Raw genomic sequence first — 144,179 nt, 5'->3', positions numbered from 1 at the left:
TTACCACAAGCTACTGTGATGTCCCTTTGTTTAAATACAGCTAGCTATTACCATTATACCTCCAAAGTTAATAGTCACAAAAACTAACAAAAGTCCTCTTAAAAAACAATTTGATGACAAAATATTATCTACATTTACAAAATCTAAATATATGAGTATATATGAGAAACGTTACCCTTCTGTCAATTTCCTTGTTTATACACCTAATCAATGAGGTTTTAATGATATTCAATAATGTGTTTTTATGGTGAACGCCAGGGCTGGAGGGGAAAACAAACAGGAGAGGCTCCAGCAAGGCTCAGGACTGGCCCATCATGGCAATGAAGTAATGTATGTGCACCATTCCCTCACTGTTCAAAAACAATGATATACCATAATATGTACAACCTCTTAAAAATTAATTTTTGAACTACATTCCAGATTCACATGAAAGTATTATGTTTCAAAACGCACAGAATTGGTTGTTTGTAATTAAACCGGAAAAAGGTAAATGGAGGAGGTGGTTTGGGTAGCCCAGGGAGTTGCATGTGGGTGTTGCACAGCAATGATTGAATGATTGAATAAGCTATACCAGGCACCTGTGAGCTGGGCATGTTGGGGAGCTCTGCAGCCTTTAAGAAGCAGTTGGCTGGGGTGGTAATGGGGACAGCCACCTGGCGAAAGGTAGCAGGAGTGCATGGGGAAGTGCTCTGTTGTGGCATGTATGAAGTTGTTTTTGTGGGTTTTTTCCTTGGTTGCTTTAGTTTCTTTGGGGGTTTTTTCTTTTTTTTTTTTTTGGTCATGTGTTTTTGTGTTTGTGCTGGACTCTGGCAGGGCGAAACATGGCCGGAGCAGAGAGGGAGGGGAAGGTTGGAGGAAGAGGAGGAAGGTTGTCAACCTCAGACCCGCCACGGGGAAGCTACTGCCCGGCTGGTCAACTGGCGTAAATGGCAGGAGCATCTGCCCTGCTTTTCATAAGGAATGTGTTACATTCAGTCCTGCTCAAGGCGTGTGTGTGTGACCAGGGGTGGCTACGCCGGTTTTCTCAGTTCCCGCTTCACGTTCGTAGGAGTTGCAGGGGCAACGATGGATCAGATCTGAGAGGCAGCATAACCCCACCCGGCAGCTAGGAACTACTTGGAGCCTGGCGTCCGGACAGCCAAGGGACTCCATTTTGCTTGGGACATGAGGGTGTTTTTGAGGATTCTTTTTTTGTATTTTGTGTTTGGCTTTAAGATTTGTTTTTTTTTTTTTTGGCATTGCTGCCTGGGGGAGAGGCGATTAGCAGCAACGCCTGTTCTGTATCAAGTGTGTGTGTGCGCGTGTGTGCTCCCTGTGGCAGCCTGTGACCCCCACCTGGTCAGCCCCCGATCCTGGACCAGCTCACCCTGGCCAGAGGGAGGCGCCAACCGCAGCTTGTGAGGGGAATTTGCAGTGTTTGCTTACTTGCCAGAGTGTGGGACCACTGTGTGCTGTGGATTGGAGTGTGGATTATTGGGGGGCGCTATGCTTCGGGAGAGGGGGAGGGGGGGAGAAAACCTTCTGTTACAGTTTTGGGAAAAAAATCTATTTGTTGCATTACATTTGGTCACCCAGCAGATGTTCTTATCCAGAGTAATTGGCAAAGTAATAATACAAGAGAGCATTTAATGAAGTTGCAACAACAAATAACAAATCTCTCTTCAAATGAATGAAATAACCTTGTTAAAATAATTTGACCTGGGGACAGAATTAACAAATTGTAGGTTTTGAAATATATATCTGACAGTTGTAGTAGTATTTTATGGACTACCTTAAGTACATTGTTCATGTACTGAATTTGTTCATGCATTGAATGACTTCTACGCACGTTTTGAGACACAGAACAAGGTACTCGCGAGGAAGATCGCCCCCCCCTTCCTCCAACGGCCAGGTCCTCTGCCTGTCCACAGCTGACACAAAGAATACTCTACGAAGGGCTGTGTGCTGAGCCCACCGTTGTTCACGTTGCTGACGCACGACTGTGCTGCCCAGCACAGCTCAAATCACATCAAGTTTGCAGATCACACGACAGTGGTGGGGCTCATCAGCAACAATGAGTCCGCATACAGAGCAGAGGTCAGTCGGCTGGTGGACTGGTGTCGAGACAACTGTCTCTTAACATTGAAAAACTAAATTGATGATTGTTGACTTCAGGAAGAGCCCTGCTGTTTACACCCCCTTGGACATCGACAGCTCTGCCGTTGAGACAGTTAACAGCGTCAAGTCCCTGGGAGTGCACATAGCGAGGGACCTCACCTGGACACTCAACACCACCACCATAACCAAAAAGGCCCAGCAACGTCTACACTTCCTGCGGAGGCTGAAGAAGGCCAGCCTCCCCCCTCCCATCCTCACCACTTTCTACCTGGGGACCGTAGAGAGCATCCTCTGCAGCTGCATCACCCTCTGGTTTGGGAACTGCAACATCGCTGACCGCAAGTCCCTACAGCAGATAGTGAGGACAGCTGAGAGGATCATCGGAGTCCCTCTTCCAACCATGGAAGAGCTCTTTCAGAACCACTGCACCCGGCGGGTGACCTGCATCACCACTGACCCCTCCCATGGACTGTTCACTCCCCTGCCGTCTGGCAGAAGGTACCAGAGCATCTGTACTGTCACTGCCAGACACTGCAACAGCTTTTTCCCTCAGGCAGTTAGGCTCCTCAACTCCTTGCTGCCCCCTCCTCCCCTCCTGCGCCTGTGCAGGAACAGACCCACACTCCCAGAGCACAGCATGCCCCTGCCCACTCCCCTGGACTGAGCACACAGCCACTTTAAAAAGTGTGTTCTGTTTACACATTTACTTGCACTCTCTGCCTACCACCTTAAAAATCTGATGTCATGTTACTTTTGTATATTTATTTGTCTTTTTATCTTGTGTACTTATTCATTTGTATTGGATGTAGCACCATAGGTCCCAGGGAAACGTTATTTCAACCCTACTGTATACTGCATATGGATGGGCTGACAAAATCTCTCTGACTCTGACTCTCTGATGTAAAAATTACACATGTGAATCAACATAACTGGTTAACAGCTAATGCAAGGCACACTGAGGCTATGATTTCTTGCTGTTGCTAAGCAATGGCAGTTGCTAAGCAATTGCGAGTAAAAGTAAAACTGCATACTCCTCACTGCAGTCCTGAAAATTTGAGGATTTTTTTATGCCAAGATCACTGGCTGCTACATTGGAGTTTGAGGTGAAATTATTTTTGTTTTCACACACATAAATGTGCTTCTATAAATAGACTTCTGAAAGAAATGATTTTTTTTATGATTTTGACTCCAATCCCAAGTAACAGTAACAGTGCTTGGCAGCAGCAAACTAGCAGTAGCTAAACACCATTAAACAGCACATTAATTCAGGAGATTAGTGATTTACACTCCTTGATTAAATATAAACTATATCTACTAAACAATGGTTATTTCCCCTCAAAATCATTTCATTGGTTAATTGGGGATCAATCTCATAATATGGGCCTTCTCACTCACTCCTCTCAGATATCATTCTTATAAGTTACATTCTCATACAACAGCTAGCCTTTGTCTCTTGACATTCGCTGACCTTCATTACAGAATGTTCTGGAAACAGCCCTTTACTCCCATTGCTGTGATCTACATTTACATACACATCTTGTGACACCACTCTTGTCTCCACCAGGCAGAAAAAGTAACCTTGTCTTCAATTCATAATTGATTTGGCTCCAGTGTGTATATAGGGAAGCACCTGGGGAAATTTAAATAATATGGATAATTATCCTTATTTCTCCATCTATGGATATATCTGCAGCAAATTCCTCATATCTTCCAGAGTCAACTGAGCACTAACTCTTTGTCACATTAACAAAGGAGTCTTGTTATTACAGTATCATTGGAGTGTCTCTTTGAAGGCTCTTTTTAAAGAAATGAATGTGAACACTTTCGTCATCACATATATTGCAAACAGTCATATCACAGCCTGGTCTCATGGGATATTGTCAGGGCTCCCGCCCCCCTAGCTGTTGTGTTTTTGTTTTTTCCCTGTCCATGTGCTTTTGTTTTCTTTGTGTTCTAGCCCTGCCCCGCTCTCCGCCCTGTCTCCGCCCACCTGATTGTCTCCACCTGCCTGCCTGCACACCTGCTTCCCATCACCTCATCAGCCTAGCCCTATATCTGCCCTGCTTGTCTCTGTCTTGTTTGCCAGATCAGTGTTTCTGCCTGTCTTGGTTCCCCGCCTGTGTTTCCCTGTTTGGATTTTTGCTGGTTTTTGCCTTGCCTGTTCCTCGACATTGTCTTTGCCTGCCCTTCTGTCCTGATTGCCTGATCCGCCTGCCTTCACGGTTTGACCCTGCCTGTTGCTGTTTTGATCCTTGTTTTGCCCTTGGACTGCCTACCTGGTATTTTGACCCTGCCTGTTTTTGGACTGCCTGCTTGTTTGACGATTCTGTTAATAAACGCCTGGAATTGGAGCACTCGTGGTCCGTGCCTGAGTCCTGACAGATATACGTACCTCTGAACATGTGAGACCAGGTAGGTTTATCATGTTTAGATGAACATAAATGGGTTCAATTTTGTTTTCCGATTAAATTTAAAACAATCCTAAGTGTTAGTATCTGTAACAGTGTATGGTAAGAACCTGACTGTTGCACATTGATCATATTGGCAGTGGCTACTCTGCTGTCCTCTAGTACCCGCAGTGGTAAAAATAACTGCAGTTGTAAGCCTAGTCAGTTGGCCTTGCTAAGAGAAGGACATTATACACTATATGGACAAAAGTATTCGGACACCTGACCATTACACCAACAGGGACTGTAATGACATTGTATTGAAATCCATATACTTTAATATGGAGTTGGTCCCCCTTTTGCAGCTATAACAGCTTCCACTCTTCTTGGAAGGCTTTCCACAAGATTTGAGTGTTTCTGTGAGAATTTGTGCCCATTCTGTAGAGCATTTGAGAGGTCAGGCACTGATGTTGGACGAGAAGGCCTGGCTCGCAATCTCCGTTCCAGTTCATCCCAAAGGTGCTTGATGGGGTTGAGGTCAGGGCTCTGTGCGGGCCAGTCAAGTTCTTCCACACCGAGCTCATCAAACCATGTCTTTATAGTCCTTGCTTTGTGCACTGGGGCACAGTCATGTTGGAATAGAAAAGGGCCTTCCCCAAACTGTTGGAAGCATAGCATTGTCCAAAATGTCTTTGGTATGCTGAAGCATTAAGATTGCCCTTCACTGGAGATAAGGGGCCTAACCCAAACCCTGAAAAACAGCCCCGTATCCCTCCTCCACCAAACTTCACAGTTGGCACAATGCAGTCAGGCATGTAACGTTCTCCTGGCATCCGCCAAACCCAGACTCGCCCATCTGACTGCCAAACAGAGAAGCGTGATTTGTCACTCCACAGAACACGTTTCCACTGCTCCACAGTCCAGTGTCTGTGTGCTTTGCACCACTCCATCCGACACTTGGCATTGGACTTGGTGATGTGAAGCTTGCATGCAGCTGTTCGGCCATGGAAACCCATTCCATGAAGCTCCCACTGCACAGTTTTTGTTCTTACATTAATGCCAGTGGAAGTTCGGAACTCCATGGAATGCCTGGCAGATGTTTAGAAATGTTGACTGGGCACTTCGCCAAAAGCCAGGCCACACATGGATGAGATATATGGAAGCATAAGGTGGTGTAGGATGCATATTTACCACAAAGAAGATCTCAACTGAGTCACAGAACAAGCTGTAGGTACCTTTTAAAATTTAGTCATGGAATTGTCAGTTTGTTTGGCAGAATTAATGTCATACATATTATTAAAAAGGGTAGTCATCAGGCAATTGTGTGCCAACCACATAGAGATGTTTTGAAAATGTTAATAGTTGCCAAAACATAACGGTTTTCGCCACACCATAAATTAGGTTCGAGTGATAAAACTAATAGCTACATGGACACATCCACACTTAACCACAAAATGCCCAGGTGTCCCAATAATTTTGGATCCTAGTGTATCTCCTAGTACTGGATTTCTTACACTTGACTGATACTTCACAAAATGTTCATCTACCCCTCTAGTTAAGAAATAACAATTCAATACCATTTCTTGATGTATCAATTAATTATACAATATAATCTCCAAGCCTATTTGGCCTATTCACATGACCTTTGAATGGAATGATATGATTCTATGTCAATGTTTTTCAGTGCTGGCTAACATAGGGATACTGAAACAATGAAATTTTGCCCCATGTAAGGCAAGGCTATTGACTTGAAGCCTCATTTGTGCCACTTTTTTTTAATGAAACTGAAGTTGGGAAGCAAGGTATTCATGTTTTCTCATCTTTGTACCTTTCACAATGGCTACCAATTTATGGCTACCAACTCACATTGCAGTTTCACATTGCAGTTTCATTGCACTTTTATTCATACATTTGTAAAGTGATAAGTGATCACAATGTACAGTCCATACATGGAGGGGTAGCTGAGAAGATGTGTGTCTAGTTCATCCTCTCTCGGAAATATTTAGTCAGTCAGAGCTGAAGAGCCTGCTATATGCGACAAATGGCCTACATCTTCCCATGGGGTAGGGCACAGGATGTGACCTTCTGCCATGATGAATTTCACAAATCCACACCATAATGGTAGGTCTCTGATATCAACTGAGTGTCCTTTTCCTGTGCTGTGGCATCTTGTCATTTTGATCGTAGTGTCCTATATCTTCAGTCTCAGACACTGACACTTTTTCCTTTGGAGATCCTTCCAAAGGATGGATCTCCAAAGGCATGCTGCACATGCATTTCCTTTGTAAATGCATGTGCAGCATGTGCATAACTCCTAACATATTTCTATATAATGAGTTTCTCATACTATATTTATGATGAGTGGCTCTTCTCAGATTGTGAGTTGTTATGGTGATTGGATGACTGCCACAGTTACGCATGTGATGTGACCACCCATGTCATTTCCTATACAGTACATTACATTTATATTTTACATTTTGCATTCAGCACACCTCACATGTACTGGTACTTAGCTTGGGGAAGGTATGAGGGCATGAAACAGACTGACACCCACAATGATGTAATCCCTCACTGTCACATCGATTACACACAAACTCGATGTATGCTGTGTTCAATCGTAGACAGGTAACTAAAGCCTGAAAATATAGTAAGATATGTAAAATTTCTTATGTAATACAATTGTAAATGAAATATGACTCATAGATTTTATCTGCTAAGCAAAAAATAATGCAATGAACAAGTTTGATTCTATCAAGGCCTTGCATGTCAGTAATACTTTGTTTTCCTCATACAGTGCTTGCCTTTTCAGAATGCATTATGGTTGCTAATGCACCTTGCATTTGTTGCATTTGGGCCTTGCAAGACAGGGTATAAAAGTGGGCTAAAGGATGTCTCTCAACAGACTGCAGACTGCGTCACTGGAGACATTAGTCACTCCTCATGAAAGCTCTGTCGGGATCGTGCTGCCAGAGCCAGTCAACACATTCATGGAAATGTTGAGGTGTATATTTCTCCTAAGAGCAAATATTACACAACAAGAGATTGTATAACATTGCAGCTTTCAAGGAAAATGAAAGGTGACATGAAAATATGGTTTTCAAAACAAAAGCCTTATTGGTGTGTGCTGTGTATAATGGAATCATAAATATCTCTTTGTACAAATCTTCAGAGATACATATCAGACCAAATGATTATAAATAACATCTTCGAAACATTTCTAAATATCAAATAAATATTAAACTTTTGAGTCTGCACTATAACTATTTAGGAAGAAATAAAAGACTAGGCTAAATTTACTAATTCTGTAATACACAGACATTTCTCTTACAGCAGACTGCAATCATTATTTATTATCTGTTGTGCTAGATACAACAGAAGAATAGAATAACTGGACACATAAGAGTAATAAGTCATTGAGAACATGTAACTGTGAAAAAGCCCTTTGGAAATGATATCACCAGACTCTGCTAAGGCTGGATTCATTACTCTTGGCAGGAAATAATCCATGTCAGGTCATTGCCCTGCATCAGACTGTCTCTTGGCAATTCCTTTTACCTCAAAAATCCCATACAAGTGGGCTGATATAGCTGCTAAAAACACTGTATTGCGACAGCATGATGCATCTCTCCCATGTGCAGAGGTCTCAGACAGACCTTATATTGACATGATGCTACTTTGCAATAGAGCCCCCTCAATTTTCAGAACCACACACTCTCTCATCAGCTCATTTGTTGAAATCCCACATTTAACTGTAATGAAAGCAGTAAGCAAAGCTGATCAAGTTATGTCACTATGTGATACAGTAATAGAGTACAACCATTAAAGGAATTTTCTGAACAAGTAAAGTTAAAAACTAATAAAAAAAAACTGTTAAAAAAATGTTACAAGACAGGTACAGTAATTATACACTTACACTAATATACACTTACATTTTTAACCACCATAAATCACACATCCTCACACATTTCTTGCTCTTTTTTATACGCGATATTGCATTTTGCATGAAATACTCTACAGTAGAGTATTTTATTTAAACATTCAATCGATGCCTCAGCTATACCTCATTCAATCTGAATTGTACAGAAGTCTGTGCAAACAGAAAAAACCTGTTTAACTTTGTATAATTGGCTTGATCATATTCTGCCACAGTGTGTGCTAGAGAGGTTGTGCCAGAGGGAGAAAGAGTTTGTGAAAGAGAAAGGCATAGCCTTGATCTGTCATGGATTTGTGTCACATGGGTAGCAGTATTACATAAGTGATACAATTCAATTCGGTAGCAGTGCCCGACCTGGGACTGGGCCAGACAACCCTCAAGGGGTCACAACTCCAGCTCTGCACTGCTGACCCTAGCTATCATCACATTTGTAAACTATGATCCCTCATATACATGATTGTGTAACATGAAAGGCCGCTAGAAACGTTGGCTAAAAAACAATCCAGTTGTTTACAGAGCATCAGGGAATATTTTTCTGCCAAAACACTAGATAGTTTAAAAGAATAAAGGGACACGAGCAGACAATTTGAAATCTCAGTGGTTTCTAAAAGGGGACTAAAACTCTGTGGGTTTAGACCACTATTTCCTCCTTTTCCTTTCTTCTGAGCCAGGAAATTTACCAATGCTTAAGTCTATGTTTGTCTACTTCTGAGGCTCTAGGGGGACAAAGCTTTATGACATTATTCAGTTTCAGGGTGTTGCATTATTGCTCATAGCATTGTGTGGCCAATTTTCAATGTGTCAAAACTATTTTGGGACTGTCTCATGACACACACAAGGTAGCCCAGGTAGCCCAGTGAGCAAGAACTCAGCTGGGTACGAGTGATTATCCTCTGAGAGCCCTGCCGGAGGATGGGAAAATTCTCAGGTGCATCTTCCTCTCATACTAGCATGTGTGTGATGAGGGTTGGATTGGCTGCGTGTCCTGAGTTGTGTGCCTGCTTGACAGGAATCCCAGAGAGATGGTGTTGGTAGGAGGAAGGAGATGGTAGCTGACCAGCCTTATCACTGCTGCAGCCACAGTTGCTGACAGGTGCTGGGGAAGATGTGGGTTGTTTGGGTCCAGATAGCTCATGACACTGCCAAATCATTTGAGAGATTTAAATGGTCTCCTTTTTCCTCTCTCCTGTCATAAGTGTGTAGACCCTTTGAAACACAGTATTCACATTTGTTCAAGGGAAAATTTAACATATTTGTGCCAATTAATGTGTTGCCTCTTTTGAAATAAAGGTGATTTGGATTTAAGATTTCCATTAGGTGCAAACGTGTAGCCTGGACAATATGATTAACAAGACTGAGGTGGCATATTGTAACATGTGAAACTGAATTTCCTTTCGTTTTGTCTTTCACTGCTGAAACCTTCCACATAAATGCTACTCTCAGGGTTGTTAACCTTTGGTAAAATTCCCCACTTTCTTTCCGTCCTTCACCAGCAGTCAGCAAAGTGAGGGCGGAGACTGTTATTCACAATTTAATTATCCTCCCTCTGCCAGATACCATTGGAGGAAGCAGCATGTCACTCCTCCTCCACCCACCCATCACTCTCACACATCTTAAAAGACAGCCACATGTGCAGTTATGAATGGGAATCTCCTACTGGCAAGGAGGTAGAAGACTCACCAACATGGCAACCACAGCCTGCTGCTTCTTTCCATGGAACTGGGGGTGAGCAATGGAGAGAACAAGAGAGTGTGCTGTTGCCTTAGTTAATTTATAAGGTTTCTATAAGGTGAGCAAGGGTGAATCATAAAAAAAGGAAAAAGCAGAGATATGTGCAAACACACCCTGGGAGATTATCATTTCATTCTGCAACACACAAAGATGAAGGTGTGGCTGTGTTTACATCACGGCTCAGGCAGGGAACTCGGGCGCAGAACAGGGAGGCAGGATGCAAAAGAGTGTTTTATTATAACCAAATCGGAATCCCAAAAACGTGGTCAAAACAAGCAAAAAGTCAAAAACCCAGAAAAGCACAACTAACAACACCAATATCAGAGCCAAAAACATGGTCAAGAGAGAAACGGGCAAAAAAAATCGGCGAAACAGGACAACCGGCTCGTAGCAAAACGATGAACTGAGACAACTTGCATAAGACCAGACACAAGCAGGGAATATATAGGGCAAAGGCTGATGAGGAGATGGGATGCAGGTGCGCAGGGCAGGGCAGGTGGGGACAATCTGGAAATCAGGTGGGCGGAGACAGGGCGGAGAGAAGGCCAGGGCTCAAAACCAGGGAAAAAACAAGAGCACATGGACAGGGAAAACAAAAAACAAACCCGGCTAAGATGTCGGGGCACTGACAGTTCTATTTATTCTTATTTCAGTAAAAAATGATCTTGCCAGCCTCAGCATTACTTCACACAACTTGTTCCTACTATATTGTAAGGTGAGATGGGAAGACGCCTAGACAACATATGGACTGTGGCACAGCCAAATAAAAGACTGTTGCTCAGTAAGCATTCTTAGGCCATAAACGACAGCCACCCGGCTGAGGAATGTGTCCCCCGCTCCTCCACACCAAGGAACTGTATGACAGGGTGGGTCACAAGGGGCAGGCCCGGCCCAAACCAATTTGCGCCCTAGCGAAAAATTTAGGTGGCGCCCCCCTTGCATCGGAGTAAATTTCGATCTGCTGGTGTACATACAAGAAACTGAATAGCTTTGTCTTCGACATTCTTTTATTTGCGATTGCAAAATCAAAACACTTGGAACAAATTAGAAAGAAAATACAATAAAAATATGAAATGAATTTTGAAATACAATATGAATAGCTTAAATAAAGTATAAGATTTAAATAGCCACAAAATAAAAAAGTGTAAACCAGTGGCATAAAATAAATTATAAATACATATAAATAAGGCACTGCACACAATAAGATGTTAAAAAAAACCCAGTATTGCCAAAAAAAAAAAAATCACAAGAATATCAATAAAAGGGGGAGAAAGGGGGCTCTTATAAAGACATCTACTGGTGCTTTTTGGTACTGCATCAAAAACTACACAACCACCTACTCAACCTCATATCACCTGCTGCTACAGCTTAACTCTCCTGCTCTTTCTTACAGCAAAGTCATCTATAACATCATCGTATGATAGCTTACTTGAGAACACATGATTTATACTAATGATGGCAAGTCCACTTAGACCGTTCCTACATCATTGTAGCTCTCAAGTAGGTTTTTATCAGTTTAAGCTTTGAGAAGCTTCTTTCTGCAGTAGCCACTGTGACAGGAAGAGTGGCAAAGATTCTCAAGAGCAACCCACATGTTGGGGTAAATTTCTGCCAGCTTCTTTTCATGCAGGAAGGTCAGAGTTCCATGTTTGTCACATTCTTTGATGGCAATGGTGGAAAATTCTGCATTTTCCTTTGCAAGTTCTGTGCCATCAATGTCCGGCTGGCTGATGCTGTAGATGACCCAAGATTTGCAGGGGTGGGGACTGAGAAACCTCAACAGCGCATCTGAAGAGAGAAAGAGGAATATATTACACCAATCTAATAATAAATATGATATGATACAATAATATGATTTTAAGAAATAAACTGAAATATGACAAATTAAAATCTAACGGATATGTGCATGATGACTACACTGTACATGTTTAATACTTTTCTGATATGCAAATGATATAAGATTCAATTTTTGTCATTACATAGGAAATGCTGATTAGCAGAATACAAAGAAGTAGTAAACCTGCACTATAATATAGAATGTAGGAATGCTAAGGTATGCTATAACAAGAATGATGTGCACTGTGGCAGGCTTAAAACTATAGGAAAAGGATATAACACGTTAGCTTTTTGATTAAGGCTAATATTGCAAGCTAAGAAAACGTGAGCTAACCATTTTCAATAAAAATGTAAACAAGTTTTATTTTAATTTTAACTCTTGCTGACCCTATAATATTTACATATTTGGAAGCTGGGTGGGAGTGCCATTTTTCATAACAGCTTTGGTCCTTCGTAACATGCCATTAGCCTAACTGAAGTTAAAACAGTTCACCCTAGCTATTTATTGATTAGCAAACCATGTTTGGTTAACAACATGTCGTTGTTCTTCTACGTACAAATAATGTCATGACATCGCCTTTATTGTAACATTACCTCTGTCTTTCTCTCTTTTTTCCTCCTCTTATTTTCTTTTTTTCCTCCCCTGGGCACCAGACAGTTTGGGACGTTTTGACATGTTGTTGTTGTCCTGTCGTCGTTGTCTTGTTGTCGAGCTTGCTTTTGGGGGTCACGTCAATGCGTGCCCCCCTCCCCCCTCCCCCCTCCGCCAGCAGGTAGAGCCTAATTAGTCCGGGGGGAAGGGGGAGCATCTCAGGAAAGTAAAGTGTGATCATCATTTTATTATTATTTTTATTCATATTTAATTAGGGTTTGCTATGCAGTTAGATATTTTGGCTCATTATCTTCCTATTAAGATATATAATACCAACTAGTTTTAAGAAGAGTAATTTTTTTCTCTCCCGTTTTTGGCGCCCCCTGGATGGTCGGCGCCCTTAGCATTTGCCTATACTGCCTATGGCGCGGGCCGGCCCTGACAAGGGGGTAGGGAGAGTCAGAGGGCCATGGGATCTTGATGACCCCCATATCCTTCAGAAACTCTTCCTCCTGACCAGTGGTGAAATCCCAATCCTCAGCAATCAACTATTATGTCTGTATATTCTGTTTGGTTCAAGGTACACATTTCTTGTTTGGTCTCAATTTTGATCCATACAATGTCAGTAGCAAAGGGGTGATAGTTCTATAAGAGTAGGGGGTCTCATTGTTCTGAAAATTGGCTCAGAAAGCTAAAAGGATGGACACCAATGTGCATACCCCAGAGAACAGGACAAGAATAAACACCACCACTAATTAATTACCAGATAAGGACAAAACCTATTTTGGACTTTTCCATGACCCCATCTCATGTGCCAATCAACTCTTTGATGTTCGGGTATATAAAGAGAAAGATTTCTGCACTCAGGGAGCTCCGTCAGCACAGGCTGCGTGTAGGGAGCAATGTCAGCACGTACTCCTGCACACCAAGCGCATAGCTGCATGACTCCGTATAGGTAGGATATGTGTATTTATCATCATTTGCACTATACCATACTACTTGCTGTAATTGGAGTTTCTAGCTGACTGGGACAATTTAGGTTAATAAAGATATTAGCCTTAACCTTTGTTTGTGATTTCTTTTCTACTATTTCTAATGAGGCACCTAGATTGGCATAAATTGAGTCAGATTTTAGTTATTAGATAGGCGGATTTTAACATCATTTCTTCCAAAGACGCAATGCACGCATCTGCCTTCAACAGCCACCACTTCCCTCATTGGTTCTGACTGGCTGTGCTACAATATACATATAAGATACTTTGGTCACTGTCATGTCAGCTGCCCTTGGGACAATGGCGGGCTGTATGGGTGCTTCTGTGGCAGAGTGAGTAAAATGTGACAGGCTTGGACCAAACCACAGAGTTGTTGCTGGCAGGGAGAAAAGCAGAAGCGATGGCCCTGGGAAAGATGTGATGTGTTGCATGATGACTCAGACAGCCTGCCTGGTGAGGCTGTTTGTCCGTTTCCCCCCGATCCCCTTCCCTGTACATCCAGCATTATATATACTATTGATTGTATTGAATCTGAACTGTTCAAGCTAAATCCCAGCTGAAAAAATGGCCAATAAGTCTACTAACGCAAAAACTAATGTTGGTAAATTCCACTGTTGCGCTAGCGGGTATTTTGTAACAACCAGTGCTTTAAAGACAAAAATCTGTTAACTATACCTTTTTTCTCAGCTGTTTCTGGTTTACCTTGTTAGAGTCAATGGGACTCATTCATCAATATGTTTGTAGAAATGTTTGTATTGTTCTTGAAAAGTGTGTATGAAAAAGTTACAAACAGATGAGGGTGATAAAATAAGCGTCAGTCACTTCACAAACTGTTCTGGAGCAAGCATGTGGTTTCAGTAATATGCAATAATAGAGTCTTTTATTGTTTTGGCTCCCTCCCCACCCCAGTGAGCAATGAAGTGTCCAGAACATTGGTAAATCTCCGACTGATATATGCACAATGCTGAAAGGACTCCATTATCTAAATCAATTTTTAGTTCAAAAGTCCTTAAAAGTCCTGAGTAACAATGGAATTTGTACCCAGTAGATAGAAATTATGTGGGAGTAGACTTTACAGATGTAAGCTGGGGGTAAAAGGTAGATGGCTACATGTAGTTCATACATGGACTCAAAGACACTCATCAGTTCTATGAAACACTGTACGCACAGAAACTTTCATATTTGTGAATAGTAAATCTCTCCCAGTGTTCTTAGGGTTTTCATGTTCTCCCACAGGTGTAGTGTCTCCAGTTACTGGATATCTTCAATTCAGGTGGTGACAGGGCAAGGTTGTTGCTGGGGTACAAATATTCCACAATGTACTGAATCTCATTTGTGACCTGATGGCCTAAGATACGTTCTCAATATTACCTAACAGTAAGCCACAAAGATATTCCTCTAGACACATAGCCAGGCGCATGTCTTTCCTGAAGATGTGATGATGTCCATTTTCAAAAAGAGTTGCCGGCAGCATGATAGGAATATTTCAGTGGTTGGAATGTAGCTCCAAGGTCCCATTGAGCGACAGGGACTGTCCTCAGTGCCCTATGTCCCCTGGGTAATGGAAGGAAATTAAATTGTACCACCCCACATACATTTCCCAGAGAGATAAGTTTCTCCTAGTACTATTTGCCAAAGCTGTTACTGGGGGGGAGGGTGTTGGAAAGGCTAGAGGACTGATGCGACAGCTGATAATATTTGCGATTACCATCGATGGAACGACTTTCCCAAAAATCTAAAATCCAAAAAATCAGATTTTATGAGACATTTACCTCAATAGTGTAGTGACTTTGGATGACTATGTTGTACTGCTTTTACTTCTAAATTATTGATCACGGATGCGACGCTCCACTAAATTACACTGAAAGATAATAATCCATGAAACATTAATGATTAGGAAGGTGGAATGACCTGTTAAATAATGGAAAATGAAGTGTAATCTGTTATTAAATCTACATATGTTAAATATAATTTCAAGGAGAGGTAGTCACTGAACTTAATTTGAGATCTCCATGTAATCGATATGAATTATGCCTCACTCATTTTACATTATATTCATCATTATTTTATATTCATTACATTATCATTTGCAATCAGTTCCAATCAAACCCAATAAGAAACCCCAGACAGAGGGCCCAAATAACTCCTAGATAAACATGGCTCTGAAACACATTCAATACATAGGTCAAAAGCTGCATCAGTTGAGCTGACTGTTTCACTACTAGTCTAAATGAGAGCAAACCTCAAGCATTGAAGATAGACCTCTTTCCCTCTGTTTTTATTTGTTCTTCAGAAAAATTCCTCTGTGCATCTTAGGTTTCTGGTTGTTAAAGCTGAAGCTCTGCAGCAGGCTTGGTAAAAATGATCTGCTCTTCCATCCCAAGTCTGGGGGCAAGGGAACAGTATATTATCTATACAACTGTCCATTGACATTGTAATTGTACGCAATTCAAATTCAAAACCACCACAAGACAAGAAGGTTTAATGTATTATTGACTCATTTTACACATCAGGCAGTAAGACACCTAGACTTGTTAACAGAAATAATGAATTTTGTAGCAAAACTGAACACATAAGAATTCTAAGTATGTGATAAACAGAATGGCAAGAACACAAAGGGAACCGCATCTATGTTCAACAAGATTGTGAAATGCTCCAATGCAATATTACAAAAATCTGACTGATTATGCTGTTCTATTTCCTCTCAGTGTTTGTGATTCAGGTTTCAAGATAATAAAGAAAATCACTCTGTTCAGCTGTTCCAAGAAGGTATTGCTCAGGATGCACATTTTAGCTTGAGGGGAGTGGATTTCTAGGTACAACCAACTCCTTTCTTGCTTTCATCACATTTCCAAAATGCTTCCATACTGTAATCTCTGTATTACATTCCCAAAACATGACCATGACATTACCAAAATTCTTCCCTGGTAAGGTCTCTGCATTATAGTCTCAAAACATGCCCATGGCATTTCCAAAATATTTCCCTGCTAGAATCACTGCATTACAATCTCAAAACATGACCGGGGTGACATATCCAACCCTGGATTATTTTTAATTAAAATTACACTGAGTTAACAACTCTCCCCTGGCTGTAGCTACCAAGTGTGTGGGGCACAGTTTGATCTAATGACTAGCAAGCTTTTAATTTCCATCAAATATATCTGTAACTGCAATTGAATAGCTAATTGATTTTTTTCAACAGCTTCTATTGTAACTTTCCAACAACAATATATAGTATGTGCCAAATGACAGTAGCTAGGCTAGAGGTGCTATCTGGCTAATCTCATGAAGGACAGAACAATTAAAGGCTTCACCTACATTCCAGAATGTCCATATTCTTAGACAATGTGGGTTAGTATGTGCCCATAAACTCAGAATAATGCAATATTTCTGCAATTAAGAGACATTTTGTAAGTTACATAGCTGTTTTCAGGTTGCTGCCAGCCAATTCTTGTCATTCTTTCCTGGATATATATGTCAACCATTTCACACAGGTATGACAATCCTTACAATCCCCATAAAGGCATTTGGAATCTAAGGTACTTAAACTCATAATTTTCTTTGAGAAATACTGCTCACCCATTTTGAAAGTGAGCTGTAAAAGAAGTGTGCTGACATGTGAGAACTTATGTTGCCTATATCTCCAAGTAACACATTCCCATCGACAATCCTCTCTTACGTAGTTATGAGAATCATCATGACTGATGAGGGCAATACTGCATGACATGTTTTGTATGGTGTGATCTGATGCTAGTGGCCACTGGGAAGCCCTGGAAACATGCTGGAAGGACAGAAGAACTAGCCTGCGTGGCACTCTATCTACCACTGGGACCTACTGTCCCACAGATCCCATAGACTGATGTCACTTGCGGCCTGGCCCAAACCTGTCAATCGTAATGATCAGAAATAACCTGGTCACAAGGAAAAGAAATAACTGCGGATTCACTGCCATTAGATGTGGAGCATCATGAAGTCTGCCTGTCCTTATCAAATAAAGACCAGGAATTCCCCTTACAACAGTACCTATGCCAGAGGTAGTATGGGAAGGTACTCAGCTGCTGCTATTTCAGGGTTACTGAGGGGACGCCTGCTGTAGGTTCAGGCTGAGACAGTATCACTCTCATACAGGAACACTAGCAACGGGTGCACCAAATGACTGAACATGGAAAAATTCCTGTGAAGAACATTAACTTGAGGTATGCCTCAAACTCCTTTGTCAAATGATAGTTTAAACACTTGCCTTTAGTTTAATAATAAAAATGGCTTTCTAAATCATCCAGGACAAAAGCACCCACCCTGAAAAGTGCAAATAATAACAATACCAAATCACACTATATCAGACAGAGATGGGTTACCTGATGAAAGAGGCAATTAAAAAAAACACATGACTAATACATACTGTGTATATTTGTGTATAACCATATTCTCTGTAGATGAATGCTTAAATGATAAAGCAAGATAGTGATTTTTTTTTCAACTTGACTGCACCTATAAATCTGTCTATTTATCTCATTTCTCGAATTCACTGCTATTCTAAAGACCCTCGTGAGGAAGCTTGCCTTGCTGCTAAATTTCAACACCAGACACCAGTCATCATCGAGCAGCTCATAGGGACTAAGCCTTATTTACAGTGACAACCACATCCTCTCCTACCTCTGAGATTTGCAGATGTTAATGTTTTATGTATGACCCCCATTAGGAAGTGGCAAATGGTCTCGGCTTGGATCCACGCTTCAGGTTCCCACAAAAACAAACAAACAAGGTGCTGATGACAGAGAAAACAGGCACGAGCTCTTTCTGTGCCATAAATATAATTTCCTCCACACTTTGAATTCACGTTTGCTGGCCTCTGTAGCATTTTCACAGTGGCAGACCTCCAGCTGCACGGGGACAGGCCAGGACCACCCCAGTGCTTGTACACACACAGACAATTAAAAACATGCAAGTAACTAGTAACTGTGATTAGTAACTTGCTCAGGAATGCCATAATTCATTGAATGAACTCAATATTTTAATTAATTTTATTTAATTTGTAATTTTCTAGACATCTTTATAAATTATAATATATATGTACTGTGTATATATATATATATATATATTATATATATATATATATATATATATATATATGTACAGTATATATAGAAAAATATAGATTTAGCTTGATTATGGAAAATAATTTTTATACTTAAATAAAATGTGGCAGAGGGTAGACAAAATAATGGAAACATCAATCAATATATGAATACTTATTACCTAAGAAAGAGTTGGGCCACCCTTTTACCTAAGAAAGAGTTGGGCCACCCTTTGCTCTCAGAACAGTTTCAAACCTTCTTGGAATGCTGTTACAGAAGTTTTTAACTGTGTCTAGTGCGATATTGGACCGTTCTTTGAGAGATGAAAGAGGTGGAAATCTACTCCACATTCCAGAACATCTCATAAAGGTTCAATGATGTTTAGATGTACTGATTGGGGAGGCCCTGCAAATTGTTCGACTTCATACTGGTATTAATGAAACCAATCTAAAATCTGTTTAGCAATGTGTTCTCTGAACACTGCATTGGACTCCAGCTGAGTCATGGTATGCCATGAAACTACCTGCTTGTGACCGGGCTGAAAAACAATAACTGGAGCCCAGCGGTAATGGAAACTTACTGGTGGACATGATGGAAAAACTGTCACATTTTGACCTCAGAGTTAATACTCCACCATAAACAGGATGCCAACAATGCCTCTGAGCACATTCTTTTCCGTTTGGACAGAATACTCATGTTTTTCCAATAGCTGGGGAATCCTAATGATGCAAGGACCAAATGGCCAGTGTCGCTCTACCGCATTTTTATTTGTTTTCCACAAAATGTGTATTTTTAGAATTTCTCAGGTTGAAGCACATGAATACGAGGCTTACACTTCCTTAGAAATGATATTAAGCATCTTCTCATGATGAGTGTACTTTCATTTCAGACATCTGCCTTCCTGCATTAATAAAATGCCAATAAGATGAGTGTTTTTGGATAAATTTGTTGTTCACTAACAGGGTAAAATAAAGCAATTGGTAATCAAGACTTGAGATCTAAAACTCACAGAATGCCAAAAAAATGTTGACCAAGGAAAGTTTACACAATTGTGCTGATTTTCACATTCCTTATGCTGTATATCAGCAGACCCTCATTTTGATAACGACAAGGGCATGTGTTGCGACCCGCAATGGAACATTTTCATTCAAGCTGATTTTGATGTGTTTGCATGTGTGTATGTATGTGTATGTGTTTAAATACATACATATTTAATGTACATATTTACATATTAGTAAATATTTAAACACATTCGTTTGTATTGACTGGCTTGTGCAGTGTAAGTGGGGACACTGAGCTGTATTTGCAAAGAAGCTTGTACCAGGGCTTTGTTTCTTTAAGAAGATGTGACGTAAAAAAACAAAAAAGAAGTGGTGGGCTTGAGAGGGTTGTGAGCTGTGCCACTGAAGTGCTGTACTGTATGTACTAAATTTTGTTTAATGCAGAAACAAAAGAAAAGATCTTTGTACCGGGGAAGAAAATAAAGTTGCCAGAACATGAGCGGACTGTGTTGCGTTCATTCAAAGGGTGCAACACATGTAAATGACTACACAAAACAAACCTCATTTTTTGAAGTTGCTGGACTACACTCTCTTGTTCAGGCTCAGCACCTCACCCCATACCTCTTTCACTTTGACAGCTCACTCTCTGGGATCTATTAATTTTTTTTTGTTGTTCTCCGGCCTAATGAATTACAACACTTGGGACTGCATTTTCTTCATCAACCTGGCTGTTAAACTCCCACACCTCAGTTCTTTATACATATAAATAAACGTATGCACAGTATATATATTTCACAGCCACTTCTCAGCAGTTTCAATATCCCTTCAATGTAAACACTGAATCAAATTTATAACCACTTGAAATTCATCCAAATCCACTTCATTCATAAGCATACTCAGTAATATAGCCATCGCTGTACTTACAGTAATTTTTGTCTCTGGCTAGTGCTATCAACACCCACAGTTAGGACTTATCTATTTTTAACAGGCAAATTGCTTTATGAAAAATGAGTGTTTAACTGCATAATGTTGAACTATTTGCCATGAAAATGATATAGTAACGAAAAAGTTTAATTATTTATAAAACATTCAGTGAGGAAACATTTTACAAATCTATTTTTATTTAGGTATTTAGAAAATGTTTGAAGCATTTACTAAATTTTGTACTACTGGGACATCAACAATTAGCCTAAGTATTAATTTAAAAATATATATTTTAGGACAGGATAATTAATATTTTGAGATGCTTTTATTTTTTAAACCAATGAGTATGTCGTGGGTATAAAAAAATAAAAGCAAAATACATGTCATATATTAAATGCATGCATTTGGTTGTCACATTTGGTATGTTGCAATGCAAGTGATACTTGATACAGTATGTATACATTACATTACATTACATTTGGCAGACATTGGTCATTTGGCAGACGCTTTTATCCAAAGCGACTTACAAGTGAGGAACAGCAAGCAAGCTACGGTAGTGTAGGAGACCTTGGAGTAAGCTTTAAGTGCAACCTAAACAACTAAACTCAGCTAAATAAGTCAAGGAAAGTAGAAAATAGAGGTAAAAGAGGTGAAAACACAAGGAAAGACAGGCAGAGGAGACAAACCAGTAGTGACAGGAGAAAGAAGTGCGAGGCAGAAAGTGCGCGGAGATGGAATTGTGTTACAGTTGTTAGAAGTTGTTAGGAGAGGAGGTGCTCTCGGAAGAGCTGGGTCTTCAAGAGGTTCTTGAAGATAGAGAGGGACGCCCCTGCTCTGATAGCATAAGGTAGCTCGTTCCACCAGCGGGTAACTACATATGAGAATAATCTGGACTGAGATTGCCTTGTGTGCAGGGATGGCAATGCTAGACGACATTCCTGGGAGGAACGTAACGGCCGAGAAGGAGAGTAAGCCTGTATGACTGGGCTCAGGTATGTCGGAGCAGACCCAGTGGTCACTGTGTAGGCAAGCATAAGAGACTTGAATTTGATACGGGCAGCCACAGGTAGCCAATGGAGCTCAATGAGCAATGGGGTGACATGGGTGTTTCACCACACATGCTGGGAGGCCAGCTAGGAGGGCATTGCAATAGTCGAGGCAGGAGATAACCATGGCCTGTACCAGAAGCTGGGTAGCATATTGAGTCAGGTAGGGCCGGATTTTGTGGATATTGTATAGTGCAAAGCGGTACGATCGAGAGACTGAGGCAAAATGGCCCGAGAAGGACAACTGGTCATCAATCATGACGCCCAGGTTTCTTTCAACCTTAGAAGGTTTGAGAGTATTTGAGCTTTAAATTGATGCTGTGATGCATGGATGGCTTGGCTGGGATGACCAAGAGTTCTGTTGTAGAGAGGTTTAGCTGAAGGTGGTGTGCCGTCATCCATAGGGATATGTCTGCAAGACAGTCTGTGATCCGTGCCGAGACTGTGGGGTCATCAGGCAGGAACGACAGATATAGCTGGGTATCCTGGGTATCGTCTGCATAGCAGTGATACGGGAAGCCATGCGAGCGGATAACCGGGCCCAGAGAGGTGGAATAGATTGAGAAGAGGAGGGGCCCCAGCACCGAGCCTTGGGGTACCCCTGTAGAGAGGCGATGGGATAAGGATGTCTGTCCTTGCCATGACATGTTAAACGAGTGCCCAGTGAGGTAGGATTCAAACCAAGACAACGCTTTGCCCAAGATGCCCATTTCTGACAGTACCGATAGCAGAATGTTGCGGATAAAAGTATCAAAGGCAGTTGATAAGGACCGAGGACTGAGCCGCAGCTCTAGCTGCTTTTAGACCTTCTGTCACAGACAACAGAGCTGTTTCAGTGGAGTGTCCACTTTTGAAACCGGATTGATTTGCGTCAAGAAGGTCATTCCTAGAGAGGAATTCTGAGACCGCCCTTTCAATAACCTTGGATAGGAATGGAAGTAATGAGACCGGCCGATAATTCTCAACATGAGCAGGGTTGAGAGAAGGCTTTTTGAGTAGAGGTGTTACTCTAGCCTGTTTGAAAAGAGTTGGGAACACTCCGGAGGCAAATGAAGTATTTATCACATGAGTGAAAGCTGCCACAATTGTGGGAGAGATGGTCAGGAGGAATTTGGTAGGAATAGGGTCCAATGGACATGTAGTAGGACGGCTACAAGTCAGGAGTTTAGATACCTCACTCTCAGTGAAAGAAAATGATACATCGTTGACCGAGGGAGACAGAGGAGATGTGGTAGGACTGCCACACACATATGAATGCTGTTGGCTGGGAATGTAGTAAGACTGCTACTTGAAGGGTTTGAGTGTGTTACAACGTTTTCTGGGGAAGACAGAGGAGGGCATGTAGTAGGACTGCTGCTTTTTGAATTGTTTGAATGTACTGCGCTCTTAACCGGGGGAGACTGATCATCTCTGAGAGGCTTGGAGAATAGCCTGCTTATGGCTGCCACTTTTTCAGTAAAAAAGGAAGCAAAGTCGTTTGCTGACAGGGTTGTGTCAGGTGGAGGTGGGGGCGGACATAGTAGTGTTTTGAAGGTGGAAAATAGTTTCCGAGAGTCAGTGATATTGCTTATTTTGTCATTGTAGTAAGCCGATTTGGCAGCAAAGATGTTGGTTGAGAAGTAGGAGAGTTTGATAACCTTTGAGATCAGTGGGATCTTTGGTTTTTCGCCATCTTCTCTCAGCACACCTGAGATCAGAACGCAACGAATGTATATGTGTATACGTGATATTTTGTAAAAATGAACGCAACAAACGTATACGTGTATACGTGATATTTTGTAAAAATGCATGTCAACATGAATGTGTTCTCTCTCACATTTGTCACTCCACATGTCTGTCCTTGCAAAGATTACTGATGGTGTTGTGGAATATGTCACACAGCTGTTATATCTACTGTTTAAACTGCTTGATTTCATTTAAGTCCAATTTAGGTCTATTTTGAAATGCTCATCAGTGGTAACTCTTTTCTTCATCTCACTCACTCAGCTCATTCTGAGCAGTAAATCTCAAGTGGAAGTTATTTCAGCTGTTGTTATTGATCAAGAGCCTCTTTCTGACATGTCCATGGAAGGGCTGCCATAGATTTCATCACTTCGTGCTGATTTAAAACTTCATATACAGCCCTCAGTTACCTATCACTTTCCTCTATATATTTCCCTTTTTCCCATTAAGTTTTTTGTTCCTCTTTTCTTTGTGTATCTTTAACATCATATCAGCCACCTGTTTCTTACTGACCACTGATGGTTTTAAGAATGGGTCATGTTTCCTGGTTTCATTTTGTGCTGGTTATTTTGTCTATGTTAAATAGATCCAGACATTTAATGTGTGTAGGTTCATGTCATTACACCAACTGAGAGGTTCTATCTCTTCAAACCTCTTTATGTGTATAATTGGATTCCTCAGATACCACACAAATGCCTCCCTCAAAACACCAAAGCAGCAACTGATGTCATCACTTCCATGAACACTGTCCTCAGTCAGAGATCAATCAGTCAGAGAGCAATCAATTACCCAGATGAGTGGTTGCAAAAAAGGTCACAATAGGTCACAGGTGAATGTGTTCCCTCACTTATGAGTAATTGGTAATGTATGCCATCCAAAACAAGCAAGAACAGGTCCAGTTTCCACAGGCTGCTGCTGCTTCCTGTATGCCCATCAGGAAGTTAAAAGGAAAACAAATCAATTTACATTGTCCACTAGGCTCTCATTTCAAAGGGAAAATAAATGGCATGATACAATGGGGTTAAAATGGAATATTACTAGAATATGATCATCCCCACCACCTGATAAATCAGTTCTAATTGTGGCTATTTGTCAAAGCTGGAGGCCTGATAATTCTTCAGTCACATAAAGACACAACATTTTATTGATCAGCGTGTTGTTTCAGAAAGGGGGGGGGGGGGGGTGGTATGTCAGTTTTACACTTCAGCAAATGAAATAATTAGCCTTGGCATTTACATTAGGCCAAAATAACCTAGGTAGCTTGCAAATGTACTCTACAATAGGCAATTCAGTTAAATATGCAGACAGTTAGCTGTCAGATTTTACCTGTAATGCATTTATTCATATATTTCTACACCTGGGTTACTAATTGTGTATTAGTTGACAAGCTAGACAGTCAAAATGTAAAGGTGTATATTGTGGTAGGAAAAACTGTATTAGCCTAGCAACACTGTGTACTAGCATAAGCTCACTGCCAAAAGGTTGTATTAAGTTCACCATGCTTGCTTAAGGTTATTGCAGGACATGTGTGATGGACCCAGGAAGCCTGGGTGACTGCCAACTTAAATTTGGGAGGGTTCCACCCATTTTAAAAAATATAGCTTGGCTTGGCGTGAAAATATTGGAAGCCAAACCTGAGAAAAACTAAGAATGATTGAGAGAAATAAATAAATAATTGTGTAAAAGTTTAATTAAACCAAAAAGAGAAAAAGAGGGTGGACCATGAGAGGGGGAGCCAGCAGGTAAGACCACCAATGGGAAGGTTTAGGAAAAAGGTATATAAGAAGGGGAATTTGAGGTGCTTCCCCAGACCTGGCTCTCAAGAGAGGGTGTAACTGCTTTGCTCCACGTGGACCAGTCCGGTTTACTGTATGTGATTTCTGATCCATATACAATAAACCTACCTACATCAGACTTTGAGGTATAATTTGTATTAATTTTGGAGATTGTTATTTCTGTATTTGATACAGCATATTGAAGGCACAAGAACGGAAAGGATCCTCCGGCCTGACCAGTAGAGGCGGGGAGTGGTGGAGTCACCACATTATCTGATATGAATCTAGTAATTTGTTTAGTTATGTTTCAATTAACCTATTGCTATCTAATGTTTTTTAAGATGGAATATAACAAGGTAACTTACATAACACAACAGCTAAGAGACTTTGTGTATGTCCACATTTTACTTTTATTTTTAACGTCAAGACATATTCATTATCAAGACAATCAAATTCAGTAAAATACATGCATATGGATATTTCACCACCTAATCGTCGGACCAAATATGACAGAGAGAAAGCATTTACTTCTATGAAACGGTGCAGTATTGTTACCAGTATGTAGGAACTAGTGTATATGTGTTCACCTGTGAGTAGAGGCTCCTGAACAAGGGCGGCTAAAACCTTTAAGTTTAAACTGCTGATCATCTTACATCGTGGTCATCTTATGCGATTATGAATTAGGTTATATATGAATTACCTTCATAACCTAAGCGGAGTTCACACTGATAAAGTCATTGTAGAAAAATATATTGGGCAACAGTCCAAGGCATTATTCAGGTATTTTCTTATGATTAAAACTATTTAGTGTGAGCAAACTTCTTCCAATAGGTAAGAAGGGACTCAACTGCAGATTTATGATTCTTATTTAACTCCATAAAATCACAAAAACACATTCTTGGGGGGCTGGCAGTTCTCTTGTCTCTTCTATCTCATGAGCATGAGCTGGTGTGGGTCATCAAGGCTACCTCTCAGTGACCTCTCAATGTTCACCATGGCTAACCCTGCGGTCACACGGACGACACAGGATAGAGACAAAGCGACCGGCTGCCATTCATTTTCAATGAGAGTTTGCAATTTACAGCGACAAGAGACAAGTGGCCGTTGCAAAGCCAACTAGGCGGGGCTTAAATTAGACTAGACTCGAGGTCTGGTTTATGCAAATACGGAGCGATGCGTCACGGCGAAGGCAGCGTGACACAAGTTGCTGAAACAAATGATCCAACATTTTGGTTCCAGTCAAACATGGAGGAGAAGCTTATCGTGGCAGTGTCGGGTTTCCCTATACTCTACCATTTGTCTCTTGATACGTGCAGAGATAATGGTGCGTGGAGAAGGGTGTCCGAAATCGTATGCGTGTGTGTGCACTGCAGTCACAGCTTTTTAGCTTTAACTTTACATAGTGCACAGCTACTACCTACCTAGCTCGCTAAACTGAACAGCAACACTTGCTAACGAATGCAATGTAATTTAGCGCAATTCAAGAGAAACGCAGTTGTTCATGTTCGTTTGCTAGGTAGCTAGCTAGCTAGTTGTTCATATTAGGCTAGCAAGAAAACGTTGTTCACAATTGCAGAGTTGCTACTGGCAGTCAGCTACGTTTTGTCAGTCATTGTAGCTACCTTACAAATCAGCTTTCCCTGAGCTAACTAATGCAAACACATTGCTGCTTCGTGTCATTAATAAGTAAGCTAGGCAATGATGCAGGATGGATTTGTTTTTAAGGAACTATACCCATGTGTTCCTCAAAAAAGTAAAGTAAAAAAAAAAAAAAAAAGTTTTTATCCCCATAAAATAATCTCCCAAACAACTGTCAATATCTGGAACCAGCACTAACATGTCTTATAGCGATTAGTCCACTCATCTAAAGTATACGTCCCTTTACCTGACCGCTACACATTTACGCTACACATATTCTGATTCTGATTCAGATGAGTGGACTTGTTGGTGGCTAAAAGACATGTTAGAGTTGGATCCAGCCACAGCAGCACCTTCCTATGCTTCCTGCTGCGCATCATCACATTGCGCTGCTTCTCCAAACAGGGGGCAAGCTGACCATTATCTACAGAAGATGAGGCAATCACTTTGCATAAGTGTCTCACACAGCCCCATATCAAAAGAACCAAACTATCCCTTTGAGTCTGACTGTGGGTTTTATAAATATTTAACCAAGCAAAAGTATTAACAACAAGAGCTTGTGCCTAAATAATAACTACTTTGGAACTCAGGTTCTTTTTTCCATTTCCTCAAAAGTAACGGTTTTTGGTCATACAGTGTTTCCACCTGACAGCGATGATATCTTGCACAAAGCATGATACTGCTCTGTCTTTGCACAACACTGTTCTGAGGCAGCAAAAAGAAAACTGGCTTTTTCCAACATATAGCAAAGTGTAAAACAAAATACTGCAATATTAACCTTTAAAATTAGTAGTAGAGGGTTATGCAGGTGGTTCAAAAGATTGTTGATCAAGAGCTTTGTGGCATTAGTGATGTTAGTAATTAATTTGTGTGTGTGTGTGTGTGTTTGGGTGTGTGTTAGCGGCTGTGCGACGTAATCGCCTAACTTCTGATGCCACGGACCAAGAAGTCGAGTCCAAGATTACTAAGTGGCTTCAAAATGCACCTGATAGGAATGGCGGAAGGAGCGAACAAATGAAAAGAAAGCAGAAGGAGGTTTAATTTGTAATGAATTGACTCTTGTTTTGTTTACAGTTGTTCAGTGTTTAATGCTGCTGTTTGAAATTTGAAGAAAGGACAATGTTTCAATGCATAATGCATTTTTGTCTTCTGCACTATGTTCTATATATGTCATATTTCAGTGTCAACAGTGTAATGCTGTGTTTGGTTCAAATAAAAGTTATTTGTATAATTGTACCACAGTTGTTGAGGCATTTTTAATCTGGTCCACATACAGCATGTGAGGTCATTACATGGCCATGTACCACACATGCTGTATGTGGCCCAGTACATAGCAAAATTGGTCTGGCCCAGTTCTGGCCCACAACATGCACTTACACCTGGCCGACATACCGCAAAGAATGATGGCCTTTTCAGGGCCAGCACAGTGTGTCCACAGCTGGCCCATGTGTGACCCAGCTCTGGCAAACCAGATCTGGGCCACAAAAGGGCCGTCATTCTTTGCGGTATGTCATGAAACACTGCTCCAAGATGTGGTTCAAAACGACCATGTCACGTGACCATGGCTAAGTGACGCTTCAGTGCGTTTCACCCCTGTTTCGACAGGTTGCATACCCACCGCTCCTACGTTTGATTATGATTGACAGTGTCTGGAACAAACCTGATCACACATCTGTCTCAACCGCAAACTCCCAGAATGCTTAAAAGTCACATCCCAACTTCGAGGTTTTTGTGAGAGGAGAGAAATTTTGAGACATACTGTATAGTGATTGACAGTGCGATTTAGTGAGTGATAGTTAGGCTAGATATAAGGTTAGTGATACATATTGATTGACAGGCTAGATTAATGGAGAATCCACGTAAGAGAACTCAATTTCTGATGTAGGATCATTTCCACTTAGAAACCCCAAATGAAGTGAGGTGTATGATTTCCTAAATTCCTGAATCTCATGTCTTACTCATGAAACAACTGAAATAGCCTCACAGATGTTAATAAACACAACACAACATAAAAAAAGAAATATTTATTGAAACACTGTTCATTACAGTTCCAATTTGCTGTCTCTGACAATCTGCAAACTTTTCTTTGCTTGTTGTATACTGATTTCTTCGAAATATGTATTGATCATATGTATTGATAGCCTGGAATAGCCCACCATAATAATACGTAGTTTAGAATTTGTCAACGCTTGTCTGAGTCGTTGTTTCACAGAACAGATTTATCAAGATGTGACGATCGCAAAAGTGGCCAGTAGGTGTCACCGTGGAGATGGGTGTCGGATTGTTTCGGAACAATTTCCGGCACAACGTTTTGCTTCGAACGTTTGTGTTTCACAAAGCCTCGCTTTGCCCACCACTACTTTAGTGTGATATCGCTTGAATGTACGGTGACGTATGGGATTAATCTGCGTTATTTTTTTGACGCGTTATTTTTTCTATAATTAATTAATCGACATTAACGCGTTATTTTGACAACCCTAAATATATCACAAAAAAAAACATTTCAACATCTCTTGTGGGACATTTCAAGCGCTCTTGGGGGGCGGGGGGGCCCTAAGCAGCCGCTTAGTTCGCTTATGCGTTGGGCCGGCCCTGTCGTCTGGGTTTGCTTTACCCAACCAGCTGCAACCTATCATTTGTGAGTTAAAAAGGCAAGAAAGCTAGCCAGCTAATTAGCTCAACCACTTTATTTTCAACTAGTTAGCTCACTCGTGAGTGGGTTAGCCAACACACACAACTATATTTTCAAAGTCAACTTGCTAATATGCTAGCTCACTTGCTAACCGCTCTTATTTTCAGCCGGTGTGCTCTCTAGCTATTTAACTGGTTTCAGCCATTTAGCTCCTTTACAGTCTTGCTAACTCATCTTGCTAAAAATAGTGAAAAAGGTAGAAAATTATTTGAGCTGACTGACAGCTAGCTAATAAATTAGGTTGAGAATTACTTTTAGTAGCTAGTGTAGCAGAGCTGAAGTGAAGAGCTCGTGTGAGTACTGCGTAAAAGCCTTGGTAGCAAGTAGCAGGTAGCCGAGCGGTTGCAGCGGCTACGTCACTACCCGAGACCTGCTTAAGTAGCGTTGTTGCCGACAGGCTAGCGGCAATTTGCCTTTAGCTCAACTAGCAATAACGCTTGGCCGTAAGGGGTTGACAGTGAGCAGTGAGAACCTCGGTTCGAAACTCACTCGCACGCCGACCCACGTAACATCTAATACACCCGTGTTTCCCAACCCTGCTCCTGGAGGCACACTGTCCTGCATATCTTCTATGTATCCTTCCTGCTTGACTAAATCAGGTGTGCTCAGCTAATCAAAAGTGCCACTGATGAGTTCAGTCAGGTAGGTAGAGCAGGGATAGATAGAAGATATGCAGGACGGTGTGCCTTCAGGAGCAGGGTTGGGAAACGCTGTAATACACAACACAGCAAGATCCCACCCGTTACGCTAGCTATGTTTGGGAACGTGGTTTTTAATTGCGACCTTTCATTGGCAGCAAAATGCGGGCAACGTGGGTCTTCTAATTGACCAAGGTGTTGCCAATGAATACCTGCAATGTGCCAATCACCAAGTCACCAATCAATTGGCTTTAGGAGAGGAGGAGACAATTTTAAGTTCATTTTACATAAAACTACTGTTACTATGGTGAAATTGTATTAAAGTAAAAGTAAAATTACTTGTGTAAAAATCCACTCAAATAAAAGTAAAAAGTGACTTATTTACTTTGAGCAAAAGTTACTTAGTTACTTTTTTAAAAAAACTGTGTGGTTGGCGAGGTGCAGACAGATTGTCCTCTAGGACCTTTCCCAGGCAATGCAGACAGGGCAAGAGCATATATAGAACATGTTATTTTCAATTTCAGTTCACCTCTATAAAATAAAGTGCATTAACAAATTAAATTAAAACACAAAATAAACATTGCATAAATATTTGCATTAATATTTTTAAATGGAATAAAAAATAAAATGATATAAAAAAGTGCATTAATAAAAAGTTAAATAAACATGAAATAAATACAATTAAAAACTGAAATAAAAACTAAACATAATATAAAATAAAGTATACTAACAAATTAAAATCAATTGCCTCCTCAAGGACATTAATTCTTGTCATTGGATTTAAAACATGTGTGGCGGCAGACTTAATGAGACAAGTCATTGACGTTTCTAAAAGGCTGAGTGGGTCTCCAACTTTTGAGCCTTCACAGCTGCCTGGACCTCTGATAGAACTGACCTTAAAAATGTTAGGTATAGTACATTCTGAGGGTCACTGTACATTACATAAAGTGTCTCTGCCATGTAGCAATGCTCAGAAGACTCTGTAAGGCCAAAGTGCAGCTTCAACTCCCACTGGTTCAGGATGCGGTCAACTGCGGGCTCAATGGACAGCCATCGTGTTGCACACACCTGAGTGATTTGCAGGGGCTTTTCTCCAATGTTTATTGTCTCATAGACTGCCCTGTAAGCACCCCTCCATTTAGAAGACACAGAAAACCAATTATATGTCTCCCTCACAAGGTACTCCACACTTCTTGGTATGGTGTTATGTGATGCAAGGCTGACGGCTAGCTGGAGAGAATGGAACACACATCTAATGAGCACAAGACTGGACAGGCCGGACTCATCCCAAAGGACTTTGTAAACACCATCATTTATGCCAGTCATTACAGAGGCATTGTCTGTCCCAATGCCAATCAGATGTTCCTTTTTTAAACCACATTTGACCAGAAAATCCATTAGTGCAGTCGCAATAGCCCTAGCATCACCACCCGTTAGCTCAACCAAACCAAGATATGTGGAGTTGACCTGATTTTTATATTCACTTAAGTCACTAAATGCTGCTTTGCACGCTTCCCCCGAATGATCTATGGTTAGCAACGAGCAGGGGCACCTGCAGGATTTCTTCTTATGGCACGCACAGAAACCTGACCATGCACGTGCACGTACACACACATCGAGAGAGCTGGGAGAGAGAAACGCTACTGACTGATTAATGAATAATGAAATCTGGCCTACCTATTTGAAGTTTACCCTCCCTCTCCCGATCGCATCGAATTGTTTGCGCACTTCCTCACTGTCTATTTCCATTTCACGATGAATGTTCATAAGGGCAAGTCCAGTGAGCCTGCCGTCTGTCATCGTGGTAGCGGTGACAACAGATCAGACATTGATCACATAGCCTAACTGAAGAGCGTTTAGCCAGAGGAGAATATATGAAGTGGACTTGCACATGATATGTGAATATCACTAAACACTCAGAGGTGGTCATGCCCGGTACTTAATAAAATCGGTGTATCACAGTTTGTTGTTTGTTTTATAGCTACTTTCCTCAGTGTGCCGAGCGTTAGCTGCAGGTGACTAGCAAGCTAACTTTAGCTTGCAAGCTAGCTTGCTAATTGATACATCTAGTTAGCAAGCTAATTTCTGCTTCGATAGAAAAAGCACAATACATGCCAAATGTTAATAAATGCTCATGCTATTACGATCATACAATCCAGAAATGGCCTATACTTTAATTCTGTCAGACACAATTGTGTTGTCTTTTCATGGGCGTAAATTACGAGGCGGGGGGGTTGTAACCTCTCCAATAATCAAAACCGGCCAATACAACCCCCCCAAATAATCATATTCATGGAGACCTCAAACACCCCCCCCGTGTTCAACCCAAAGTTACGCCCTTGCGTCTTTTACATAAAGCGTAAAAGCTGGTGCAATAATGCGCCGATCTCCATCAAAGACATTATAGGACGTTAGTTTCTGTCTTGGCGTAGGAGACACGTCATTTCCTGGCGCGTAGTTCATGTAGTCTACTCTGTAACGGAGGCCATTTAAAATGTAAATTGTAGCGAAGTAAAATACCTCAACATAAACATACTGAAGTAAAAGTAAAATTACAGTTTTTTAAAAAAATACCCAAAAAAGTATAAGTACACAAAAAAATCAACTTTGTTACAGTAACAAGAGTAATTGTAATTCATTACTTCCATACATGGTTGATGGTAATGTTAACTTGCGGAGATGCATTTTTAATTTAACGTGGCTGGCGATTCAAATATTCTGTTTTCCCTTTAAAGGAACCGTGCCAGCCACTGTTTCCAGGGTTATTGATTCTGGTGAACAGCATTTCAAAAAACCTGTCCGTTGTCTAAATCTTCCCCGACGAAAAGACGTGGGCTACTTAGCTGTGCTAGCTGGCTAACCTGTACGGGAGCCGGGGTCTGCTTTGTGGCGGTTGTTCCTGTCCTGGCCGCTCGGTGTCTGGGCGCTTGGCTACACGGTGTGACCTCTATTGACTGCAGGGAATGCGGTCCTCAATGACATTTTAAGATAGTCAAGGAGTTCATTTGTACTGGTACCCATCAGGAATGAGGCCTTTGATAGAAGAAATGAAATGCAAATTTTAGCATGTCATTATGCAAGTACAGTACATAAATTATGAAAGTATTTACTATTTTTGTATGTTTTTGTTTGTGTATTTTGTTTTTACTTTATCAATAACATGAACACACATTTGCTGTAATTTTATGTTTTTTGAACTCTCGGTTCCCCTGCTATTTGAACTCTTTACTTTCGTGGGCATATTTGGGGCATCATACAAATTCAGAGTAATAAAAAGTGAATGTGGAATACAAATGAAATAAAACCTGAAAATTTAAGAGGTCGGCTGTGATCCTTTAAAACACATAACATTTCATACTAATGGGAGCAATTTACACAGCCTGAATGAGGGGTTCTAAAAAGAATAAATAAAAGCTAATTAAAAGTGATTATAGTCGAATGGAGTAGGACGTACTGAGAGAGGCTCCTGCCTGACTTTCTTTAAATCACTGTTTCGTTGCGCATTGTTCCTACATTTGAGGTGAAATCTGTTTTTTAATACATGTACGAATATTTCGGAGCAAGTTTGAGCTGTATCTAATGCGCCGATGGCCGCCAGTCTCAGGTAATATAAATACGGCGATACCTCAAACAGTAAGCCCAAAGCCTCCGCGTCACAAATTTCTATGGACCGCTGTGATCAACCACTTAGCCCACGGCCAGAGTCGAAAATGGACACCGCGGCTCTGAAAGCTGATATTCTCTCCTCATTGAGAGCGGACATTTCTGCTGTTATCAAATCGGAGCTAAATAATGCACTCGCTGAAGATTTTAGTTTTCTTAAAAGCGAGCTAAAAGGGGTTAAATCTCAAATTGCAAACAGCACAGCGGCTATTCGCTCTGAAATGGATACTATGAAGACAACTATCAAGGACGTGGAAGAAGGCCTGTCAACATGGTCGGATGAGGTAACTGCACTACAAACTACAGTGGCTGGACTCAAAACTTGAGATGGCGAAGTTGCGGGAGAGGTGCGAAGACATGGAGGGGAGGATGCGGAGATGTAATATCCGAATCGTAGGTATTGCGGAGGAACCTGGTTCGTGCTCTACTGCGTCAGTTTCCAAGCTTTTGAAAGAAGTGTTGCACTTGGAAAAAGACATTATGGTGGATCGCTCGCATAGAGGTCTCGCACCGAGAAAGCCCAATGGAAAAAAAAAACGGGTTATCGTCGCCAAACCCCATTATTACCAGGACTGTGTTTATGTGCTGCGCCGAGCCCGAGAGAATGGCCCGCTTCGATACAAGGGAGAACCGATCGCCATCTATCCGGATTATACCGCGAGCGTTGCCAAAGCCCGCGCTGCGTTCAACGACGTCAGAAGCCTCCTCCGAGGCCGACGTGGCATTCGCTATGGTATATTATTCCCTGCTCGACTCCGCATCTCGTTCAACGGGGATACCATGGAATTCCTGGACCCGGAAAAAGCAATGGCCTACGTGAAAAATACCATCACAATAGCAGACGCCGTACACTGACTCTTCATAATTTGATTCATTTTGTTCTTTTTGTCTTAATTTTTAAGGTTTGATGACAGGTAGTATAATCTTTCTTTATCATTCGTGCAGCTCATGTTTGCTCCATTGGCATCATTGTATGTTAATATGTTTTGATGCGCTTTTTTTATTTCTAATTGAAGGGGGTTTTGCGGGGGCTGGTTTGTTGGACGCTAGATTGTACCCCACTACTTACACACAATGTGTGGATTTTTTCTGCGAGGGGTGTTACAGTCACCATGTTCAGTTAAGTGACAGGGGTTGGGGACCTATCAGACCTGTGCGTGTATTGGTTTATTTTGGTAATTGTTTTATATATTTTCAATTTTGCTATTTTACTTTTTGGGGGCATATTTATAGTAAATTATACATTATGGTCTTTAATGGGGGACGCAAATCATTTAGGAGGATCTAAAGGTTGCCTGGTTAATTTTGTAAGCTGGAACGTCAAGTCTTTAAATCGTCTTGTGAAGCGCAAAAGGGTGCTTACACATCTTAAACATCTCAAAAATGATACTGCCTTCCTCCAAGAGACTCATCTCCGTACCGCTGACCAATTCAGATTGGGGGGAGGATAGATAGGACAAGAATATCATTCTAATTTCGGCTCCAAGGCGAGGGGGTGGCTATTCTTGGTATCCCCAGAGTAGATCCGAAACTAGCCGCGGAGATGGAGGACGATATTTCTATCGCAGAGATTGTAGAGTCGATTAGAAGTATGCAAAGCGGCAAATCTCCAGGACCGGATGGCTATCCGTCCGAATTCTTTAAAACATTTTCAGAACAGCTTGCCCCCCTTCTCCTTTCTGTATTTCAGGAATCGCTTTCCTCTCAATCCCTCCCCCCAACTATGCGCGAGGCAACCATCTCACTTATTCTAAAGAGAGATAAAGATCCCCTTCAATGTGGTTCATATCGTCCAATTTCACTTTTGAATACAGATGTAAAGATCCTTGCAAAGGTTTTAGCCCTTCGTCTTGAAGTGTCCCTTCCCTCAATTATTTCTACAGACCAAACAGGTTTTATGAAGAACAGGTACTCATTTTTTAACATAAGGCGCCTTTTAAATATCCTTTATAATCCCTCTCCATCCGTCATTCCAGAGATTTTACTATCACTTGATGCTGAAAAAGCTTTTGATCGGGCGGAGTGGGATTATTTCTTTTACACTCTTGAAAAGTTCGGTTTTGGTCCAAAATTTATATCTTATATTAAGATTCTATATTCTTCCCCAATGGCTGCTGTGCGTACGAACAATAATTTATCCGCTTACTTTAAATTGCAACGAGGCAAGAGACAGGGTTGCCCTATGTCTTCTCTCCTGTTCGCCGCCGCTATTGAACCACTAGCACTAGCCCTGCGACAGGATATTCATATTAAAGGAATTGGTCTTGGAGGTCGGGAATATAAATTATCGCTTTACGCGGATGATCTACTGCTGTACATATCGGACCCTCTGTCGAGCCTTCCTAGATTGTTCGATTCAAGTAAATTTGGCAAATAATCTGGCTACAAAATAAATCTCTCTAAAAGTGAGTTGATGCCAATTAATGCAACTGCCAAAAGTGCCTCCTTTAGTTCAACTCCTTTTAAAATTAGTGCAGAGAAATTTAAGTATCTGGGAGTCTGGATTACACATAATTACAAAGACCTTTATAAGACCAATTTTCTGACCTTGGTATCTTGTCTGAAACAGAACATCAAACGTTGGGCTTTGCTGCCCCTTTCTCTAGGTGGAAGGATCAATATAATTAAGATGAATGTGTTACCTAGATTTTTATACCTGTTTCAAAGTCTTCCTATTTTTTTACCAAATTTTTTTTTAGGTCCATAGATACACTTATATCAACTTTCATCTGGAATAAAAAACCCCCGCGTATACGGAAATGCATACTGAAGAAGCCTCGTCCTCAGGGTGGTATGGCACTCCCAGATTTTCGTTACTACTATTGGGCAGCTAACATTAGGGCGTTGATGTATTGGCTGAAGGACGTAGATGGTACTGATGCCCCCAAATGGTTAATCTTAGAGAGTTCATCTTGCAGCCCTACCCCCTTACCAGCGTTACTGTGCTCCAAACTCCCATTGGAAAAGCCCACCTCTTATCATACCAACAACCCCATTGTTGTACAGTCAGTAAAAGTTTGGAATCAGTTTATGCGGTCATTTGCACTTCACAATTCCTCACTATTCGCTCCGATAGTTAAAAACCACATGTTTACCCCTTCGACATCAGATGGAGCATTTAATATTTGGTCTAGGAGTGGGATCTCATCATTTCATGACCTCTATATAGATAATAATTTTGCATCCTTTGAACAACTGGTGAATAAATTTAGTATTCCTAGATCACATTTTTTTCAGATATCTACAGCTGCGGAGCTTTGTAGCCTCACATTTTGATTGTTTTCCTTTATATCCCCCCACGTCACTGTTAGACTCTATTTTCAAACTCAAGCAGATTATAGGTAGGATATACAACCTTCTCAATCTACACAATTTGGTAATTTTAGATGATCTTAAGAGCAGGTGGAAAGAGGACTTAGATGAACAAATTTCAGAAGAAATCTGGCAGAGAATTATTCGAAGAATTTACTCATCATCCATCTGTCAACGGCATGTTGTTATACAGTTCAAAGTAGTACATCGACTTCATTGGTGCAAGGTTAGACTGTCTAGAATTAGACCAAATTTGGACCCTACACGCGATAGGTGTAAACAAGCCCCTGCAAGCTTATTACATATGTTTTGGATGTGTCCAGGACTAAATTATTTCTGGCAATCTATTTTTGATACTTTCTCCAAAATCCTAGAGGAGCCAATAGACCCCTCCCCCTATATTGCATTATTTGGTGTTGTACTGCTGGATGTCCAATTACATAATCACAAATGCAATATGCTGGTTTTTTGTACTCTGTTGGCCAGGCGACTAATATTGTTTAGGTGGAAAGATCCAAATTTGCCAGGTATCTTTCTGCAGCACACATTGTGGGGAATGTGAGCAATAGGGCTGTGTGCTGGGAAAATGCTCAGAAATATTGTTCCATGATCATCCAGAAGTAATCACATGGACATGTTCATTAAGGCCTGAAAGGTACCTGAAGGTACAGAAAAATGTGAATATATAACAGGCATATTTTGCTGTCAATTTAGATTTGACCAAATCAGTGTGTGTGCTTGTTTGTGCCTGAATGTTGAAATAAACCACAATAAAAACAGTAAGTAATTTGCTTCAGAGGTTTCTCTGTAATCACACCACAACTATGTTTCAGTATAGAAATAGGTTTGGTTTGGTCAATTAAGGGCATGCATTTACATTTCAGAATACATCTGCCTTGGTATTATTACACAAGAAAAATGGTTGCCTTGAGATATATATGGGTGAGCACTTTATTAGATGGTATATTTATTTAAAATAAATACATGATTTTGAATTCAGTTTGCTGCACCAAAGAGGTATAATGAGATCAACATCGCACCACTCCTTAGGATCCTCCCTAAAATGTTGACATACGTTTAACAATGCCATCTTGATGATCATGTTTGATGTTATTTTTCACTTTCAATGAGGTGTTTTCACTAAGACTGTGTCCACAAATCTAATACAAATCCAAAACAGAATACAGTGGACATACATTTAGCAAGGGGGTAGATGGAACAAAACAAAACAGGAAACATCTGGTAAAGACACAGAGAAATTCAACTGTGTCCTTGTGACAAACAGAAGTTGCACAATGTAATGAAATACTAAGGGGTTCTCTCACACAATTCTTATCAGCTGGCGATCATATCTGAAATGCACATGGTTTCCAGTAAATGAAGAAATATGTAATCTTGATCTCTGTGCCGAGTAATGTGCTAAAATCTGAACACTCCTACAGTGTTGCAGGGGGGACTTAGTGTTCCTCACAGGGGCAATGCCAATTATGTAGGGACAATGCCTACGATTAGAGAGGGGTACCACTTCCGTCTAAGGAATATCCTTACATGAGGTACCAATTATGTTGGTGAGTTAAATTAAACACATGGAGGCGCCACACAATATGGCGTCTACCATAGAGGTTAAAATAAAATATCAGTCTCAAATTCGTATATCAGTCTCATATACTAAACTATTAATTTGGAACTTCAATTAATAGTTAAATTAATAATCATAATCTAAATTACCACATCAATAGTTAATCTTAATCAAATCACAATACTATCTATTTAGCTAACTAAACAAATAACACTGTTGATTCAACTAAGAGGTGAAGGTTTTTAGAATTCTGATCAGCAAAGGTTGGCGATATTCATTCCACGTGTAATATTACAACACACAACCTTGGAAAAATAATGCATTTATTGAAATATAAAACCGAAATAGTAATGCAGTACAGTTATATACAATATGAGTGAGGCATTTGTGTGTATTTACACATGTATGTAGGTATGAGTGAATGTCTTGCGCAAATGTGTGAGCGTATCATAGGGTGTGTGCTCCTTTGTTCTGAGTGGCGCGTGTGCTGCGCGTGCTTGCTGAACACACGTGTTCAAAGAGAACAAAGGAACATGCGTGTGGCGGCGAGTTTGAGTTGCCTATGTGCATGTGTGAGCGAACATAACGTCTGTCTGGTACAGGATATGTTCGGACGATTGATAACCGCGGGGTTATTCTGTGCGGATTAAAAGAAGGTACCGGGGTTAGTAAAACGATACGCATGCAAAGACCTTATGTCTCTGTGGTATCTTAACTAACGCTGCGCGGTGAATAGCGTGTGACAAATCAGTTAGGAACAACGAAACATGGCTAGTTTCATTACTCGTAATGATCTGAAACACACGGATGTACAACTTTCATCGATGTAGCTAACAATCGGGTGTTTAGCTATGCAAAGTCCTATGCCCAGGGTTAACAGCCTACTGTAGCTCATGAAATGAGGTTCCAATCTTGCGGTTCCGTGGATGGTTTCGCTGGGTTTCTTTCGGGAGACGCGTTGAGTTGGATCCGGACGCACCTTTGTCTCCGGCTAGCAACAAGTTCGCGCTGCTCTGATCGCTGGCGCTGAAACTTGGCTCTTGCGTTATAGATCTTCGCTAGCAATTCGTCGCTAGCTTGGAGAATCTGTTTTCCGTGTCCCGTCCGCGTGGTGCGGCCTTCGGGAGAGAGTGAGTGATGCGTCCGTCTTCTTCGGACACACGCAGCAAGAGAGTAAGGAACAATACAGGGAGCGGTACGTCCGTCGTCTTCAGACGTACAAAAGCAAGAGAGAGAGTAAAGGAATGCACCCGGTTGTTTACTTGCATCGCTGCAGGGGGGCATTTCCTGTTTACTGTAGCTGTTTTTTGGTTGGGTGAGAGGTCGTAAAACTGCAACATCACTTCCCGTGAGATCGCGTTTCACATTAAATGCGATTTATGCATTACTGTCCGTAAAAGTTGAACGAATATATCTGTGGACGGCACTGTACCTACGGTGTGATGAATCAATCTGATACCTGAGATATTGCAGGAAGCCGTTCTAATTGGATGAGATGGAACAGGTCAAACATTTATAAATATGAAGCTACTGAAATTTAGACACACAGGAATCTTACAGAAGAATCTTCATTAATCAGACGAGGCATAGTCCTGTTCATAAAAAAAGTTATGATTCATGGATTTGACATTAATGTAACTGAAATTCATTTGTAAAACTTCATTCTAGATTTCTTGGGAGGTTGACAGTGCTTGAACAGAATATCAGTTTATTGACATAATTTGTCTGCAATAATGATAAAACACTGGTAATTAACATCCTAATGATGTCTGTTACTGGTTAGATTAGGACATACTTAACATCTGGAATGCATTGCTCTAGCACTGATTATGATTAATTAAACATTCCAAACTTCTATCATGAGCAATGTTGTAGCTTGTAACTGTTATGCAATGTAAATACTTCCATCTTGATATGATAGGGTTAAATGATAATAGTGATGTGTGATTTTTTTTTTTTTTTTTTTTTGCATGTGAACAGCTGAAATGTAGACAAAACTCCTTGTACTGAGTCTTCTCAGGTCATGCTGTTCCATAAGTGTGCATGTGAGTTCTGGGCGTCACTGTTGTATTGAAGTGATCTGTGTTCTTTTAAAACTGTCAGTCTTCCTGCTGTTTTTAGGTGGTACAATAACAGAAGAGAGAGGTCAGGTCAGTTGCATCAGCCGGTGGCGAGGTATGTGAGGGCCTTTGCACAGTAGCGTTTCCCTTAGTGGTATACCTCTTCTTCCTCCATTTATTATTCAGAATATGCTCACTGTGATTATTTCAATTTTCTTATTAGACCTCAAAACAGACTATAGTATGTACCAAAGTAGTTAGTGTGGGTTTTGTAGAATTAGAAAGATGCAATGGTAGCTACATCTGTTATTTAACAAACATTTTTGGTATAGATATTCATCTGTGTTTGCCTAATTTAGGATTGAATGATTAATTCAAGATGGTGTTTTACAAGTTTTTTACAAGTTTGAAGGAAAACCAATAAGACTCGTTACATATTAGATATGATTAGTTTCATTTAAAATATGTTGCATTTTGTGTTTTTGGTACCATAACAGTATAATTAGCCAATTGCATATTTTTGTGGGTGGCTAGCTACATAATATGTTCTACTATAAAACAATGCACTAATTTAAACATTATTATTGCATTAATTTCTGTGAATTGAGAGCCCAAGGTTTTATTAACAAAATTAATTCTAATAGCTCAAGTGAAGGACTTAGTATTTATCTGAAAATAGATCTTTATAAATACACAATATGCAATATGCTTCTGAAAAAATATTGTTTAAGAATTGTAATTGCCATTTAGACTATTTTGTATATGCCATATTTCTGGATTTCGGAGCTGTCTTAGTAATTGAACCTCTAGTTTTCCTCAGCTACAATTTCAATATTACACTTTACTTTAGCAACCAAAGAAATATTTTAATATTTTAAATAGTGTTTTCCTCCTGCAGTGTTCTTCAGTAGTCTTTGTACACTTGTGGATGTGCATGACAATTACTTTGTCTAAATGGACAGAATAAAAAGAGTAGAGAACATCAAGAGCATATTAAGTTTTGATGCTGAAATCATAAACCAAAAACATGTAATCATAACCTTCACCGCACGATAGTGTCTTGGAATGGATAAGCTTTATCTCAGTTCAAACACCATTTAACCCTCTCCACTCAAGTAGGTACCTTGGAGCAAAAGAGAGAAACTTGTTTTATTTAAGTATTCAACTGCTTTTGGAGCAATTGGGGACAATTAATATATCCCACATAGTATATTATTATGCTGAAGCATACATTTTAGCACTGTCAATATGGTTAACAACCATAATGACAGTATGGTTAACAACCTAATTGTTTCAGGACTGTAAGCTGTAAGGCCCATCCAATACAGGCATATGGATTCTGCCTCAGAAGAAGCTCACCCCAGAGCAACCTTCTACCCCATTATGTGACCAGAGCCAAGCCAGCTCTGAGCTTGCCTCCAGCCCATATCGATCTGTACATCTCACCTCATCAGCCACAAGGGAGCTTAAGTAGACCACAGCAAAATCTACCAGCACAGGTGGTCATGTTGAACACTACTGGCTTCTTCCCCAGGACTGGATACACTTCACATGCCCCGCAGCAGGGGGTTCCCTCCCACCCACTTCCCCCACAGCAAGGCATTGCATACCCTCCACCTGTCTCCACCCAGGACAAGCCATATTTCAGGGCCCTCCCATCTCAAGGACTCCCCTACCACAACCCATCTCTACACCAAATGAACCGTGTCTTTGGACCTTTCAATCCTCAGGTCAACCCCTTCTTTCTGCTGGTGAATCCTTGGAATCCAGCCCACCTTGGCAATATCTCCTCCCATTATCTTCAGGGAGTGTGGCCAACAATCATGGATCTCTGTGCCAGCAGCCATGTGATAAAACAATGAGGCTCCTGTCTTTAAACCTTTCCTTCTTTCTTATTTTGACAGAGCTCTACAAACACATTAAAAATACTGACAAGAGCACTTAGTTTGAATAGTTGAAAAATGTTACTCTTACTTTATGTACTGCAAGAAAACAAAACATTTACATACTCATTTGGACCAGTAACTTATAATTTTCATTGTACTGTATTATATTCTGATATTAAACTGCAAGTGGCTGAAAATCCTGAGTTGTTATGAAACTTTGAATAAATGGTACATTTGTCATGGTGTTTATCCAGGCAGAAAACAATGAATATAGCACTCATGATTCAAATCATTTTGGGACTACCCAAAAATAGTTCACTCATTTTATAAAGGAGACTGCTATGTGTAGTGGGGTCTCTAAACTTGGGACAGAACAGTGGGCAAATGCTGGAATGTCAGAATGACAAAAAGGCAAGGCAACCTGAGACAATACTCAACTGAAACCCATGAAGAGCTAGTTGTTAGTGATTGGAATACGTATGCCATCTACCAGACTTCAGGTTGCCAGGGCATACTCCATACCAGTACAAGCCTGAGAGTTAAGTCATTTTTAGGGTTTTCCTACAGAAATAATCACAATGACCCTGGTGTCAGTGAGTAACATTCTGTGAAATGTCTTAAAATACTACGCTAAAGGAGGTTAATAAGTTGATATTCTCCTTACAAAAGATAGTCATGTCATGGAAAGGTATTATTTACATATTTATTAGAAGACACAAAAATGGCACAGACAGGCAAAAATCAATACCTTTCAGTGAGAACACCACCTATTTACACTAAAACAAAAAATAAAAATGCTTGGATGTCTCTTTTCAAGCAGGCAGACTATTTACAAAGACATTTCACCAGAGTGTGATGTAGCAGATATTTCAATTAGCTGTGTGAAGCTACCTTGCTCTGAAGATTAAATTAAAGCATGTTTTTAAAAAGGTGAATATTCCTTCAAGTCCATTTAAGCATGCAGCATTGGAATTGAAAACGTTTTTCAATAAAATAAAAAGAAATACATAAATTACATCATAGTAAAAAAAAAAAAAAATCTGCCCTTCCACACAAAAGGCAGATTAGGCCTAAGGCATATCTTTAAGACAAAGACTGCAGGGGTAATCACTTATTAAAACAGGTAGGTCTAAACTAGGTACCTATCTAGATATATCCGCAGTAATTGGAGTGTGATACCATGCAAACAAAGATATTGTACAGTTTATTTTATTTACAAAATTGACAAGCATGGATTCTGGATGAAGTGAAGCTACTTTGCAAGCTAGCTGGCCATCTTAGCCCAGTGGGTGGTGAGGGGAAAAATAAAAATCAATTAAAAAATCCTACTTAGCTAGATAGCATGATTGGTAGCTGGCTGGCTACAATGTATTCTGCGGGATTTAAAATGAATTCTGCAGTGATAAGCCATTCTAAGGCATTGTAGTGGAAATATTGAACATGAGCAGGCCTACCTGTTGCCTTTAAGCCACTTATTCACGAGGTTATTTTGTAAGAACAAAGAATGAGTGGTGAAGGCTCCGCTATAGCAATTTTGCTTCCTCCTTTCAGTCTGTCTATTGCACAACCACACCACCTCAGTGACAAAAATCTAGTTAGAAATCTGGGCCATGATACTCAAGATTTGCATAAACCTTTCCAAAAGTTCAAACTTATTAAACGTCAACCTAGGGCTCACAGAGTTCTATTTCATTCAGGAGAAAATTGTATCTGAACCTTATCACACAGAAAGTGCAAGACCTGAAATGTCAAGTGACAGGAAAAAACAGCAATTTTTGGACAACACACAAAATGTGCACTCAGGAAAAGAACTCAAGGCACACATTACAGGATATCCTTTGCTGTTGAGTTCAGAACAGCATCATGACTGGCCTTCTTGGATAGTTCACTCTGCAAAAAAACAGTACAACACATAATTTTAGTGTTGATGCTAACACTGAAAATCTTCCATAACATTAAAATGATGTCCCTGCCTACAAACATTAATGCATTATGAGCTTGAAGGAGTACTAAAGCTGTGCCATTAATGTCACACACATTAAGGGAAGTTGACTTATTTCAGGTGGATTTGCAGTTAATGTCAATTTTTACATAAAGTGACTTCTTTAAATAATGGCACAGTGCACAGCTGTGATGACACATAACTGTTAGAGAGCAGGAACTCACTGTGAATTCTGAGTAGCTGCCAATTCTCATGTGCTTCTTTTCGCTGTTGAACTCCTGGAGTGGTGCCCGCTGGCTCGTCTCAAAGGCTTTGTTCCTCTGCTGGGCCTGTGGAGGTGACACAGACACAACAGCACAGGGACTGAATCAACTTGCTGAGATGCACACAAAATACAGGTGGCCTTGGCTTGCATCCATAATACAATGAGCCAAATCAATCCAATTCTGTACAGAGCCAAGGCAGCTATGTTTCTGTTGAGAAGTTTACAGATTTCTCAGTATTCATCCTAACATAACATTTTATCTATCTCTCAGTGTACACCTGTTAATTTCATTTAAAACAGGCTGTCAATGGCCACACTGCACAAAATGAAACCAAAAGAACAGAGCCCAACCAACCTGGGAATTTTGGGTTTGAGAACATACATTTTTGCTCAAACAAAGCCAACTGATCATTTTCATTTACATGTAACCCCATTTTCACTGGTGCTTGTCACCCAGCCCAATAAAATTAGGCACTACCTATGACTGAGGCTACCTTAATGGCTACCCGTTACTGAGAGTTACAATATATAATATATATATATATATATATATATATATATATATATATGAAACAGCGGTGCAACAGGATCCTGAATTCTCAGCGGTGGAACGGTGAGCTGGCTGATCTCCCTGTGTACCAGCAGGCTAATAATATTATTAGAAAATAATATTAAAGGTAATTGAAATAGCCACAATACCAATAGAATAGTAAATTTATATGAATTTAGTAGTGCAGTGCCTACACTGTGAAAATACTACTTACCTTTAGGCTAGTGTATAGTGTATCTTCCCAAAATTCAATATACAGTATATCTTTATCTCTCAGTGCATGTATTAATCAAATTAGTATTGAATGCCAATCTAATAGGCCCGTTGTGTATTAAGTTACTATACACCTGTAATACACCAGCACTCCTATATTAGGCCGTGTGTATGCAAAAATGAGCTGCCAATACACCCACGTATAGTTAAAATACAATAAAAAAAGGAATTTATTAGTAAAAGTCACTGAAATAGTTAAATTGGAATTGAAATGAATAAAACAAATGCAGACAAATACCTTAGAGAGACGATGGTGAAAACAATTTTCACCCAAAGGTGTTAAATTGACTCTCTAACCGGTGCACAAACAAATGAAATGAAACTACTTTAAACAGTGTGATCAAGGTTCGTTAAAAATAGGCTCAACCGTACAGGTTAAAGAACAACAATCGCTATATTCGCAGCGTGCATAAACAGACTGAAAAATTACACAAGAAAAACCAGTATCAATCAAAGTATCAAATAAAACCCAAAACCAAGTGCTTGTCGTTGGGGCCCGTTGGTGCACTAATCAGCTCTCTGAGCTGAGAGCAACGGTAGCGACCGTTGCAATGCCCGTACACGTCGCTGGTGATAGAGGCGTGACGAGAGAAGGTGTGTGTGTGTCAGTGTAAGTGTAAGTTCGCGTTACTCACGATCCACCTAGACCCGCAGACAACAGCTGGCTATCCGGCCAGGCAAACACAGCAGGTAGCCGGCGATGACAGTGGCTCTCCGGTGGGCCAGCACCGGAGAGCAGACGTATTCTCCAGGGAGAAGGCAGGATCCTCAGATGAAGCTAGGCTAGCGAGCAGCCCAGTGAAGCCGGTAGCTCTCCGGTGGGCCCAGCACCGGAGAGCAAACGTATCCCCCAGAGAAGGCTGGATCCTCAGGTGAAACTACGCTAGCGATCTAGCTAGCCAAGCGAACTGTTCAAATTGAGTGATGACAGTGGCTCTCCGGTGGGCCCAGCACCGAAGAGTAGACGTCAAATGCGGCAGCTGACCAACTAGCACTTACAGCTAACGTTAGTTCACTGAAGCCAAAAAAAAAAACACACTCGAGTCACTAGTACACGCGTTGCCACCAGTGGGCCTATGTATGCCAAGATACATCTGGTCTCCACAGGATCTGGCTCAGAGATGGAGCAATTCAAAAGCGTGACCTCTCTCCTCACTCAGTACAGGCTGGACTGACTAGCAATTTTCCCCAGAGAGGAGACAGAATGTTAACCATCTCCGCGATTTCGCAGGCATAATAAATTTACAAATGATCATTGGCTGATTGCCAGATTCAAATAAAAACTTATCATACAAATAAATCTAATTGGTTTACATGTACGAATATCACATGAACCATGGGAAAACACTAAAACGTTAAGAGTACAAAGCATTCTGGTACATGGAGTCAATCACTACTCTAAACGAACACAGGGCAGCACAATACACAATATGCAGCACTAGCCATACCCATACCCCAGTGGTCCTTACATACAAAAGAAAAAATTCAGTATAATTTTAATACTCAGAGTACACAGACTCAGCTCACCGGTAAAATCAGAGAACATCTGAATAAACAATAGTTTAAAATTTATAATAATAATTTATTATTATTATCAAGATTACTACACAGTGCCACCAGTGGTCTCAGGGTAAATTCTATAATAATGTAGGTGAGAAGATCATTGTTTCATGACTTGGGAGTTTGGAACACTGACTTGAACTAAGGGTAAACACAAATTAGGCCATTTTGTTTTTCCCCACAAAGAAGAGAACATGGAGGGAAATGTAAAGGACTGGATGGAGACCACACCTTCTGGGAGGACAAGGGGGGCTTGACTGACACACTGAGGAAGGTTGTAGTTGTGCTGTTGGAGGTGGAGGAGCTGATGCTGTTTGTGCGTATCATCGTCTGGTTGGGGGTCTGCGGAGAAAGTTGGTAAAAGACAGCAACATGCGATTGTCAGCCTTCCTTTTAATCTATTATTTATGCATTCAAGCTTTGTTCATGTTTGGAAGTAATACATTTAAGCAAGTAACAGACTTTAATAGCAAATTTTAGTTTGCAATAAATTCAGCAAACACCAAACTCAAAGTTGTGAAGCAAAAAAAAAAAAAAACCACACACTTTTGCTTAAATTCACTGCTGAAGTTACAGGTAATCATTTCGCACTTAGTTTGAATGGAGGTCTCTGAGCCATTACCTTTCTGGCCTTACAGGGAGTGACACTGCCATTAAAGCCTGTGTGGGTTCTCTTGGATGGGGTTTTTAATTGAGTGGTCTCACCTTTCTTTGTCATCTGGAATTAAATACAAACATTTCGATGCACCTTGGGATTCTTTGAGACCCAAAACAGTTAGAGACCATCTAGATTGAGATTGGCAAATGAAGAGCTAAAATGTGCTTGTTAACATGTTCAATATTATCTTCTTGTACATCATTAAAAATTTGTGTGTATATGCATATACACAGTGCCTTGCAAAAGTATTCAGACCCTTGACCACATGTCAAGGTCTTTGTTTCACATCTCACATGTTCTGTGTGAAACAAAGAGGAAGCATGTTATTCTTAAATATTCACTGACATAAAACTAATGTCACCTTAAAATAATTCATTTTGAATTTCAGCGTTTTAAATAAATATTCACACAGAACAAAATTTCATTGCAACATTTGTAATTCAGTAATGTGAGGATTGCTAAAGGGTCTGAATACTTTCGCAAGGCACTGTGTGTGTGTTAGATATCACAGCATTTCTCAGTTCTCTGCTGTGGTTGGGCTGAACTCACACGCTCATTCTTCTCCTTCCCTCGCTGCTGTTTGTGCTCCTCCCACTGAGTGGTGATGTAATCCATGACTCTTTGACCCCACACCATGAAAGCAATACCCTGCTCCCTCTCCCAGACCTCCACCACAGTCCTCAGCTCCTCCTCCAGCTGCACACAGACGCAACCAACATTTGTTTCAGTTAATCACAGCCTCCACCGGCCAAAGAGCAGACTCAATTATGCTTTAAATTTTCCAGCTGCTTGAGTGAAGCATCAGGATCAAATAATCCAAACAGTCCAAGATGTAGATGTCTGTTCAATAGATAATGCGACTTCAGCCAATGACACTACCGCCTGCTTTAATTCTTTTGAAAACTACACCAGTAACTTCTGACATGCAAAAGGTTTAGATATATCAGAGATAAGGCGTAACATCAATACAAGCAAAACTATGTGCTCGACCATCAACAGCACAGAGTATTTAAGCATTTGTAAGTGCTTGAGTACTCTACAATACAAAGGCTCAAGAAAAAACTAAAATCAAGATCTAAACAGATCTATCAACAAACATGTATTACTGTTAAATGAAATGCATTTTACTGAAAACAACTGCATTTGTTTACCCATTTAACATTCTGATAAATGTTGCCATGTTGTCACATTTTTGGTTGAATTATTTAACAGTTTGGTACACTCATGAATTCACAGTACACATGAGTGATGTTAATTATTTCTTCCAATTCCCGCAATACTACAGTACACACTGTATAAACTGTGCCTTAAACCAGTGTTTAGTCACCACACCACCATTGTTAGGATGCATTAGGGGACTGTTCTAAACAAATTTAAGTTTTAGAAAAAACTTCTAAATTGATACTGGACATTCTGTTACAGCAATTCACTGTAACAGAAATTATATCATCATATAATAATTGTAGCATGTAGGTAAAGATGGGCAGATCCTTTGGGACCTTGGGTAGCATTTTCTGAACTTTCACTCTCTCCTTGGCCTCTTTGAGCAAAGTTCCCCCTCTATTGGAGAAGCGATTTGGATCGGACGCCTTTTTCTGTCAGAGAGAGGAAAGAAGCATTGCTATGTGCAACATGATATATCTGCAATCATTGACAAGTTGGTCTCAACTGCCCCACACCTCAAAGTCCAGGAAGAGCGCCCAGTTCTTGTCCCACTTCTCCACAGTTTCCAAAAGGGGGCTAGCTTTTTCATAGAAGGCTTTCACTTGGCGCAGTTCTTCGTCATGGCGAGACAAGAGCTCTTCTGTGAAATTACCTGTGTGGTACAGGTGGGCATGAGAGGATACCTGGGACTTTTGGTAGAGAGAGGGACATATTCTCATGTGGGGAAAGGGACATCTTGCGGTACTGAAATCTGCCATTTTTTCTTCTCTCCTGGTTGGACATAAAATGCTCACACCAGGTCACACCCACCACATCTCTAAACATGGAGCAAGCTCAGAGCAGGCACAACATACTTACTGTCAAAAAAGTGGGGGTTGAAAGACTCTCTCTGTTTGGGACCAAACATGCACTTGTCCCAGAGCTCCACCAGCTCCTGGCGAACCTTGTCAATAACTTCCTCAAGCTTGGCCTTCTGCAGCATCTCCAGCCGATGAACCTCGCTCTGCCACTGTGCAAAAACAGCAAGGCTTCCAGTCCCCTGATTCTCACTGCCATGGCACACTAAGACCCAGGTCTATTAACCTTATTTAATGCCTTTCCTCTGAATTGTCTATGAGATTGACCAAAGACTCACCTGCGAAATTTCCTCAGACAAAATATTGGGTAGGTTATCCTGAAACTCCCTCTGGTGTTGCTCTGGGCATTCCAGACGGTTCCACAGGCTCATGGCCCTCCCTTTCAGCTCATCTTGAGTGACGATGAGAGATTTCTTCTTCATCTCCATCTGTCCAAAACAGATGTAATAGAACCATGGCACATTTCAATAGAGATATGGCACCTGAACATGAGTCTTCACATTAAGGATGCAAAAGTGCAGTCCCGGAGAGCAGTTCTAATAGCAACCTTGGTACCTGGTTTCACTTAACTGGAACCTGTGCTTCAAAGTTTAAAAATGGTGTTCACTTGATCTGATCTAATAAACACAGTCAGGAGAATCTTACTCACTACAAATTGTCTACACAATGTCACTCAAGACACTCATCTCACACCAGCACAAAGTAATAAGTTGTTCCTCATCCTCTTTGTCTCAAGTAATTGGGCTAAGACTTGCAATTTTCCAACTGTCAATTTATCTTACCTTTAAAACAGTGCATTAATTCTTTTAATAATTATGACAAAAAAAAGAAAACAATGAAAACAATCCCATGTATGGATTGTATTGATGGATTACTTGGGTTGCTTTGGGATTTCAGAGTGAATTTAATTTGTTGTTTAAAATCATTTGTTACGAAGCTGCAGATGTAAACTTTGCAAACCTCCAAAAGTGCAATTTCACCTAAGTGACACAAAGCTACATGCAGCTGCCAAGTCATCAAAGGAGTGCCAGTCTTGGTGCCTCCTGCAGAATGCTGGAATTACCAGGAGGACAGTGCAGTACCTGGCACAGCAGCAGCCTGAGGGCCTTGATGTTCTCATGTGTGAGCAGGAAGATGTCAGCATCATTGCACACGGCCTCCCTCTCCAGGCTGGTCTCTGGCTCGTGACCCATCTCAGCCATCACACGGCCAATGTCCTCCCTCAGACCAGAGAACACCTTCACTCTGCTCTTCTACAGGGAGACAAGAGGGACAAATAGTACACGAGTGCCACTGGATGAAACGTGAATGAAGCGCAGGCTACCCCTAAACACTTTCAAGTAAGGACCCCCACCGATGGGGCTGTGAGTTTTGAATGAGTAATTTATTCAAGGGCTGCTTCTCAGTCACCCACCCTTACGATACCGATACAGTGCATTTTCCAAACTCTTTTGAGCAATGGATGGACTGCAGCTGTCACCTTCTCCTCACTGAGACGGCAGATGTGATGGCGCAGCTCCTGCAGCTGTGCCCAGGACGGCAGGGTGCCGGTAGGGATGTAGAAGGGCGTGGCACAGAGCTCCTCACACAGCTCCTCATCCTCCTGCTGCAGGTCTGCCAGCTCCTTCAGACGCTCATTCTTCTCCTTCATCAGGGCATCCACCCGCAGCCGCAGGTTCTTCTCCATCTGCAGGACTGTGAGGTCGTCCTCGACCTGTGGGAAATGAAAATGGCATTTTACACACATACAAAGAGTAGACTTCCCCCCTTGCTTAACATGTTAGCATTACATGCAAGCTGTGGCACTGTCTGTGTGTTCCACACCAGACAGCAAAGAATCAAGGGTTGCGGTTCCCCTAATTAGTGAATTAAATTGTAAAAAAAAGTTGAGGCTGATAGTATGTTTTCTATTCTGGGACATTGTAACAGCACAAGCACAATAGTTTTGCATCTCAGTATGTACTTATTGGTAAATTTAACCCATATTTGGCACCACCAACACACATAAATCCCATAAATTGGTCCAGGTGTCATGCTTTTAAAATTTCTCAGATTTCTGTATTCATGTGCACTACAGTACATCTTCTACATATTCAGACTGGTTAAAGCACAAACCCAATATGCATATCCCAAATAGACAGGTCACATGAGTCAAATATTCCCTTGCACTGAATTTGAACACAACTACATCTCATTATGTGACCCCTGAATGTGATCATGTCATGCAAAAAGACCAAAAGACCAAAATCTGCCTCATCACACCGAGAAATTCAGTTTTCAGCCATTTCGCAATATCACTAAAAGCTTCTGTTTACAAGAATTGTGCACCTGTTTTAAGCTCAACATTTAAAAACACTGGTACATTGAACCACATATTAAGAACCGAATTCATAATAGAGCACTCAACATGGCATTCTTTAACAAGGTATATAGATATCCAGTCTTTTCCCCCATATTTTGCAACCCCAAGCCTATACTTATACTTAATTACTGAATTAACTTTTGAAATAATTTCTGTGACAAGTAGTACAGACCACTCTAAAAACTCCATTGTGGAGTCCAAAACAGCAAATACAACCCTACTGATTAACTATCTGAAACATTCCCTGAAACAATGGAAGGAAAGGAACATAAACATTGATTTCTGGCAGAAAGGAATCCCACAGATTTTTTAATACATTATGTAATGTACCATATTTGGCATATTTAACTACCCTAAATAGGTATGCATTGTTGACATCATTCTGACTTGTACTGCAATGTCCAGCTGAAGTTCTTTTGAAGTCCATCTGATTGACACCTAGCTCTGTACTTGGACTGTTGCATCTGCAGCATTTTCAAAGGCTGCAGGACAATAACAAACTGAAGAGTACAATTCTGTTGCACACTCCTCATGCTCCATGCACACTGACATAGGTAATCCTTGAAAACGAAAGAACTTACTGTATAAGGTTCCAAGGACATTTCCAGGCACAAGGTCTCCAGCTGCCTCTGGAAAGTGATGATATTGTTTGCAATTCGTTGCTTCAAAGCTTCTTCCTCGGTTATCATTTCGTTCAGAAGACCCTTCAAGAAAATTATGTAATAAATGATACAGTTTTTGATGTACAGCAAGGACACCTTGTTGTCAAAAAAACCTTATCAAAAAGCAGTCAAAGACACAGAACATAGAACATTAACAAGCGTCCATCACCGAGTCTTCAGGAGACTAACGTCCTCTTACGATTGCTGTTGGAGAGATTTGACTTCATACCCTATCCAGAACACTAAATGGCTGATGTCGCATAAGGGTGCTGCTCACCTCGATGTGCCTCTTCACTGTCTGCATGCGTTCCACTCTCTGATCTTCCATGATTCCAATGCTGTCCCAGATGTCCACCAACCGCGCCATGGCCAGGTTGATCCCCGTCACTAGAGAGAATGCCAGCGCCTCGCTGCAGAGATAGGGCAGACCAGGTAACTACTCCCTATAGCATCTACCTGTTGCTTTTCAGACTTTGTGAAGGTGCGGTCCAATTGTCAGGACATTCATTAGAAAAGAGAGACGAGGCATTCGTTTCACAATCCGCAATCGACAATGGTGTTAACGCGTTCAAAATCAGATTGTAGGCTGTAATTGTAGGTTGCTATACATGGAACAGACTGTGGAGTAACGATTAACAATTACGACAGATGTAGCAAGCTATCAATTTGCTTGGCCCGCACCCAAAATACTGCTGGACACCATGCGGTTATCTATAGCTACTTGCCAATATAACTTGTGTACATTTACGGCACCATTAAACTTTTATCGATACTGTTACTTTTATGGTTTGTTGTTCCTAAGGGAGCTGTCGCGTGTTGCTGGGAATTTAACCACCCACAACAAAAAAATAAGTACAGATTTTTCAGTGAATTTTAATGTGCAACAATCATCGGCTTGAGACACAAATGAACTTTTGCTAGCAAACCAGATTCCTTACCTCCTTCGACTCGACATACTATGAAAAGCCAAAATCCTTCGATAAACAGCAAACACCAACCAACTATTTTAACTTTATTCAACAGCTAATGTGGCGCAACCGGTGCAGGTCTTGGCACTTTGGTGCGTGTAGTCAGTATTATGGTAAATGCACAGGTCTGTCTCTGTCAAACTAAGCTTTCCTTGCAATTCCTCTCATTGAAATTCACAATGTTCGCCTGCTTATGATTACGTCGAAAGCCAGATGATTGGCTGCATCAGAGGTGGACTCCTCCTGTTCTTCTTGAATGGTATTCCATTGGTGGCTTGTAGAGCAACTGAAAGATGCCGTGTCGCCACCAGCTGTTCAGGAGTGTGATATCGAATATCGGAAATCCTTGCAACCTATTTGTCACCCCCGTAAAAATAGAAAAGTCCCGTATGACCAAAATACTCCGTGTGCTCTGAGCTGTAAATCCTGGATTGCCCTTGCCCTGTCATCTCATAGGGCACACACAAAAAGAGTAGCGTTTTAGGTATCTTGCATGTAGATCCCTGATTCATGTTTATCCCTAAATGCTGTGTATACATGTCAGTCTTGCGATAGTCTGTCTCAAATGATCAGCAATTTTGTTTCCCTGCATCCCTACATAATACAAATGTGCTACTATTCACAGTCCTTTCCAAGGAACACGTAAATGAAATACAAAATATCTTTTCAATAAGAAGTCAAGCTTGACAAGATCTCAAGGGCTACCAGGTCAAATAAAATTGGTAGCCACTCTGTTGAACATACAGATAGATGATATTCCTTTGCTGAGTATGCAATCAAACCCTAGAACATACACACCAGTATGACCTGTCATCATTTTGGTTTATCGAAGTCTCTCTCTAGTGGATGTAGTGATACAGTAAAGATGTAAGGATTGTAAAGTCGTATGTAGACACAAGTCACAAGGTTGTATGTAGTAAAACTGTAGGGATTGGTATTGTTGGGCTGTATGATCTCCTTGTGAGTCCCATTATATTATATATTGTACCAGTTCAGCCAAATCTCTTTTTTTTGTTTACTCCCTGCAGTTTCTTAGAACTATTCTGGCTGGATGTCCATCAGCATGTCCTTGAATGTAGATTTACCCAATAAGCAACCATAAACCATTCACACCTCATAAGATGTCTGTTTACTCAACTCCTCAGACCAAGAAACACAGAGTACACTGTGATTATTGGTGAATCACATCTTGGCAGATGAGTTGCCTTTGAAAATATTATGATCAAGGCAACAGACGGGTACTTTTAACAGATTAAATTGGAATCTTTGCTGTAGAAGTCCAAGCAAGGGGATGTTTGTGCTAAATTGTCAACAGGACCAGGAATGATACAATTTTGGAGAGCAATATTTGCTGTTGAGCCATCCATATCAGCAAAGGTTTTGATGTTCTGTCACAGTCAGATATACTGCACCAGAGAAAATCCAACAAAAAAGCAAATTACCACTCTGAGGGTAATATCCAGTCTCACACAGCTCAGCATCGGTGCGGACAGTGAGAACACAGCGTTAGCTGCAGGTATATCATGAGCATTTTGGAGTAAGTTCCTCTCTGAACTAACTTCATTCAAAACCATTGTTTTCACTCATCACAACACAGTAAACAATATAAACTTACCGAGAATGCCTCCTGTAAAAATGCAATTGCTGTGATTGTAATTATATGACTTATGGTGATGATGATAAGAACTTGATGATGATAATAATTAATAAAGACCTCTATCCTGTCGTATTCTTCTGTGCCAAATACATCTGAATGGAGCAATGCTCTGAAAATGTATGTTTATGTTTGTATGGCGTTGTCAACTGATCCGCAAGGATTGATGAACCACCATTAAAATATGGTTATAAGCACCATGTGACTGCTGACAGTTCTTCGGACTGCAGAGTGACATGACAGTAAGTGGCCCTGAGGGCTGTACTACGAAGTGAGGTAACTGACTTATCCAGGTAACTTCAGGAGTAACTTTGTGACGTTGGGTGTAACTTCCTGATTAACCTGTACTACCAAAGGTGGAAAAGTCTTACCCGAGGTATGCTGTCATGACAATTTACGCTGCATCTCTAAACTGCTCCGAGCAGGTTATCTTTGTGGTTAACTCAATGTTACCCTATATAAGCACAACCCCTTCTGCCCACAATCTTCTCGAGAAAAATACTGGCACATGTGGAAGACCCAGTCAACATTGGCGCACAGATTGTGAGAGGCTCACTCCGCAGGGCAAGGGTGTTTAGAGACTGTCAGAATCCTCTAGCTTACCCCGATGATGTTCTCTATAACAGATATTGATTCTCATCTGAGGGAATTCAGTATCCTTGCTGGCTTCTTAGGCCAGACATCTCCACTGGCACTTGCCAGAGTAATGCCCTCACTATTGAACAGACAGTGTGTTTTGCTTTGCGATATTTTGCCAGCGGACACTTCATGTATTCCATTGGTGATGCTGAACATATGAGCAATAATACTGTATACCGTGCAGTTCGCAAGGTGGTACTTGCTCTCACTAAACTGCTGGATGCATTTGTTGTGTTCCCTGGCCATTTAAGCATTCTAAAGATCAAAGAGGCTTTTTATGCGATCACAGATAATTCACAATATAAAAATACTTGGCCTATTTTTAATATGCATAGCCGAGGCCTATACACAGAACACATTTTTTCTATAGGAATCCCGAGGGTGATTGGTGCGATTGACTGTACGCATATCCCCATTAGAGCACCCCTGGGAGAACATGAGGGGGATTATGTGAATAGGAAGTCATTTCACATGTTCAGGTATTTGATCATGTTGTGTTTGATCTGACATGTAGGCTAGCCTACATTATTTTGTCCTTAAAACTTATACTTATATTCAAGACAAAGACACATTAGGTGGTGATTTTCTTTCAATGTTAGTATGTTAAAATGGCCCGAAATCCTTTGTCAGATGACATGTGATCCCCATTTAATGGTGACCAGTCTGGAGGCTAGATGGCCTGGGTTGGTGCATGATTCACTAATTTTTCGGGAATCCACCCTTGGTCAGAGATTTGAACAAGGTAAGACAACCACCACCCTACATTTCACACATCATGCTGTATTGTGACAATTTCTTCATCAAGATCTTTCAAAGGGCATTTTGATGGCCTGCTGCTTGGGGACAGAGGCTACCCGTTTCTGCGTTACCTGATGACCCCTATCCTGACCCACAAACAAGGGCACAAATAAAATATAACGTGGCTCACAGTAACACAAGGGTCAGGATAGAGATGACATTTGGGGTCATCAAAGCACGCTTTGCTTGCCTGCAAGGCTTGCGGGTGCGTCCGGAGTGGGCATGTGAGGTGGTGGCAGCATGTGTGGTGCTCCATAACATTGCCACTATTTGAAAAGAAAGAGCACCATGCCAGCTGCCGATGCCACCAGATGTAGGGGACCCAGTGGCGCTGGATCACCCAACAGGAAGAACCGTCAGAGAGGCCATCACAAATCAATTTTCGAGCAATAAAAAAGACACATGAAATTATTCTTTTTTGTTTTATGTATTCATTTATTGGCATTCTCCCTTTCCTAGAAATTAAAAGAAAAAAAAGTTACAGATGGTAGAGACATATTGATCAAAGGATGGTCAATGTATAGCAATACCTTCTTGTCATGTTCCAGTTTTTCTATTTCCAGTTTGTTTTTCTATTTGTGGCATTTTCTTCTGGCAGTTGAGCTCAGGCATGCGCTTATAGAGCGACCGCACATTGTCAGATCCAGCATGCACAGCAAAACACACTGAGAGAACGAACATGGGATGTAGGATTCAGCATCATTAGTGTTACACATTGCCGGTATGAATAATCCTTTTAACAGCAAAAGAAAAGCTACCCTTTGAGTTCTCTGAGAGGCCCGAGAGGAGGCAGCCATGGGTGGGGAGAGTGAAAAACAATAATGCGATTGCCAACTGACCAAAGCTTTGTTCTCTTGAAGGTTCATTCTCATTCAGTAGATGGATTCAGTATGACTGGAAATATCAGCTCGTGACAATTTGCCATACATAGCCTAGTATTACCCTATGTTAGTCACTGTTAAATAGACAATAGACAAGTACAAGTGATGAAATGGGTCAACCTGGATGTGTGTGTCAGACATGGCTGACATGGTCTCCTCACCCAAGTCCACCTGAAAAAAAAAATTAAAGAGAAAAGCTGTTAAGTTGTGTCAACATATCAGCATTGATAAATCCACAGAACTCCTGAAATTTTTTCCATACTTTCCTCTAACTGAGAGTCAGATGAGGGGCATGCTGGTGGCTGGAGCAGATCAATAGTGTCCCCCTCAACTGTACATAAGACAGGAATGTGAACTACATAAAAATTTAAACTGGCCAATCAAAACAATGAATATGATATTACCCTGTACATAAAGGGTGGACATTGAGCTGCTACCAGGGTCAGAACTGACTGCCCCCTCGAGCCCCTCCATTATGGGCCTTCCTCTGTTGTTCGCCATTGCCAACTCCTCTGCCTGTGAAAATGTAGCAGGAGGTGGCCCTCCTCCAGTTTTCACCATCTCTGCCTTTTTTTCTGTTTGCTGCGAACACATGAATAGGCTATTACAAGTGTAGGCTACACACCACATCTGTACTCAGTATTAATGATGAGATGCATAATTATCATTAATGATGATTAATGCATACCACTTGATAGAATATTTTTAGATTTCATCCTGACTTGCTGCCAGGTATGCTTTCCACTGGGGTTGCAGCTGAAATGAGTGTTAGAATGAAGTTATTCTTAACACAATAGCATTACATTCATACAGGTAGCCCTACAGCCTAGGTGCTTTAGGGAGTAGATCTTAATTCATTAACAGTGGGTAAAGGGTCAATGTCAGAAATGTAGCCCATGTGTAGGCTATAATTAAATTATCCTAATTATTTTCATATATTTAGACAGACTATTTTACATGTCTTTACATCTCAATTATATTACAAATCAAAGAAGAGTCCATAAGACAAAATAGAGAACATACTACAAGAACACTGTTCTTACGAACTTACTGTCGGTAATGGGCTGCCAACAAGCCTCCCTGGCTTTGTTGGCCGCCACGGTGTTAGATTTAGCCGTTAACGTTTCTTTAAACTCCTCATAACCTGACATTACCAATGCACATTCTTCCGGGGAAAAATACGCAGCACGAGTCATTGTACAAACACCCTGCCTGCGTTGCACAAACTCCGATAAAGCTAACACTGAATCGACTAACTGACATCTTACTTACCGTCGTAGTACCGTTTAATACCAACTCAGCAGGAAATCAGAGTTTGTCAACCCTGACTTTTCTTGATAACCCCGAGTTAAATCTAAGTAAGTTAAACTCCCTTCGTAGTACAGTCCTCTGGTCCCTGTTTCAGAAAGCGGGTTGAGTGAAAACTCAAAGTTAGTTGACTCAGAGTTGAAGGAAACTCGGGGTTTTCGGTTTCGCAAAGCCAGTTCAGTTTAACACTGAGTCAGTAACTATGGCAACATACTCGCTAGCAGGTTTTTTTCAACTAACCCTGAGTTTCTCCTCCCCTTTAGCTGAAGCCTGCAGACTGAAGGTGTCAGACATGGAGTGTCCTTTTCTTGAAGAGCCAGTTGATATTGAAGCACAAATACTCCGCAGAAATCTGCGTCGAGAGAGGGTGATCAGACCCCGCTTGGATGTTTTAACATTCCCCGATGATTATCTGTTTGAGCGTTTCCATTTTTCTGCACAATCGAACAATACTCTATTCCTTTGTTTTTCAACCACTGTGCCGCGGCACACTAGTGTGCCATGAGAGATCGTCAGGTGTGCCGAGGAAAATTATCCAATTCCACTTAATTTGTCCAGAAAAATGAATGTTGTTGCACCAAAGAATTGATTTCATACACGATTACCTGAAAAATTGCTGCGTTGCATAATCGATGCTAACTGGCTGGGAAGCTAACATTAGCTACCTAGCGATAGATTTGACAAACATAGCCAGTTAGCTAACAGGCTACCTATTTGAACGATTGTTGAAGACTAGCTACTTAAACAGGTTGGCTGCTTCATTTGTGATACTCTGACTAGGCCCCTGACAACAGCAATGCTTACATCATCACATAAAGTATGGTTAGTTTTATTTCACTTTCTAGTAATCAAGCTAATGTGGGGATCCACAGAGTTATTTGTAGGTATAGATCTACATCATACTGATGCGTACCGTGCCTGAGTCCAACTGAACCATGCCCGAGCCCACCTCTTTAAGCGGGCCCGGGCACGGTACACTGAACCGTATGGAGCAATCACACTAGTCATACAAACTGGACTTTGGGGGTCAAACGCCTCAGGCACGGTACAGATTGCCTAGTGTGAGTACACCTTTAAATGCCATCTGCAAACGAAACACCCGCCACTCCAAAACAAGAACACAGACTATTTGTTTGTTAGTGTGATCACGCTGAGAAACAGGCAACTGATGAGGAAGACCACAAAGGTGTCTGAGTGAGCTCTTGAAGCTAGCTACCTAGCAGCTGTACTCTTGGCCAAATCAAAAAAGCCACACACTGTAGCAGAGACATTATATTGTGACCACGATGCTTGGCCCAGATGCCATTAAAGAAACTGCCAAAGTTCCTCTCTCAGATAACACGATTGCCAGATGTCTGCAGACATCGAAAGTGTTGTTTTGGAGAAGTTACGTTCCAGTGGGAAATTTGCATTGCAACTTGATGAATCGATGGACATCAGTGGACATTCTCAATTCTTGGCCAATGTGCGCTTTGTGGATGGAGACGCCATCAGAGAAAATTAACTTTTTTGCAAATCATTGCCCAAAACAACAACAGGGGAGGAAGTTTTTCGGGTCACGTCAGAGTATCTCGAACAAGGAGGACTTCAGTGGGACAATTGTGTGAGTGTCTGCACTGGTGGAGCAGCAGCTATGGTCGGGCACACCAAGGGCTTCGTTAGCAGAGTGAGAGAAAGAAACCCAGATGTGGTCACACACTGTTTTTTTCACCGCGAGGCACTTGTTGCCACGACTTTGTCAAACTTTGTCAAAACAAGACCTCTGAAAAGCCGCTTATTCACAGCTTTATGTGAGGAGATGGGAGTGGAGCATAAGGCCTTCATATGGAGGTCCGATGGATGTCTCGTGGAAAAGTGCTTACCTGAGTGTATGAGTTGCGGGAGGAACTGAAAACCTTTTTGATGAGAAACTGATGAGAAGTGCGATGATGCAAAGCTGCTTGCAAGTGATGAATGGTGTGCAAGACTCGTATACATGGCGGATATTTTTTAATATCTGAATGAAGTGAATACACAAAATGCAAGGCTGAAACGAAAATCTGCTCACAAGCACAGACAAAATATACAGATTCCGTTCAAAGGTCTCCCTCTGGCAACAACATCTGGAAAGGACCTCTGGAAATGTTCCCCCTCACCAAAAATGGCAAGGATAATAGGTAAACATTTGAAAACTCTTGAGGAGAAGTTATCCTTTTATTTCCCCTCAGCCTCCACTGAATCATTTGACTGGGTTAGGGACCTATATAGCTCAGCAGTAGTTTTCTGAAAGGACATGACTTTGCGGGAGCAAGAGCAACTCATTGAACTGAGACAAGACTGTGGTTTAAAACTGAGCTATGCTGATCTAACTTTGGACAGGTTTTGGTTGACTGCTGCCAAGGAGTTTCCAATCGTGGCAAAAAAAAAGCTATTTCAACATTGCTCCCATTTTCCACATCATATCTATGCGAGCTTGAATCTTCAAGCCTAACTGCTATAAAAACTAAAAACAGAGAGCGACTGAGAGCAGTCGAGGAAGAGCTCTGTGTGTGCCTTTCGTCAATTCATTTGGGATGGCGGTGTGCCGTGGGTTTTTTTCAATGTCAAAAGTGTGCCGTGGCACAAAAAAGGTTGAAAAACACTGCTCTATTCTGCCGTAGCAGTTGCGTTCTCCTAACAACCGCCTTAGCAGATAGCGAACGAGAAGAAAGAGATCCAGCACACTTCTTTTTATACTTTACTGAAGCTCTCTCTTTACAGTTTGTTTCTTTCTTCGTCGTAAAACTAAAATAAACACAAATAAAATGTACAATTACTGACTCTCAAATTCATTTTCTAACAACACACATTCACCTTATTCGTATGCATTTAAATGTACTGTTAACTAGCATACATGGGCTAATCACGCCAACATGAAAACACTACTTTATCAGAATGTAACCTTAAGTTAGCAGCATTTCATAATTAAAGTCCTAAACAGTAAGCAAATTAAAACTTACGGACGTATCTGCTCCAAGGTTAAGACCGAAGTAACAACTTTGCCATTTTAACAACTTTTCGTCTTCGAACACAAAGGAACTGAGGTACTCTGGTAACAAACTACAGATATATACCGTGTCATACCAATGATCACCAGTAGATGTCCCCTTGTACCACCTATGGCTCTGACAGGCAATACAGAACATTTAAGCAGACAAAGAGAACAGATATAAAACAAATCTCTCAGCCAGAACACTCCCCGCTTGGTATAATTACTATTATACCACTATACTTTTCACTACATCAATTGTTATCTTTAGAAAGAAGTATAACTATGTCACTAATAGGCCTTAAGTACTCTTTTACAGTCCCTTGTTTGGCAGTCTTACCATGACGTTTCGAACTTTAGAATCAGAATCAGAATCGGAATAGACTTTATTGTCATTGCACGATGGGGTACAACGAAATTGTGGGTGGTCTGCAACAACAGTGCACTGTGGAGCATTTATATAAACACAATACAAATAAGACACACAACATTACGTATAGATACAATAAAATACAATAAATACAATAAAATACAAATTAAAAAGAAGACACACATTTTAAATATAAAGAAAAAAAACTTGTGCAATAAATATGGCCTTGTAAAAAGTACTTAAAGTGCACAGTGGAATTGCACAGTTGTATTGAGGTAGAGGCTGGGGAGGCTGGGGAGGCTGGGGAGGCTGGGGAGGGTGGGGTGGGTGGGGTGGGGGCGGGGGGGCAGTGTTTGTTAGCAGTCCGTATGGCCCAGGGGAAGAAGCTGTTGGTTAGTATGGTGGTGTGGGACTTGACTGACCTGAAGCGCTGTCCAGAGGGCAACAGGTCAAACAGGTGATAGGCGGGATGTGAGGGGTCTCCTGTGATGGCCTTAATTTTACTGAGGCAACGGCATCTGGATATGTCGTCCAGGGAGGGAAAAGGGCAGCCGATAATTTTTTGGCCGGTGCTAATAACCCTCCGCACAGCCTTCCTGTCCTCAGCTGTGGAGCCTGCGTACCACACCCCCAGAGAGTATGTTAATATGCTCTCCACAGAGGAGTGATAGAAGGTCACTACTTGGTATTGTCTTTGTAATAAGCCCAACTGGCCATTCGCTACGTTTCACTTGACAATCTTTAAGTAGGATAATGTCTCCCTCTCGAACGTTGACCTTGTCCTCAGTCCACTTTCTTCTAGACTGCAGAGTTGTCAAATACTCCTAACTTCATCTTTTCCAGAAAGAGTCTGCCAAGCACTGGACCTGACGCCACTGACTTTTGTGTAGATGATCAATCTCGAAATTTCCAGGGCCCTCATTTATCAACAGTGCGTAGAAAGGATTCTAAATTCTATCGTAGGAGTCAAATTTAGAATGTGCGTAAGTACAAAAAAATCGATATTTATCAAACATGCGCAGGCTGGTCGTACACACACCAGGAAGTAACCAGCATTGATAAATCCCACACCTTCTAAAGCATCATGCTCGTGCACTATCAGGTTAATTTGCACTGTGAAACGCCCCCAATTAACCATATATGGTATGAACAATCCCTTTAAAAACACATGGGTTTTGTTGATTCCTTCACCGGAATAATGGCAAAGTGAACCAAAAAGAGAAACTTTTCAGAAACAGAAATTGAAGTACTTGTCGGAGAAGTGGAAGCCAACCAAGAGGTGTTGTTTAGTTCACTGAGCGCAGGTATAACAAACAAGAAAAAAATGCAGCATGGGAGAGGGTCACAGATGCAGTTAATGGTGTCGGGTCTGAGAGGAGGACACCTTCAGAAATAAAGAAGAAATGGTTTGACCTCAAAATAACTGGCAAAAAACACGTGGCCGCATACAAGCGAGAAATTTCAACCACCGGTGGAGGAAAAGGCACAGCCGAGCTTTTGGCTTTGGACACGATGATTGCCAGTATCATTGGCAAAGCAGCCCTTTCTGGCATCATAGAACACGGAGCTAGTGACACCGTGGTACCCACGGAGCAAGCTGGATCATCGAACATCCAAAATGATAGTAAAAAAACAAAGCCACTGTCTCCACACATTTATTTCGACATGTATCGCAACTTGAAATGATAAACCATGAAGTAGAAGTTTACATCAAAAAAATTACAATGTTACAAACAATATTACCAACAAATATCTTCCATATTATTCAGAAAGTTTGTCCGTTCCTGTGGTGGTGACGCAGGAGGAGCCACGGCCATCCGCACAGTCTTCTGTGCGTCAGGAGCCAAGGGTCTTGACAGACGCGGTCCTAAAAAATCAAGAGGATACAACCAAGGCTATAAGTGAAATAAAAGAGCAACTGAACACCATTTCCAGTGTATTAATGGAAATCAATGAGTCACTGAAACAAATAGCGTCATGTGCATCCCAAATGGTTAATAAAACTTAAGACAAATGATTGTGAGATCAGTCATTGTGCAAATATATGTATACACACACACTGAAGCCGGCTAATGGGCAGACTTGCCTAAAATCTTTGTATGATCCTAGCTCTCATCTGAACGGCAATGGCATTAGGAGGTGCATGGGGCACTGTGTCAGGCTCTTCCTCAGGCATGGGTGCGTCTGGTCTTGGGGGTTCCTGCAGGGGGACACCTCATCTGATGGCCAGGTTATGGAGCACACAAGATGAGATAAAATGAGATTAGATGAGATACAGGACATGTTAATTTATCCCAGTAATAGTATTTGAAACATGTTGCGCAGCACTCACCAATAAGACATCCATCTTCAACAGCTCCTCCCTGTAGACGAAGGCCCACAGAGCTGTTCTGCACAATGAATGAATCGTGCGTTCCTCCAGGCCATCGGGCAACAGCGTTTGACAGGGTCAAACGAGCATCACATATGAGCTGAACATTCATGGAATGATACCCCTTCCTGTTAACATAGTTAAATTTGTTCTGAGATGGTGCATTTATCGCTATATGGGTGCAGTCTGCTGTACCTATGACATTAGGAAATTTGGCAATGGCATAAAATCCCCGTTTGACTTCAGCTTGCTGCAGATTGTGTAAGGGAACTCAATGTAGTTTGGGACCAGGGAAATTATTGCATCCAACACTGCAGGCAATATCTTGCTCATTGATGGCTGAGAAATGCTGGATCTGTCTCCAACCTCACGTTGGAATGTGCCGATAGCCAAAAATCCCAGGGTGGATAGAACTTGTATAACTTGCGTTTTGTTTTGCGCTCCAACATAGGTCCCAAATCACGGCATAAATCAAGCAATATTTCTCTTGGAAAGCGGTACCTGCTCAGAAGCCACTCTGTACTTTCCGCAAACAAGTCAGCACGCTCTCTGAAAATGCGTTCCTGAGCCATGTTACATTTTCAAATCCCTGTCCCATGTGTGCTTTTATACCTTTTTGCATCAATTTGGTTACATGTCTGATTGTAATTATACAAATTAATTAATTTAGTAATTATCAATCAACTACAATACTAGACAGATTTTCACATCACACATTTGCAATGATTTCTACTTGCAGTTTTGCTATTCTACCACTGGGTGTTGTGCGTACGCATGGTCAGAGATGTGCGTTTATGTACGCACATTCCTAAGCACAAGTACAAGTTCATAAATTCCACACTTTGCGCAGGAATGATCATACGAAACCATTACGCACAGATCTGTGCGTATGCACTGTTGATAAATGAGGGCCCAGGAGGGGCTGGGGCGACGTTTGCCTTCTGAGTCAGCAGCATTGCGGGTGAGAGGACTTGAGGCATCTCTGTATCTGTTGAGATGGGGATCAAAGGTCACGAGTTCATGATGGCCATGACTTCAGCCATTAGTGTAGTCAGCTCTTCATGTGTGAGTCTTGTGGAGCTGTTCTTCAGCAGGAGCCTGTCAAGGATGCGGCGTGCAACTCCAATTATTCTCTCCCATGCTCCTCCCATGTGAGATGAATGCGGTGCATTGAATGACCAGGTACAGCCTCGATCTTGTAAGAAGCTTTTGATCTCTGGGTCTTCTGTGTTGATTTGCAGCTCCCTGCAAACACCAATGAAGTTTGTGCCTCTGTCTGATTGCAGATGTTGAACTGGCCCTCTGGTCAGAAGGCGTGGATGAAGCTTGAAGTTGACATTGACTCTATCACTTCCAGATGAACAGCTCTGGTACTCAAGCAGCTGAATATGACAGCCCATCTTTTGTTCTCAGCACTGTTCCCTCTCATTTGACGTGTCACTACACTCCACGCCCCAAAGACATCAAGCCCTGTGTGAGTGAATGGAGGATCTACAGACACTCTGTCTGCTGGCAGATCTGACATTTTCCAGCCTTCCTCTCAGCTTCTTACACATGATGCAGTTGTGGATGACACTAGAGATGAGCCTTTTTGCTCCAACAATCCACAGTCCTGCTGTGCGTACTGCGCCTGCGGTGAAATGGCGACTTTGATGAACAACTTGACTGTGGTAATGTTGAACAAGCAGAGTGGCTACATGGTGATTAGGTGGTATGATCAAAGGATGCTTTTCTTGATCAGAGAGAGCAGCTGAGCGTGTTCGACCTCCAACTCTCATTAATCCTTTGTTGTCGATAAAGGAGTCTAGCTTCTTGAGTGAGCTATGTTGTGACACTTTTCCATCTTGTGTTAGGCCTTTGAGATCTTCGTTGTACACTTCTTGTTGCACAGCTTTAATGATTGTAGATTTTGCCTGTGAAAGTTCTGTGGTGCAAGGTCTCATGCAGTGATGCCATTTCCTACAGGTCTCTGTTCTTGAGGATTGAGAGAATGACTTTGCTACCTGCGTAAGTGTTGCAACAGCTCTCACAAGGGACTTCCAGCTAGAAAAGCGCTGAAATCTGTGTGTACCTAGAGGCTGGTCTGTGATCTTGGTTGCCAGTGTGATTACCTGAGGCCGAATCTCAACATCCAGATCTGGGTCCACAAGCTGAAAACACCCCACGACATTTTCTTCTAGAGTATCTAGCTCTTGAAGGAAAGTAGGCCCAGAAAACCAGTTAGTGAAGCGTAAGCGGGTTGGTGGCATCGGCCTCGTGGCATGATCAGCTGGGTTCTGGTCAGTTCGGACATAATGCCACTGTTGTGGAGAGATGGATCTCTGTATGCCTGCAACCCTGTTGGCCACATACATATGAAACCTCCTTATCGTGTTGTGAATGTAGCCGAGTACTACACAGCTGTCAGTGTAGAATTTTGCATGTAGCTCTGTATCCATCTCTTCTTTTATGGTCTCCATGAGCTCAACAGCAAGCACTGAGGCACACAGCTCCAAGCGTAGGATAGTGTGAGCAGGATACGAAGCCAGCTTTGACTTGCTCATCACAAAGCCCACATGGCACTGACCGTTTGAGTCTTTGACTCAAAGGTATGCTACAGCAGCTATGGCTAGAACAGATGCATCTGAAAAGATGCACAGCTCCCTACCCTACAATACACCTGGGAAAGCGAGGTTGGAACATACTGCCTTGGGATGTGTAGCTGTTCAAGGTCTATAAGAGATGTAATCCATGCTTCCCATTGGGTCCTTTTATCTTCAGGAAGGGGTGTGTCCCAGTCCTGCTGTACTGATGCGAGTTCTCTCACAAGAGCCTTTCCCTGCATAGTGATAGGAGAGATAAACCCCAAGGGGTCATACAAGCTGTTGACTGTCAAAAGCGTTCCTCGCCATGTGAATGGTTTAACATCTCTTGATACTTTGAATGTGAAACAGTCCACTTTGAGGTTCCAGCTTACACCAAGACTGCATTGGAGAGGCAGTGGATCAACACTCAGGTCTAAGTCTTTGAGCTCCTTTGCTCTGTCTTCTGGTGGAAAGGCCTCCATGACAGTGGCACTGTTGGAGGCCACCTTGTGGAGTTTCAGGTTCGCCTCAGCCAGCATCATTTGTGTTCTTTTCAAGAGGTCAATAGCTTCTTCTTCGCTGGAGACAGAAGTGATCCCGTCATCAACATAAAAGTTGCGCAGCACAAATTCTTTAGCGTCTGTCCCATATTCTGCTTCACCGTGTTCCGCTGTGCGCTGCAACCCATATATAGCGACAGCTGGTGATGGGCTGTTCCCAAAGACATGTACAGTCATCCTGTAATCAATGATTTCTCCTTTGGGGCAGTTGTCTTTGTACCACAGGAAGCGAAGTTGCGGTGATCTTCTTTCACCTTGAAACTGTAGAACATTTGCTCAATGTCAGCAGTGATGGCTATCTGCTCTTTATGGAAACGCAGCAGGACGCCAATTAGTGTTTATACTGGCCTCACTAGGCTACTTAGCTAGCCAGCAAGCTAAACACGAGACTAAAGGATGAACAGCTCGATCCTCAGTTCCTTTCTCTCCTTTATTCTCTTATTGTAAAACTGCAAAACACAAATAAATCTTTTAGCTTTACATGCTTTGTCTGAGTGTAACTTATTACAGAATATGCATCTCGCTTACATAGGCTACACTGTATTGCTATCTGAACCAAATTAGCCGCCGTTATGGACGACAACAGAAATTTTATAAAACGTGACTTTGACATGTTTCTTAAATGCAACGACGATATAAATTAAGAACAAATCATACTCACGGGGATTGCCCTCGTAGGGAAAAACATTCAACTGCGTATTCTTTGTTTCATTAACAATAGCGGTCACTAGATGGCGCTCTGATATTGCGAATGACGAGAGTACTGGAAAGAATCAGGAAACTGTTGAAACAACGGATGACAACATGAACAGCTTTGCATTCATGGTGTAAGACCATGACAGTGTTGTTGAGGTCAGGCCCCTTTAGTAGAACATCGTTGAGTGAGATGTGATACTGGGCACTTGAGTCAAACACCAGTCTGATTTTGTCTGGCCTTTGAGGGTGGTAAACTCCAAATATCGGCAAGTACCAACGTTTCTCACCTGGCTGCATAGGAGGAGCGGGCTCCGCTTGATTGTTTTCAATGACCTTTTGCATGAAGTCAAAGAAATGTTCCGTCATAGCTGTTTTTTTCTGTAAGGTGCGTTGCAATGAAGACAGCCTGTGCATCGCTTGCTCCTTGTTGCTTGGAAGCCGTCTCCTGGGTGAATGGAATGGTAATGGCGCCACCCAGTGGTGTCTTCATCAAGATATACGTCTTTGTTCATCACATCCAGGAAGATGTTGTCCTCGATTGAGAGGGCTGTCTTTTCATCATCTGCATTTTTTGAGAAAACATTGTCTCCTGTACGGCTTGAATCAGCATGGAAACTGTTTGAATGCCTGAATTCACACGGTAAGTCAGGTAAGTACTGGAGAGGACGAGAACTCATCTGTTTTTTGACCCGGACGTTCTTGGTGCATGGCGTGAAGAATGAAGTTCTGCCATTAGGGAGTGTTTGTCTTGTAGACATTGACTTCAGCTGGCTGATGGGCTCTATCAAGGCAGATTTCTCCTACAATGACCCAGCCCAAATCTAAACGCTGTGCATATGGTGTGTTGTGGGGCCCATTACACTGCTCACATACCTTGTGCACAAGACATCTCTCCCCAGAAGTAGGAGAATCTGGGCGTCAGGATCTGGAGGCGGGATCTTGTTGGCCACAGGAGCAAGATGAGGGAAGTGTTGTGTTATCTCTGGCGTTGGAATTTCCCTTTTGTCATCTGGCATTGTGTTGCATTCTATGAGGGTAGGGAGTGCTACCGTAGATTTGATAGAGTGACTCCACTACCAAGTTGTTTGCTTTTCTTCCCGCCGTCTCTACTGTGCCTGAACATGTCCTCAGAGTGTAGGGAGAGGGGTTTCCTTCGATGCCGAACAGGTCAAAGAACTGTGGCTTAGCTAACGATCTGTTGCTCTGGTCATCTAGTACTGCGTAGACTCGTTTCATTTTTTCACGATGGTCTGAGGGGTAAACTTTCACCAGACATATCTTGGAGCATGACCTGGGCTGAGAAGAACTACCACATATCTCGGTGCATTTAGAGGTCACATCTGGAAAAGCATCATCCTTTTGCTGTCCGTTTTCCTCCGACTCACATTTGCTCTCTTCAGCTGACCAAGGGGCAGGGCCGGGGTGTAAGGCAGATCGGTGTTTGTCACTGTTGCATTCTCTGCATTTAACAGACACTTTGCAGTCCTTCGCGACATGTCTAGTGGAAGCACAGCACCGGTAACAGATGGAGTTTTCTTTGAGATAGGCTTTGCGGTCATTTAAGGGCTTGCCTCTAAAGGCTTGACACTTAAAGAGGGGGTGGGGCTTGTTATGGATGGGGCAATGTTTCTCTGGCTCATCCGTTTTCTTCACAGGTTGGCTGGTTGGAGAGCTTAGAGTAATGGCAGACACTTCCGTCTTCTTAACGAAAACAGATGGCTTTTTACTGGGCTTAACTGCTCTATCTGGTTTTACACTGTTTGAGCAGCTGGATGAGGAGAAGACAAAACTCGGGTCGTTTCTAGTTTTTGCTTGACTGCAGATGAATTGCACAAAAAACTGAAAGGTGGAAAGGCTACTTCTTCTTTGTATCAGCCTTGTGTGACCCACTTTTCCTGAAGGTTGTATGGGAGTTTTTCAACTATGGGGTTAACACCTCGTGCAGTGTTGAGATACGCAAGTCCAGGTGTGAGACCACTCCATTTTGCAGATTCCAGTTCCTGTAGCAGGTCTCCCAGTTCTCTCAGCTGGCGAGGGTCTTTGTTTGTAATATGGGGAAAATCTTCAAGCCTCTTCAGCAGAGCATGCTCAATGACTTCGGAGCATCCATAACAGTCTTCTAGGTGCTGCCATATTATCTGCACTGCTTTTGCTGGACTTGTTACATGGACTGACCTGATTCGTTTAGCCTGTGTGGATGACTCTGGGCCAAGCCCTTTGACGAGTAGGTCAAGTTCCTCTTGAGCTGTCAGGTTGAGGTCATGTCATGCATAATGCTCTGAAATGAGGTTTTCCATGCCCAATAATTCTCTGGGTGGTCATCAAACTGAGTCAGTCCTGAACTCACCATCTCTCTCCTTATTAAGTAGATGGTGAAGTCAAGCAACTGAGGTGGTCCATCTGTGTAGCCCTGTGATGTTGTGTGAGGGGGGGGGGGGGGGTGCCTCACTGGTGTTGCATTGTTCTGTTGGCCCACATAGTTCACCTTAGTCTGCTGTGGATAATTGGCTGCATGGGGGTAGGCTTGAGGAGTGTGCTGAGTGATGGCTTGAAGAAGGTGAGTTGGCTCTCTGAACATATGCTGTGATTCAGGAAACGGCTGCTGAGCGTATTGCACTGGAGTGTTCTGCACGTACCTCCTAGTGCGTTGAACTCTCTCCTCATCCCCAAAATCAGAACATTCTCAGTCCTTGTATCGTTCATATGACACATTGTTGTTGAACATGCTCTCAGTGCGGAACAAATTCTTGTTGTTTTTTTTTTTTCTTTTTGCCAACGGGAGTTTTCTATATAACATTGGTGACGCTGAGCATATTTGCTGTTTAATCACAATTGCTTGTAATGAAATTATACCTTAACTGTTTGAACTATATTTTTATATTTCATCTTCAGTTGCTGCCAAGTAGGTTTTGTGCCTGTTGGGTTGCAACTGCATCAATATTAAACGCGCGCGTGCGCGCACAAGCATATATATATATATATATATATATGGACAAAAGTATTTGGACGCCTGACCATTACATTGTAATGACATTGTATTCAAATACATGTACTTTAATGTGGAGTTGGACCCCCTTTTGCAGCTATAACAGCTTCCACTCTTCTTGGAAGGCTTTCCACAAGATTTTGGAGTGTTTCTGTGGGAATTTGTGCCCATTCATTCTGTAGAGCATTTAACTTTTCTTTTTTTTTTTTTATTAATACTCACGCATTGACTCGGTCGGCAATTTTCTATATTCTGCATATGCATTCATTAATATTTCTAACTCCACTGGGGAGAAGTAGGAGGATCGAGCCCTTTTTTCTCCTGTTGCCATGACGAATCATGTTATCTGTGTTCCATTGATGAGGGCTTTTTATCTCCTCATGCAAGTGCTTTACTCAGGGTTAACTCAGAGTTGATTGAACCCTGAGTAAAGCACTTGCATGAGGTTGACAGCTCAGAGTTAGTCAACCCAGAGTTCAGGTTTATACTCAGAGTTTGTTAAACCTGCTTTCTGAAACAGGCCCCTGGTTTTGTGAAACTGAAAACCCAGAGTTTCCTTCAACTCTGAGTCAACTAACTTTGAGTTTTCACTAAACCCACTTTCTGAAACAGGGCCCGAATCAACTATCAACTATCTGACATCTTAGTACCATTTAACCCCAGTTTAGGCAATCAGTTTGTCAACCCTGACTTTCCTTAATAACCCCGAGTTAAATCTGAGTAGGTTAAACTCCCTTCGTAGTACAGCCATCCGATTAACATTTTTATGTTATGCCAGGAAAACATGAACCAAATAAGCAGTCCAATAATATGAGAGAGCCTTCCCGTTTTTCTTTTCCTCTATTTTCATTACTGTGTACATGTTTCACTCTGTTATTTTTTAGCAACACATTATACATTTTGTCATTGTTCTAGTAATAGTTGACTGCAACAATATAGTGCACACCAAGTTACATATCTGACAGAAATTAATCTCTTTTTTTTGTTTGTAGGAAATGTACTTTCCTGTTTAATCCTGTATCTCTGTACCCTGATAATGATTCATTGCTCATTTAAAAACCTCACTTCAGTGGCTTCTTGTTATAGCTTGCATCAGGTTCAAAACCTTGGTGCTGACATACAGGACAGTGAATGAGACAGCCCCCTCATACCTACAATCATTATTCAAACTGTATATACCTCCCAAATAACTATGCTCTGCAACAATGGGGCAACACTCTGTCCCTTCCTGACAAGGGCTCAGATACAATCCCTGTCTATACTGGTCACCCAGTATTGGAATGAACTTGCCATGGGGGTCAGGAAAGCAGAAGCACTGGCCATCTTCTGACGCAGGCTGAAGACCTACCTCTTCAGACTGCACCTCTGTTCTACCTCAGTCCCCACCTCATAACACCTGCTACATGTATTATTTTCTGGCTATTTTACATGTAGTACTGCAATGTGTTGTGGATACTGTGATCTAGTGACTGTGATGTATGGTACTGTGTGCACTCCCTGTGCTTCCCTTAGTTTCTAGGCTGATGAGGCAGGTTAGCACAAGTTAGCTTCTGGTAGCGCTTGAATGGTGTTGTGTTCATACTCTCTGGTCTTGGAGTGTTAGCCTGGTCTGACACTGTTGCTCATTCAACTTGAATGGATACATTTCTGTTCACTTGTGCTAAAATCGCTTTGGATCACAGCATCTGCTAAATGAATGTAATATAATGTAAAATAAATAAATAAATAAAATAAAATAAAAATCAGAATTCAAATTTGTATTAAATTCCTTGCATTTTAATTACATTCACATTTTAACAAATATGTTTTTCCCGTTTGTGTACTTGTGTATTTAAATGGCTTTTGGATGTTATTTGAACATTGTAGGGTGTGTAGTGTATTTGCCATGCTTTGTACATCCCCCAGCTAAAGTATATTTGCTTATTGCACAGGCAATATCCGTAGTGTATCTGGTATTTAAAAGCGTAGCAAAAATGTCTACGGCCATTTTTGGTTTATTTTGCTCAACTGTTGTAAACATAATTTAGTCGTTGTTTTATGGCTCACTGCAACAAAGCTCATGTCAACTCATTGTTTACATACGGAGAACAACTGCGTGGTTTCGAGGTTCGTCACATGGCTGGGTCACCTGATCAAGGAAGTGCGTGACGCCAAATGTAGTTCGGGTTTGTGGATCATATCGAAATAGATTGCTGCAAGCTGACTACTTACTACTTAAGTGAATTCCCCAGCTGATAGAAAATCTTTGCAAATGTTGGGAACACAGATCGTTTCTCACAATATAGGTTCATGATTAACAAAGATAGACACAAGTCCAGATCAAAGTTTGTCTGCGAACTAGTCAACTAGCTAAGCTAACGACAACTCAATGTTAGCTTGACAACTGGAGATGTTACACAAGTTGTTACAAATATTTGGTGCATTGTATACGACATTGCGGATTGTTTCCGCTGCTTCCCTTGTGATCACAGTAAACGCAAACGCACCACTGAGGAAACTGAATCATTTCTGGAAGAGCACCGGGTTCTGGTAGGTACGGATTTTACACGTATTTAACGATGCATGTAGTTTTACATATGATTGACAAGTTATCATTCAGTTAAACATTGTTATAAACAAATATTACTATTGTCATATAAACCGGTTACTTCAATTGATAATGATATTTACTGGTTATATTGTGTCTTCAATATAATTTATAAAACAGCATCTATACGCAACTTTAAAAGTTACCTATATGAAAATTGTTTGAAGTAAATTATCTGAAGTGTCACAAGTAATTTTCTCAGCAATAATTTGTTAGGACCTGCTTTGTAGTAAGACCTGATATGGCGCTCACTACTGTGCATTGGGGATATTATTTACATACATTCGGCGCACTCTCTTGTGTCTGATGCAAGCATGTATCCGTTAGGTCAGCCCTCTGTAATTCTGGGCTGTTTGTCATTTTTCTCCATAGCCCTCCTCTTCCTCACACCCAGGCAGACCAGTATGACCTGAGCAGAGACCAGCAACTCAATATGGCATATGTGGGCTCCATTCCCCACAGAGGAATTGAACAGGTCCGCATCCACTGGCTGCTGGAGCTTGTCACGGCCCAGTAAGTACGGGGGTATTCTGAAATAGTATTCTTCTCGTCCGGAGTTCGACTCTGGAACTGGATTTGGCATTTTCGTCCCCGATTTTAGAAGAGTGGATTTAACTTGCGTTCGAGGCATCCGCACATTACCGCGTGCACTCACGGACCAACTGAATGACTGGAGATCCGGTCCTTCCACATCATTTTCCATATCTTGTTGCAGGCAAAAGTCACGCCGTTGAACCTTTTCTGTTGGCATTTACTGTACATTTCTATTTTAGATGGCTTCATTGTGGCTAATGAATTACGATCAAGACTGCAAGAAAACACGTGCATGTGAAGGATTAAGTTATCTAATTCGTATCGCTGGTTTTTAAGTTTTAGTTTTTATTTGGGGATTCAAGTCTTTGATCTAACACCTGTCAGTAACTTCCCTAATTGCTCTATGTCCTGGCTCAATCAGATTAACCTCTTGTAGTTGTGTCTGTAGCAGTGTCAGTGTACCTAGTTAACTGACTTCACTAGAGAGTGTCTGAAAGGAGTGTATGTAGTTTAAGATCAGCCTAATAACTCTAGTGCCCATCACCTCTACCCTCAGGTTTTAGAGATGAAGATTTGAGGACCATGTCTCATTTAATACCTGTCCCAAAGCTTTTCTGTATTCAGTGTTAGTAAAGACATGTAATGCTTACTGATGCAAAAAATAAATATCTGTATGTTCCTGAAGTACATAACCTTTTCCACTGATACATAAATATTTTCAGATTGCATGTGCAATATGTAATATTTTGAATATATACTGCATTATTAATATTCAGCTGTTAATGGTTACAGTACACACATTTTGATGTCTTGTAGTGTTTTTTTTTTGTTTTACTTATTTCTGTGGTGATTGCCTGGGTAGTGCCTTCCTTTGATGTGAATAAAGACAAATAAAAGCCTCAAGTTTTTATGAACAAAGTTCTTATTAACCTCTAGTTGCCATTAAATAATTATAAGGAAAGACAGATGAATGGATGAGATATAGTACATCAGTTGCCTAAGTTAACATCTATAATCCATGCAAATAAAGCAATATCATTTAAGATAAATTTGACAAAATAAATTTACTGCAGTGAGACAGCTTGGTCTTTGGCTAGATCAGCTTTTAGTTTTATGTTGATATTGGTTAGTGATTCCTTGGTTAGTCGTTCCTTTTTTGATTAAATTTTATTATATTGTCACAACGACCACCGTCAGATTTGGAGTGCTTCAGAGGTTATCTGGGCCTCAGCTCACAACTTAATCAGTTACTGACTGAGTAATGTGTATCTTTTATGTTTAATGAATGATTCTGTTGTTGGATGTTTTGCAGAGTTGTAAATGGAGTACCCCATTACAGCTTCTCCAAACTGGACCAATTAATAGATCTGCTATGGAAGAATGGACTTAGACCAGGTAAATTCGATATGAACACAAGCTGTATGCTTGTCTCACAGTTTCATTCTAATGTGATATGTTTGCCTCTGTGCTGTGATCCTGTTTGGCAGGGTAATTATTTGCTCATTTTGCTCACGCTGTATGTTTCAGGTTTTGAGCTAATGGGCAGTGTGTCCAACTACTTCACCAACTTTGAAGACAAACAACAGGTGGCAGAGTGGAGAAACTTTGTGTATCTTACTGCAAAGAGATATATTGGTGAGCTTGCGATGGTACAGGGAGACAGGAGGAAGGAATTTGGAAGGATACAGGAGTCTCTTTTATATTGCACATTGCATACCATGGATAATTTGAATTGTTCATCTGAACCTTTATTTGGTACTTCACCTCAAAGCATGATTCTCTCCTTCTAACACAGTATTCAATGTTTATTGTAGAGAGGTATGGCCTAGGTTATGTCTCTCAGTGGAACTTTGAAACATGGAATGAACCAAACAATCATGACTTCGACAACGTCACTATGACAGTTCAAGGTAAAGCCTGAAATAAATGTGAAATGACACTGTCAACTTACTGACACCTTAAGGTAGTTTTATTGTTTTCTGCACTGCACTAAGAACATAAAAACCTTGTTGGGCTATATACTACAGTAATAGTGATAAGTGTGTGACTGGCTGGTTTTATGTGATGTTTTTATTTTCCAAAGTGTATTTATCATATGTTGATGAAATTCAGAAAGCCAAAAAACGATTTGTAAATGCAAGGTCAGACAATTTTGTTTTTCTCAATTAAGTTTAATTTATCTTATTTTGGAAATCAAATTAATGTTTGTTTTGTTTTTGAAAGTCACCATTTCTGGATGGTACTTAGAATGGTTTGGACAGAAAGTTACATCATACTATTTAGACAGATGTGAGATGATTAAAATTTCTGCCATTTGAAAAAAGTTTCTAGAAGAATGATTGTAGCCTCCAAAGGTAATCTGGTTAAAAACAGGACAAACACATAATTCAAGAATGTCAGACTCTTATTCCAGACTGTTGTTTGCCAGCTTTCCTCTTGTAAGATCCCATTTGTACGATTAAGTCCCAGTCACTGGGGAGGAAATGAACAGATGAATGAATGAATGTATGATTATTGTCAGCTGTGGTTTAAAGCCTGCCATCCCTCTCCCCAGGCTTTCTGAATTATTACGATGCCTGCTCTGAGGGCCTGCGAGAGGCCAGCCCCATCCTGCGTTTCGGGGGGCCGGGAGACTCCTGCCATTCCCCTCCTCACTCTCCCTACTGCTGGGCCATGCTGCAGCACTGTCACAACGGCACCAACTTCTTCACCGGGGCTACAGGCGTGCGGCTGGACTATATCGCTTTGCACAAGAAGGTGGCAGTTCAGTGTATTTATAATATAAACAGAATACAGACATGCGCTTTAAATATGTATTTACATATCTTTTGTTACATGTTATCTATGTTATCCATGTATATTGCTGGATATTAACAGAGGTTAAGTACCTTTCCCATGGGTTCGACAGGCCATGATTCTTGTGGAGCTACAGACCAGTGCGACAGTACTTCTTTTTCAGGGTGGAGGGGGGTCCCTTCCAATCATGCAGCAGGAAATTGAAACGGTGAAAGAGATCCAGGAGCGGTTCCCTCTGTTCCGATCTCTGCCTGTATACAATGATGAGGCCGACCCGTTGGTGGGCTGGTCTAAACCCCAGACATGGAGGGCAGATGTGACATATGCAGCCATGGTGGTGAAGGTAGGGAAGTGAAGTGGCCTGTTCAGTGCTTTTCTATGAAAATGTGGCAGTGGAGTTTAACTCACACATATCTTTTCTTTTATCATATATATCTAATTATTGAGCATGAGCTCCATGGAAAGTGTAATGTTGGACATACGAAGTGCTTATTGATAAATGATTGGTGTGTCCAAACAAATGTTTTCCAAGGGTTTCTCATAGTGCATTGTGGAACATTTTATTAAATACCAAGTAGCACTAACCACACACACAAAAACAATCATTCATGAACTACTTTCATATGGATATTCATATCACATGAAAACATTTCACAAGATGATATGGAGGTCACAAGGGAGCAAAATGGATTGTTTAATCCATTCCAACCTGTGTCCTCCTGTAGGTGATCTCTCAGCACCAGAGCCAGCTCATGGCCGGTCCAAGCAGCACCATCAACTACACTCTGCTGAGCAACGACAATGCTTTCCTGAGCTATCACCCACACCCGTTCACCCAGCGCACTCTGACTGCCCGCTTCCAGATCAACAACACACAGCCGCCTCACGTCCAGCTCCTGAGGAAGCCTGTTCTGACTGCGTTTGGCTTGCTGGCTCTGCTAGGTGAACTCGCCAGCACCCTTCCTGTACATGACTGGCTCCACCAGCACCGTGTCTAAAACTGGGGTGGTAGTGTAGCACAGTGGTAAGGAGCAGGGCGTGTAACCAAAAGGTTGCTAGTTTGATTCCCTGCTGGTGACTGCTACTGTGCCCCTGGGCAAAGTACTCTTAACCCAGGATTACCTCTGTAAACATCCAGCCTTATAAATGGGCAACATGTAAAAATTGTAACATGTAAGTCGCTCTGGAGAAGAGTGTCTGCTAAATGAAGATAATGTAATGCAGTTGGTCTAAAGCTGCAAAGAAGAAGCTGCTTCAAAACAACACCAATTACTAGTCAGTGGAAGGTTCCGGAGGCCACAATGTGTGCTAAATGGAAGAATATGTTTTTTTGTGTGTTGCCAACAGGAGAAACACAGGTATTTTCACATGTTTCAGTGGAGAGGAACTCTACAGACGACACTGTGGGGGTGCTGGCCAGTACCCATGAGCCAGCCATTCCTGGGACTGCAGACAGCTGGCAGTCCACTGTACTCATCTATAGCAGCATGGACAACCAGACCTCACCTTCTGTCAACCACGTCAGCATCCAGCTCAATGGCTTCTCTGATCACAAGGGTGAGTGTTTGAGAAAACCCCTTGAAGATTATTAAATGCTTTGTGTTTTTTGTAGTATTTTAAGAGTCATATAAGGGTTATTGGGTATCAAAAAGATTTACAGAAACACTGTGAATAACAACACTGTAATTTGTTCTGTATCAATATATAATTGATAGGGTTGTAGTGTGACAGTAGAATGACAGCAGAATGCTTTGATGAATAGGTCAGCAAGATGTCCCTCCTTGGGCTCTGAAGGACATGCCCTCATTGAGAAGAGTGAAGGCCTAAATGTTCAGCTTCATGACTTTCAAAACCTTTTGCAGGCCTTATGTATGTAATGTATAATCTGGACAACAATGCCACCAACCCCTACCAGCTGTGGAGGAGCCTTGGCAGCCCAAACTTCCCCACAGCAGAACAGTTCAGACAGCTGAGGAGTCATGAGGTACAGCGTCACCAGTGTCACAGGCGTCACCGGTGTCACTGGTCTGTGAGCCACTGGTGTCCACTGTAGGTCCAAGAGTCTTACGTCTTAGTTCCAGTGCTGAGTATATAAGTGGTGCCATTTATTATATGGGAATCTGCCTGACATTTTGCATGAGTAAATTAGTTGCTTTTTGCAAGGCTTCCAGAAAACCCTCAAGAATATAGCTCTCCAGGACCAGGAGTGGACACCATTGCTTTTGACAGGCATTCAGACCACCTTATCTGTAACAAGATAAAATTGCACCTGTTTGTTGAGTTTATGCTATTGTGTTTATTCATTTTAAGCCTGTAAAAGACCCAATTATAATGTCATTTCATCTAAAGATTACAAAATGGAATCCCACTAAGGAGTAAGTCAAAAAAGCATTACATACAAGGTTGTAATTTCAATATGGTGCCTTACCTAAGGGTGACTAATGACTCTTTCTCCCCTTCCCTCACCCGCACACACTCGTGTACACACACAGGACCCCCGAGTGAGTGGACCCCTGCCCTTCCCTTCCGAGGGCAGACTGATCCTGAAGGCAGAACTTCCTATCCCCTCCATCCTCCTTATCCATGTGTGTGCCCAATCAAGAGCTAAGCCCGACCAGGTCAGTGCAGGGAGCTTGTGCAGTGGCACAATAAGACTGTGGTTCTAAAATGGTCCAAAGAGGCCCTGCATCAGAACATGTGTTGAAATTATGCAGTTGTAGTATCTCTTATTGACAGTTCAGATGTGATTGCTTCTGGAGTCCATGGTCTTGGCTACATCTTCAAATGTGGTCATAAGTTGTGCAAGAAAGATTTATCTATTTCTTTTTAAAAGAAATTAATGCAGATGTACTAGGACATAAAACATGTCCATGGAAATGGGAATTTTTTAGTGACTAGCCAGTACTCATACAAGTATAGACTAGCAAACTAAGGTGGAATATATAATTATTATTGCAATCATAAAAACATCATTGTTATCATCATTATTATCCTGTTATTATTATCCACACCATATTAAGTATGTGTCATTTTTGGCACAGATAATACCACACAAAGACAAAGCATTTTGGAGTCAACCCATAATTTACACTGTCTCATTTTTATTATTATTATTATTACATTTTTACATTATTTGATTCTTCCCTCCCCAGGTAAATGGCCTGAGTTTTATTTCTCTCACCAAAGGACAAGTTTTGGTTGTGTGGCAAGATCACTGCATCAATTCCAGGTTTATATATACTAAAATCACACTCTTGTTTAAATCTGCTTCTAAAAAAAATAACCTGAACTGGCACACTTTGTTACACACTGAACCCTGTTTCTATGTCTCTTTCTATTCGTAGGTGTATAATAACATATGAAGTAGAATTTTCCAGTGATCAGAATAGGTTCCGAAGAGTTAATGCTCAGGACACCATTTTTACGTCATATGTGTTTGCCCCAGGTGAGAAAGTGATTTCAGTTCAAACCAAAAGTGAAATGTTCCTGTGCTTCTTTGAAATGTTGGTAATAGTCTCAGACTGTATATTGCTGATTTGTTTGTGTTCCCCTTTTGTTACAGAGAACCTGGATGTTTGTGGTTTCTACAGAGTTCGTGCTGTGGATTATTGGGGAAGACCTGGAAAGTATTCTCAGATTAGTAAATACTCTGAGTGCTGATAAACTATTGTACATCATTTCCTGTAGTCCTGTCAAAGGAACACATTCTGTAAATGTACATATATATTTACACATATAATGGTATGCTCTTGATTAATTCACCCCAAGGGACACTGGTTAGCCAGAATTTAATACTTAATCTTGCAAGGAGCATGTGCTTTGTGTGTGTGTGTGTGTGTGCATGTGCGTGTGCGTGTGCGTGCGTGCGCGCGTGCTTGTATGTACAGAGAAGTTGTCCTTCTGAGTGTAATTGTTAAATAATTTATTTTTTTAGGAGAATAAACCTAACTACCATTGATAAAGTATTCAAATCTCTTCTTTCTTTTTTATTTATCCTTGTATTTCAAAATGCTTTTATTAAAACATCCAAGTAGGTGCAAGAATTCTAGATTGCAGATTAATACAAAATAGATTTTAGAAGGCATAGACATTTTCTTGATTTATTGCAGTTGTTCCATGACTCTGATAATGAATTTTCCTGTGAGATGGAATATGGATTCCACCCCATTAGTATGGAGTGGAATGGAAAATATAAAACAGAAACTAAGAATATAGTCTGCAAAACACGGACACATCTGCAAAAACCTTAACCTTAACACCACCACCACCACACTTCCACTTTCAAATTAAACTTAAGACACTTGCAGGTGAGAAAAATACTAAAATCTTGGAATATTTTAAACTAATGAGGAATAGACTATGCTGAACTCGCACATTTACGTTTTTCAAACTTAAGCCCCTTTCAAACATGCACTGAAAGCCAGAACTTACCTAGCCATTACCCAGAGGAGTTGTATGTGAGAATGCAAATGTCCGAATCAGTCGGACTTGACATGAGATGGACTTCACTCTGCCACCCTCTAGTACCAAGTCCGTCTAATGTCGGATTGAGCCCATATGTGTGAATAGAGCAGGTCATTTTCTGGAGAATTCACGGCGAACGATTGGGCTTGTTGATGACGTTTATATCATGAGACTGGCGCAAAACCGGAAGAATACAAACATCTGCCTTGTACTTTTCTAATATTCCTATCCACTCTTTTGTTGATATTGCGGATACGTCCAAATACATGTTATTTTGAATCCAACGATCGCTAAAGAGATAGTTAGCTATAGCTATACTGCCAAAACTTGTCTCTTACGATGATTAATAACGTTGGTTATTGGTTTATTATGTGGTTAGTAGCTAGCTAAGCTGTAGCTAATAGTGATAGGTATAGTGAGATAGGTGAACTGGTGACCTAACATTACATAGCGAACAACAAAAAAAGACCTTCCTGTTACAATAAATGTATAATTAATAGTGGTGTAACGTACCGTACGGATCCCCCCGACGGTTCGGCACTCATATGAACAGCGGATTAATTGCAATGTTTAACCATAATAGTGTGAAATACAGTTTTACTGCCGCTGTTACTTTTATAAGTAATAATTCCCTAAATCTCGATGCAGAGTTGCATTGAAAAGATACAAGCCCCATTTTGTTTTTTATAAATTTATAAATAAAATATTAATATTTTATTCTAAGATTTCATTTAAACATTGGACATCTTGAATGTTGTTTTCATTTAAGACCACGGGCAAAAGTCCTTGCTTTAAGTGTTCTTTAAGTAATAAATGGAAAGTTATATTTGTCTCCCTTTTTTTGCTGATCAGAAAAATGATCCGATCCGCGTATCACGGTTTCATTAATGGTCGCATACTGGGTACTACACTGAAAAATAGCAGGCAGTATACAGTATATACTTGTGTAGTATGCAGTACACAGTATGCAGTAGGCGGTTTCGAATACAGCCACTGTGATTTCTGCAACGTAGGCCTACTTTTTGTGTCATGTCCTGTCTCTTGCATGCTCTACCCAGGCGCCACCCCTCGCGTTTGACGTGGACGTTTGACATCTGTTGCGTGCTACATGTGTGAAAGGGCAACTCCGGACAATGTCCGGACCTGATTCTGCGGACATTGTTCAGAGTTCATATGTGAAAACGGCTTAATACTTCTCAACTTGTCAGACTCAGACACCCCTCTTTGATTTTTTTTAAACACCAAAATCTGCGATAGAGAAATTGCGCAAAATACTGTACACTTGGCCAGCTCCTAAGTGAGTAACAGTTCTATTTTGGACAATAAATGCATTTTAAAACCTAATTAGATGCAGATTCCTATGTGTATTATGTCATTTTATGGGCGCGTGGATGCGGGTCTAACCAGGGGCGTTTCTAGCTATTGAAAAGACCAGGGGCTAAGTCAAGTTTGCCAGGGGCTTGTCTTTTTTTTTTTTTTTTTGAAGGGAGATCGGCATCGGTAGGTTGGGGAGGTTATATCTACCTTTATACTAAATAAATATTATCACACCTTCGGACGCTGCAAGTCAAGTTCCGCTCTGTTACTCAATCTGTTGTTTTGCTAGACCACCTTTTTCAGGGTGAAAGTATTCGGGGCTATATCCCCGAATGATCGGACCTAACAACACCACTGGGTTTGACTGTACTTTCCTCCATCAGGATCACTGTTCATTAATGAGTATTTGCTTGTGTTCTTAGGAGGGTCATATTGAATGCCACATGCATAACAATTGTCTTGGCAAAAACAAATCCAACCAATTGGCTTATCACCGTCAAGTAAACAGGTGTGTACGACTATACAAATACAGGTATATATTATATAACAGATTATTTTATTTATGACTTAGGAGGATAGCTGCACCAACTGCATTTCTCTGTTATTTTATTTTTACCCTTGCTCTCTGTAATACAGTGCATTACCTCTGTGTGTGTGTGTGAACAGGATAATTGTAACAGATTATAGATGTATTTGGATGACACCTTGTAGCGAAGGGCGAGAGCAGTCACCCCGCCCGGCCTTGAACCCGGGTCTACGGGGTACCAAACATGCGACTTTGACCGCGACGCCAAAGACCCAGGCTCGTTGGTATGGCAGTCAGAGCCCATACTCAACCGTAGTGACGGAACTCCGTCACACTGCCTTCCCCTTCGGGAAGCGCGCCCATGCGCTTCACACCCCATGGCGTCCCTCACGCATTCTCTTGCCGTATTTCTCCCATCCCAGGGTGCCCCATTCACCAGTGCTTCACCCATCTCTGGGGTTCCAATGCGGTGTGTGGAGGAAGGCAGCTGCTCGGGGAAGGAGGTGGTCAGAGGAAGCGCGCGCCCTGACTACGTCCCTTTTCTGAGGTTTCGCGCGAACTTTAAGGAAGGTTCATCGTAGGAGTGGAGGGGGGGAGGAAGGGATATTGGTAGTTTGTTTTATTAGTATATGTAATGTTTGTTTTATTGTTATTTTGTTGTGGTTGTCATTTTGAATATAATGTTACCTTTTTTGTTTGGTTAAACTGTTATTCAAATGTAATTCATTCAGTTTCTGAATGTAGACTCCCCAGGACTCCCCTGTTCAGGGGGTGTTCGAGTCTATATATAGTCAGCAAGATAGACAGAATGGAGAGTGAGCTGGTGTCTGTGCAGGCCGGCATGCTGCAGCTGGGTGCAGCTGGTTAATTTGAGTTAATTTTGTTTAAGTTATTATTAACTTGTTTTTTTGTTCTTCTATTGGAATTTCGTTTTGGTTTTTGTGTCTGCACTCTCTCTATGAGGAACATCGGTGGATACCATTTTTGCCTTAAATAATAAATAAAAAATCTTTCCCTGGGAATCCTGAGGCCTGCGTGATCACTGCTGAGCTGGTGTGGCCACTTAGTGTCATCCTGGAGACTCAGGTTGTTGCCTAGGTCTCACACACCTGTTGAGATTATTTCCCTTTACAATTATTTTATTACTTTTATTATTGCCTTTTACTATTATTATATTTATAAGTAGACAATCACCTACACCTAGAGGTCAGTTATTTGAAACAGGTATTAGACTAGGCCACCATCTAGGATTTTACTCTCGAAGGCTGATGGAGGTAAGCATTCTTCCAAATATCATGCTAGTATCTAAGTGACATTTCAGTAATGTACATTCAGTTGAATATCCTGACAAAGAGAAACATCACATCACAAAGTTTGTTTAAAAAATGTATATTGTCACCACCATGCACAGGTTAACCATGAAATACAATAGCACATTGTTTGAGAATTAATTGTAGGTGTAATATACTGACAAAACCCGCTCTATGCATCTCTAAAGATTCCCTATCATTCTGTTCTGGATGCCTCTTCTCATGCCCGCATGCTAAAGGGATCCTTCTGACTCTCTGTTTAAAATTTAGCAAGCACCTGAGACAGAGAGAGAGAGACAGATTAGGTTTATGGAGATAGGAAACAATAACTTTATGCCACTTTATCTTGTTAAATTGAAATATAGATTCTAATGATTTTCTCAACTGTATTTCAAAATGTGTACAGCACAGTACAGTACTAAAATTAAATTGGCAGATATGTAATGTAATTGTTAGAGCACATCTGTTGAGGTACCATTTGCTAAGTGAATGAGTGTTGCTGCTCACTGTGATCACAGATGTAGTTACTGTGTGGAAGGTGCACACTCACCGGACTGCAGCACGGGCTGGAACTGGCCGGCCATGCAGATCTCCTCCTGCTTCTGGCGGACGATGCGCTGGATGGCGGGGGGCAGGCCGCGGGGGTTGCGGGAAAAGATCAGGGCGTAGCCGTCGTCGCAGCTGCCATCCTCCTTCAGGGTGCGGCAGGCATAGGTGATGGCGTAGTTGTCATAGTCGGTGTCAATGACCCAGTAGTTGTCACCTGAGGGGAAGGAAAAATATGAATATTACAGTGCTGTGTATCTGAGCATGAGCATACCAGATTTTGTGGAATCCTATTTCATAAAAGAAATTCTTTACTTACTTCACCCAAGTTAATGCACCAAACTAAAACTATTAAGGATGGTTCATCATGCTTAAAAACATCTTTACTAACAGGGAGGTCCTTGTTTTCAATAAAAAGCGTACAACCGTATGTGTTGATAAAATTAAAGCAGCCTCTAAAACACTGGAGGTCATGAACCCCCAACACTACGAACACTTTCTCAGAGCATTCATCCATCTTAATATAGCAGATCTCTCTAATGGATGTGATCCCATATACTTAAATTTCCTCATAATTATCTGATTGCATGTACAAACACAGTAAATGCACTGCAACAAATGTTATTATAATGCTTACTGGGTTATTATGTGAATACACAAAGCTATTATGACCTACTAATAATGCTTCCTGTTAGAGCAGCACTGTCAGAAACTGGCACTGACAGTCAATCTAGATAAGTTAGGAAATACAGCATTCTGCTTTATTCTAAATAACACAGTAGTGAAGTGAGTGTAAGTGTAATATTTGAAAAAAAATTGAAAACTGACCTCCACTGGACAGGTAGCTAGCCAGGCCCTGGTAGTTCATGAACATCTTGCCAGGGGTGCTGGGGTCAGGCACACTGTACTGGGCGGCCATGTCAGCACACACAACCCAGAACCTGCAGACACAAAACAGATCCTCAGATGTCAGCTCCACATCAAAGGATTACAGATGTAGTTAGCTAATTCAATCACATTTGTTGCTACGATGTTTCATTATCAAAACTTTACAAATGTAGGGGATCCACCCTATTAGGTAGGTTTCAGGGTTTTCCTGCAAATACTGTACTCTGCTGATTCTTAAGGTACGTCCACAAAGGGGGATATGTCCTTGGTCACAATTTTGGTAATAAAAATAGTGTATAGTGTAACTGTATAATAATGATCTGGTAATAGTGCAGTAAAGAAGGGATTAAAAATTTTAGAATAATGACCAGGAGGAGCCTCCTGATGCAAATACTCAAAACTTCCCATGCAAAGACTTTTCTTGCCTTTCAGAGAACTGTTTAATTCTAGCAAAAATGATTGCAGAATTCAAAAAGCAAAGTATTTGACCCAGATTTGATCATTTCTTGTGTGGCTGTATAAAATTATGTCTGAAATCTGTGTGTTCTTTCCCTCAACAGTGCTGCCCAGCTGTGGCCAGTGACTCACCCGAAAAGGGTGACGCGACCCTTGGAGGAGGCTGTCATGGTGCCATCGTCACCAACAGTGTACTCAGCAGAGATGTTGTCCTGGAGGAACAGGCCCTCAGGATCCTTCTTCTGCAGGGCATACCATTTCCCAGCATACTGCAATGCAATAGGATTAATAGAGACATTTACTATATGTTCTTTCCCTTTTTTGTGTCAACCTGTAGAGATTCACCATGGATAATAATATAATATATTTGTACCCACCAGAGATTTAGGGCAGCTTTTCAGGTTAAGTACTCCACTCAGGGGTACAACAGCTGTGTCCTACCCAGGATGGGTAGGGCATTGTTCTCAAACAACAAAACTGTTTCTCTATAAAGCCACCCCACATGAAAGTCCTGCTCAGTTTTTATAGTCGAGGCACACCTTTACTATGTGGCTCAATAATGAAATACCAAACGTAAATCTGTTAGGACAATCTGAATGATGACTCACCCTCTTGGGGTCGAAGTCCTGCTTGACTGTGAAGCTGTCCACCACACATGACGCAGACCAGCACTGCTGAAAGCAGGAGAGGAGGACCACCAGCAGGGCAAAGATGTAGTATTCCATTTGGAGCTAGAAAGAGGGAGGATCTGGTTAGCATTCTTTTTAGCATCTGCTGTATGTCAGTGAAGGCAGCTGACAGTGGGTCTTCATACATACTTTTATGTACATGCTTTCATTCTCAGAAATAAACTCTGGATGCCGGTGAATGATTTGATATTAGGAACTTGTGCAGATGTGAATTTCAAAGACAGCTGCAAAAAACAATTAACTTTCAAAACCTGCACTAAAAGTGTATTTTATCAAACAGAAAAGGCTATAAGGTGTGTTTTCCATAGATGATGACAACTTTAAAAGAGTAGCCTGTGCCACAACAAACACTGTACATCTTGGAAAGCATCATAAACTATGACTCCATAGCCTTTGCATTTGGTGTTATACCTCCTACTCAGATTTGCCAGGCCTTACCTGTTTGTTGATCAGGAGTATGGGCAGTAACAAGTAGACTGGACTCAGCAGTGTAGTATCACTCTCTAGAGTCTTCCACTGTGTTCTGGTAGCTTTCAAGGGGCCATATATACCTAAGGCACAGACAGGCTTATTGATTATTTTCACCTCTTGTAACTAAATAAAGCACTTAAATCTACAACTAATCCAGTTACAGAAATCCCAGCTGTAATCTGGTTTCTCTGCTCAACTGTCCCATGTTAGTTTTGAAAAAAAACCTTTATGTAACTCTAAAGAGCTCTTCCTGAAAAGGTATACTGTATGTTTTATAATTATCATTGTTAATACCAGTTATTTTTGACCCTGCCTGGTTTTGCTGGTAGTGTGGTTACTCAGCATGTGGATCATTTAGATGTGTGTGGTGTGCTAATGTGCTCAGTGCTCGTAACAGGGCATGGCAATAATATATGGACAGCTGTTTAGTGTAGTGCAAAATATAAACATGAGGATGCAACATTGCCATGAGAAATAAGTGCATGGAGCTATGGCAGGTTATGCATATATTATGTGCACATTTGTATGTAAATGTGCACATAATATATGCATGTATGCGATTTATATTTATGTATGTAAGACTGCCTTATAACTATACATTATATATATACAGGTAGATACATAGGTAGATAGATAAACAGATATCCAGTTATACAATATTTAGCTTATAATATTATATTATACTATTTTTGTAAAGAGAAATACACACAAAAATATAACACAAACCGACATAAACAATGAAATACACAAAATATTGCCAGTTATATTATTCATCATTAATATTTCATTTTATGTGACTTTATTATTGGTTACTTTGGTTATAAAGGTCATAAAGACCAAGACTGTACCTAAATTAAAGTGTTATCATGATAGTAAACCTGAAAAAACAAAGTTTAATGAAACCTATCAGCTGGTCCTGTATGTGGGTGTATATGTATTTTATAGGAGGATAATGGACTGAACAAATGATCAATAACTCAGGCAAACATCTTGCTGCATATCAGAGAATATGTTGTATGATGATTTTCAAACTAAAAATATATATTTTGGAAAAATTACAATTTACAATTGTTTTGTATTTACAGTAGTTATTTTCAGAAGCATTATTACAGTGGGGTCTTTTTTATTGTGGGACGGAGCACTATATTTAACACACAGGTGTTCAAATACAACCTTGTTTGAACTGCTCAGGACACTTGCTCAGCTCTAATCCCAGAAAAAGATGTGTCAAAAGAGACCATCTGACTGGAAGTAGGAGATAGGAGAAAGGGGCGATGACACACTATAACAGATAATATGATTGGCTGAGACAGGAGGCAGTGTCATGGTGCCACACTTCATCTGTCCACTCTCTGCAGGCCTCTGGGCTCAGGGATGGTGACGGTGCACTTATACCCATGTAGTCCATCTGTCTTGAAGCCTTTTCTGCATGTGCTCTCACACACAATACCCAGATACTGTGATGTCATTGTCAACAAAGGACATTGCCACGCCAGAGGTGGCAAATAAATCTTTTTTATAAAATGTAAATCACAGAATGATCAAGCATGTAGAAATACATAAACATTAAAATGATTTGTAGTAATAATGATGATGATCATAATAATAATTATAATAACATAAAAGAACAACAATAATAGTTGTAATTGTTATATAGAGAGGAATGTATATTGCATGAGTGCAGTGCAAAAATTAATAATATAATAATAAAAAAATGGAAGAACACAATACACATATAAAAAATCATTTTATATTATATAATTATTAATAATAATTATATATGGTAATAAATAAGTATAAAACTAATAATAATAACACTAAATACTGCCGTGAAATATCAATTTTCAGATAATCCTCCAGAAAATATATTTAAATACAGCACAGAAAATCCAATATACCCTTTTTTAGTGGCATACAGTACTAGTCAAGAGTTTGGACACACCTTTATTTCTTTATTTTTAGTATTTTCCACATTTTAGAAAAATAGTAAAGACATCAAAGCTATGAAATAACACAAATGAAATTATGCAGTGACCAAAAAGTGTTAAACAAATGAAAACTATCTCATATTTTAGAGTCTTCAAAGTAGCCAAAAAATATTGTTTTTAAAATTAAAATGTTTTTGGAAAGATATTCATACATAGGCATCAATTTCATGGTTTATATTTGTCTAAGAAACAAATGTTGAGCAATTAAGCATAAGTGTTTAGATCAAAATGTCTTTGAATGCATTATCCAATTATTGTAGTCAGATGTGTCAAAACTTTTGATTGGTTCTGTATGTTACCAAACCCTGTTACCAAGCTTGGTTAAAAAAGATCCTTAACCCAATGTATCCTGAAAGATACTTATGTGAAAAATATTTATGTAAAAGATATTTATGGGCACCGATAGCATTTTTGACTCGGCTCTCTGGGGATTTGCCTTTACAGGCTTGGTATGCCTGGCTTTGGCCAAGGTGGCACGCTGCATAATTTTATCCCTCTGTGCGTACAACAGACAGGAGGAGTACACATGGCCTGATGTGTCTTAGGACAGTGTGCTACTCTGACTGCTGAAGAGGTGACCCAAGGTTAAATGAGGAAGGCTTAGCTATGGCAGAGTGTTGGCTCCATGTAAGTGAGCAAAACCTTTTGCTAAATTTAAAGTGGAAAATAAATTCGGCAGAAAAAGAAAATAAATTCACCTTTTTAGAGGAAATGCATCCATTTCAAAGGGAAATATCCTCTATTTCAAAATACAGCACCAATGCATCCTATTTTCAAGTTTCTGCCAAACATGTAAATTTTAATATATGCAAGTGGCTTATATTTTACTCCTAAATCTCAATTTCTCAATTTTCCTAAATCCCAGAAAGAAGGTGCAAATGAATTTAAATCCCCTGCTGAATAAATGAATTAAAAGACTGAACAAAACTCACAATCTAATTTTCAGTAAGACTGGAACTTGTTATGATGGCTGTAATATCTGCATAAGGTGGTTCATACTGGGTTACTTTTAAAAGTACTTCATATTGTCCACTGATTTTATTCAGCACTTTCAGCAATCAAGAATGAGAGCAGACAGGTTATTCAAAGCTCATTTAGATGGAAGGTGTAACTAAAATCTTTCCTAGTATCTCTTTACTCATCAGTGTAAGTCACCAGTGTACATACAGGTACAATCTCCTTGCTGATACTAGTGGGAATGGGAAATCATTTGTATGTATCATCAACCTCATTGCAAAACCACTGCAGTCCTATGATGAATTTTAGTAAAGGATGCAGTTTTTTACTTTTGTGAGGCTTTGACTGTTACATCTGAATTTAGCCCACTGAAAACTTAAAACTTAAAATTTAGTCCTTCTGAACACTATGGAGCACTGGAGACACTGAAAACTACATACTAAAAAATGTTGGTTGTATTGTCTATAGTATGATGGCAAAAGGACCACACTGCTTCAGGGGAGTGTAGATCTCTGCATGTGCGGGGCTTTGCTGTTATGCAGTCTCACTATTCTCACCAGCTGAGTGTCATATGTGTGTCTGTCCTCCACTGTCTTAGTAACTACAGTTGGTAGCTTCCTGGTTGACCACTTCATTCCCTTTGGTACACAGTGGGATTAATCAAAGGCCATGCAAAACTGTTAATCTTTACACCACTAATGTTGGGCTCACTGTTTTTGAGCAGTGAGCAAGAAGGAGCGCTCCCTCTACTGTACAGCTGGTATGTATATTTCCACAAACTGAACAAGAACCAGGCCCTGCAAACTTTGTCCAAGCCTTGACTGATCATGCCCTCTCAGAGTTAGAGGAGCTTGGGGTGTGATGCAGAGACATTATATTATATTATTAACCTTTATTTATTCAGGTGAATCCCACTGAGACAAAGATCTTATTTTCAAGAGAGACCTGATGTACATAAAATAAAAATAAAAACAAAATAAAAACATTCATGGACAAATAATCTCAAAATAATTTATAGTATGAATTAGTTAACAAATGACAATAGAAAAATGCAATATTGTGATAAAATGACACATAAAGGAAATTTAAAACACATGAAATGCCAAATTAAAAGCACCAGCCATTTATCAATTCAATTCAATTCAATTGTATATGTATAGCACTTTTTACAGCACAAGTTGTCACAAAGCAGCTTTTACTTTTTAGGCCTGTGAGCAAGCCTAAGGCAACAGTGGCAAGGGAAAACTCCCTAATTAACAGGAAGAAACCCTGAGCAGAACCCGGCTCAGAGGGGGAGCCCATCTGCTTCTGGCTGGCACTGGGCAGATAGAATTAGAGAGAGACTTAAAGTTGTACAATGTACTTTAAGACATTTGAGTTTGATAGACAGCAGTAATTAACAACAGAGTAATTATAAAATCTATCCTATAATCCGGTTCTTACCTTCTTTATCTAATGAAAATGAGGACATAAACCTCATCAAGTAAAACAATTTAAAAACAGTTTAAAAACAATCGCATTCTGTTTTGGGAAGGTTTAAAATCTTGCTTCTAAATTGTTGATAACTAATCTAATTGTTGATGAGACTATCCATTTTTAAAGTTCTCTGTAGCTTATTCCATGTGTATGGAGTGTAAAATCTAAATGCGATCTTTCCAAGTTCAGAATTCACTTTAGGTACATGGAGTGTGAGCCAATCATGTGCCCAAGTTTAGTAAGTCCTTACTGATCTGTCTAGAAGAGATGTAATATAATACGGTAATTTGCCAATAAGGGCTTTGTAAATAAATACATACCAGTGCCTATCACGTCTCTCTGAAAGAGAGGACCAACCAACCTTCTTATACAGAATGCAATGATGTGTGCCAAAAACATCACCAGTAATAAAACAGAGGGCAGAATAATAAACTGAATTCAGAGGTTTGAGGATAGAAGAAGCTGCATGCCTATAAATCACATCCTCATAATCTAAAACTGACGTGAATACTGCTTCAATAATCCTTTTTCTACAAAACAGAGGGAAGTTGCCTCTATTTCTATACAGGAACCCAATCTTTTGTCATAGTTTGGTCACAAGATTTTCCAGATGCATTTTCAAGATTTTCATCTGCATAAAGGTGGACATGACAGCCAGTTAAGGATGAGGTAATATCATTAATATAGATAGAAAATAAAATTGGACCCAATATGGAGCCTTGTGGCACACCTTTTTGTTATTGGCAAAAACTCAGATTGGACATTCCTCATTTTTACACATTGATGTCTCCCAGATAAATAATTCTGAAACCATCCACAAGTTTTAGAGTCAAAACCAATACTATGTAATCTTTGTAATAGATCGACTGTATCAAATGACTTCGACAGGTCAACGAAAAGAGCAGCACAGTGTTTTCTCCTGTCTATGCCAGACACAATATCGTTCACAACCAAAGTAGTAGCTGTGATGTTGCTATTCTCAGCCCTGAAGCCAGATTGGTACGTGTTTAGAATTGCATACCTAGAAAGAAATTCCTTTAATTGGTTATTTATCAATGATTCTAGAATTTTGGCCAGACAACTCAGTTCGGAGACAGGTCAATAATTGTTGACGTTACTTCTATCTTCTCCCTTATACAATGGAAAAACATGAGCAGATTTCCATACACTAGGAATTATACCAGAAAAAACAGAAAGGTTAAAAATATATGTTATTTGCTCTGTGATTAGCGGAGAGGACAGTCGATGAAAGAAACAATTCAATTTATCCTCTCCAGTTGATTTCCTGGGATCAATTGTTTGGAGTGCATCAGAAACTACACCAGAAGAAAAGGGATGTAGGGTAAACTGAGGAGGATGAAACTCACATTGCATATCGTTATCATTAATATGAATGAGCCCTTTATGCTCATTCTCAAAAAGGTGGCTAGCTGCAGCAAAATGTTTGTTGAAAACTGAGCAAATCTCCTTATTTTCAGATAGCAAACAGTCATGTGATTTAATATGCATAGGTAGGGAAGTAATATTTTTGTTTGTAGCAATATTCACTGCCTGTTTGTGTAAGAACTAGAAATTAAGCTTAAATAATAATCAGATTTAGATTTCCTCACACAGGATGTGCACATACTTCTAAGTTGCTTATAATTAAGCTAGTGAGATGGGTCCCTAGTATGTCTAGCCCAGGCTTTGTTCTTTGATTTAAAAATATGTGATAGTTCAGATGTAAACCACGGACTGGATCTATCTTTTACTCTAAACTTCTTGAGTGGTGCATGTTTATTGACATTGTTATTGACATTATTATTGACATGACATGCCAACAAAACACGCAGTTTAAACTAAATCTGACCTCAACATTGACTGATATAAGTGCAGTCTGGGCTCAGAGTAATCCAGTGTCAGTGCTCCCGCCCCATAGCTGTGGTGTTTTTGTTTTTCCCTGTCCATGTGCTTTTGTTTTCCTTGTGTTCTAGCCCTGCCCTGCTCCCCGCCTGGTTCTCCACCCACCTGATTGCTCTTCGCCTTCACCTGCCTGCCTGCACACCTGCTTCCCATCCCCTTGTCAGCCCTGCCCTATATCTGCCCTGCATGCCCCTGTCCTGTTGCTAGTTCGTAGCAGTGTTTTTCTGACTGTTTCGTCCCTGCCGGTTTTCCCGTCTGTTTGCCGTTTCCCGTTTTCGACCTGCCCGTTTTTCGACCTGATTGTTGCCTGCCACTCTGTATTGTTCGCCCAATCCCTCTGCCTGCCCGTTGTTTGACCCTGCCTGTTCCGGTTTACCCGTACCTGGATTTTCCCTCGGACTGCCTCTCTGGTTTTGACCCTGCTTGTGAACTGTTTTACGATATCATTAAACTGCCTGGAAACCGACGCACTTGTGGTCTGCGAGTCCCTGCCTGAGCCCTGACATCCAGTTGTGAGACAGAGAGCTTTCAGATTCCAGTACTCTGCATCCTGAACATGTTCACTCCAAACTGTCAAAATATTATCATTTAAATATTTAAAAGTGAAAATACTTTACTCAGTAGCATATTTAATGAATGAATATACACAAAGACTGTGATAGGGAAGCTTGGCCCTGGTGATGCTGTCAGGGCTCCGCCCCCCTAGCTGTGGTGTTTTTGTTTTTCCCTGTCCATGTGCTTTTTGTTTTTCCTTGTGTTCCAGCCCCGCCCCGCTCCCCGCCTGGTCCCCGCCCACCTGATTGCCCCATTACCTTCACCTGCCTGCCTGCCCACCTGCATCTCATCTCCTCATCAGCCCAGCCCTATTTCTACCCTGCTTGTTCCTGTCTTGTTTGCCAGTTCGTCTCAGCGTTTTCGTACCTGTTTCGTTCCCGCAGTTTTTTGGATTTCCGTATTCTCTGTGCCTGACTCTGCCTGCCCTTTGTCTTCATCTTCGTCTTCGTCTTCGTTTTCTGCCTGCCGTTTTGTCCCTTTGCCTGATCGTTTGCCTGCCTGGTTCCTGACCCTGCCTGCTTCTGTTGTTCGACCCTGTTTTTGTCCACGGACTGCCTTCTGCTTTTCGACCCTGCCTGCTTTTGTTTCGCAACTTTCCTGCCGTCATTTATAATCCCGCCTGCAACCTGAAGCTCTCTTGGTCTGCGACTGAGTCCCTGCCTGAGCCCTTACAGATGCCTCTGGTTTTTGTTTAATCCAAGTACTTGATTACATACATCAGTTATTAGCTGGCTAAATGAATGCAGGTGACCATGCGCTCAAGGCACATAGCATTTTATAGCTTAGAAAGATCAAGAAAATGTGTGGGTTTCTTGGTACTCTAGAAACAAGGCTGTCCACTGCTGACATTACCTTACAGCTGCTTGTTTCCATGTACAGGATTTCTAGGATTTAACAAAACATGGTTTACATGTTTCTGTTAATACATTAGGGTGTTTACTGGAAAACATTAGGGGGCAAAACAGTTTTGTGCCATCTAGACATTTTAAAAAGCTGCCCCCTAAATATAAGTCAGGATCCATTCCCACTTCTGCACACCTTTTCCTATAGGCATTGAAAATGAGTCTTTTGTAGTGTTACTCTATAAATTATTTCAACTATTGACGCCACCATGAACTCAAATGCGTTTCAATGTACCTTTTTTGTACAATTTAAGGATTCATTCATTGGACACAGGTCTTCAGGTGTTCTCACAGTGACTGGGTAGCAGAATGACTGTGGAGAAAATGCATGTGCTGAGATAATCAGCTAGTGGCTCGGCTAAACAGGGCTTAGGAGTGTTTTTTATAATGAGAGCATAAAGAGCTTGTGTGTGGAGTGAAGACAGATACGGATGAAACCATGAGAACGATCCAAACAGAGACAAATCTGTATCCATCAGACTTTTAGGTAGGATTGGTTTGTTTTGGTCAACCAAGATGGAGTGATTAATTTTGTTGCAATGAATGGAGTGTAGATGGAGAGAGGAAAGAGGAATGCAGAACTGCAGGACTTGTGCATCAGTGTGGTCAGACAGCACGTGATAAGTTTTGCGCGCCCAAATCCACAGTGATTCACCTACACCCTATTCAGGGAATACCTAGTTGATGACTGTTGGATTACTGTCAAATCTCTGATGCTGCTGCGGGTCCTGTGGGTCTCTGTATTCAGAGGAGCATCTTCTCAAACCTGTCTTTTTGGGGATTTTTTTTGGATTGCTCCTGCTATTTTAGTGCCATTTGTTTTCAAAAGCCTTCTTTTTACCAATATCTGCAGTAGCCAACTTTGCTGAGACTGAGGCCGAGGGTCTGAGACCGAAGATGAGTGTGACCAAGGAAGAGGTGGAGAGGTTCCTGGACAGGAATCCAGATTTCGCTGAAGTGTACTTTGACAAGAAGCTCAAACCCGGGACCATCGCAGCCCTGATGGGCCGACCGGAGTCGACCGTAGACTTTGAAACTTTCAAGGAAATGAGCCAGGTGGAGGAAGGCGAGGTCCTGTGGGACCTCGTGCGAGACATGCAGGAGAACGTCAACATGGAGAAAGTGGTCTTCAAGATCCTGAAGAGGATCTGCATCCTCATCCAAGCTGACCGCTGCAGTCTCTTCATGTACCGGCAGCGAAATGGCATCCCTGAACTCGCCACCAGGCTGTTCAATGTCAGCAGCACCGCAGAGCTGAATGACTGTCTGGTCCAGCCCGACTCAGAAATCGTTTACCCCCTGGATATGGGGATTGTGGGCCATGTTGCTCAAACCAAGAAAAGCATCAACGTCCAAGATGTGTCTGAGGTAAGGTATTTGTACTCATTCCCTAGGATTCTGTGGCCAATGGTGTTGTCCCCATCCTCTTAGTACTTGAATTTGAGAATATGATCATGTCTGAAGTCATTCTTGTTTCCCTCATATGAAAGTGTATTTAATGCCTTTTTATGATGCACTGGTAACCTATGATAGGTGAAAGTGGCCATTACCCAAATAAGCTGTAAGAAAGTCACGAGCATTGCAGTAACGTGAGCGCTTGTCTAAGATTCAATTTATGTATATACAGCAGTCTCCTATTAATCCCATTCTGTTCTCAAGAATAAATTATCTATACAATTACTAAATAGATAATTAATCAATTAACTAATTAACAATCAATTAACTGTAATTCCCCTCTATTTAATAATTCAGTAGGTACAGCAAATCATAAGCACCTGATGGATTACATATGAGAATTAGCAGACTCATTATATGGACACAAATAAAACGGGTAAGAATTGATCAATATGTAAATCTATTACTATTAGTAGATGTAATACCAATCCCAAAAATATCTGATATAATATATACAAATATACCATGCATCCTCATACATAGCTTTTCCCTAATTTACAAGATATTGTTTGCCAAGATAGATTCATCTTGAATAGATAGAAATAATGTAAAAAAAAAATAAAGTAATGCTTTCGGCACCTTGAAAATGTTGTTGCAGTTGAGAAAGAAAGCTTAAAATCCAAACATATAAATACATTTTATGAAATTCCAGATGTTAGTTTGTCTATATTATTTAGACAAATTCTTAATATGATTTGAATATACATGGAATTATGATGACACCCATAGTGTTACAAAGATGAAAATCCCATTTAAATAATTCCATTGATGTGTGTCGCATTACCCTAACAAGGTAAGGGGGATTTGCATTGAAAATGGGTCAGCAAGTGAACAAATGGAGAAAGATCTCCAACATATGTGATCCTCATAATTTACGCTTACATAATACAATCTCCTTTTTAACAGAATTTGTCAATTTTTTCCTTGTATTGAAATGATCCAGGTACCAGGAAATTTATATCCAGACACATACCAAGGTATTACAGAGAAATTATTAGAGAAATTATTATAGATTACATTTATATGGTTTTCAATGTGGTTTGCTATCACTTAAGGCCTGGTTAGTTTCTACACACTTAAAGTTAATCAATGCTGAAAGGTATGGTTTATGCAGAGAGTTTTAAGTTTTAATTGATTTAGCTGCACTGTTTTGGCATTCAGGCATTACCTTACAGGATTTATTAGTGTTCATGTATTCACTTTCACAATGTTGGAGGATCAATGTTTTCTCTGGAGGAAATGCAGCACATACATACGCAGCCAGCTAACAGCACTTCTGAGGACTGTTTTGGAGGAAGTGGGAGACCTCAGCATCTCATGCACAGGACTGCACAGGACCACTTAGCTAAGCAGTGTGGTGGAAAGCTTTGACAAAGTCTGTGCAATGACCTGCGCAGATGCACTGATCCTTTGGTTATCTGGATTGTAAGACACCAGACATGCGGCATGAAGTGAGTCACGCAGATAATTTAGAGATCAGTACATCTGTGTGGCAGTTCTCCAGATGATGTCAGCATGTAGGACGGGCTTCAGGCCTGGAACCTGAAACTTAAGTTTGAGACATGCTCTTGGGGTATGTATGAATGTGTCTCTCCATGTTGGCCTTACAAGTCATTTTGCATAAGAATGTGCACCAAATAACCAAAGATTACTACTTGTAATAATAATAATAATAATAGTAATAAATACAGCCTCAAGTGGCGATTACGGGGTCCAAGCACATCAGTGGAACATTGAATGGGTGATGGCTGCCATTGAGTCATCAGCTTGTCCATGAAGACTTTCTCAGGACCCTTGACCAAGATGCTTTATACAAAAACTTTATTAGGGAATTGGTTTAGGAGATATGGCAATTTCTTTGCTATAGTGCCACCCATTCATTGATTTACACCAAACTTGATCACCTTAAGCCTATTGTCCTATAGATAACAGTTCTCATGTAAATGTGACATGTAATGTAAATGTTAAATAGGTCAATATTTTGCCATTATGAAACACATGTATTATATGCAAGAATGTTTGCCATTAGAAGAACCAAAATGATTGTTGCCATCTCAGGTCAGTGAAAGTTGACCTGAGTATAGGTGTCAGGGTCAATTAATGTTGATCTGGGTGTAGCTGTCTGGAATGTAGCAAAGTGTGTTTTTTGAGTGGTTGTAGTTTAGAGTGATGGAAAGAGAGTCTACCATGTAATTGTAATACAGATTGCTATTTGACACATCAAAAACAATCCTGCAAAGTTTCATGATGATAGGTCATAATTAAGTCCGTTTAATTGCTGCTGAAATTTGATTGGCTGGTGGGGGTCAGTTTAAGGGCCATGAATTTAATAAAACACACTGAATAAAACAAGATATGCTGATCTTTTAAATGAAATTGTCACATTTAAATGAAAATAAAATGTAGTCGCATTTTCAAACGAATAAGTTATTTAAATAAAAATAAACTAGTCTACTGGGATTTCTAATACCACTGAACAATCTCAGATAAATGGCGCCATCTGCTGTTGTTAATGTATAATGACATTAAAAAGTCTAGTCATCCCGTGCAAGACAACCCCACTTTTCAGTCCTTGAAGTAGAATTTAAAAACCCTGTCTTTCATTCAGGCTAATATGGAAAGTCCAAGTGTTTCTTCAACACTATTTAGTGTATTAGTTGTGGCAGTAGGTCAAAAGGTGCAGGAGATGTGCCTATTTTAAGTACTACAAACTGATTGTATCTTAGCAGCCATGCCATTTGAACCATGCTGAACTATGTGTTCATTTTCCAGTTAGGACCTGATATGTCATGATGTAATGACCTACAAAAAATTGGGCGCAATATCTGCTTTTCTTTGTGTGTTCTGTGCCTTGTGATGTCCATTAGAACAAAATGTCATTAAAAACTAAGTACATGGACACATGGGTGTTTAAACCTGTTTTTCAGTATAGCACCCTAAAGTGGCCAAATTTCACTAAACTTGGTATGTTCCACCCAGGCCTCATGGTAAGCATGTGTAAAGGAGTTTTATGCCAATGAACAAAAGCATTGCAGAGGTATGGCCACTCTTCATTTATGGCACCTTCAAGGGTGAATTTGTGGGTACACTGCAGCCATATTGTTCAACCTGGCAACTATCCTTTAACAACTGTTAAAGACAATGGTCCAAAAACATAATACACAAAGCTTGAGGAAGAGATGGTTCAATATGTTTTTGACAAAATCAAAGATGGATGAAACACAAAATTGCTGACGCAGAGGTTTGATAGGCTTGAGTCTAATGGCCTGGAGATGAGGGATCTCAAGTTTGGTGATGATTGGACATTGCATTCAGGAGTTATTGCTCATTATATAAATAGAGACCACACCCACCAAATTCATTGTCTTACTGCGGCCACATCTTTTAACATAGCAACTTTCTTTGCACAATGTTTAAAGATCTTGGTCTGAAGATGCTGTGTACCAAATTTCATTCAAACTGGACAAACCGTCTAGGAGGACACAGATTTTAAGGGTTTTACAAAGTTCAAAATGGCCGAAAATCTAATATGGCACATCGTTTTGTTTAGCTGGATCCAGGGAATCAGGGGAAAACAGAATCTTGATGCTAGCCCAAACGGTTCAAGAGTTATAGCCCAAAACTATGGCTCGCTATAGCGCCACCATCTGGCCAATCGGGGTATATTTTTTTTATCTGAGTAGTGGGTGAGGGATGTCATGAACATTTGATGCAGAAAGAAACTGGTGAGTGAGTTTTTAATAGTTGTGGATGGGACAGGTTTGTCTAGGCTTTATTTCATTGGGATTGTCTGAGAATAATAACATGACAGGAGGTTGGTCAAGATATAGCAACGACTTTAAAGGTAAGGAATAACATGACATTATTTTTGTTCAAATTCAGCCAAACCCACCTTTAACATGCCTTCTTAGATTAGCCCAGGAGTATTTCCCCAAACTTTCCCTTAAGATGATTTGGCAGGTTTGACTGAAGTAACGGGTTAGTAATTTCTGCAAATAGTGGCTCACCACTGCTTTTCTACTTCTCTGCAAAGCTGCAGAGTGAGTTCACCATTCAGTCAGTGTAGAAACTGTGTGTGCAAACACAATGCTTTGGTCTGTGTAGGGCACTGGTAATTGATTCTCTTCTTCCAAAGACTAATGTGATGTGTAGGGTTTGTGTCTGTCCCTGGGAATGTAGAAGTGTTTTCTTTCCTTCTCCAGAATACCCACTTCAGCCCATTTGTTGACAAGTTGACAGGCTACGCAACCAAGTGCATCTTGGCAATGCCCATAATGAACGGGAAAGATGTGGTCGCCGTGATCATGGCAGTCAATAAGACCTATGGGCCTCACTTCACATCTGAAGAGGAGGACGTGAGTGTTACCTGCTGTGTGTCATCCTGTACTCACAAACACTGCCTGCGCATGCTTACTCTAGGGCCAATTTCCTCAGATTCTGAGACCATGGCTGACCCTAGAACTCCTTTAGCAATACACTATTCCTGGCTCCACCCCTTGGATTTATTTATAGAAAAATTAACAGAGCTTAGAAACAAGTCAGAGAATGGAAATTTCCATATCCTACATTATTGCAAGGAGCAAAGAAAAGTCCTTTTTCTCACATGTTCCATGACTTTCACGTTTACAATACTGTGTAACAATATAAATTGTTCAAAGTATCTACCATGTCTTTTTTTAAGTGTGGGTGTCCTGAGTTTATTGGCTAAATTAAAAGTTTGTACTGTAGATTGCATTAATTCAGTAACACTTCATACTGTGCAACCATTGTTTCACTAGACTAGTTCATTATATCAGACAGGTGGCTTGCCAGATAAGTAGAAAACAATAAACATGGATTTTTAAAATAAGCATTTGATTCCTTTCTAACTTTTGATTATGGGTATACAACAGCAATTGTTACTTTTACTATTAAATGTATGATTTTACATAAATATAAGAATGAAACCTGTATTTCCTGAATTGGAAAGCTGTAACTGATGGAGATTTGTGGCTGGCATTTTCATTATAGCAAATACTGCCACATCAAAGGTTTACAACTGGTTATGGCAAAACAGAATGTATGGAATTACAGCTTCAGAGGAGTGTTTGAAATTTGCTCCATGGATACAAACCTGTTAAATCCAGTGTATATAGCGTATCTGCTAAATGCCAATAATGTAATGTAATATAATGTAATCTCTTCTTCCCATTAGTGATTCAGTTGCTGTCCACTTTGTATTGACATCCAAGAATTCTGAATAAAAAAATAGAACTATTTCAATATCCTATAGATGTTGTTGTAAATGCCCACCTGTGGAGATAAATTCCATATTCTGTGCACAGTCCTCTAATATATATCATTTGTTTTTCTTTTGTCACACAGATTTTTATAAAGTATCTAAGCTTTGCTACATTAAACCTGAAGATTTACCACCTGAGTTACCTGCACAACTGTGAGACCCGTCGAGGACAGGCAAGTAAAACAGTGATGACATTGACATTTACTACAGCAGGTCTTGGGTTTAATTTTAAAGCTTTCTGTCTGATATGCTTTGGAGTAGATCCTGTTGTGGGCAGCCAACAAGGTGTTTGAGGAGCTTACAGACATCGAACGCCAGTTTCACAAGGCCTTGTACACCGTACGCGCATACCTGAACTGTGACAGGTACTCCGTGGGTCTTCTGGACATGACCAAGGAGAAGGTCTGTCTGAGTTAAAGAGCACTGCATCACAAGTGGTACTTCATTCATGCCATGCTGAACTCACTTACACTCTTTTCATCCACTACAGTGACATCCTTACCAGTCAGTCAATGCCATCAAATTATTATGCATAATTTGGATCAAATCAAGCACAAACCATCAATTAGTTAATTTCATTCAATTTCACCAACTCAAGATGGAACAGTATGTCAAAACAATCTATCTGTAAGCTTCTTTTCTGCATAAGTAAAGAAAATGAGTGAGTAGCCTGCAATAACCACCCAAGAAGATCCTGGTTAAACAAAGGCCCTTTAGCATCATTTTTAGTGACAAACTGGTTAAAACAGTTGGGGAGGGATTCCTGTGGTACATGCAACGAATCTATTTATCTTACTGAATATATGAGAAATTAGATTTGTTGCATGTAAGATAGCAATCCTTTCCCAACTGTTTTAACTGGTTTGTCCCTAAGTGAGTTTTTTTACATTTGCAGTTAAAGACTAAACAGTTAAAGACTAAAGACTAAAAAAGTAACATTCAAAAAGCAGTGTGACCATCAAAACAAATATGAAACTCTTGATAGGACCTGTGGAGAGAACACACGCCAGTGAAGGGTGGCAGGGTGACAAATCCATTTCAAAAGACTGCTTTATATTCTGTGCTACCATGAATCCCAGTCCTGCCTGTGTGATGACTCCTCTGTGTGTTGTGTCCCCACAGGAATTTTATGACGTCTGGCCTGTGCTTCTGGGGGAGCAGCCTCCTTACACAGGCCCTGTCACTCCAGATGGAAGGGTGAGTTCAGTTTTGCTACCATTATCCCAGTGTGCCAGATGCACTCACCCAGCCCAGTCTCACCCACAATATCTACAGTTTTACATCCTATACACATTCCAGTGTATGACCCTTTTTAAAAATTACCACTCTTTGCTTTATGTCCACTATGCAGAAGAGAAAATGTATGAAAATATGTTCAATTAATTTGTAATAGCAGAGAAGAGATTGTTTACTCAATGTAGCCACCTTGCCACCCTCTGTTAGAGGAGGGACCCTTGAGTTCCGTTAATTTGCAAAGCTGCATAATTCTCTCAACGAGGGCAGCAATCACAGTTTATTAGGTTTACCCGTAATACTACAGCACAGCTAGGTAGCAAACAATCGTGGAAGCAGCCATACAATACACAAGACATACAAACAAATCACAAAAATCCAGGATACTGCAATTTTTATAGTAACATGCAACATTCACAAAAACCAGCACACCATGCAAAAACATACATGCACCACATTGGAGAAATGAGTATACCATAACGTTAGCATGACTTTGTACACAACTCATTCTGTGGAACACGTTCTGTAATTACATATCCCTTAAATAACCTTATACTGCAAACACATGCCAACTCCAGATATTTATTTACATAATTTATGTGAATATTATCTGAACAGTTACCTAGTGCTTAAAATATGTAGAGTGTCAGTACACTGGTGTATTTGCAAGTGAAAGTGTGACATATTATTTGTTTAGTATGTTAAGTTCCTGCTAATGGTGGACATTGTGATAGGAAACTGACTTGATGTTGAATTTTATTTCAGGAGATTATCTTCTACAAAGTTATTGACTATATTTTACATGGAAAAGAAGACATCAAAGTAATCCCGTAGGTTATTTTTATAACTCTTTTTATATAATACCCTTTTCTAGAACTCTCAGTAGGTTTATGTTCATGTATATGCCATGATTGGAATTATCTCCAGTAATGTATGGGAAAACATATTTCTAAGATTTGCTGTTACATTGTTAGCATTACTTTTACAAACTACAATTATTCTCTAAATCTGTGACCACAGTGTTCAGTTAAATATAAATGTTAACCATATACCATGAAATCTATGTCTTGTGATCGCATTGCACTTTTTCTTGTTTTGTGACAGAAACCCAACTCCAGATCACTGGGCCTTATCCAGTGGACTGCCCACATATGTTGCTGAAACTGGCTTTGTAAGATTCTCTCCCCATTGACAATTACAGTTTTAGTTGATTGGTAGACAATTAGATCAATAGCATGACATAAAATTTGATTTTCCACAATCAATATGTTACAGAAATAATAACATTTAACTTTTTGTTTTGACATTGACAATGGACTTGAGATGAGGCGTTGTACTTCTGTATTTTTATCTTTTATCTGGTTATGCTTGGAGAAAAAAAATGTATATAAATTTTAATTTAGAACTAATATATATTAGTAATAGATATATATATATATTAGAACTAATATATATATATATATATATATATATATATATATATATATATATATATATATTTGGAACTAATATATATATATATATATATATATATATATATATATATATATATATATATATATATATATATATATATAACTAAATATAAACTTGGATAAAATAATTTGTCTCTGCTATTGCAGATCTGCAATCTCATTAATGCACCGGCAGAGGAGATGTTTAAGTTTCAGGTAAAAATATTTATAATCAATGAAGGAAAAATGTCATATCATATTTTCACTTGTGACTTGTGATAAATGATGTTCTTATGTCTCTTTCAACACTGCAAAATTGGTCTTAATTTGAATACACTTTACAAACCACCCTTATTGAATGTGTGTGGTGACGCATGATATTTATCTGATTTTTGTCTGACTGTGAGACAGGCAGAGCCCCTGGATGACAGCGGCTGGACCATCAAGAATGTGCTCTCCATGCCCATTGTAAACAAAAAGGAGGAGATTGTAGGCGTGGCAACATTCTACAACAGGAAGGATGGCAAGCCATTTGATGACCTGGATGAACAACTCATGGAAGTATGTGCTGGCCAAGATATTCATTTTGATGTTTACTGCATCTCAATAAAATGCAGTAATATGAAAAAAAAAATTGTGCTATTAGTGATTGTGAGGTTATTGCTTTTGTTAAAGAAAAATATATTCATGTGGTATCCTCAAAACATATTCACCTCAAATGTAACCTCCATACCTGTTGGGCATGCCACCTGCAGTATGCCCTCTTATCAAGCCTAGTAGCCATTAACTTTAAAACCTGGGGACCACCTAGCTGTTTATTCAGCTTATTCCCCTCTTGTCTTCTCAGTCTCTGACCCAATTCCTCGGCTGGTCGGCACTGAACACGGACACTTATGATAAAATGAACAAGCTGGAGAACAGGAAAGACATCGCCCAGGACATGGTTTTGTACCACATAAAATGTCGCAATGATGAGATCCAGGACATCCTGGTGGGTTGTGTGGAACAGCTCTATGTAAACCCGAAACACAGTCTTATAAAAAGCTTAATTGCAGAACTTTTCTCCTCTCTAAATCTAGTCTGCATTATACCATATGATTATTTCCACGATATAATTCTGTGTGTTCAGCATTTCATGTGGTGATGTCATTTTGCAGAAAACACAGGAATATTTTGGGAAAGAGCCTGGAGAATGTGAGGAGGAGGAACTTTCACAAATCCTGGTATTGTACTCTACGTCTTTATTTGTATAATTTATTTGATTTGTTTTAATTACATCATTTATAGTAGTACTTGCCAGTTGAGTAGTAAGAGAAAATCATCCATCAACTCATAATTGCTATTGGCACGGAAAAATATCCATATTAGTGCATTATAGTGCAGATCATGCTATTTTAAAAAGCAGCAAAGGGCAGCAGTGTAGTATAGTGGTTAAGGAGCAGGACTCGTAACCAAAAGGTTGCCAGTTTGATCCCCACTGCAACACTGCTGCTGTACCCTTGGGCAAGGTACCTAACCCACAATTGCCTCAGTAAATATCCAGCTGTATAAATGGATAACATTGTTGGAGAACTGTAACCTATGTAGATTGCTTTGGATAAAAGAGTCTGCCAAAATGAATAAATATAAATGTAGCAAAGGTATACATGTTTAGTTATGCATGAACACATATGATGTGTACTTTTGCAGAAAAAAGAACTACCTGGGCCCACGAAGTTTGAGATCTATGAGTTCCATTTCTCAGACTTTGACTGCACTGAGCTGGACCTGGTGCGGTGTGGCATTCAGATGTATTATGAGGTCGGAGTGGTCAAGAAGTTCCAGATCCCACAGCAGGTGGTCCATTTCTGCTGCAAACTATTAGGCATTTTATTCAAACATCTCTATATTGTCCTATTGCCCGTATTAATATGTACTGGAGAGCATTCTGAACTCATGTGGCACTAGTGCTCCCCTGACCTGGGGCACTCCCTTCTGGGGAAGTTGTGAGTGACAGGTTTTTTGTCTTCTGCCCACACTGAATGTGCAAAAACATTGCTTGAAAGACACAATCCCCTAAAAGTTCACCTCAAATCAATGCATTACATGCAATGATAAATCAGACGTGTGTGTTCATGACACATTCTGAATTCACAATGGTTGCTTCACTATTACGAGACATTCTCAAAGTGTGTAACAGGTAGAACTCATATTTTTTTATTCAGACCAGATGATGCTAAATTCTGTAAATGTCTTTGCATTTTTCATGCAATACCAATATAATAGTCAATTATTTGTGCGAAGAAACTTAGTTATTTAGAATGCAACAGTAAAATTAGATTTAAATACTAATTGAGTTTTAAATGCATGCCCCATTTGTATAATATTCAGGGGGCTATGCTCAATGGTGGAATTACATGTTGAGATAGGGTACTGACTTGACTTGATGGACATTCCAACTTTTTTTGCTGTATTGTTGGGTATTTTTTTTTTTATCTATCATTCCCTGTAGCGCCACCAACAGGCCAAATTTCAGAGTACATTTTTGCTTATAACTTTTGAATCATTTGTCCTAGAGTTGTGATCCTTACTTTCCCTGAATCCTTGGGTCACAATGAATTGAATAGACTGTACTCTCATACACTGTATTGGATTCTCGAAAAAAAATCATATTTTGAATTTTTCAAAAAACCTACTTTTGCGAACTAGTCCTAGGCTGTGGATCCTACCACTACCAAATTTGGTACGTATCATCTACAGAGGGTTCTGACCAAAAGTTATTTGAAGACTTTTGCTAGGGCAAACGATATGGCCGCTGTCGTCCAATGAAATTCCATGCTGAAGACACCAAAGCAGGAAGCGAGTCATATCTCAGCAGTGCTTTGTTGGAATGATGGCAAATTTGGTACACTTTGTTGATATTAGGAATACTGGGTATGCACCAGTTTCATGAAGTTTGGCCACTTCGGGGTGCTATTCCATTAAAAATCATTAAAATACCCATTACTCTGGCAGAAAAGCAGATATCTCAACTAAATTTCTTGTGCTTCATCAAAGTTAAGGATCCTATCTGGGAACTTATGAAACCTGCAAATCAGCCATTTTGTGTTTCATCCATCTTTGATTTTGTCAAAAACACATTTAACCACCTCCTCCTAGAGTTATGGCACAATGAGGTTTTTACAGTTGTTAAAGGATAGCTGCCAGGTTGAACAATGTGGCCGCAGTGTACCCACAAATTCACCCGTGAAGTCGCCATAAAGGGAGAGTGGCCATATCTCTGCAGTGCTTTTGTTCATTGGCATAAAGGTCGATACACATGCTTACAATTAGGCATGGGTGCCACACAGCAAGTTTAGTGAAATTTGGCCACTTTGGGGTGCTATACTGAAAAACATGTTTAAACACCCATGTGTCCATATACTTAGTTTTTAATGACATTTTGTTCTAATGGACATCACAAGGCACAGACCACACAAAAGCAGATATTGCGACCAATTTTTTGTAGGTCATTAAAAAAATCATTTACATCCCCATTACTCTGGCACAAAAGCAGAGATTTCAGCTAAATTTCTTGTGCTTAAAGTTAAGGATCCTAACTGGGAACTTATGAAACCTCTGTGTCAGCCATTTTGTTTTAACCATCTTTGATTTTGTCAAAATCACATTTAACCATCTCCTCCTAGACTTATGGCACAATGAGGTTTTGTGTGTTACCTCTTTGGACCATCCTTTTGCAGGAGATTGTGGTAAATTAGAGCATACCTTGGGTTTTTACTGATAGTAAACAAACATCTCATGATTTTGTCCTGGGATTTCAAGTCTCCTTCAAATTCCATAAACAGCACACTGAAAGTGGTGTTTGATTGAGAGTCTAGATAAAGGTATGGGTCTGCGTTGTTTATACAAAATGATATGATTACCATTTTCATATCTTTCATATATATTTTTTATATCTATGTAACTGAGTCGACTTAGTCATATTCAGCAACTGATCATTCTCTCTCCAATTCAAGGTTTTGGTCCGATTCATGTACTCAGTCAGTAAAGGGTACAGGAAGATCACCTACCACAACTGGCGCCATGGTTTCAATGTTGGACAAACCATGTTCACATTATTAACGGTATGAGTAACACACATCTATTTGTGATGTATCTTAATTGACAACAATAGCCTCGAACTCCAGAGGATTGTTTTCTCCTTTATTCAAGCCAATGCTTGTGAAAAAGATGCACTCCTGCAATTTTATAACATGAAGTGTAACTGGCTGTGTTGCATGCAGTGATTTAAGAAAAACAAAAAGTAAATCTGAGCAGTGAGGCTGACCTCCTGTCTTCCCTAGCTGGCTGCTTACCAGCTTCTTCTGAGAGTTTAGTGTAGAGCATTTGTGAATGGACTTTGCCTCTTTGATCTGAATCTGCTCCATTTGGAAGACAGCTCCACCAGATAATTAGTATAATGCTGCCACAATTTGATTCACTGATTGATTGGTTTAGACATGTCATAATTTCCATGCACGTGTTGTTGTTTTGGTGGGAATCAGACTGGCAGGTTGAAGCGATATTACACTGATCTGGAAGTCATGGCAATGATCACTGCTGGCTTTCTGCATGACATTGACCACAGAGGCACCAATAACCTCTACCAGGTGAAGTGAGTATACCTTGGAAATCAATCTTCGCTTAATAGTCCTCTCAAGAGCAGTTCAAACGTCAGTGCTTGTCATTGTAATAGCTGTGGTTCAGTAGTCTTAAAATGTCCTAGTGAATAGAATAGAATAGAATAGACTTTATTGTCATTGCACGGTGGGGGTGCAACGAAATTGTGGGTGGTCTGCAACAGCAGCGCACTGAGGAACATTTATGTACACACAGTACAAATAAGGCACGCGACATAGGAGAAAAAAAATATACAAAATATACAATAAAATACAATAAATACAGTAAAATACAAATTTACAAATTTAAAAAAAGAAGACACATTGTAAATGAAAAGAAATATAAAGAAAAACTTGTGCGTTAATATGGCCTTTTTTAAAAACTACTTAAAGTACACAGTGGAATTGCACAGTTGTATTGAGGTAGAGGGTTGGGGGGGGGTGTCAGTGTTTGTTTGCAGTCCGTAGGGCCCAGGGGAAGAAGCTATTTGTTAGTCTGGTGGTGTGGGACTTGATTGACCTGAAGCGCCGTCCGGAGGGCAACAGGTCAAACAGGTGATAGGCGGGATGTGAGGAGTCTCCTGTGATGGCCTTAATTTTACTGAGGCAGCGGGATCTGGATATGTCGTCCAAGGTGGGCAGAGGGCAGCCGATAATTTTTTGGGCGGTGTTAATAACCCTCCGCACAGCCTTCCTGTCCTCAGCTGTGGAGCCTGCGTACCACACCCCCAGAGAGTATGTTAATATGCTCTCCACAAAGGAGTGATAGAAGGCCAGCAGCAGCTTCTTGTCCAGGTTGTTCTTCCTGAGGACACGCAGGAAGTGCAGCCGCTGCTGAGCCTCCTTCACTAAGGCCTTGGTGTTGGGTGTCCAGGAGAGGTCTGCAGAGATGTGGGTGCCCAGAAACCTGAAGGTAGTGACAGTTTCCACCCGTTCTCCATTTATGAGGAGAGGGGTGTGGACTTGTCTGTGTTTCCTGAAGTCCATGATAAGTTCTTTTGTTTTGAGGACGTTCAGTGACAGGTTATTTTCTGAGCACCACACAGACAGTTTCTCTATCTCAGCCCTGTATGCCGTCTCATCCCCATCGGAGATGAGCCCAACCACGGTGGTGTCGTCCGCAAACTTAATGATGGCGTTGGTTGGGTGGGACGGAGCGCAGTCGTGAGTGTACAGGGCGTACAGTAGGGGGCTCAGCACGCAGCCCTGAGGAGAACCAGTGCTGAGTGTGAGCGTGGAGGAGAGGTGGGGGCCAAGTCTGACAGATTGTGGGCGGTTTGTGAGAAAGTGTTTGATCCAGGTGCAGGTGGGGAGGGGGATCCGCAGTTTGAACAGTTTTGCGACTAATATGTCCGGGATGATTGTGTTAAACGCTGAGCTGTAATCCACAAAGAGCATCCTCACATAGCTCTTCTGGTTCTCCAGATGACTCTGTGAAGTGTTATGGCGATGGCGTCCTCTGTAGATCGGTTCACTCTATAAGCGAACTGGTGGGGGTCGAAGGAGGGAGGGAGGCAGTCTCTGATGTGCTGAGAGACTAGCCGCTCAAAACACTTCATGACTACACACGTGAGGGCTATGGGTCTGTAGTCACTGAGACTGTCTATGGCAGGTCTTTTGGGAATGGGGATGATGGTGGCGGCCTTCAGACATGAAAGGACGGTGGCATGCGTCAGGGAGAGGTTGAACAGCTTGGTGAGGATCCCTGCCAGCTGGTCTGCGCATGCCTTGACCACAGTCCCCGGGATGCCGTCAGGTCCAGCAGCTTTCCTGGGGTTCACTGCTCTCAGTGTCCTTCTCACCTCATGCTCCTGGAGAGAGAGAGGGGGGGTGCTGGAGTTGTGGGGAGGCAGTAAGTGCAGGTGTGTGGTGGTCTCAAAGCGGGCAAAGAAGCTGTTCAGCTCCTCTGCCAGCGTGCTGCTGCTGCCGGTGGTCGTTGGGCTCTGGCCTTTGTAGTTGGTTATGGCCTGGATGCCCCTCCACATCTGCCGAGGGTTGTTGTCCATGAGGTAGCCCTCCATCTTCCTCCTGTAGACCTCCTTGGCATGTTGGATGCCTCTTCTCAGGTTGGCTCTGGTAACGCTGTGCAGTGAGCTGTCTCCTGTCCTGAAGGCAGAGTTACGAGCTCTGATCAGAGTCTGGACTTCATTCGTCATCCAGGGTTTCCTGTTTGGAAAAACCCGGATGCGTTTGTCCACTGTGACATTTTCTACGCAGCTCTTAATGTAGAAAAGCACAGTCTCTGTGTATGCCTCTAGGTCCTGCTGTTCAAAGATGCTCCATTCTGTACAAGGAAAACAGTCCTGTAGCTGAGAGAGAGCATTTTCAGGCCAGGTTCTGATGGTTTGTGTGCTCGGTTTTGTTTGTTTTCGGAGGGGAGTGTAGGCCGGAATGAGGAGCAGAGAGAGATGGTCGGATTGTCCTAGGTGGGGGAGGGGCATCGCTCTGTAAGCATGCTTAATGTTGGTGTAGACACGATCAAGTGTATTTTCTCCCCTAGTAGAACACTTGACATGCTGGTGGAGTTTGGGGAGCACAGTCTTTAAGCATGCTTGGTTGAAATCCCCGGCGATTATGTGGACGCCGTCGGGATGAGTCCTCTGTTGTTTGTTGAGGATGTGTTGAAGGTGTCCGAGCGCCGTGCTAACGTTAGCATCCGGCGGGATATAGACAGCGGTAACGATGACTACCGTTAGCTCCCGCGGCAGATGGAACGGTCTGCACTGGACAGACATGGCCTCTAGGTCCGGTGAGCAGTGGCTGTCTATTATTTTGCTGTTAGAACACCAGCCCTCAAGCACGTAAGCACGTGTTCTGGTCGTGGCGATGGATGGTCCGTCCTGCTAGCTCTACCGTAGCGTCGGGGATTTGCGAGTGCAGCCAGGATTCCATCACAATCAACAGACAACAATCACGGATGAGGCCGTTGTAGGCTATCTGTGACTGTAACTCATCCATTTTGTTTGCGAGGGATCTGGCGTTTGTGAGGAAAATAGATGGTAGGTTTGTGCGGTTGCTTCCTTAGTTGAGCTAGCAGTCCAGCTCTGCATCCCCGCTTTTGCTTCCTCTCTCTGCGCCGCCTCCGTCGCCTGCTGGGCCCGGCAACGATCCACGGAGCTCCCGGCGGTCTAGCTAACTCCAGCGGGATGTTATAAGTCCGTGTGAAGGTACTTGTGACTTCAGTGTTAAGCTGAAGTCCAATGCCTATCAATTCCTGGCGACTGTAGGTTAAGTTTCCGTGGCAAAACAAGATAAGCAACGAGTAAAAACACAAAAGAGTGTGCTGAAGTAGAGAGCCTTGAGCCGCTGTGTCCGTACGCGCCGCATCATCGTGTCACATAAGATTAATTTCGCATGTGGGGTATGTCCACATCAAAAAACCATACTTCCACATTTAAAAAGAAAAACTTGACTAATTTTCATTGCCTCAGGCACATTCAGAAGACATTAGAGGGCCTGCCCTACATGCACTAATGGACACCTCACTATTTGAAATAGGTTTTAATAACACAGTTACAAAAATGCTCTGTCTGCAGTATATTGTTTGTCTGTGTTTATCTGGCAGATCTCAGAACCCCCTTGCGAAGCTTCATGGGTCCTCCATCCTTGAAAGGCACCACTTAGAATTTGGCAAGTTTTTGCTGTCTGATGAGGTGAGTAGTCTCTCCACTTCATTCTGCCATCAATTTACATCTACTATAAATTACTCTGTTGCCCCAAAAACCAATTTTACACACAGACCTGCGAAATATGAATCTATGGTATCTAACGGTGCTTCTCATCTAACCAGCTGCTCTTGTTTTCCAGTCATTAAATATTTACCAAAACCTCAACAGAAGGCAAACAGATCATGTGTTTCACCTTATGGATATCGCCATAATCTCAACCGACCTGGCCCTGTACTTCAAGTGAGTGATGTCAGAGTAACAGTTCTGGTTTTTCATGATTTTGCTGTTTTCCTAGGTGCACCAGAAAACAATTTGCAGTTTGCTCTTTATTGGTGGTCAAATGTTTTGATTGAACAATGGAGGAATTACATAAAGAATTTTCTATTTAATTTTGTGAGTAGCTTGAGCAGTAAAGGTATTAATTGGGGCCACAGTCATTCTTTAGTTGCCCATTTAAGGTACAATATGATCATTTATATTTGTTTTCATTGTCTTTTTTAGAAAGAGGACGATGTTCCAGAAAATAGTGGACCTGTCTGAGACCTATGAGGACAAGCAGAAGTGGGTGGAATTCATGTCACTGGAGACAACAAGGAAGGAGATTGTGATGTAAGTGAGAATGCAAAATAGGTTTTCACAATGGGTAGTAAAAGAACAAATGTTATTGTTACATTGGAATATGCAGTCAGCTCTATCAAAAACAATCTGAAGATATCAACATTTCAGTGAACACCAAGGAGGTTTATTAGAAAGATAAGGGCATTAAACCTAAAGCCTTAATGCTGTATTCTCTCCTTGAAAACATGTTCCATGTGAAAGTGGGTGATTTTTGGAAACCTCTTCCTGAGCAAATATGGAAAACAGCCTGCAGTTACTATCTTGGCCTTTCTCCTGTGCTCACAGGGCAATGATGATGACCGCTTGTGACCTGTCAGCCATCACCAAACCCTGGGAGGTACAGAGCAAGGTGAGACAGTCATTTCCACCTCTCATGGAAACCACTTATCACATGCCTGCATTTTGAGGTGGGTGGTTCTAGAATTCTAGAAAACTAGATTATGAAACTTGCATGACCGCACTGCTCCTCCCAAGGTGGCGCTGTCTGTGGCTGCAGAGTTCTGGGAACAAGGTGACCTGGAGAGAACGGTGCTGCAGCAGCAACCCATTGTGAGTGCTCGTGCCCATTGTCCCCTTTCAGATCATGTAACTACCAGTGGGTTCATTCTGGAGACACTCTGGAGAAGAAAAGAGGCTGATGTAACAACCACTTTATGTGACATCTCTTGAGTATGCACATGTGTGTGCAAGCAGGAAAGCCAAGAGTTCGTGATGAACTTGCTCCCCATTCTATCGTAGCTAGCTATTCAGAGAGTGGCGTGTAGTTTGGTCTACTTAACACTCAAATTGTTATGATGTGTGTGTGTCTATAGCCGTTTTTGCACATGAACTCCGGACAAATATCTGGAGAATCGGGTCCGGAAATTGGAAGGAATTGCCCTTTCACACATCTCTCTGTCACAACAGGAGATTGTACGTGACAGGCGCGTTCTCACACATTGGAAATATTCCGGTTGGTTTAGGCGCGAGGCGGTGCCTGGGTAGAGCGTGCAGGGGACAGGACATGATGCAAAAAGTACGCTGCAGAAATCGCAGTGGCTGTAATCGAAACCGCCTACTGCATACTGTATGCTATTTTTCAGTGTAGTACCCAGTATGCGACCATTAATGACTACATTCGTAGTATGTTACATTGTCGCGTGAAATCATTGTGAGTTTAGAAACGTCCAGATTTACATTTCCTCGTGGTATTTTCCAGTTAGACGCCACCTGCATTCTCACGAGTGAAAAGTATTGACGAGTTCACAAAAAGTATTCTAGAGTTGAAGCATTTTCAGGTGTTTTCTTTTCAATGTCTTACCTTTCGGTGGTACGGGCACATTATGTGGCAGGAGAGGAGAAGGCGAACACAGCTATTGTACTTTTGGGTAGCCTATAAAAAAAATATCACACATAGTCATCCAAATGGTGCTACCGGTACACATAATTTATTATTAATTATTAGGGGTGCAGTGGATCACAAAACTCACGGTTCGGATCGTATCATGGTTTGTGAGTCACGGATCGGATCATATTTCGGATCAGCGAAAAAAGGACACAAATACAACTTTGCTTTCCATTCATTACTTAAAGAACACTTAAAGCAAGGAACTTTTGCCCAAAATATTCAATACTCAATTGTTGAGCGCTTGCTCTGCTGTTCTTAGGCTGTATCCGAAATCGCTCCCTATTCACTATAGTGCATATACACTATATGGAGAAAAGTATTTGGCCACACCTGTTTTTCAGGGTTTGGGTTAGGCCCCTTATCTCCAATGAAGGGCAATCTTAATGCTTCAGCATACCAAGACATTTTGGACAATGCTATGCTTCCAACTTTGTGGCAACAGTTTGGGGAAGGCCCTTTTCTATTCCAACATGACTGTGCCCCAGTGCACAAAGGAAGGACTATAAAGACATGTGTGGCGAGTACAAAAGGGGGGGAATTTACAAGTATGACCAGGGAGGTACCAACTACGCCACCCTGGGACTACTACCCAGGGAAATATACACCGGGGTCGACACCAGTTCAACCAATCCTAGGAGGACATGCTAGACACACACGTCTCTGTCCTCTATCAGTGAGCGAACTTGTTTCCAAAATACAACACACTTTTATTTGTTCGTGCTACGGTACAAGTTAAAATTTTACTTTATTAAAAGAGTACATTAAAATGCCAATGTGGAGAGGGCCTCGGTCAGCCACGGGGAGGCAGACTACAGTAGTGTGTATCCAGAAGTGAAATACTCACGAGAAAAAAAACAGGTGTACCTTCTGTGAACTCCAGTGCAACCTATAAGCAAACCATGCAGTGACGGGACCTCACCACCGAGTGCCTAGCCTCCCCCCCAGGAGAACCTCAGCACCTACTCAAAGGAAAGAAACAAAAACCAAATCAAGAACAAACCCAACATAATACAACTCAAACAGAAACTCCAAAAAAGACCAATCAGCTCACAGCTCCGTGTTTGCTGGAGTTGCCATTTCATAAGGTCAAGAATGTTGTGGGGGGGGGGGGTACACACAAAGTCCGACCCAGCTAACCAAGGTAATTATCGTTACCCCTTTTTTTCTTTAGGTGCCGACAGTTGCGATCACCAGTACCGAAATACTAGCTGCGCCGATGAAAGAGTTCTCCCCCCCACGCACTCGCTGCGACACGGAGGAGACGAGCTGCCGAACACACCAGCCCAATTGGGCTTAACCAATAAGCACAACAAACACAAAACGACCCCACAGGCACATATACGAAAATGGGGAAAAATCATACGAACAAACGCAAACAAAACAATACACCAACCAACCCACAAAGGCAGTTTGCTTAAAGGACACAGTCTAATAGCAACGAACACTAAAAACAAGGGCAATATTCAGGGCATGAAAACTAACGAAGGGCAAAGCAGCAGTGGCAGTCTTCCTGTTAAGACAACAACATCACTTACACAGGAGGTAAAAACGGGAGGCGCCAAACAACTCATGGTACTGCTGCTCTAACGGCTACCTGTTGAACCAATCATAAAATTGAAATTTTACCTGCCCGATGGGCTTAGCTGCTCCTATGGAGAGAGGCAATGAACCGGGGTGGGAAAAGGAGAACAGCCACCGCAAAACTCTTCAACCCAGGATACCAGCAACGACCTGTTGAGTGCAGTATATTGGTTACCGTGGAAGTAATGGAAGCCTGCCCACAACACCCGATCGACAAACGCACGTCAAGTCAGGAACCTACCTCAGATCAGGAATATTATGGCACATGGACACCAAAGGGATGCAGAGGAGCAGTTCAGCTCCGTGCATCTTACCTGGCCTATATATATACCTGCCTTGTGTGGCAAGTTAATTGTTTGCATGGCTAACTTCCGCAGCAGCATAGCAGGAGGCGTGATCGCAAACAAGCACTACGGTTGCTGCAATGGTCATTCCATTCTACCGGTTACACATGGTTTGATGAGTTCAGTGTGGAAGAACTTGACTGGCCCGCACAGAGCCCTGACCTCAACCCCATCGAGCACCTTTGGGATGAACTGGTACGGAGATTGCGAGCCAGGCCTTGTCGTCCAACATCAGTGCCTGACCTCATAAATGCTCTACAGAATGCATGGTCACAAACTCCCACAGAAACACTCCAAAATCTTGTGGAAAGCCTTCCAAGAGGAGTGGAAGCTGTTATAGCTGCAAAAGGGGGTCCAACTCCATAGTAAAGTATATGTATTTCAATACAATGTCATTACAGTCCCTGTTGGTGTAATGGTCAGGCGTCCGAATACTTTTGTCCATATAGTGTATATACATTTTACACTTGATCATTGGACTTAACTGCCAGCTAGCTAGCTAACGTTAGTTTCAACTAATTTGAAGAGATGAAGCTGGGTGCTAGTACTTTATGTTAACTAGTGATAGCCAGATAGGTAGCGGTATTAGCTAGCAGGTTAATGTAAGTTGCAACTAGCTAGTCACGTAGCTAGCTAGCTGGCACAGTTAGACACAAATATGTTCATACAAATGTTTGAATAAACCTGCAAACATAAAACTATATCCGGAAAATTATTAATTTATTGTAAGACTGTGAGTGAGTGAACAAGTGAGCGATTTGGGAAGCACCCTTCGCAATGCTTCTGCTAAGTAAGGTTGCTGGTTTTTAAAATGGCGCTTGTATCTTTTCACTGCATCTCTGTCTCGTGTCCAGTCTGACTGATTCGGCTTATGTGAGCAAGTACGCGAAGATGTGTCACACCTCTCCTTTGCCACTTCCAGCCCATGATGGACAGGAACAAAGCAGCAGAACTTCCCAAGCTCCAGTGCGGTTTCATTGACTTTGTCTGCACTTTTGTCTACAAGGTACTGCCTGTTGTGTCACTTTATGATTTGTGCTCCAGATCACAGTAGAAATGGTTTTGTGATCCATTGAAAAAAAAATTTTAAAGATAAGTGAGGAGCAGTCAACATAAGGAAATTTTGGCACAAAGGTCACAGACTCCCACTCACGAAGATTACCTACTACTGCTGTCATGTTCCTCTGATTTGCAGGAGTTCTCTCGGTTCCACCCTGAAATCCAGCCTATGCTGGAAGGTATTCTGAACAACAAGAAGGAGTGGAAAGCCAGGCAGGATGAGTACGAGGCCAAGCTGAAGGCCATCGAGGATGAGAAGGCTGCAAAGGCTTCCATGGCTTCTAGACAAGGTCAATAGCTCCCCCACCCCTTCATCTGCCCATACTAATGTCTGCTGCATTTACACACACACACACACACACACACACAAAACCTCACCTGTGCATGTTCTACCTCTGTCTGCCTTTGTCTTCCTGCCCACACTTTATTCTTGCCTACTCCTATCTATCCTGCCTCATATCTTGCTGTTTTGCTGAGTAGCACATAGTCTCAGTCGAGTACCTCAAAGTCATGGTCCTGCAGTCTGTTCTTAGCTGGAACTTCAAATTAAAATCACACAACTTCACATCTCTTCAGTCTTCAAATGAACTAGCTTGAATTCCTACTGCTCGGACAAGGACATTTTATGTCCTGAATGAACTAGCTTTACACAAGTATTGCTCTAGGAAGGAGATTATGGTTCATGTCCTGAAAAGTATGCATTATATTTTGTCCATTCCTTGTTATGTAGGTGCCAATGGGCCCAGTGGAGGCTCAACATCCAAGACGTGTGCGATTATCTAGGCAGCCGGAATTTTTGGAGTATTTAAATGGGAATACTACACAGCCACTCACCCCAACAGCAGTTCTGAAGAAAAGCGAGAGTGTGCTGGGAGCCACACATTCAAGACCACCCAGACAGTCCTACAGTACACTGGGAATTACTGGACATTTTAGAGTACCTTTTCCTGCCTCAGCGAGGAGGAGATCATTCCTCCCATATCTGTCTCTTGCCCATGCCCATCTATTTCATCATTTCACACTTCATTCAATGCCTTTTCATTCCTTTAGTGTCTCTGATAACCCATCACTTTCCCCTGAGGGTTTTGTGCTCCAAAAACTGTTTTTAACAAAGTGTTACAATTGCTTGCTTATAATTTTATAGCCTGAGTGTTCTGCTGGATCATTTCATTTCATTAATCACTGGTAATACATTTTGCATTGCAGGGTTCACAATGTCTGTGTGTGTCTGTGAGACTTACAGGGATAGAGTGAGTTGTAGAACTACCCTCTGCTGACTGTTTCACTTAGCTACTAACCAGGATTATTAGGCGCAGTGTACTGGGCATCCATGTAAACAAATGTAAGGGGTGTAGACTGTGTTATGTATTTAACGAGATGTTACGTGCAAGCAAGCAAGCGAGCAAGTTTCGAACGTGGGTTCTCACTGCTCACTGCCAACCCCTTACGGCCAGTGTTGTTGCCAGTTGAGCTAAAGGCAAATTGCACCTAGTCTGTTGGCAACAACACTAGTTAGCCAGGTCTCAGGGAGTGACGTAACCGCTGCAACTGCTTGGCTACTTGCTATCCGCTACCCCACAGGCTTTACGCAGGGCTCACATGAGCTACTCACTTCAGCTCTGCCACACAAACACAACCCAAAGTGTCTTTGTACTGTATGTGTAAGTGTATTTTCATGTGTTCACGTATGTTTTTATCCCTAGAAAGTACCATGATCAGGAAATAAGTTATAGTCTTGTAATGGTTAGGAGATACAGAAGCTGTCTCTTAGTTGTAGGAATTTTTTTTCAGAATCTATAATCCATGAGCATTCACAGCAACAATATCCTCGTGGGTCTGAACATACGTGTTGTGAAAGACCTTGTAAGCATTCTTAAAGACCCCATTTAAAAAGGTATAATATCAAATTAGTCACTCCAGAGCAATGATTCAACTTTGCTGATTACTATTTGACCTGTAAACTCTTTTCAAATACAGTTCAGTAGTTCAGTAGAAGAGAGGGAGTTCATTCTTAGGAGGACAAAATGGTGACTTTATCAAAGAACGTACCTGAGTTTGTATGAAAGTGCTTGGAGATCCCATGATCCTGTAAGCTCATGAAACAAAAAATGCTGTATTGATGCCAGTGGTGAATTACTTTCAGAGAGACATGACACCTTTTAATAGAAACTTGTAACACAAGATCATCCAGGAATTGTGCATAAAACATGGTTTTGTAAGGTGTTCTTACAGCTTATGACACTGTATATAGGAAAGCATCCCCTACAAATATATTTGTATTACTTGACCATCAAATGTCCAGGCACTGACATCTCAAATATAAAGAGCTCTATAACATACTCGAATACAGCTGTAAGATTGCACACTGAATGTGGTAGGTTCTCTGGTAAAACTCAGACTTAAAGTGCATTAATAATTTTGTGTAAGTTCTTAGCTATTAATGACAACCTAATTCTGATTATAGGTTTTTAAAATTATTTTAGTATTTCAGCTTATGTTTCTGCTTGTTTTCTTTTTTAGTTTTTGGAAACCAAATGATTCAAATGATTCTGTCCTTAAAAGGGTACCATGTGTCACATTCAATTTCAATATCAAACCATACAGACTGGGTATGAATATAAAAATGTATAACAAATTTAACTTGTACAATGCTTTGAATAGAAAATACTGTATAACAAGAAGAACCCATTTGGCAGCTTCCAACTTATTTGATATACCAAGGATTGGGTCATTTAAATTTAGTCATTTAATGTTTTGCATGCACAAGAAGTTATAAAACTTCATCTGTTTATGTAAACTGACACAAGTGACACTGTCCAAACATAACACCATTAGTCCATTGTGCAGAGGGGACTAAAATGTGCAAAAACACGTTTTAAAGGCAAAGGACAGACATCAGCTGCTAATGCTGGATTCATTCAAACAGTAGTTCTTGATGCATTGCAGTAAAAGTTCATGTGAAGTTCTTGAAATTCATGACATTGTTTTGTAATTGTGAGCTGTGCTGGGACATATCAGTACATTTGCAGAGCCAGAGTTTCAGTCTCTGGCAGACTGAATACCCTATAGCCATGATTCACTCACTAATAAAGCAGCTTAACCTAAAAAACTATTTGTGTCTTCCAATAATATACAGCTAAAGGTTCCTTATATATAATCTAACAAGGTCACTGTGGAGATCAGTCTAGCTCTGAGAATACAGGAGAACACCTGTATTCCAAGGTCATTTTGAAAAAACTGTTCTTCAGGGGCTGAGAACTTGAGGCCATCGCTGATACCAGTTCTGCTCCGATTGGCTGTTCTGGGTAAGATTTTCACTGGTGAGCAGTCACCGTAGACCAAAAATTTTTCACATTGTGCATTGTTACACTTGTTCAAACACACAAACTTTTGAAGTGTTTTCCTACAAATATTTAGTCATATCCACAGAACAAATCATTAGTTTGTCCCTCTGAAGGTAAGAGGGTACAAGTCTGTGCTGGCTCACTATTTTGGATGAAATGAACTGAGACTTACTTTCATCCCACACTTAAAAATTGCCTTTTTTGCAATAAGAGACCTCCTACACCCTGACCCAGAGGCATTTTTGTTGAGGACACACTGATCAATCAGTGCTTGCTTACATCACCTTACAGCATAAATCCTGGGAGTGATCGCTGACAGGAATGAGATTACTGCTAGCTGTCTACTTGTTAACTCTTTGCTGTGCAGTGCTGCAGCAGAGGGGTACCCACCACCTTCCCAGGTACGCAGAAGCCTACCTGAATTATTAAATTCAAGGGACAGGTTTTGAGACCAGGCTTACAGATTAATGGTAAAGCAGAACATTCCAAAAAATTTGATCCAAGTCTTTATTTTTGATTGGTCATGTCCTGTAGCTTTAGAATTTCTTTCAAAATAACTGAAGTTTTGGGTACACCTTCCATTATAATAGGTTACATTCCATTTTCTTAGCTCTTATACACAGCGACTTGCATGTCTTACGGTTTTACATGATATCAACTTATATGGTTAGACCTTTGCTGATGCATCTGGTTTAAGCGTCTTGCCACAAGGGTACAACAGCATTGAGTGCAAACTCAGCTCCTTACTACTGCACCACACTGCCACAACTAAAGGTGCTCAGACAAACCTTATTTACCACAATCATATTTACATTCCAAAGTGGAGAAATGCAGAGTACATAAGACATCTGAACATGGGAAAAGATGGAAAGCCTTATTTTTCTTTTTCAAAGCATTAGTTTGACCATACACTTCACAATCATCACCAAGATTGGCTTTGGACTCACTGAGGGAAACAAACAGCACCTAGAGCATGAAATGCATGTTGTAGCTTTCAAGCTTTCCCACTGAGAAGTTGGTGCAGCATCTATGAAGGGAGAAACAGAGTACACTGTCCTATACTCTATGCAGAAGATCTTTTCAGATTTTCCTTTTTCACAACTACATAATAGGCCCATTGAATATAAATATAATTACAGACATCTAAGAAAGACTTCCAAAATGTAAGGAAGATGCACAAACATTTATTATTCAGATACCAATTATTGACTTCCAGTGGCAATTCATTTCAGGATAGTGTCTTCATTGGCTGTAGAAAAAAAGAGTGAATAAGTAAACACACTGTTGTTGAGAACACCAATTACTTTTTACAAACCACTCTACATTTTCAGTGAAAGTTCAGTACATTTCCACAAGCCATTTTTCCCCACACAACCATTTAAAGTCAATATACAAGGATTCTGACACACTTCACAAAATAAATGAATCAAAAAATAGTGCTAATAAAGGGGTTTCCATCAATGGCAAGAGCTAGAGGTATAACTGTAGTACTGTAACTGCTGAAATATTACTGTATCCCTTGGATTCAAGTGTTGTGGACAGAAGCTCACACTGTGCTTCAGTTAATATTTAAGAATAGTTAGGCAAACCATCCAGAGCTTTGGACACACTGTTACATCTCACAATACCAAAATTATCCTGTTACATAGGACACGCTTACTCTTACACAACGTGATGTATATGTCTATGCTCAATACTCAATACTACTAAGTCTATTTTTGTGGGAACAGGTCCAGCAGCTCCAACTGAAAACTACTCAATCAGTTAATGCTGGTGCAAATCATCTGTGCACCACCTCTTTGGTTTCCCGTTTTTTAAACAGCAAAGCTTCCTAATTCCTAATAAAATGTGTTATAGGAAATACATTTGATTGAACATGCCAGCATTTTTTCAGTAAGTGTGAGTAAGTGACAGTAAAGGTCTTTACACATACAGGGTGACGTGAAAAAGCAATGCGAAAGTGCTAAAAAAATTGTTGAATTTAATGCAACATTAATATTCACATTAAATGCGACGCGATTATGCAAGCATTCCACAAAAATAACCGTGTGACGATTTAGTTGTCAAATGATGATGAGCTGGTGCTTATTCTTTTACAAAATAAAGAGGGAAAAAAGAGAAAATTTTGGGTACATCCTATCCTGAGAAGGAAGCGAGAACGTGGGGAGATTCACTGCTTTGTTCAGGAGCTGAAACTATCATGGCCGCTTTCGGACCTACTTCAGGATGTCTGTGGGTCAATTTGAGGAGTTGTTGGAGACAGTTTTTTGAGCTCCTCAACTACAACAGACACACAGAGTTGCCACTCGTTTACCTTTTTAAAATTGAAGCATTTTCAAGGAATACACAGAAATGGTAGACAGTCGCTTTAGTGCTCTATACACCACCCACCCACAATGGAGAAGTCAGCAGGACTGAACGAACAACGTAGCTAGCTTGCTGAGACTGGCTATCAAGCTTCACCACATCACAAAGTAGGCTACGGACCATAGACTGTACAACCACCGTTTTCATTGCCGAGCTCCTCTCCTATTTTTTCCAGACATTGTCTTTAAAGTTATCTTTATAATTTTTGTTGCCCTTGTCAAACAGCGCTGCGTTTTGAGACACAAAATGAATAAGCGACTCCGCCATGCCTGTAGCAGTGTGACGTTTCCACAACCTACACCCTGATTGATTGAATGCATTCCTGTCGCGGACAAAATGTTAGAAAATCAAGCCTGATGCGAAAAAACTAAACGTCACTTTTTCACACACGAACATTAGTCTTTGATGTGAAAGTGTTCATTTACAGGATAGACGTTCAAAAAAATATATTGTCGCACCAAAAATCGTAACGACAAATCGCGATGTACATGTAAAGACCTTAAGTGTGCTGAATTGCAATTATTGCCCTTTGCTCAGCACAGGTCAGTAGTGAGAAACTTAAAGGACAGGAGAACGTCACGTAGAGGGATCGTGGAGAGGAACCTCAGGTACAGGGATTATGGGTCCTACCTTCTGCCAGCTGCTTTGCAATGCGTTCTTTCTCCTCACGCACCTTCTTCTCCTCTTCCTCAATCCTCCTCTCCTCTTCTGCAATGGGCTTAAGGTAGTCTGAAAATCAATTGCAGGAGGAACAAAAATATTAAAAACGCATCAACTTCTAACCATTGGGTCCCTGTGGAATCTGCAGTGCAGCTCCTAGTTCAGGCCCTGATCCTCTCACACCTGGCCTACTGTAACTTACTCTTTGCTTGTATTCCTGCCTGTGCCATCAAACTACTCCAACTGGTCCAGAATGGAACTTGTTTACAACCTCCCTAAACGTAGTTGTCACACCCCTTCTCACCTCACTTCATTTCACTGGCTTCCTGTTATTGCTTGCATCAAGTTCAAAATCTTGGTGCTGACACACGGGACAGTGAAGAGGACAGTCCCTTCATACCTACAATCAGTCTTTAAACTGTATGGACCACTCACATCACTACATTCAGCAACCATGGGGCAACTGACTGTCCCATCCTGATGGGGTCACTCCTCTTACACGATCCCTCTCTATACTGGTCCCTCAGTGGTGGAATGAATTTCCCACAGGGGTCAGGACAGCATAATCGCTGGGCACCTTCTGACACAGACTAAAGACCCACCACTTCAGACTGCATCTCAGCTCCACTTCAATCCCCACCCCTTAACACCTTCTACTTGTATTATTTGCAGGTTATTTTACATGTATTATCGCAATGTATTATGGATCCTGTAGTTGTGTGACTGTGATGCATGGTTGTGTGTGTTTTAACTCCCTTAGTTTCTAAGCTGTCTAGTCAGGTGACCACAACTTGTGGCAGGGCTTCAATAGTGTTATGCTCACACTCACTGATGTGGGAGTACTGTTAGCCTGGCCTAACAACGTTGCTCATTCAACTTATAACAATAAATACACTTCTGTTCTTATATGCTATTGATTGCTGCGGTTAAAAGCATCTGATAAATGAATGTAATGTAATGTGACCCTCTCAGAGACAGGGATAACTGAGGTGATACTCCTTTTGTTTTCCTATTCCCTAATGTTTTATTGATTTCTTTGTGGTGGTGTTGAGAATTTATGTTGAAAAGGAATTTCAAAGTGATCATTTTTTTGCATCCTGAACTGACTGCCTCCCTTTTCACTTTATTCACACTGCTTTCCCCCTAGTTGTGCCACACTAAAAAATATCACTCTAATGTGTGTGCTTTCTGTGCCAGAAAGAGGGCACTCTTTCAGTTTAAGCACAATTGCTCATTGTGTGAGAATAAAAAGGTTTAGAAATGTTTAGGTATGGACAAGTCTGCACTGTTTTGGGTGAAGAGTTTTGATTAAAAAATATATGTAAAGCTAAAACAAGACATAACACCGTTATTCAGATAACATTTGTAAGCACTACATTTAAATGGATATGCTGTGATATATATTATGTGCCATTTCAGACATGGGACAACATTAAAAACCCATTGTATCCACATTTTCAGAGATTATGAATATTGTTTAAAAAATGATCCATGATAAAAACCTAGGCAGAACCCTTCAAGCCACCAAAACTCATCATCAGTTTTAGCATTTTTTCCTTACATTAACTTGGGATACAGTATCAGCATACGACCTGACTTAATTTACTTGCAAACAGTACAGGCTATAAATCTTGAATGAAGTTTTAAAGGACACCCACCATATCTCCTCTTTCCATAGATAATCCCGACCAGCAGGGCTGACCACCTTGCTGTCTGTAAAGGGGAGCAGTAGCAGTCGATTAGGGATGGGATGAAACATAACAGTACAATGGTACAATACCAAAAGCATCCAGCACTTACTTAATGCATATTACATTATTATTTATGAAGACTGATTAATATAGATTTTTGTAGTATTATTAACATAGATTAAACTATTATTTTAGTTTGGGCAACTTAAGCAATTTTTATTTCTAATTCTCCTGTCCTTCACATTAGTAAAGTCATTTTTAGTTCTGAGATTTGCCTTGCTCAGGCCAAGTGGACGTGACGCAGAGTTACTGTCTACAGTGCGGTGTTGGAGATTGATTGAATTAATGAATTCAACTGGGTAGCTACCTACTGAAAAAAATGTCAGTAGACATCCAGTCACCATGCTGCATTCTAGGTGGTCATTTTAAGATGGCTTTTTGTGACGTCTGCTCCACGCCCACGTTTTATTCCTGTCATTTCGCTGCGGCTTCGTTATTTTCCGGATTATTAACGATTTGCTGCCAAACTACAGGTGCCATTTTAAACTGAGAAAGTGACATTGTTTTACGAGACTTAGGCAAGCAATCGCAACCCATCAGTGGTTTCCCGCTGAAATGAAGTAGCAAGCTTATTAACATTAGTTAACTAAATTAGGCCAACTAAAATAGGCCTTAAGATGAAGGTAACTCGAGATAACAAATGTTAACTGTTGACCCGGAGCCAGAGAGCTAGCTAACTTACTTGACTACACAAAAAGAACACAAAACACTATGTTGGCTGCAGCCTACTAGCTAGTCACTAGTGACAATAATTTGCTAACTGTGTGACGCATATTTCAGTTCAGTTGTCCTCAAGAGGCTAGCTAGCTAGCTAGTTGGCTAAGCAGAGAACACTCGGTGACCTCACTGCACTGCACTTACACAGCTAGAAAAACTACAACTCTGCTAAACAGTCGGAGCCTAGCACGTCCCAGTGATGGATACGCGTTAACATTAAAGTAACAAGCCTTCGGTTTGCTAAGTAGCTGACTAGTCAGCACGTATATAGAACATAAAATACCTTAATTAGGGGCGAAACTTGCACGGGAGGAACCATTTCACTTCCAATTTCACGCAGATCGGCGAGGAGGGAGTTCCGGCGCAGCATATAGACGTGATTACGTTTAGAATTAAGGGGTATGTTACAGCTTCCGGACCCTGACGATGTTGCGCTCTGGTCAAGTCAGTGGGGGATAAAAAAGTGTTAAGCCAGGCTTGTACAAAGGGTTTGGCATGCTGACCAGAATTAAGATTTCTTTGTCTATTGTTTTATTTATTGACACTATCCTTTAAAACAGTTTGCAGTCGGAGTCATCTTACATGTGTGCTGTATCACACTGCAGCGCTTAAATTTTCTATCAAGATATTTATTTTGTTTAGGAAAAAGGACTGAAAAAGGATTTTACTTAATTTTACTCATGCATATTTTGATGTTGAAAAAATATTTTATCATTATAATTGTTTTGAATATTCTACCTCAGATTTGTGAAATGTTCCGCTGTTTGGCAAGTGTTTGTCATGTTCTGACCATAAAGAATAGTTTAAAACCACAATTAACTGTGGTGGTGGAATTGGGTGTGATGCAAGGGGCACCAACTAAAATCTTGCCTAGGGCAACAAATTGGTCAGGGCTGGCTGTGTGTGCACGCAAAACACTTACTGTGCCTTTTCCCGGTAACAGAATTCATTTCATCCCGGCTCACTGGAAATGAACGCTACTTCCCACGGGAGCACATCACCTGCCTTCATCCGGGTAAGATGAACTTCTAATTGTCTCCTCCTCTCCTAAAGCCAATTGATTGGTGACTTGGTGATTGGCAGATTGCAGGTATTCATTGGCAACTCCTTGGTCAATTACAATACCCACGTTGCCCGCATTTTGCTGCCAATGAAGGGTCGCAATTAAAAACCCACTTCCCCACAAGACAACTAAATGTTTTGTTAGAGGCAGTTTTTTTTCTTCTGCTGCCGATCTTTCAAAGACCCACAGCAATTAAACTGGACTACTAGAAAAGCAGATTAGTGAATTGGAGACATTGCGGAAGCACAATTTAGTAGAGCAAGGATTCTTGGCTCTCTGCTCAGCATAAGGAATTTGTTAGTTTAGGAGCATAAGTTTGTTACTTAAGACACGTCATTTATATTCTGAGTATTCTAAAACACCCAGTAGATTACTAGCTTTAAAACTCAAACAATCACAACATGTTGTGCATCCAGATTCCCTCAGAGATTTCACTGGTTCTTTGCTCTCTCAATCTGCTGAAATTGCAGGGGCATTTCACAATTTTTACTTACAGCTTTATGAGTCTGAAGCATCCAAGAGCGGTTTTAGTGATTTGGAGTCCCCAGGCAAAGACCAACGGGAGGCTCCATTTTGCTTAACTCAATCATAGCTAGTGAACAAAAGCTATTTGGAGGCAGCTCTTTTCAGTTAACAAAGCCACAGAACTAAAGGACAGACCCAAATGAGATTTCAAACTGTTCTAACTGAAGAATTTCAAATGACCTTCAGTCAGTTCGAAGAAGACAATATGGCAAGAAAAGGATTATAAGTATATAATCTTTAATTTTCTGCTAGCTGTAGTGTACTCAAGCTTGTCAGCAAGCTACCCATTTAGATTGCAACATGCAAAGTAACTCATAGGTACAAATCATATATTTTCCATACATCAGTTCATATACTTATGCAAAAGCAGACGTATTCTATGTCCGCAACCCAAAGCACTGATATTAACGTCGCGCTTACTTAGAGTTAGCAAATTTGCAGAATAAGCACACTAACGTTAGCTAGCTCAGCTTCTGCAATTAACGTTACACCTGTTGTAATGCTTCATCGCTTCACAAAGATTGTGACTGTCTGTCTCTGATGGTAAACCGAACTGCTACATCATTTGATCTGGCAGAAATGCAGCATGTGAAGGTGGAAGTTCAAGCTGGAATAGTCCATTAAATGTGAAATGTGGGTGATAATGAAGATTGGAAAATATGGATATTTAATTGGATAGGCCCACATTTACATGTGGACAGATTTATTTGTATCTATTACAGATTATCATTCGTTTGGAGTGAAAAGAAAGGAAAAATGTTTTATGAATTTAAGCAAAACAAAAAAAAAAAACACAAATTCATGAGGCCCTTTGGCGGACGAGGCCCCAAGCAATTGCCTACCTATGCCTTATGGTAAAACCGCCAATGGAAGCGTCTGATGAGCTAGAGGGAATCATTGCCCATTTAGACCCTCTGAATTTGAACACTCTTTCGCTTGCACAAGCTGAGCAATTATATGACCCTGTCTCTTAGGATGGAGTGAAAGAGGCGGCTGCCCCTGTGCAGAAAGGTAAATCACCAGCTTTAGACGGGATTCCTCCCTTATTTCAGAAAGACTTGGTTTATCTATTGCATTCATGTGTCTTTCAGAAAGTGCACACTCAGGGAGTGCTGGGTTCTCCCTGAGCTTACATAATACTTATTGTCCATATTGACTTCATTCATGTCATATTTTTCTGTTGTTTGAGACAGTGAAACAAAACAGTCCTAATTTGCCATTCTCATTTCATTAACAAATCTGTGCGTATGGTTTGGAGAAAACTCTAACAGATCAGTATCTACTAAGTCTTTAAAATGGAGTAGATTGACACTAGTTGAGTTACCTACTTAGCTTGACAGGGAAAAAAAAGACACAGGAGAAAGAGGTAATTGCAATTGCAAAAGTCCTTTTATTAATTTTTTGAATATACACTCTTAGATACACAGCAATGAGTTCTCTATGTGTTGATGCTAGCTGTAATGTCTGAGGGGTATCTGGACAGATACAGTGGGAGACAGCCTGATGAGATCTAGTGTAACGGGTGGTCTCTTGCGTTGTGTTTTAATGTGATGTTACGTGGGTCGGCGAGCGAGCGAGTTTCGAACCGAGGTTCTTACTGCTCGCTGCCAACCCCTGTCGGCGACAACGCTACTTAACCAGGTCTCAGAGGGAGTGACGTAGCCGCTGCAACCACTCGGCTACCTGCTACCCGCTACCTAAGGCTTTACGCAGGACTCACACGAGCTAATCACTTCAGCTCTGCTACACTCACCCCCCTTTGACCTCCTCTGACTCCTCAGCGACCACTGGCGGCCAAGCTGTGCTTTAGCCAGTGATCCGGGTCACGGCACCAATGTAACGGGTGGTATCTTGCGTTGTGTTTTAATATGATGTTACGTGGGTCGGCGAGCGAGCGAGTTTCGAACCGAGGTTCTTACTGCTCGCTGCCAACCCCTTAAAGCCAGCGTCGTTGCCAGTTGAGCTAAAGGCAAATTGCCGTTAGCCTGTCGGCGACAACGCTACTTAACCAGGTCTCAGGGGGAGTGACGTAGCCGCTGCAACCACTCGGCTACCTGCTACCCGCTACCTAAGGCTTTACGCAGGACTCACACGAGCTAATCACTTCAGCTCCGCTACACTCACCCCCCTTTGACCTCCTCTGACTCCTCAGCGACCACTGGCGGCCAAGCTGTGCTTTAGCCAGTGATCCGGGTCACGGCACCAATGTAACGGGTGGTCTCTTGCGTTGTGTTTTAATGTGATGTTACGTGGGTCGGCGAGCGAGCGAGTTTCGAACCGAGGTTCTTACTGCTCGCTGCCAACCCCTAAAAGCCAGCGTCGTTGCCAGTTGAGCTAAAGGCAAATTGCCGTTAGCCTGTCGGCGACAACGCTACTTAACCAGGTCTCAGAGGGAGTGACGTAGCCGCTGCAACCACTCGGCTACCTGCTACCCGCTACCTAAGGCTTTACGCAGGACTCACACGAGCTAATCACTTCTGCTCTGCTACACTAGCGGCGGCGTCGGGGCTTGCGGGCGCGGCAAGCTCTTTGTGGGGCTTTGGTGGCTTCGGCGCTGGACTGCGGGGTTTTGAAGGCAGGGGCATCTCCCCCTCCGTGTCCCTTCTGCTCCCTTTTCTGTGGGACAAGTTCTGTGCTTCCCGTCACTTTTCTGCCTGCCATCAGTAGCTTGTCTTTCACTACGTCTCCACTCACGGTCTCAGTGAAGCAGTTCTTCTCCTTCAGCATCAGGCGCAGTAAGCAGACTGTCCCTGGGTACTGCTTCATGTGTCTGTAGCGCCTGCGGCAGCGCGCTTTGGCAGCGCTGGGGAGTGGCTCGTTGGGGAAGGGGACCTATATCCTGTTTCGGCATCTGCCCTTTTTCAGCCGCCTGCAAATCACCCAAAGGATAACCCTGGCGGGTTTGGTCAGGGCAGAGAGGAAGGCCAGGCCACTTCTCCTGGTGTGGATCAGCTCTCGGCCCATCGGCGAAACCACGCAGCAGGCCAGCACCACTCCACCTGCGTAGATCAGACAGACGATGAGAAGGATGGGGCCAAGCTTGCAGAGAGCTACGCCCACCATGTCAGCAGGACAGATGGCATCGCTGCTCAACGCTAACAAGCTTATATGATTTCATAAAATCATGGTAGGATATCCATAATGAGACAGCAAAAGAAATCTAAACCAGTCACCAAATGAACAGTGCTTCTCCTCTGACGTTCACTTTTATACACCATTCCGATAACTTCAGAATGTTTGGAATTTTTCCATGAGAACTCTATGACATCACAGTCAATTCAGGAATGGTTTCTTGGCTGTATGTTACATGTAAAATTTTTGTAATTCAGGAGATGCTTCTTATATAATCTTTTCTTATCGTATACATTATGTCTTATGATAGGTATTTAATGTAGTAAACACTTTTCAGAGAGATAACTACTCTATCCCGTTTCATTGCCATTCCATGTCAGATGGTCTCCGTGGAGAAATGCGGATGCTTTAGGCCCCCTTTCCTCTGTCTAAATCTGCTTCTGAAAATGCAGGGAAGCGTATGAAAATGCTAGCAGATGAGCACACTGCATCGGACTTAAGAGTTCACCATCAAAACTCTCACTACTAAGATGAAGGAGTTGAAAGCTACCCTCTCTTCAATCTGTGGCATAGTCAAGGCCAGTCGAAACGGCACTGACTCTTTCCAAACCAAACTTGAAAAGAAAGATTCTGATGTTTCTGCCATGATTGTAACTGTTGTCATGCTGGGTAGACATACCAATGTTTTGCAAGCTGCAAAAAACACAGAACAGAGATGGAATTGAGGACAATAATGACAACAGTTCCAAACTAGAGGCCCATACTGCAGAATCTGAAGATTGCAAATGCAGGTCAAACCTGCCAGAGAATGAGGAAGGAGGTGGTGCCATTTCAATCTGCCTGTTTGGCTTCCCTCTTGTAACAGTTTGGGTCCATGTTTCTTGGTTGAGGTAGCTTGAAGAAGATGATAGTTAGAAACTCACATCCACACTGGTACTGGGACTTCCACAATGTTCGTCATTTATTACTAACAAATTTCTCAACCTTACCAAGCCCAGTTGTACAGCTACTATTTGATCATACATTTGATCTCCCACTCTGCATTCTCCTCTATTGTTCTCTCTTCCCTCCCTCCCCTTCCCTCCTTCTCCATCATGCCTGCTGAATCTGCTACATCAGTCCTCAACACATATCTCTCTCAATCTTTAGATGCTCTCTGCCCTACTGTCTCCAGGCCATCGCGACCATCACCCTCATGCCCATGGCTGACTGACTCCCTCCGCTCCGACAGGACTGCACTGCGAGCTGCTGAGAGGAAGTGGAGGAAATCCAGATCCTGCGTGGACCTGGCTGCCTATCACTCTCTGCTAACAGCATTTACAACCGCAACAACATCAGCTAAGTCCTCTTTCTTCCAATCCAAAATTAATGCTAACATAACTAACCCACGAAAACTTTTCTCCACCTTCTCCACCCTCCTCTCCCCCCCTCCTCCTCCCTCCCCCTCTCTCCTCTCTGCCAACGATTTCAGGGTTTACTTCGAGGAAAAGGTGACCAGCATCCGGGACTCCTTCACTCCTTCAACAACACCCTTGACCACCACGAGCAACTGCATCAACCAGCTGTCTTCCTTCATGCTGCTCAAAGACTTGGAAGTGCTCCAACTCATCACAGACCACCATGCCACAACCTGCCCTCTGGACCCCATCCCCTCTATCCTGCTCCAATCCATATCTGGTGAGATCGCCCCATTTCTTTCCTCATTTATCAACTCCTCACTAACCTCTGGTACTGTGCCCACAGACTTCAAGAAAGCTCTGGTCACACCACTCCTCAAGAAACCATCCACCGACCCATCCGATGTTACAAACTACCGACCGGTATCTCTTCTCTCATTTCTATCTAAAACCCTGGAACGTGCAGTACTTAACCAACTCTCCCCTTTTCTTCTCAGGAACAACCTCTTGGACCCCCATCAGTCAGGTTTCAGAGCTGGACACTCAACAGAAACCGCACTCCTGGCCGTGACAGAGGCTCTCCACACTGCTAGAGCCTCCGGCTTGTCATCTGCCCTCATCCTCCTCGACCTCTCCGCTGCTTTCGACACAGTCAACCACCAGACACTATTATCAAAGCTGTCTGAGATGGGCATCTCTGGAACCGCCCTCTCCTGGTTCACGTCCTACCTGACTGGTAGATCCTCCCAGATCTACTGGAAAGGCTCCACCTCTGCACCCACCCCCCTCACTACAGGAGTTCCACAGGGTTCAGTACTGGGACCCCTACTCTTCTCAATTTATATCAACTCTCTTGGCTCAGTTATCAAATCACATGGCTTCTCCTATCACTGCTATGCTGACGACATCCAACTCTTTTTCTCTTTCCCTCCCTCTACCTCCCAGGTCAACGAAAGAATCTCTGCATGCCTGGCTGACATCTCCAAATGGATGACATCCCACCATCTGAAGCTGAACCTCAGACATCGGCCAGACGTCGGCGTTTCACCTACATCGCTCCCCAGTGGTGGAACGAACTCCCTGTCTCGCTACGGACAGCTTCTTCACCCCATTCCTTCAGACGGGGCCTGAAGACGCACCTCTTCAGACTCTACCTGGACTGACCGAGCACACAATTGCTGCCCTCCCCCCCATCAGTGCTGTCGTAAATTGCTGTGCTTTTTAAATTGTGCTTTTTAAATTGTTTCTTGTTACCGCCTTTATCCTGACGCTCATTGCGCCGTTTGAAGTTGTTGAAGTCCGCCGTTTGAAAGTGTATCGTATTAGTTGCCCTATAGGCTGTAATTGTACAAATCTAATAGTACTGTGTCCTCAAACAGACCTTGCTCTCAGCTGAGAACTGTCTCATTGTGGAACTGTACACATCCTGTCGCCGTACTGTCGCTATACTTGCTGTATGCACTTTTGTAAGTCGCTTTGGATAAAAGCGTCTGCTAAATAAATAAATGTAAATGTAAATACATGAACGAGACAGAAGCCACACGTAACCTAAACGTTACCATTGAGGTGAATAAAGGAAAAATAGCTCAGCAATAGGCATTTGTCGGTAACACATGAGCTGCTCAACTAACTTAAGAAAAAAAACAAGGCGCTTTCCCATGACGCTGCCTCTCTTGCACTTTGGTGCACAGTATGTTTTAATAATTTTGACTGTTACACTCAGAGCCGGCCCTGACCAATTTGGTGCCCTAGGCAAGATTTTAGCTGGTGCCCCTTGCATCGCAGCCAATTCCACCACCAGTTACAGTTAATTGTAGTTTTAAACTATTCTTTATGGTCAGAACATGACAAACACTTGCCAAACAGCGGGACATTTCACAAATCTGAGGTAGAATATTCAAAACAATTATTATAATGAAATATTTTTTCAACATCAAAATATGCATAAGTAAAATTAAGTAAAATCCTTTTTCAGTCCTTTTTCCTCAACAAAATAAATATCTTAATAGAAAAATCAAGTGCTGCAGTGTGATACAGCACACATGTAAGATGACTCCGACTGCAAACTGTTTTAAAGGATAATGTCAATAAATAAAACAATAAACAGACAAAGAAATCTTAATTCTGGTCAGCATACCAAACCCTTTGTACAGACGGGTTGAAACATTTTGTAAGTGTTTTAGCTGACAATGTAAACAAAATAGACAAAAGAAAAATCTCAACTGTGGTCAGTGTCTTCTGTACAAGTTTTAAACAAGCAGAGCCATTACCCTACAAGTCTCAGGTTTTCAAGCTGCCCTGTGACAGCTCATAAGCTTCTTGAATCCCTCATTTTCGACAGTGCTAATGGGAAGCGTTTCTTTTGCAATGCAATATGCAACTGCATTTTTGATGTCTTTGTGTCTTTTCGTTTTTTTGTCATAAGGCACGGTGCTGGAAAATGCTGATACGATCGTTTGCTGTTGGGTAGTCGCACTGGGCACTGGCCTGGTGCTTATCGAGGGTCCACTAACACTCGTTTGGGACTGTAATTTCTTACTTTCTGCGTGTTGAAACGGCTGATATTTCAAATAATAGAACAGGTTTGTGGTACTGCCTGTCTTTGATGGCACATGTCTTCGCCAGAGTTTGCAGTGCACGCTGCTCTGTTTTTTGTCGGATTGTAAATAGCCAAAATATCTCCAAACTACTGAAGTTGAGTGACTTTTCTTGTCGACGATGTGTTCGTCCTTCGAGCTGGTCATGGGCACTGCTTTTTCTTCGGTGTTGCTCATTTCGCTTATTTTGATTATTCCGCTGCAACTACACGCCTGTCGGCAACCGTGTCTGTAAGCAGTACCACGTGCTGGCCTGAATTTATACATCTCACCGTGCAACCTAACTTGCACAATGCCATTTCTGTTCTTGCTGGCAGTTCGTGATTCATTTCTGTGCATGCTATCTAAGCATAGAAATTAATTATATCGAACATTTGTAATATTTCTATCGAGGAAAATTATATCGTGATAATTATTGTTATCGTTTTATCGCACAGCCCTACCTTACAACTATTAATCACAAAAGGGGATGGAAAAGGAAAAGCATTTTAATTGACTATTACAAGCAGGGGTAACGTTTGCTAACTAGACTAAGATGCCAATAAAAATGTATGCCTGGTTTCTTGAGTCAGACAGTGGATGGTTCGTGCAGCACACTTAAAAGAAAAAGTGTATTTCTCAGAATTATGTTGTAGGTTATTCCCCAAACACCTGAATAGTCTTTCCAACCTTCCCTATGAATTTAAGGTGGGAGTAACTCACGTTAACTCTAGCTATTTATTAAATTACCAAACGTTACTATCGTCCAAAGTAAGCTAGTAACACTCTGCTCCAACGGTAACTTGTATTACTATGCAATAGGTAAACTATTCATTCATCACATTACCTCTGCTTCCCGTTTTTCTTCCTCCTCTTCTTTTTCTTCCCTGGGCACCAGAGGGCTTCGGTCTCTTTGACATGATTACGCTACTGATGCTAGCCTAATCGTATCACGTTTCACAATCATTAGCTCAGGCCAGGTTCACACTACACGATTTTAGCCCTGATTTTTCACTCGCAGACAGTTTTGGAGGTCGCCGACAAAAGCCCCAGATCAGAGGCAAATCGGCGTTTGCTCGGGGCTCGCAAATCGGCTCTCGATCGCTATGTGTGAATTGTTCAAAGACGCCATCCGAGAGACTCCCCGATGTCTCGCAGACGCCCGACAGATATCTTGCAGGCTCAATATCTGGACCTGTCGGGGAGTCCAAATCCTGTAGTGTGAAAAGTGTAGTGACTGGCAGTGAGTGTGGCGACGAGCTACAGCCAATGAGAGCGCAAGACACGGGGTGAGGGGAAACCCGGGGGAGGAGTTCTACAACATCAACACGCATGGCTACAACAGAAGTTCCGCGATCTCCTTGGATCCAAGAAATGGAGGAAAATTTGGTTGAACTTTGGCAGGAGCACCAATGCCTTTTTGATGTTTCCAAAAAATAATAAATTCCTGCAGTACTGTGAATATGAATTCATGACTTAGGACTGTGACTCTTACATTACAATTTAATTACATAAACAATATCAATAATAGCAGTACCCCGTGAAAATAAAAATATTGTGAGATGAGATTTTGGCCATATTGCGAACAGAGCATAATATTTTTGTCTACAGTAGCCATTTTTGTAAGACTAAAATCCCTGTCCCTATCGTGTCATTCCCCGTGTCACTTCTCGCATGCGTTTTCGTAACAAAACGTAGTTTGGAGACCGGAGAGAATCGTTGGAGATTCCTCTTGGTGAAAAATCTTGTAATGTGTGGCCCCCTGTCGCTGATCAGTCATGTAGTGTGCAAACCACAACGACTTCAGAATTCCCGATTACAAGACAGCAAGTTGTGTAGTGTGAACAGTACAGCGATCTGACGACTTTGAAAGTCATGTAGTATGAACCTGGCCTAAGGCAACTATCAATCTCTACACAATCTTCCATCGTGACTAAAATGGCTTCCGCTATGTAACAATATAGAATAATATTATAAAGTCATAGACAGGCACCATAATTGCGCCCAAAGATAAACACGGTTTTATAATTGTACTGACTAACTATAAAGGCTACAAAATATATCATTTGCTGTGTGATCGTGTAGATTTTGATACGATTTTTTTTAGTAGCTGACAAATTTCCAGCGTCGGGCCCGAATGTGAACATCGGGGACGACACCGAACGACGAACGGATCTTGTAATGTGACATAGGCCTAATCGACGAACAGCGATGTGGCGTCTGGGACGCCCCACGACACCCCGACGAAAAGTCTAGCATGTCAGTTTTTTTTTTTCAGAATCTCCCACGACGAGTTGGCCAATAGGATGACAGAGTGCTCTCTGCAAACATGGAAATTAGGAATGGTAACAGTATATTACGGTATATCGGTAATATTATTTTAATTGTGGTTACACATAAAGTAACTGTCAGTTGCATGGAGTTACAGTAATAACAGTATTCAGTATTATTCTTATCATATTTGTTAAACTTACAGCTACATTTACACTAGTTGTAGAAATCGTGTACTAGAGACAACGAGGCACATTCTGTATCTGCGATTTAGGAGCTCATAGCAAATTCTCCGGTGTAACATTAATGCCTGAACTCGGCAGCAACAACACACATAGCGCTTCTGTAGCCATGATTGACACTTTCTTGACCCGACGACATGCAAGGACGTGAACGATGGTCAGACAGATGTTCAAACCACTTACAAGATAGTAGAGAATAAAAGGTGACGGGGAAAAAAGTCGCATGATGTTTTATCCACTTTATGTGTAATTATGCATGTGGAATTTTTACTTTATGTCAGTGCTCCCGCCCCCTAGCTATTGTGTTTTGTTTTTCCCTGTCCATGTGCTTTTGTTTTCCTTGTGTTCTAGCCCTGCCCCACTCTCCGCCCTGTCTCCGCCCACCCGATCATCCCCTCCTGCCTGCTTACACACCTGCTTCCCATCTCCTCATCAGCCCAGCCCTATATCTACCCTGCTTGTCTCTGTCTTGTTGCCAGTTCGTTGCAGTGTGTTTTACCTGTCTCGTTCCCGCTGTGTTTTCTGCCTGATTGCTGTTCCCTGAATCGACCCTGCCTGCTCTTTGACCTTGCTCCTGCCTGCTGTCCTGCCTTGTTCACCTGATCTTCCTGACTACCTGGTTTGACCCTGCCTGTCCCCGGCTTTGATTCCTGACTGTGTTTGGACTGCCTTCCTGATATTTTGACCCTGCCTGTTTTGGACTGCCCGTTTGTTCTACCATTCTGTTAATAAACGCCTGGATTCTGGAGTTCTCGTGGTCCGCGCCTGAGTCCTTGCCTGTGCCTTGACACTTTAAGCTGTGTGTTACCATGTAACATGAAAAATGGAGATCAAAACAAAGTATTACGAGCAATGGAAACTACATGTAAACCAAGTGAGAAATTCAAATATCAGGAATAAAGCAAAACATTATTACACACATTAAAAATGGCCACTTCCAACTTATTTTATCTCAAGAGGTTAGTGTTAAAATTGATGTTTAATATGCTCAGAAATACTATGTACAAGTTAACAAATATGCTCAGAAGCTCACAGTATTTGCCAAAAAATATTTTTGTGGGTGCTTTACACAAACATTTTAGAAGAAGAAAGGTTTGTGAAACCGTGAAGAGTGGTTGTATATCCTTGGCTCCAACACCAGCCTGACAGTATCTCTGGAAATGTGCACTGACAGATAAGATTCTGAACTAGCCGAAAAGTAATCACAGTCAATTGAACTAGAGAAATAAATCAAAAACTGTTGCCATTTCCTTCCTCTAGGGAGCTTTTTCATACTTCCAACTGTACAAGTGGACAGCAGGACTGTATATCTATGTTCCCATAATTGTATTACAAAAATCCTGGGAATTGAATAGAGGACATCACATTTCACTGGGTTGTCATACTGTATTCTCAATGCCACTGTTGATGGGAAATAAGTCTGTTTGTCAGTGTTGCACATTGCTGGACCCAAATTCACCTGTAATTCCTTCCTTAAATATGCGTCTTCTTTAAATTCAGGTTTCATTAGCTTTTCAGTCAGCTGTTGTCTTCTGTGTGGCTAATTTTTAATCACATCCAGGTGTTATGTTGCAGTTGAAGCCATGTTTTACAAACTTTAATATAAGCATCATGTTACAAGTAAATATGTATGTTACAAGTAAATATGTGACATGTTTGAAATGAATTACTTTTAGCTTGTTAGAGGTACCTTTTGAGTAATTTACCCTCTCTTTTTTAAAAATGAGACTGCTGTGATGTTTCTGCTATGATTTGAATACAGAATGTAGTAGTGTAATATGACCACAGCATGGTGCTATACAATACATTATGGTCAATGCGGGTTTCGTCTGTAATGGTTGCTTTTCAGTTGGAATGGGTTCATTCTTTTTCAGGCCTGCTTCCACACTGCTTTGACTGGGGACAGGGCAGTAAGAAATGGGCAAATGAATTACAGTGAATTTTTCTTATTCATGGAAACAAGACGCTGTATTATACAGTCTGCTAGTAGTGTTACTTCTTATATATAACCCCTCCCTCAAACACCTTTTGGAGGACAACTGCATTAAAATGTAATTGTGTCACATTGGATAGAAGATTTGAAAGATTCAAGATACACACAGCCATCATTCCACTACACAGAAGGTTAGTGAAATGAAATGCACACCACCATCACTAATTTCCTCAAACCTCAGTAGTTCTCCGTCGCTAGCTAATTTAAGTTTCACTGTGTAATGCAATGTGTCTGGCTGTGACAACTGCAGAGCGACAAAACTCTCCTGCAGTTTTGTGTCGCCTGAACAACTGATCAAAAATGAAGAAAATACATTATTTTAACATGGCATATTTATGATTGCCTAATTCAGAGAGGGTACCCTTGATACCCCATCAATCCAGAACAACCTTTGTGCAAAGTCTCAACACTGAGTTACGTCAGCTTTTCTAATGATTTTCTTAAAGTGAAAGATAAGACCCATAGACGACCGTTGTAGCCAACCACTAAAGTAGTTGGACAGATAATGTTAGCTATCATTACAGTGACACCTAATGATCCCTTATTAGCATTGACATTGAGTAGCTAGCAAGCTGGTTAGCTAACATATCCCCTCTTACCAATGGTGTTAACTAGCTGGCTGGCTATGTTCATAATCAGGTTAAATATTGAAAAGAACAAGCTGTTTTCACCCAGGTCTCTGCTTTTCTCTTCCAGAACGACTTGTTGGACGCCAGTCAGTCTGGATTCAAAACCGGCCACTCCACTGAAACAGCCCTCCTGTCTGTTGTCGACACCGAGCCTGCAGAGATGGGCACAAATACATCAAAAAGTATCTTGTTACAAATTACAAATACTTGCTCATCAAATGTATCAAAATAAAATACAAAATACTGGTGTGAGAAAATGTATTTAATTAAAATACAAGTAATTTGTCATTTGAAAATACATACAATTAAACTGACCCTCCACAGACACAGAAAGCTCAGTAATAAAAAATGTTATCCTTATCCTCAAGAGGATGGTGCAAGCTATTTCGCTGACAACAATGAAGATTAACCACTACAAAAATGGATAAATTTAGCTGTTAGAAATTAATTTTGTCCTTAGGAACAAAAGTAGCTAGCCTGATTTATCGCTAATGAAGTCTTCCATACAGTGGCGGATTAAGGTGGTCATGGGCCCAGGCCCGGTTCTAGATTTCCCCAATTGGGGGGGGGGGGGGGGGGGGGGCAATCATAGTTTTGGGGTGGGCAATTTTTATTCACCAATGCATAATCTTCTTTTTACAGCATATGAAAAAATGCATAGTACAGCCTATAGGCTACCAACAGCCTATAACGTGACAGAAATGTAAGCTATAAGGGGTGGCAGTATCTCAGATAGGGAATTGAATGGTTTCTGGTTCAAATCTAATGAGAATGTGACATGCATACAGTGCCTTGCAAATGTGTTCACCCCCCCTGCTAAATCACTCATTTCACTGGATAACAATTAATACATTAATATTTTTCTATACATGATATTTTAATTTACAATAATACATTTAATGAATTACTAGTAGCCTAAATAAGATTAGTTTTACACCACAAAATATTTTTTAAGAAAATGAAAAATGGAATATGCTGTTTGCAAAAGTATTCAACCCCTTTCACTTTGGCAAACCTCAATTCAATTAGGTACACAATGTTACCTTCAGAAGCAACCTAATTAGTTGGGTGGTCTACTGTAGGGTATAATAATAATGGTTCAAATGTACTGTAAATATATCATAAAGCCCAATTCTATCAGAATAAGAAACATGTGACTACTTTAACTAAAATAATAAAGTGCATCAGTTAGCTCCTTAGCTGGCAACTGTGAAAGCAGACTAGCTCAGAAAGCAAACATTAGGCAATAATCTCTAGCGAACTACGTCACCTAATGTTCTTTGACACTATTTACACCTTGGAATTATAACCACACTTTCTAAGTAAGGAATAAAGCACGACTGGTGGTGCAGTTCTATGGAAATAAACCACAACAGGGTGGTGTGATGCAGCCCCATGGTGAGGTCCAAGGGGCTGTTAACCACCCTGAAGTGAAATAATGGGGAAGGGAATAATGCACACCCCTCCACCCAATCGGCAACAAGTATTTAACCAAGCCGTGGTATAAACCTGTTTAAATAAAGCCATTTGAACCTGCAACTGTGTGTCCCGTCTCTACAGACAAGTTCACAAAATCTAACGTTAGAGGGCTAAAAATGATTTCAGAAAATAACAATAAGTTATTATTATTATTATCATTGTTGTTATTTAGGGGTGCTGTGATGAAATTTAGGTGTCCTAAATTAGGTGTCGCCAATGTCCTAAATCCCACCAGAAATGCCCCTTATACTGCGCAACACAAAATCAATAATAGTAAAACTATCAAAAAATAAATGTACAATGATTTTTTACATTTACCTTTATTCATTTGGCAGACGCTTTTATCCAAAGCGACTTACATAGGTTACAGTTCTTCGTGGGTTAAGTACCTTGCCCAAGGGTACAGCAGCAGTGTCCCAGCGTGATCTAGTCTTCAATCAAGAGCCATGCACTGTAGAACTGTCAGTTAATTTTTCCGTCTCCAAGTTTTGTAGTGTCCATCCAACCAATCAGAAATCGGAACAGTATGAAATCGCTGAGCTAGCCAATGATATTGACAGTAGGGGGGGGGGGGGGGGGGGGGGGTGATTCGTCTACAGGATTCTAAATGAGCGTAACAACTCTGACAGATATAGCCTACACGTGCTTCTGGCCAGAAAATTTGGGTGGGCAATGCTAAAATTTGGGTGGACAATGCCCACCCCTAGATCTGGCCATGCATGGGCCCCTAGGCTACTCTTTGTCTGGGCCCCCCCCTTACTCATCATGCTTTACCAGAAAAGAAGTAATTTAGTGCCATTCGGAAAATAGGGATGTGTACCTCCATCACTGAGGTGCGATACACATGCATTGCCAACGATGGGATACATTAAAGATACATGCGATACGATATGATTCACCCCTATTGCGGTGTAGTGCGATTCCACACGATTTGATTCAACACAATGCGATTCAGAATGTGATGCTATGCAATTCAATACAGTACATATAGTTTGATTTTATTTCTTTGGTTCTTCTTAAGCAGACAGCAAATCCCAATTTGTTTCTCTAGCTTCAGGTAAGTACTTGAGTTAGTCGTGCTGCCTGTGTACTTTATAGCAGCATGGCATGTTTTGCAAATTGCATGCGTCTTGTCAAATTGTCCGTCTGTCTTGAAAAATTCGAAGTGTCGCCAAACATTTCATTTGTAGCAATTAGATGGAACGTGTAGCTCCTCCTCCTCCATGATAATCTGTGACTCGCGCGAGACTTGGCCGAGAGACTTGACGAGAATTGCAAAAGAAAAGCGTGCTAGAAATATTACACGGCACGCACACGCACACATACACTCGCTCTGA

The 144,179-nt window shown here is 41.2% G+C and overlaps 5 protein-coding genes and 1 pseudogene across 7 annotated transcripts; 3 read left to right on the top strand and 3 right to left on the bottom strand.

Annotated features, from left to right (window-relative positions):
• Positions 1–12,997: 12,997 nt before the first annotated feature.
• On the bottom strand, positions 12,998–53,965 carry LOC118776522 (protein regulator of cytokinesis 1-like). The gene is made up of 14 exons (XM_036526882.1): positions 53,812–53,965; positions 53,151–53,283; positions 52,793–52,915; positions 51,330–51,563; positions 50,932–51,102; positions 50,128–50,277; positions 49,851–50,001; positions 49,508–49,644; positions 49,328–49,423; positions 48,378–48,524; positions 47,793–47,888; positions 47,402–47,512; positions 44,747–44,851; positions 12,998–13,015 (listed from the first exon to the last, which is right to left on the bottom strand). The coding sequence occupies exons 1-14, from the start codon at positions 53,826–53,828 to the stop codon at positions 12,998–13,000; spliced, it is 1,689 nt and encodes a 562-aa protein (XP_036382775.1). The 5' UTR covers positions 53,829–53,965.
• Positions 53,966–55,731: 1,766 nt separating this feature from the next.
• On the top strand, positions 55,732–57,338 carry LOC118776521 (annotated as a pseudogene).
• A 16,517-nt stretch (positions 57,339–73,855) lies between these two features.
• On the top strand, positions 73,856–81,387 carry idua (alpha-L-iduronidase). Of its 2 annotated transcripts, none has more exons than XM_036527242.1 (14): positions 73,856–74,204; positions 74,635–74,775; positions 76,109–76,191; positions 76,324–76,431; positions 76,611–76,706; positions 77,351–77,553; positions 77,756–77,935; positions 78,318–78,534; positions 78,940–79,149; positions 79,455–79,576; positions 80,085–80,210; positions 80,745–80,821; positions 80,937–81,037; positions 81,155–81,387. In XM_036527242.1, exons 1-14 carry the CDS (start codon positions 74,065–74,067, stop codon positions 81,250–81,252), a joined length of 1,902 nt encoding a protein of 633 aa, XP_036383135.1. In that variant the 5' UTR covers positions 73,856–74,064; the 3' UTR covers positions 81,253–81,387. The 2 variants fall into 2 exon arrangements, with proteins under 2 accessions (XP_036383135.1, XP_036383134.1); XM_036527241.1 differs by having other exon boundaries at positions 77,705–77,935.
• A 4,346-nt stretch (positions 81,388–85,733) lies between these two features.
• On the bottom strand, positions 85,734–87,824 carry LOC118776520 (purpurin-like). The gene is made up of 4 exons (XM_036526881.1): positions 87,708–87,824; positions 87,232–87,368; positions 86,584–86,696; positions 85,734–85,972 (listed from the first exon to the last, which is right to left on the bottom strand). The coding sequence occupies exons 1-4, from the start codon at positions 87,822–87,824 to the stop codon at positions 85,734–85,736; spliced, it is 606 nt and encodes a 201-aa protein (XP_036382774.1).
• A 9,112-nt stretch (positions 87,825–96,936) lies between these two features.
• LOC118776519 (rod cGMP-specific 3',5'-cyclic phosphodiesterase subunit beta-like) lies at positions 96,937–119,539 on the top strand. The gene is made up of 22 exons (XM_036526880.1): positions 96,937–97,407; positions 101,697–101,849; positions 102,859–102,948; positions 103,037–103,177; positions 103,898–103,972; positions 104,774–104,838; positions 105,113–105,179; positions 105,631–105,678; positions 105,874–106,023; positions 106,310–106,453; positions 106,620–106,685; positions 107,152–107,298; positions 109,458–109,565; positions 109,986–110,095; positions 113,665–113,752; positions 113,907–114,007; positions 114,269–114,376; positions 114,671–114,734; positions 114,860–114,934; positions 118,620–118,703; positions 118,893–119,046; positions 119,487–119,539. The coding sequence occupies exons 1-22, from the start codon at positions 96,937–96,939 to the stop codon at positions 119,537–119,539; spliced, it is 2,562 nt and encodes an 853-aa protein (XP_036382773.1).
• A 3,047-nt stretch (positions 119,540–122,586) lies between these two features.
• Positions 122,587–127,985, bottom strand: atp5meb (ATP synthase membrane subunit eb). Of its 2 annotated transcripts, XM_036526580.1 has the most exons (5): positions 127,879–127,985; positions 126,786–126,840; positions 125,098–125,196; positions 123,300–123,349; positions 122,589–123,127 (listed from the first exon to the last, which is right to left on the bottom strand). In XM_036526580.1, the coding sequence occupies exons 1-4, from the start codon at positions 127,963–127,965 to the stop codon at positions 123,324–123,326; spliced, it is 267 nt and encodes an 88-aa protein (XP_036382473.1). In that variant the 5' UTR covers positions 127,966–127,985; the 3' UTR covers positions 122,589–123,127; positions 123,300–123,323. The 2 variants fall into 2 exon arrangements, with proteins under 2 accessions (XP_036382472.1, XP_036382473.1); XM_036526579.1 differs by having other exon boundaries at positions 122,587–123,349.
• Positions 127,986–144,179: the final 16,194 nt, after the last annotated feature.

The sequence above is a fragment of the Megalops cyprinoides genome, chromosome 4 (genome assembly GCF_013368585.1).
Source record: "Megalops cyprinoides isolate fMegCyp1 chromosome 4, fMegCyp1.pri, whole genome shotgun sequence".
NCBI classification, from domain to species: domain Eukaryota; kingdom Metazoa; phylum Chordata; class Actinopteri; order Elopiformes; family Megalopidae; genus Megalops; species Megalops cyprinoides.
This window is presented reverse-complemented; position numbering and strand designations above follow the sequence as displayed.

What these genes read in the sequence shown, in the direction of transcription:
- LOC118776520 (XM_036526881.1), bottom strand. Translation starts at nt 87,824, where the DNA reads ATGGAATACTACATCTTTGCCCTGCTGGTGGTCCTCCTCTCCTGCTTT. An exon ending in AGGACTTCGACCCCAAGAGG is followed by an intron (nt 87,369 to 87,707) that starts GTGAGTCATCAT and finishes ATTGCATTGCAG; the next exon opens with TATGCTGGGAAATGGTATGC. An exon ending in GGTCGCGTCACCCTTTTCGG is followed by an intron (nt 86,697 to 87,231) that starts GTGAGTCACTGG and finishes TTGTGTCTGCAG; the next exon opens with GTTCTGGGTTGTGTGTGCTG.
- atp5meb (XM_036526579.1), bottom strand. Translation starts at nt 127,965, where the DNA reads ATGCTGCGCCGGAACTCCCTCCTCGCCGATCTGCGTGAAATTGGAAGT. An exon ending in AAGTTTCGCCCCTAATTAAG is followed by an intron (nt 126,841 to 127,878) that starts GTATTTTATGTT and finishes TCCCCTTTACAG; the next exon opens with ACAGCAAGGTGGTCAGCCCT. An exon ending in CTATGGAAAGAGGAGATATG is followed by an intron (nt 125,197 to 126,785) that starts GTGGGTGTCCTT and finishes ATTGATTTTCAG; the next exon opens with ACTACCTTAAGCCCATTGCA.
- LOC118776519 (XM_036526880.1), top strand. Translation starts at nt 96,937, where the DNA reads ATGAGTGTGACCAAGGAAGAGGTGGAGAGGTTCCTGGACAGGAATCCA. An exon ending in GAAGACATCAAAGTAATCCC is followed by an intron (nt 104,839 to 105,112) that starts GTAGGTTATTTT and finishes GTTTTGTGACAG; the next exon opens with AAACCCAACTCCAGATCACT. An exon ending in ACAAGGAAGGAGATTGTGAT is followed by an intron (nt 114,377 to 114,670) that starts GTAAGTGAGAAT and finishes CTGTGCTCACAG; the next exon opens with GGCAATGATGATGACCGCTT.
- idua (XM_036527241.1), top strand. Translation starts at nt 74,065, where the DNA reads ATGTTACACAAGTTGTTACAAATATTTGGTGCATTGTATACGACATTG. An exon ending in ATGCAGCCATGGTGGTGAAG is followed by an intron (nt 77,936 to 78,317) that starts GTAGGGAAGTGA and finishes GTCCTCCTGTAG; the next exon opens with GTGATCTCTCAGCACCAGAG. An exon ending in CAAGAGCTAAGCCCGACCAG is followed by an intron (nt 80,211 to 80,744) that starts GTCAGTGCAGGG and finishes TTCCCTCCCCAG; the next exon opens with GTAAATGGCCTGAGTTTTAT.
- LOC118776522 (XM_036526882.1), bottom strand. An exon ending in GCCGTCTCAGTGAGGAGAAG is followed by an intron (nt 51,103 to 51,329) that starts GTGACAGCTGCA and finishes GTCTCCCTGTAG; the next exon opens with AAGAGCAGAGTGAAGGTGTT. An exon ending in CAACCCCCACTTTTTTGACA is followed by an intron (nt 49,645 to 49,850) that starts GTAAGTATGTTG and finishes TGTACCACACAG; the next exon opens with GTAATTTCACAGAAGAGCTC.